The sequence below is a fragment of the Gymnoscopelus braueri genome (assembly GCF_963280865.1).
Source record: "Gymnoscopelus braueri genome assembly, chromosome: 1".
NCBI classification, from domain to species: Eukaryota; Metazoa; Chordata; class Actinopteri; order Myctophiformes; family Myctophidae; genus Gymnoscopelus; species Gymnoscopelus braueri.
The window spans coordinates 53,264,226-53,408,404 of NC_137603.1; the positions used below are offsets into that span (position 1 = coordinate 53,264,226).

The window sequence follows — 144,179 nt, forward strand, 5'->3', positions numbered from 1 at the left end:
GCAAGATACCGTGACAAGTTACTACCTGGCTGCTTTCTAAGTATGGTTTCTGTTGTAACCCCCACACTGTGTGGACTATCTGCGTTTAACACAAACTTATAGTATTCTTTGTAAAATGATGGCTGTCTTTGAAACAGCGTCGGCGTTTTATAACAGCAGGAAGCAAGCTGTTGATACGGTAATCAGAAGACTCGCCCCAAAACACAGTAGCCCCATTTTATTTTGTTTTCGTTTTGCTGAGGTTACAAATAAGGGTGGGTTTAGGCATGGTTTTACTGAGGTTACGTTTAAGGATAACTGGTGGCGAACGTTCCGAGGTCGTCAGATTTGTCCCGGCGCGAGCGTGTTTTGGGGCGAGCGTTCTTGAATTCGCTATCTTCATACAGATGGATGAATGGAGACGTGACTCGGGGCTGAATTGCGTTGTCGCCTACGTAGTTCATGAACCGCAATGTCTTCAGTTTGACTGTAAAACGTAAAAGGCGCAGCTAAGATAATAACGCTCATGTATTTTTGACATGATTTTGCTAGTTTGGTGTGTTTAAAAAACGTCTGTGTGAGTCGCTTCCTGGTTGTGGGTGTGGTCGCGTGCGGAGCTCGTGACTCATTGGCTGGCCGTGTGGCTCGTGCACAACGTGCACGTTCTCCTGGTTCAGGAAAATGTGACGCAGAACAGAAGAAACAGAAGAAACGTGACTGTTGGCGCATCGACTGAAGCACTGCGCATTGACACGATGTACCCACATTAATATGTAACAGGTGGCATGTTAACCAGCTTGTAATCATTTCATTCATACTGATGTACTGTCACCACCAGTGCAAAAAAGTGAACTAGATGCTTTGATGACCCCACATCTTTTGCTAAACTAGTTTTGGGGTAGTGTTTTTATTTATTTTTAAAGTTGATCTTAAATGGATTGTGCCCACATCGTGGCCTAATCTCTTGACTGCAGTGACTTACTGCAGTGACTGTCACTGTCCCACCAGGCCACCATCCTGGTTAAACGCATACTGAATGACACAGACAGGCAGTCTGGAACATGTCATCTTGAGGGCCTGCAGTCAATGAGTAGATAATATGGTTACTACTGTCTGCTTCCCATCTGTAGTTCTTCAGATTTTATGACAAGCTGTCCTTGACTGCCTTTTTTCTAATTGATTAAATACTTTATTAGTCGGAAATGTAAAAGGCACGAGGTACAGTCAGACATTAAGGCTAAAAGGGTAACACTAAGTCCTGGGGACTTAATTGTTTCCATTGTGGTCCTATGTATTCAATTCTGGACCTGTGTAGTACTCAATGATTACTTGTTGCTCAGCTCTCATCCTGTGCCAGGTTTAGTCTCTAAAGACTATTACCATACATCACGTGTCAAAGTATACAGATACTATGCAAAACTGAGGAAATCATACACAAATGAAGCTAGCTACCATCATGCTTTATTGAGGCCTATTCTGCGGTCTAATGTAGTCAGATAAAGTGTCTTGTTTGTCGGCTATTTTGTATTTGCCTCCGGTCTAACAAAAGTCTGCAGGTGCTCAGCCCATTGTTGTATAATAGCCTGTTTTGGCTGATGGCCCTGTGTTGACAAAATGGTAGCCTTAGCCAGAGGGTGACTGTTAGTTCATTGTGTCAAGTGATGAGTGACTATTTTTGAGTCAGGGAGTTGGGTCAGGGCCGTGCTCAACCTGTGTGAATAGATAAAGGATGCTTAATTAGATTAAGCTATGTATTGTGTAATTGGGCCTTTTCAGTCCATGTCCGATTAGGTTTCACCCCCCAGGGCTTTTGAAACTTTTCAGCCAAGGGAAAAGATTGAGTAAATTTAGTGTCACCTTGGGAGCCAGGCTCAGTAAAATAGTAGTGTTTCAGTCATGCAGGGATCCACTGGGTCCCTCGTGGTTCATAACTTATAGGTTAAGAGGCCCAGCCTAGATGAACAGATATCACCACGATTCACTCTGATGGAAATTTACAGGATTACAAGACAGGAAGCATGACTGGGTGGGTGGGGGGTGGCCCTTCCTAACACTCAGATATTGTCCAGAAACTATTTGACCAGAAACTGTCACACATCTCCAAGTCTGCAAATATTTATAATCCCTTTGTCATGAGCCCATTAGTGTTACACCACTTCATGGCCACTTCTTACTGAATTAGGGCAAATTATTTAAGAGTCTAACTTAACTTACTAACAATTACACTGTGTTGACACTTTGGCAGGTGGCTTAGCAACTAACGAAAATTTAAATAATGTGACAGTGACAAGTCAATTCAAGATGTCTGTGAGCAAGACAACGTGACATCCCCATGTGCTGACTCATTGCAAATTGCTCTGAATAAGGGTGCCAAGTAAAAGGCTGTTATGACAGTGTCTATTGAATTCTGTGCTATACCAGCAAGCACTGACCTTTAGATGACAAAGACTTCTATTTGTCATTGTGACCTGCTCTAGTGGCAGGGAAGTGTTAACCACAGGTGTTGGTGCAGTAGGCTAGGCTGGATGCAGCTGGCATTGTTCCCAATGCGACCCCTACCTGAAGCAGCTGCATGTTTACTGATTAATGCTGTGGAGCTAGAGAGTTGAAGTGACCCTGCCAGATTTAGGCACTCCTTTGCCTCGGGGGTGGAGTGTGGCGGTTCCCTCACACATCCTATAAATGTACTATTTAAGCTATGCATGCCTAATATGGTACTTGAAGTTGCAGTGGACAAATTTGACAAGCAAAATGGCTGTGTATATAACCTACACAGCATTGCACCATTAATTGTCTAATAATTAATTGTCTTCAACGTTTTTCATGCCAATGAACCTACCATCAGCTACCAGTACTTGCCGCACGAGTTGCCGCACCCAAGCTGTGCTACTCATATGCTGAGTTGGCAGTGTCCGGGATCGAACTCATGACCTTGTGGTCCAAAGACGAGAGCTCTACCAACTGAGCTACCCGGATTTGATACACAATACACATACAAATTATACTGTATATAATTGTGCTGCAGATACCACATTAGATTTCATAGCTTGTTTTACAGCACTATCACCAGTGTTGTGTAAATGAATGTGTTTTGTTTGTTTACACATTTATCTTTTTGTATGAATATGTTGAATTCATGTCAATGTGTATTTTCAGACATTTAACCACTTAAACTCTCAATACTTCAAAACTTGACCTTTGGCTCTGGACTTTGTATGTGCTTTTTCCCCTTTACACCAAATCTCTTAGCCAAAAACAGCAGATCTACAAGCTCACACGATGTTAGCTTGTAGATCTGCTATTTTTGGCGAATGTTCCCCCAGAATAGGGATGCAAGGGTTAAAGTGATTAATGTAAAAAGAAAATTTCCTCTCACACAAACATTTGGTGGCCCCCCTGTAGTAACTCTGAGGACCCCCGAGGGGTCCCGGACCCACTGTTGAAGACCCCTGGTCTAATGCATTACAGAGTGTCATGCATGCATGGCATGCCATAGTAGTGCCATCCATTTGTAGCATGATGACATGTTATTGACTTGGCTGCAGATATTCCATCGTACATTCCAAGCATTGGTTGTGTACAAGGCAAGCCTACTCAGTTTGCTTGGTGTTATTATTAGTCCATGCTCTCTGTTTGTCAGCTGTGAGGTGGGGGTGTATATGACCATAGCTGCCGGCCTACATTAGTGTAACATGGTGGTGGTCAGTGGGGGAAAGCTCTACCAGTAGCAGCTCAGAAGGTCACTCGTATGGCCGGCATGAGGGTATGGCGGCTGCTCGGACACAGAGGGGGCCGTTTGTGGCGGCCTTCATCCCGCCTGAAGGGATTTACTCCTGATCCCCTAGCCGAGGCATGCATTTGCACGCTCGCCGTGTCAGACTCTCCTGTCAGGCGCGGTGGCTGTGCTACTGCTGCAGAAGGGAGGGCTTCATTTGGTGGTAGTGTCAGAGGCTACAACACGCTGGGGCCATCGTCGCTCTGGAGGTCCGTGGCAGCCACGTGCTTCATCTCAATAAGAAGGAAGACCTACCGGGGGTACGTACTGGCATCATAACCTGCAGCAGGCCATAAGCCATAAGTGGGTGTGAGTGGGGTAATAAAGGACTTAACTCTACCGTCACCGAATTTGGATTAGCCTGTCAAGGTGGGCAGCTGTTAATGGAAAGTTAATATTACCATGCGCTGCCATGCGACCTCTGCCTAGATGATAGCATTGTGTGGCCATGCTTGCGCTGGCACAATTTGTGTGTGAGCTTCTTATAGTCAAACGCAGATTGGAGAAATGGATAACTTGTTGTATACAAAGACAGTCAGTGGCAATCAAAAGGGTGCAGAGAGGCCATAGTCACAGTGCAGTTTCAGTGGGATGACTGGGATGTGCTTTTGCTGGAAAGGGATTGGAAGGGATTATTAGCAGTCTTGCTCTAAAGTTAGCCCTGCATCTATGTCAGGGACAGGGTTACTGTGGCTGCTACTGGTGCTGGCCCTGCCTGTGGTAGTACAGTGCACTTAAATGGCTGACTGTCCCAAAGGTTAGTCCTTGGGATCCAATCCATCTCTGTTAGGTGTAGTTGCTCAGTGACTGGTGTTATCTTTCATAACATGAAAGTAAGGAAATAGCCCACACACAATGCATGTCCTTTTCACATAAGCTTTTTGTTTACCTCTTCCTTGAGAGGTAATTAAAACAAACTATGTGAAAAGGAGTGGACATTCATTGTGTGCTGGTTATTTCCTTACTTTCATGATATTGTTGAGCCGTGCACCTAAGACTTCCATTTAACCTGTGTTGCAGGCCTTCTGCTTTGCTGTCATTTCTCTCATCTTTCATAACAACCTGAGGGCTTGGGTTGGTTGGACTAACCTTGTTTTGGACACACACACGCACACACCATTGCACCTGTTAGGTGCCACTCACTGCCACCAAACTGTGTTTACTGTTCACAGGGGCTTTCCTCCAAGGGCTGTGTAAGTTTGCTCTTTTACAAGGCCTGTTATGTCAAACAAATGTTGTGATAGCTCAAGAGATGACATCCTCTGGCTAGAGGAACCCAAGAAAGTGATTGTTGGCAGACATCATGAGTGTCATGACTCGTCCTCCTATACAGTATTACAGGCATAAGTTAGGAGTACTGGATCAGGTGATTTGGTCTTTCAAAGTTTCATCACAGCCTTAAGCCTTGTCATTATGACCAGCAATGACAAAACCGGATAGGCAGGCAACAAAAACACTGATAAAACAGGATAGGCAGGTAACAAGAAAACACAATCTCATTGATTCTTGTAAATCTAACTTGTCTTATCTATTTTCTTATTCTGAATTCAAATTCATAGCACAGTTGCGCAGCACGCAAATCTAGTAATGTAACACAATTTACATTTACAAAGGTATGTCGGTCGGCGTCAACAAGCATCAGTAGGGTTAGCAATTCACCACTACTCTAGTTTCTTTTTTAGAGCACATTGATGCTGCTTGCTCCTTATTTCTATGAAACTATTAAGCTATTGACCAAATTGAATTGATGATGGAAATGCAAATCTACAAAATCCAATAGTAAACCACCAGCAGGCAGACTGGTTCCTGTTCACTCTGCAGTCTTCTTCCCTTTGCATCCATCCGCATGGGCTCTGCATCATTGTGGGGTTCCTTCCCCCTCCATCCTCTTGTGGTCATGTCTCTGCTGCTGCGCTGTGTGCAGTATAGGATTATGTGACCGTGCTCACGTACAGCAGTGTGCTGCTTGCTTACTCACTCTTACATCACCGTTCAACTGCTGCCTGTGAAGAAGCCTATTGGCTGTACAGCGGATGCTGTCTGGAATCCCCTCCCATGGTGCCTTGTACCCAGGATGTCGTGAGGCCTGCCCACTACTGAAGATGGTGAAGGCTGGGTTCTAGAGAACGGCACAGTACCTCTTAGGATCTATTGATTTGAAAGACAAGATTTTTGCCTTTAGGATACCTAATACAGTTTGGTTAACGCATGAACATGCGTGGCAATTGAAAATCACACATTGTCAATTTGCAGTAGAAAATATTTAGATTTCACTGTTACTGTGAATTGAGCACGGCTGCTCAATATGTATAATTCTTACAAGGTGCCTGGCCCGCAAGGTTGTTTTTTATAAGATCTTAATTTTAAAAATGTTATCCCACGATTTTGTAACCCTATTTTGAACTCCCAGTGCCAATTGTCTATGTAATCCTGGGCACTACCTTCCCTCTGCCAACCTAGGGAGGCCAGGGCCGAGCTCATGCCTCCTTCAATGCATGAGAGCCAACTGACCTTCTTGTCACCAGGGAGTTTCCCTGGTTGGACGTAGCACGTGGAAGGAACACGTTATTCCAACCAGTTCCCTTCCCCTCCATCAGGCGCCCCGGCTGGCCAGGGGGAGGCAGTATAGTGACCAGGATTACTGCATGTTTTTGTGAGGGTACCTACCCTAGGAGACACGGGGAGAACATGCAAACTCCACACAGAAAGGCCCTTTCGCCAACCCCACCTAGGGTATGGGCGCTGATGACGCGGAGGAGATCTTAAAGTGTCGTTACGGAAATCAAGACCAAGAACCCCTGTGTTTCTATTTACATAGCAGTACCTGCCTGGTCAGGAACATCCAGGACACCCCTCGTGTCTAGACTATTCACCACAACATTCTAGGTCTGAATGGAGCAGAGGAATTGGAAAGTGTTGACGTCGAAGCAATCAGTGAGAGTGTCAGTTATGTGTGTTCCAATGTATAATTTAGTGACCCAATCTCCCTCGCTGGGTGGTTTGGAATGGATTGAGGCCTGGTGGTGCCTTTCGGTTGATCCAAGGCACTCGAGATCACTTAATTTAGTCTTGTTTGGTTTCACATTTTCAAAGCATCCCGACTCATGGTCCAAAAACGTATTTACTAGACTGCTGTTGAGGTTAACCTAACCTAATTTGACATTTGTTGCTTCTTTTTTTTCCCTCAACCAGCTTACTCTAGAAGCTACAGTATTTTAGTCTGCCTTGCTTTCATTACATTGCAGGAAACATAACAGTGGCAGTTTTCTAGAGACTATATTGGGTATTGTAGTACACTACACTTGGTGTCTTGATACGAACACTGACACTTGGTCATCTTAATTCAATCTCCCCAACCAAGCCTAAAAAGCCACACACTAGGCTATGTCATGTTATGTAACCAGAGTCTCCCACCATAGAGGGAAGCAGTGCAGAGTGCAAACATTCCTCATGACCATCAGACAGAGCGATGCGGCATGCTAGGCAAACAAGCCCTTTCTTACTGGCTGTTTGTTTTAGCCTGTCATCATGTCCTATCATGCAGGGTTGATGCAGAGTGCATGAATGTAAATCTGTCCGAGATGAAGAGGAAGTTTGTATTGAGCATTACACAGTGTGCCTTAACTGCCTTTCTAAATGCCTGCACACTGTGTACTGCCCAGCATTGAGACATTTTCACAGCATTTTGGGTAACCCGTGCTGTGCCTTAGTGTGCTATTACAATAGGCTGAGGACATGCGTAGGAAACTGGCTTGAATTGATTGAGGAAATGGGGGAGGAAGAGGGACAAAGCAAGCATGTCATAGATTAAGTGAAATATGAATATTATGTACATGAAATGGTTCTGCCCGTGGCTGGATGGCGGACGAGATGCAATGCTAGGCCTGTAGGTGTTTTATATGATGGCACTGTTGCCATGGGTGACTAGTACTCAGGGTAGGGGAGTGCAGGGAGGGGGAGAGCAGACTGTACAATGTGTACCGCAAGCACCATGATAAGCTGTGCACACAGCATCTCAATGAGGTGGACTTGGGCAGCATGTGTCTCAGCATGTTCCTCCGCGGTGTGACTAAATATCCATGTCTTTATACCTAACTGAACTATTGACGGTTATGTTCAGGATTGGAAGCTTAACCGTCTGCATACTGCACTTCTGCTTTTATGTTGACCTTATCAGAAGGTTCTCCACTGTAAACTGCTGATTGCCACTCCTAATATGAAAGGTAAATGTTGCGCAGAATAGCTCACAGTACCGCATTGTCATACAAGTTGGGTTGATAAGCTTTATCTTCATAATTTCTTATTTATCTTGATCTTAAGTTTATAATTTCCATACATAGTCCCCACAGCATGATTAGATATCACTGCAGCCTAATCAATCACTGCAGCCTAATCAAACTCCTATCTAAATGACCTGGCCCTTTTCATGTCACCTTAGCATTGGCATACATGTGCCATTGGCACATGAAAAGCCCTGTGAGGAACAAAGTCAAACCAGCAGGTGGTGCCATACAAGTTGAGTTATCAAGCTAGTACTGTAGGTTTGTACAAATGCAAGTAGGTTTGTACTGTGACTGATTTTGTACTCGTTACTTAACGCACAGTTTCATATGCTGAAAATAGCCGATCTACAAGCCCACAACGCGTCACAGAGTGTTGTGACCATGTAGATTTGCAGTTTTCTGATTTTTCAGGCTTAAAGATTGCCTGCTCTACCAGCCACTTTGGCAAATAAACTGTCATTACTCACTTCTCAGAGATCCTATCATTAAAGAACCTCTTTAACCTGGTTGATGACACTTTGGCTGATATGTTCTGGCTTAAGTCGGAGTGCCAGGCCGGCGCCAACAGACGAGAATCGTCTGACCACATCTCCTCACACTCTGCTCTCTGTTTTTGGACTACAGGAATTCTCCAGCTGTACGTGTGATTGCTATGCCTCAGCCAAAGACGGTAGACATGGGCTCTGCCTTCATCCAGACCCAGCAGCTCAATGCTGCCATGGCCGACACCTTTCTGGAACACTTGTGCCTGCTGGACATCGACTCCGAGCCCACCACTGCCCGCAATACTGGCATCATCTGCACAATCGGTGGGTGGTAGCACAAAATGCTCGCAAATGAACAGAGTAGACAGAATTGCAGATGAACACACAACCTGTGGACACAACTTGCACAACATGTGTCAAACGGGCAGTTAAGATTGCAGACTGTAAAATCACTGTTACACACAATAACTACAATGATGTTTTATTGTGGCGTTACCGTGTTTTGCTAAAAAAGAACAAGGGCACTACCCGCTGCTTTTTTCCCATTGTTTTAATAAACATAGTTTCGGACTGAACTACGGTACTGTATGTAGTCAACAACTGTAATTAAACCAGAGAGTAGTTCTAGCCACATACTGTACTCCTAATAGGGCGGGTAAATTAATATTCGAATTTCGAATATTCCTCGAATATGGGGGAAATATGTATATTCGAATATGAAAATTAATTTAATTTTTATAATTTTTTCATGTGTATTTGACAGGAACAATACAAAAAACACCGAGCATTTGATACATTGTTTTTTGTATTGTCCCTGTAAAATAAACATTACAATTTTTTTTTTAATAATAATATTATTCGAATATCTGCCAATTTCTAAGACCAATATTCGAATATCATTTCTGAGGAAAGTTACCAGCCCTAACTCCTAGCACCTTGAATTAGCATAACAGATTGAATAAAAAATAATTGTTTGTTAACCCTTCTTCCAGGGCCTGCCTCTCGCTCTGTGGAGATGCTGAAGGAGATGATCAAGTCTGGGATGAATATTGCTCGCTTGAACTTCTCCCATGGCTCACATGAGGTTAGCACAGTCTTGTTAACGTTGTCTCTATTATGAAAATGCATGTGTAGAAACCTTTCAGCCAAGCAGTCTGTTTACAGACCTGGGCTGTTAATATCACACTGCTGATAAATTCCACAGAAGCTAGAACTAGACATGCTTTATCAGACATGCTTTTTTAACTCTTGCAGTAATCGGGTGGTTTACTGATGGCATAGAGATCCTCTTTGTGTGTAATGGGTAACACATGGACCACAAGTTATTGGAAAACGCATCCGGTTGTAATGTGTTTTCTACCAAAATGCTAATGACAAATTATTTGAGTTCTCTGTCTGAAGGATCCTTGTCAGAGAGCATAACATTTAGTTTTCACATCTGAATAATCAACATTGTAGCACAAATAAGTAATAATAAAGCAGACGATGGTATCCCATTTACTAATTAATTGCTAGACCATGTTTAGTGTTATTGCAGTCATTGTACTTAATTTACTCTCTAAACAAACGCAGGCCTTATTTTACTAAACACACAGAAATGTTTGTTTTAGTATTGAGCTATTCAAGAAGGACTGACAGTTAGACTGGCCCTAGGAAGCTTAATCATTGACTGCTTGGGAACTCTACAATACTTCATCTCTATGTACCCACCCTGCTTTTATCACCTCTTTAGGCAAAGAGCCTGGAGGTGTATATACTGTGTGTGCATGTACTTACACAAGCTAGCATTTGGGGTCAGTTCACTTTGATTTTAACCTCAAAGTAGTGGATTGTGCTATATCATGTCGATAATAATAATGCAATTTTGGTGAAATAACATTCAGCCATGTAACGTCTCGGTTCCATTTCCCGTTTTTATTTTTGCCGTTAACATTCCTGTTACTCACAGGTACCACAGGTCATACACATCATTGTAATTTCAAGACCTCCTGCTTCAATAGACATACACGGGGCATGTGCATTAGGAGGCACGGCGTTGACGAACAAGCACCCAGTGAACAGCGGCGGCTAATGCGGTATCGACGTGTATATTATACCGTATCTATGCCACAGGTGCTGTGTAGTAAAGCTTAAAGCTGGTATGACTGACGGCTAATTTGATTAACCATCACCTACATTCTTACTGACATATCTAGTAACGAGAGCCTCGTATGGCCGACGGCTGTCCCCAAAGACATTTACATTACATCACCAATACTACAAGTAACACCAATACTACAAGCAATAAGGTATAAATAATAATACTTTTGTTTTTGACATTGCAACTTTAATACAAAATTACATTTGTTTGCCTTTTGGTCTTTGTAAACAAACATTGAACTTGGCAGATGACAAATAACTTAAATATAAAGAAATGGCTGACATGGACATTATATTCTTTCAAAATATTTTTGAAATGGCCCATCTACAAACTCACAATGATTGACCATTTCCACAGTTTTTGGAAAATGTTTGAAAATGTATGAAATAACTACATGGAAATGATTATGACTATTATACAAAATAATGGAAACGATTATGACTATTATAATTGCGACTATCTCAAATAATTGCGACTATGTAATAATTGTGACATGCCTAATTACAGGATCAGACCCAGGGTGACCAGAAAATGTTTCAATGATCCTAAAGGCTTGTTTCAGTAGGGGAACAAGGAGAAAAGCTAAGAAAAAAAGTTTGAGAGAGAAATGTATGGAGAAGATTCTTTTTTTTTTTTTAAGGGGAAGAGGGGGTGTGTATATGTTACAGGGTGAATGGAGAACCAGGTAGATTGAAGAAGGCGCGCTCGTTTTTACCACCCACCCAGCAATTCTGTAGAAGCAACACTAGAGGGAGCCACGAGCCAGGCTTGTGCACAACATATATGGCCGCGACCATACACATACACACACACATACGCACGCGCTCATGCTTTCAATTTGGTTTATTGAAAGCAGGACTGTTAAGATACTTTTATTGTGTTCTGGCTTTTGTTTTAGTTTCTCCCTGACACACACACACACACACAGTGATCCATGAAAAGAACTATTCTGTCCCTATCGGTTTACAACTCAAACGGCGCTGAGTCGACTAGTAGAGCATCGGCCGGTCAGCGCGGGCACTCGCGCCTGGAGGCGCGAGGGCGCGCTTCCTCGGCCTCAAGCTCTACTGAGTCGGCGCGCCTCCGTCATAGACAAGCGTGTGAGTGTGAACGCGTGTTCAGCGTTCCCCTAATAAACCCCCGCCTCGCAGCCTCGCTAATAAACCCTGTCTCGAAAAGCCCCGCCTCGCACCAAAGCCCCGTGCCTAAAAACGAGCGCTCTGTCTTCAATCTACCTGGTTCTCCATTCACCCTGTGACATATATACTCTCGCAGTGCGAGGCGTTGTGAGCTTGCAGTTCGGCTATTTTCACAATATTTATCTGTGGAACCGAGTCAGAACTAAATTTAATGCCCACTATTCCAAGTGCTTGTCACGGTGGGGGGTCCCCAGTTTAAATATGATTATTTTGGGGGGTCGTTGCCTGAAAAGTTTGGGAACCCTTGCTCTACTACACTACATTACCAGTCCGTTACCAGTCCGTTATCTTAAAGACCGATAGCCATGCCAAAAGTGGTTGCTATCTTACAGACAGACAGCCATGCCAAAAGTGGTTGCTTCAGTACTGTGGCGATATAACTAGTATACCCTTCGGCTCATAATTTTATATCTACAAGGACGCCACATAAACTGAACATTACAAGGACCCGGGGCAACAAAAGGCTGGTCCTTTGCCAGGCTCATAGCCTTCACCTGGCTGCATTATGTAATACCTTAATTCAAAAGTGGCTGTGTCATTCGCACTACCTCTTTTAATCGTTTATTCATTCATATGATTAGCATCCAACTTTGTAATGCCATCATGCATTAGAGTATGTTTTTATGATGGTAGAGTATTAAAGTCAGGGTACATCCATGTTATACTGTCTCCCATGATCTGATCTGCTCTAATAGGCCGTTGACAATATACTTGTATGTTTCATATGGTCGTGTGTGTGCTTGTGTCATCCTTCAGTGACTTTCCCTTTCTTTGGGTACAATGTAGTTCTGCACCAACAGTTACTGTACTGATGAAGTTTTCATCTGAAAGCAAAACGGGATATTATTTTCTTTGTACACCTCATTAATTGCTGTGGTTAATAGTGCGGCCAGAACTCTCACACCTCAGTTTCACATGACATTACTAACAGACATGGTATAAGGACTGGAGAAGCTTCAATTCAGTGCAAATCGAGGACACGATGATGGTCAATGACACTCACTCGGCAAGTTTACTTACTTTAATGTTACATGTTTAATGTAACATTAACAATATAGTGTTTAATGCGTGTTTTACTCAATAACTGTCTTGCTGAAACAGTTTGTTTGTTCCTAAATAATAAACCATGTTGCTCCTAAATAACTCCATGACACTTATAATGCAGGGTAACATGTCATGGAGATGGCATGATAACCCAGCAATTATGTTTTGTGAGTCCTGTTTATGACTATCGTTGCTAGTTGTCAGATGTGCCTTATCTTCTAATTGCCTTGCCGCCTCTTTACTTATCAGACTCGGTATCCTAATCAACGTGATTGTCACATCACACGATTATAGGGTGTAAAACAGTGGGTGAAATGCTTTTCTGTGCAAGCTCAACATTTACAGTTACAGGAATAATTTGAATAGGGAAGGAGAATGGAGAAGATGGGAACACAGAACAAGTAAAATAACACTTACAGTACAAAGTCCAATTTACATAAGGTGCATAATTGAAAAATGCCAATGGATAAATGGCACTATGAAAGGGATAAATGCTTCTTGTGCTAATGGAAAACATATCCAGCATATATAAAATGGCGGCAGCAAAATCACAGTTTCATGTGCGTGGTTAAAGTGCATCACAAACATGATACAAGGTGCCTTCCTTCGTTCCAATTTCTGTGCCATGATTGTGGGGGTTAGAAAAGGTTTGATGCTGCCCTGTTTAATTGTTGCTGAACGTCGAGCATGGTCTACATGCCCATAATCTAAATAAGGGGTGCTATGAATCTGACCACAGACTCCTTGTTTAAGCTTCTGTATCCATATCAACGGCCTCTTCATCAGTGTGGCCATGCTCAGTTCCTGATGGTTGACACCAGATGCCTCTTTGAAGTCATTAAATGTTTGCATGCATTTCTGAAAGCATTAATGTCTCTTGAACCTTTTTCTATTATACATAGTACCATTGTGGAACCATCAAGAATATCCGTGAGGCATGCGAGAGCTTTGGTCCTGGCAGCATCCACTACCGACCCATTGGCATCGCCCTGGACACCAAGGGTCCTGAGATCAGGACTGGACTCATCGATGGCGTAAGTAGTCTCGTGTCATATGCTTAATATGCATTGAACCCTGCATGGAAGCCTTCCAATTTCTAAACATTTGGTCTCTACTTTTTCTTTATTTGAAAATACTGTATAGCTGCCATACTTTAATTTGACTCTCTCTGTTTTCTATTATGGCAGTAGTATTTTTTCTGCTGGCCCATCACTGTCGAATTAATTCAGAGGAAACGTCATAATCAATATGATGGGCACAGTGGCTGATTGACCTAGCCAGTGTTTGCAAAACACCACTATTGTTTTGAAAACTCTTAAGTTATGCTGGAAATTTGAAACCAGTACAAAGTTCATGTTTACTTCCAAAAATGCATTTGCTTTATTGTTCAGACAATTAGGTGATGCAGGGGTAAGGAGAGTGAATAAGACACTTAATCGGTTACTCCCCCCCAGCCCCCCCCCCCCACACACACCAATTGCAAAATGTAACTATCAACGATAACTGTTGGTAGCTTACTCTCAGAGGGGAAAGGAACTAAAACAAAAGCTAATGAACACTGTGCCCTGGGGATCAGCGAGTAACAGTACATTGTGCGTACCACACAAAAAAGGTAGTAGTTTTACTGCAGCTGCCCCGGGTTTTGAATCTAACCCCAGACATTCTACTGCATGTCATCCTCCTCCCCCTCTCTCGCACCTTTCCTGTCTCTCTGTTCACTGTCCTATCAAAATAAACCCTGTGTTGCTGATGTGACAGAGTGGAACAGCTGAGGTGGAGCTGAAGAAGGGGAACCTGCTCAAGCTGACGTGGGACGACGACTTTATGGAGAAATGCACTGACGAGGTCCTGTGGCTGGACTACAAGAACATCGGCAATGTGGTGGAGATCGGCAGCAAGATCTACATTGATGATGGACTCATATCCCTCCAGGTCCAGGAGATCGGTGAGTGCTGGAGGAGTGACCAAGGCCCACTTGAGCTTTCTCCTAACCATAAAGGAAATAATTAAATTCTGGACCATAAAGGAAATAATTAAATTCTGGTGATTTTAAGAAATCACCAGAAATTATTTTAAAACTGATTCTGCACTTCTTGCTTCTGCGCATCAAGCTACTGTACCAAATTGTAAAAAGTATATATTGTATATATTTACAAGTTCCCTTTTTTAAAGGATACATCCACACTGCTTACCTTGCATTTCTGGTTCCATTTTGGTGTTTGATGGTGTCTTGTAGGTAATTAGCCAAATGTAAGAAGACTTTGAAACCTGACAGATATGGTTTATTTTTCAGATCGTTTAGTGTTCAAAATGAAAAACCAAGGGTTTATTTTGAGACTCAACCATTTTACCCTGACGTTAAGCAATTGTACAGCAAGAGAAAATCAATGTCTACCCCCACAGTATTCTCAATGGTCCTAAATGCACTTGCTGCATTAACCACTTTAAACCTGGTGTCCTTGTTTTGCACATTTTTCAAAGATGACACATTTCAAAAGGTTTTGTATAGATCTGGTATTTTCACTATTTTTGAAATGGGGCTGAAGTGGCTATGGATAAAATTAACGGCATTCTGAAAATGTAGAAAACATGTATCTCCTTAAATACGTTGACTGTTACTGAATTGATGATAAATATCTACCGGTATGCGTGAGTCTCTGAAGGTGGAATTTTCCCTTTTTTAATAGGCAATGACTACCTGATGTGTGAGATTGACAACGGAGGCACCTTGGGCAGTAAGAAGGGAGTGAACCTTCCTGGCGCCGCTGTGGACCTGCCCGCCGTCTCGGACAAGGACATCAAGGACCTGAAGTTTGGCTTGGAGCAGGGAGTGGACATGGTCTTCGCCTCTTTCATCCGCAAGGCCGCAGATGTCGCCGAAGTCAGAGCCGTGTTGGGGGCCAAGGGCAAGGACATCAAGATCATCAGCAAGCTGGAGAACCATGAGGGAGTGCGCAGGTATGCGTGTGTTTACCAATACACAGGATATGATGTAACCCAGTGGTTCTCAAACTTTTTCATGTCAAGGACTCCCAAATTGACACTTATTAGCCCGCGGACCCCCATTTGAAAAGATAAGCCAGGGACCCCCATAAGAGAAGATTTTTACGGCTCTAGCAGTGATTCTCAATCATTGTAATTTAAGGACCCCCCCCCCGTTTGACATGCATTAGGCTATACAGACCCCCAATTAATGGCATTTCTATCTCTGGTACCCCAATTCATATTGTAAAATCAATGTTAATTTAACTCTTGAGTGTACAAATGGAACCAAATGGACCTGGAACCAAATGGACCTGTTAGGGTCCATTTGGTTCCATTTGTACACTCTCAGAGTTACAGACCCATAAGGGTCCATTTGGTTCCTATAAATTATTTAGCTGGGGACCCCCTGGTATCCCCTCAAGTACCCCTGGGGGTCCCCGGACCCCACTTTGAGAACCAATGATGTAACCAACTCTTCAATGCTATTTAGGAGGTGCACCTATGGGAAATTCTAGTTTAGGTTCTGGGGGAGAGGGAGGCGAGGTTGGTTGGAGCCAGATGTGTCATGCTGGTATTATCAAGTGGAGACCTCTTCATCTCAGATATTTGGTTGAATTAGCTTCTCTGACACCTCCAGAAAGGTTTCAGCAGTTTATTGTGGACTTCCAGAATCACTCCTTTTGACACCTACTTTGAACAGTGATCAATCCACATCCACAGTACCATATCCTGACATTTTGTCTTCATCTTGGCTAAGCTTACATGCAGCCCACAATATCGTTGAATGGCTAATCAAGTTGCATTATGTTTCATACCCAATCCTGCGCCCATTTATATTTTGAGAGCAGACAACCCCACACCCTCCCCCCCCCACAGCTTTTTCATTGGTTTCAGGCTTATTTCAATCTTTGTTATTTCCGTCTTGTTTTGAAACCCTTCATAAAACCTTCCACACCTCATCTGCAGGTTCGATGAGATCATGGAGGCTAGTGACGGCATTATGGTTGCCCGTGGTGACCTGGGTATTGAGATCCCAACAGAGAAGGTGTTCCTTGCACAGAAGATGATGATTGGTCGCTGCAACAAAGCCGGCAAGCCAATCACCTGCGCCACACAGGTCAGTTCAGTAGTAATGACGACATGTTTCAGTGTTTGAATAATTACTGACTCAATAATATACACCTCCTGTTATCAACTCAAATCTTAATGATTTCCATTAGCCTTTTTAAATTTGCCGAACCCCCAGGGCTCTATAGTTGGTCCTGCTTACTTTTATGTATTGCCTGGTGCCGTCTCACGTACACAAAGATACTTGAGATGAACTAACAAAGCATACATGATATGTATTACTAACAAAGAATACATGACATATATTGAAACTAACAAAGCATACGTGACATATATATATATTGAAACTAACAAAGCATAGTACGTGACATGTATTGAAACTAACAAAGCATAGTATGTGACTTACATTGAAACTAACAAAGCATAGTATGTGACATATATTGAAACCTACTAACAAAGCATAGTATGTGACATATAGTAACAAAGCATACTTGACATATTGAAACTTACTGACACTGTCTTTTGGTCAACATCTCCTCACTGCCAACCACAGATGTTGGAGAGCATGATCAAGAAGCCCAGGCCCACCCGCGCCGAGGGCAGCGACGTAGCAAACGCTGTGCTGGATGGTGCTGACTGCATCATGCTGAGTGGAGAGACCGCCAAGGGCGACTACCCCATCGAGGCAGTACGCACACAGCACATGGTGAGTGACGGACCCCACCCAATTCCTTTTGTAACTTTAATTCACCCATCAGCTCATTGTCAGTTTATATTGTAAACAAAACGATAACGTCTGCACACTGGTTTGATTCTCCGGTTGTTTATCGCATCCATCATTTCGATCAAATCGGTATTCTTCAAGAATGAAGATCGATTTGATTGGAACACAAAATGCAATGAACAAGTGGAGCATCTAACCAGTGTACGTTATTGTTTGTTGATCTTCCGTTAGTCCTGCACCTGGACACTAAAGTGGATGTGGATTTGCATGTGCTATCTACCTTTTATATACTGTACTGCCTTTGTGGCCATCAATGTCTGCTTTTTTTTCCTGCTATTTTTTTGTATGTTTGACAGGGTCAGCAATTTGTAAACCGTATTTTTACAACCTTACTAACGGTTGTGTTTCAAGAAGAATACTGTTAAGGCGATAGCTGAATTTTGCATGGATGGATATCGCGGCTTACAATATGCTGTCCATGGCTCTTCTGCTCAGGCCTGTCCTCCTAACCTCTACTGTATTGGGCTCCTTGCTATTCCTGCAGTCATCCTGGTTGCATCATGCAGGAGTGACTCAGCATTAATGTGCATCTAGGCCTCAGCATGTGTTGCAACTGAAACCATTGTTTCATCATTCCTGATCTGAATCCATACCGTCACACAAATATAGGGATGATAGTGTTCTCCTATCTAGACTAACCCCGCTTTTAAGCTGCTTGGCTACTTTTATTATCTTAAAGGGCAAGACCACTTTGGTAGAGGTTTGGGTTGTGTATTTACCTTGCCATGATGTAACTCCAAAGGTGGACAAGAAATCAAAAATAATTGCTCCATTGATTAGAAATTGATAATTCAAAATATGCTCCTCATTGACTTACATTGTACACTGAAACAGCTCTCAAAGTCACTATTTTAGCACGTAAACAAACGCAATCAAAGCTAATTCAGCCAATATAGAACATCACCAAACCCAGTACTGTTTATTTTTTTTATAAAAATGTCAACCTCCTGCTGATTTTACTATTTGAAGATCCGGATCCACGGATCCAGTCCGGGTTTTCTTCTTAATAAAAATAGCAAAAGTTACATCATGGCAAGGTAAATACACAACCCAAACCTCTACCAAAGTGGTCTTACCCTTTAAGTCACTTTCTGACATTTTGTTATCCTTCTGTCTTAAGTCATTTTCTAACATTTTGGTTATCCTTTCAGTACCTTTTTTATTTCTAAATATTTCACTTGTTTCCTCGACTGTTTTGTATCGAATTTGCATGCAGTTCGTGCGGCATGACTTGACTCCATATTGGCTTCAGTAGTCTGCTTCATTGCAATCACTTAAACAGCCATCCCGTCTGAACAAAATCAAATTGGATGGCATGTTTTAGAAGGTCATCGCAGCAATGAAATTGCCATTTGAAAAGTCCATCAGCCTTTTCTTTTATACCTAAATACATACATGTACCTTTTTACCAAAACAGTGAAAGTTTAAAATCAAGCATTTTTTATACGTTTAATGGTTTTCTGTTTTGTCCCACTAACTGTATCTTTACTAAAACCTCTTAATTTCCTTTTCTGCACATCTATTTCCACCTCTTGTCTATCTACACCTCTCTTCCCATTTGTCCCCATTTGTCCTTTCTCCTACATTTTCACCTTTCCACCATTCCACCTCCTCTCTCTCATCTGTCCTTTCTCCTACATTTTCACTTTCCCACCTCCTCTCTCATCTGTCCTTTCTCCTACATTTTCACTTTCCCACCTCCTCTCTCATCTGTCCTTTCTCCTACATTTGTGTGCCTGGTGTGGTTTTTGCCTGGTGTGGCATCTTGCTCCTCGCCTGTGCTAGATCGCTCGTGAGGCCGAGGCAGCCGTGTTCCATCGCCAGTTGTTCGAGGACCTGCGCCGCAGCTCGCCAAACACCACCGATCCTGCCGAGGCCATCGCTATCGGCTCCGTCGAGGCCTCCTTTAAGATCTTAGCCTCAGCCTTCATTGTGCTCACTGGCTCTGGAAGGTAGGCAGTCAGGCTCACACGGCTAGCTGGTCCCGGAGGACACGAACACAGAGACCTGAAGGTCTTGTGAGGTGGAGAGAGTAGGGACAGATAGGGACTGACTGACTTAACTGGAAGGGAATGCCAAACTGCTCAGATTGACTATTGGGTAAATCCAAACCAGTAAAAAGATACCCTAATCAGAGTTATGACACTGCGGTACAATAGCAGTATAAATGTTTTAAGTATTTTTTTTGCACCTTAACTCTCTGGACTTGCTTCAGGCTAAACCATATCACACTGAGTCCTTGCTCAGTGTCCCTTAGCCTCTTATGAATACATTGAATGTTCAGTATTGAATGTTCAGTAGTCTATCTTAAGCGGTTGCCATTGCCTCCCAGTGAGTGACTCCAGTGTGTGTAGTGGTGGTGTGTCTGAGTGTAACTTGCTGCTACCCTGCCTACCCCCTACCCTTCCCTTCCTCCTCCCTCGGGTCCATCATACGTGCACATGCTCAGATTGCACGGGAGGCGGAGGCAGCCACCTTCCACAGGCAGCTTTTTGAGGAGTTGAGGCGAAGCAGCAAACTGACCAGAGACCCTTCAGAGGCTGTGGCTGTAGGAGCCGTTGAGGCCTCCTTCAAATGCACCGCCAGCGCCATTATCGTTCTAACCAAGACCGGCAGGTAAGGAGACGGAAGGTTGGGCAGAGGGGGAGAGGTGAGGATGGGACCTCGACCCCAGGAGGTAAGGTGCTCACAGATGCATGCCTGTCCACCCCCGACTCCTCTGTTATCCCACCATCAACCTGCAAGAAATTTACCTGCATGATCTCAGATGTTGTCCCCCCCCCTTGATTGTGTGAATGAGTGCATGTGTGTGAAGTGCAGCACTACACAGGATGGTTTAAGTGAGAAGTATCTTGCGGCATCATGGTGGTGTACTGTGTACACAGTTTGACACTGGCAAGAGATGTACAGTATTCTAGTACCGAGTATTGCTGTGTTCACACTAGCGGCGACAAAGCCACAGGCTACAAGTCATTGTCAATGGAAACCAGTGACGTGAAGCTACAAAATAACGCCTGACACACGCTATAAAAAAAACCGTTGAGCTTTTTCAGCGCTCCAATGAAGCCTCAATCATGTTTTGTTTCACCACTTTCACTCCCCTTCTCTACTCCCACAATTCCTGCTTTGTTCTGTTAAAGGAAGAAAAACACTTGGCACAAGTGATATTTATCCTTAGCCTTTTCCTTTACAGCGTGTCTTTCTTGAGCAACACTTGAAACAGTTTTGTAGCTTTTGTCACCACCAGTGTGAACGCAGCAGAACACTCTATAGTTTGGGTGACAGAAGTCTACAGTGATGTTTACATGCACATGAGTTTTATCTTCATATCATGGTCATCAGTATTCCTATGTCATATCTTTCCAGAAAGTCGTGATTATTATTCTCACCAAACAATGTGTAATAAACAAGATGAAACAGTATTCATCAATATTATGTTTTTGATGTTTACATTTAGCACGTTTTAAAGCAAAATAGTTGAGATCTCTAATAATCATAGTTCATAGATGATACAACGTTATTCTATATATATATATATATATATATATATATATATATATATATATATATATACTCTCAAAAACAACCTCAGCCCTTTCTACAGTATATCTATTTTGTCATTGAGCTGCCTTGTGTGTCTAGTTGTATATCTGACACTGGAATGAAATCCTTAGTATTTGTCCTCCGGATTTGTCTTGGCCTGTGTTTTACTAATCATTGTAATCAATTTGTCAAATCAAAATGTGTTCATTATTTATAAATTAAAGCTGAAATATTTTCCTAGTTTTATAAAGTTCAAACTGCAGAAAAGATCTTAAGTTGTAGTCTGTCTCGAGTACCAAGGTGTTTCTTTTTCTTTTTTTTTGTAGGTCCGCCCACCTGATCTCCAGGTACAGGCCCCGCGCCCCCATCATCGCCGTGACCCGTAACGCCCAGACGGCCCGCCAGGCCCACTTGTACCGCGGCATCTTCCCCGTCTTCTACAACAAGCCTGCCCATGATGTGTGGGCAGAGGACGTCGACCTGCGGGTCAACTTCGCCATGGAAATGGGTGAGACTTGATATTTGACAACGTGTGCATCATGAACATGAACCTGTGATACAACCCGACAGAGGGGAAAACTGGGGTACAACATGAGTGAGACCTCTCTTCCCAGCAGCTCCCAAGAAACCCAACAGTGACAAAGCATTCTCAGCCTTTTAATGGTTCATTAAAATCAGGTGGCTTCAGGGTGGGCTAATGGCAAAACTAAAAGTAAACATATCATGAGCTACTTAAACCTAAATGATCAAAGGAACCAAAATACACAAATAAAAGGATGCTACTCACCTCTACCAAACCCAGGTAGAGGTCTAAATGCACTCGCCTCTACCAAACCCAGGTAGAGGTCTAAATGTACTCTCCTCTACCAAACCCAGGTAGAGGTCTAAATGTACTCTCCTCTACCAAACCCAGGTAGAGGTCTAAATGTATTAACTAATACCCTATCATGCAGTACCTGACATAAATTGAATAGTGAGAATCACACCTTTACGTGTGCAATCCTGACATATTTCTTGTGTCGACAAACTAGATATGTTATTTAGATGGATGGTAGGTTTGACGTCTACTTGCTGTCCTAGCTACTTAGTAGCACATACTTGTTTTCTGAGCAATCCAATTACTCAGCCACTTTTGACCCCGTTGTTGGTTGAGAAGGGTTCATGTCACTTACTCCAACCTTGCAATTTGTCTCTGTAAGATTGTCCCGTCTGCTAAATGCCCAAATTGTTGTTTTTAATCTCCTCTCTAGGCAAAGCACGTGGTTTCTTCAAGAATGGAGACGTGGTCATTGTGCTGACTGGCTGGCGTCCTGGCTCTGGTTACACCAACACCATGCGTGTGGTCCCGGTTGCCTGAACTCTGCCGACAGGGCAACCCCCTGCTGATTGTCCCCCTATCTGTCCTTCATAACCACCACCCCGTATCCCCCATCCATCCCACCACGGCACACTCAGCCCTTCTCATCCCACCACCATGGGCTTACAGACTCCAGACCATCCAACCAACTTTAGGCAACTTTAGGCAATGCAGCAACAAAATTGTCCAGCTTTCCCCCCCCCCCCCCAAGTGCTGCGGGTGGTGGCTGCTAGTCCGAACACAATTCCAGCTCAGTGTCGCTGTTATTCCTCTCACTATCATTCTCTCAACTGACCCCAGTCTCCAGGGCTTCAGTTTTTGTACACTCATTTCATCACCACAAAACTGTTGTATCTACTCAAACAAACATGTGTATTATTCCAAGTAAAACCAAGTCTGTTTAGGTGGAGTTGGTGGGGGAGAGGCGAGGTAGAACTAAAGATGGCACCTGCACTTCTGTAACTGTAAAACTTTTAAAAAGTTTGTTTTGTTTACCGAACACACTCCTCCTCTGCCTACAAAGCGAACAAAGTGGTGGCTTTAATGCATCAAAGGGCTCCTCTTAGGGCCCTGCCTCTGGTCTCCTCTGTCGCTCTACCAAACCGAGCCCTCTTATTGACTATATTCACGCAGCAGCCATTTTGTTCATATGGTCGGTTTTCCCATCCCTCAAGTATGTAACACTGTGAATATGGTCAATAGTGGCTGTCTATGTATGTGGTTCTCTTATACCAGCTTTCACTGTATTTTAAGAGTATCTTGTAAGTGTTGCACTCCCAATCTACTGTAGACAATGTTACATTCTTCTGTATTATAGTTGACTTTTTTTGAATGTGGGTTGTTTTTTCTTGTTTTCTGGGCATCCAACACTACTTATATTTTGTCTAACTCAAGAGAAATGTTAGTTTTGGATGTCTGTGTGTTACAGAGGTCTTTCAGTGCAGCTTATTTTATTTTTGTGTTGTGAGAGAAGTATTCGAAAGCCCTTTACATAAGAATAATATCCTCCCAAGTTTAAGAGCTATCCTCCCAAGTTTAAGAGCTATATGTTCTATGGTTCATTAAAGTTGATCGTTATGAATGAGCACTTTTAGGGTCTTTCTTTGGGGACCAGAGAGTGCGTGCGATTACAAGGATGTGACCCTGTCCTCTTCAACGAGTGGATTATGGATCGAACCCCCTTCTCATCCTCCTTATCCTTGCCATCATCGCTCGCTCGCTCTCATTCTCTCTCGCTCCTGTCTGTCAGTGACCAAGCTGTGTGTCTTAACTGTCCACCTGCTTTTGATTATGATGTGAGTCTTAACATGACGTAAAGGGTAATACAATACTAATGTGGTGTACTGATCTGTCTGGATTTCCATCAATAAAAGAGATGAGCACTTATGTCCTGAATGTGTCTTTAATGCAATTTTTATGAATTATGGGTACATGACTTGGGTATAGTACATACCGGAGGGCTTTGCCATAAAGTCAAAACCTTTACCGCTAGAAAAATGCCAATGTTCTGTTGTACTACAAAATGCTAATTTGTTTAAAAAAAGGCAATATTTTATGTACTATTATACCAAAAAATATAAAGCCCCCCCAAAGTTCTTTTATCCACTTGGACCATGAAGTCATGTTAAATATTGATTGGCATCACACATTATGGTCTCATTGTGAATCTACTGTCTGGACTCTTACAGAAGTAATTTAGTCTTCTTACAGGGAGGTCTTGGTCAGTGCAAAATGTACTTGGTGAGGGCAAACAAGTCTCCCCAGAACTCAACCCTTTTATTAAACAAAGGGTGGTGGCCGTGGCATGGGGGGAGTGTTAATGGTCCTGTTGGTACACCACTCCCACCTGCCGACGAGCCTCATCTTCCAGCTCAGCCAGTAGGAGAGAATCTGCGTGCGACATGCCTGGACTCTCCTTCATCCCTATAGGAAAGAGAAATGGGACACTCCAAATGTCATTTAGCCATTGTAGTACCTTTAAGTGGAAATGAACAATCTACAAAGGGGGTCTTCAAAGTTTTTCAGTCCCAATATATAAAATTGTGTTATATAGAACACTTTCATTAGTAGATGGCTTCACAAGACTAGTTTGACAGCACTATCATCGGTGTTGTGTAAATTAGTGTTTCTTGTTTATACATATGTTCTATCAATATGTTGGATTCATGTTAATGTGTATTTTCAGACATTCCTTTTAACCACCAGAATAGGGATGCTAGGGTTGAAGTGGTTAATGTACATGGTTAATGTAATATCACACAAACTTTTGGTGGCCCCCTTGTAGTAATTCTGGGGGCCCCCTGTTGAAGACTCCTCCTGATCTACATCAATGGTGTCGCAGTGGAGAGGACCAGTGAGTCAGCCATGGCTAAGCAGATCTTCAAAGACACTTAGTGCCCCAGAAACGAGCTGTATCACGCTGCTACCAACAGGCAGGCGATACTGCAGTATCAAATGTCCAATGAACAGACTAAGCCTTAGGGACAGTTTCCATAGCCAGGCCATCAGGCTGTTGAACAGGCACTGTGTCCTGTCCGCCATGTCAGTCTTACATGCTCCATTACACTGGCACTATCACTTTTATATACAGTACGTAACTGTCATACGTATACGACATTTCATATGTAACACATTTCATACATATTTGATATCTGCTGCTACGTCTCATTTGCACAAGAGTATGTATACTAATATGTATACTACGTATATTTTATATTGTTTTGTTCTATTCTTATTTAAATGCAAACTGCAATTCATGGGTAGCTTGTACAGAAAAGGCTTTGACGCTCTTTTACACCTCTGTAAACTTGTGATGTGACAAAATAAGTGAAGTTGAAGTGTCCTGATGCCACCTTGTGGTGACTATACCGTATTACAGGTTGTGCTCACAACAGCTTATAATATTCATCTATGCAGCAGACCTAGCTAATTAAATGACTATTAACCCTCCGGTATTCATATGGGGATTAAATGCATGTATTTATTCAACTATCTAATTACTGAATTAAATATGTGGTCTATATTAATGGGATGATTTTTGCACAATCTTTGATTTCCATTACTACATAATACTACAATACTACTACTATACAGCAAAATGTATATTTGCTGACTGATATTGAGATGAAACATAAAGTGCTTCTGAGTTGGTATGTACAGCCAGGGTCTAGGCCAAAGAAATTCAGTAGAACAAACTCTTTAAAGATTACACAGTACCTTTGAGCAGACACTGCCGAACCTCCTCAGCCTCGTAGCGCATCCCAGTGCTGTTGGTGAAGTTGAGCGGCAGATAGGGCTCTGGTAGTGGGTACTCTGTCTCCTTCCCATTCACTACTAGTGAAGTAGGGCACCACATGTGGGCAGGGATCTGCACAAAGTAAATGTGATTTGTTTTATTGTGTGTATTCTGCATAGTACATAGCTTGCCTGCATCTTTCATAATCTTACACATATCTCTTATCTTTGTTCTGGTACTTTACATAATGATTCTAAAGTGCTGTTCACACCAAGCACTATACAGTAACTATGAAGAGGATATCGTTGTAAAAATTGTTCTAACAGTGGATGTCAGTGTCCACACCTCAACTATGACAAAGACAAGGATGAACAATATACTTATAGTTATACAGTAGTTATCGTTATATAGTGCTTGGCGTGAACGGCCCGTAAGACAGACGTAGTTGTCAGTATTGGCAGAGAACAAGGGTGTCTATTCTACTACAACGTTTGGAGTACTGGATTGGTTTGTCAGGCACAGCCTTGTCTTGGTTTCACTCTTACCTAACAGGCAGAAGCTATTTTGTCAGTCTAGCTAACTTTGACTCAGACAAACACAACATCTGTTCTGGTATTCCACAGGGCTCAATTCTGGGTCCCTTATTGTTCTCCCTGTATATACTACCGCTGGGAGAACTCATCGCCGATCACGGAGTGAACTTCCATTTCTATGCTGATGATACCCAGCTGTATCTTTCAGTAGCTCCAGACGACCCCTGCGCTCTAGACCCATTGTTGACCTGTCTGTCCAGTATAAAATGCTGGATGAGTGAGAACTTTCTTAAGCTAAATGAGGATAAAACAGAAGTTCTCATAATTGGCTCCAGTGAGCAGAGAGAATCAATAACAAGTAGACTTGGTAACCTGGCTGTAGAAAGTAACACCACAGTAAAGAACCTGGGGGTGATTATCGATTCTGAATTGAATTTCAATACACACATTAATCATGTCACCAAGATTGCTTTCTTTCATCTTAGAAATATTGCGCGAATTAGAGACTATCTGTCGTTAGACGATGCAAAAACGCTGATCCACGCTTTTGTTTTCTCTCGGCTTGATTACTGCAACGCACTCTACTCTGGCCTGCCAAAGAAAACAACTGACAGATTACAACTTGTTCAAAATGCGGCAGCCAGAATTTTAACTAAAACCAGGATGAGAGAACATATCACTCCAGTTCTTGCTTCACTACACTGGCTCCCGGTTGTTTTTAGGATTGATTTTAAAATTATTTTAATAGTTTATAAAGCTCTAAATGGTCTGGCACCTTCCTACCTCTCTGACTGCCTAGAGAGATATGTTCCAAACCGGGCCCTCAGGTCTTCAAGTGCTGACCTGCTCGAGGTGCCTACAATGACATATAAAAAATACGGTGAAGCAGCATTCTGCTTTTACGGACCGACAGTGTGGAATAAACTCCCATTACACTTAAGACAGGCAGCCTCTGTCGATAGCTTTAAAGCACAGCTCAAGACCTATTACTTCACTCTTGCTTTTAGCTGATTCTTTGGTTGATTTTTAATTCCTCACTGTATTCCCTATTTTAATGTTGTTTTATGCCTTTGCTTTTGCCTTTGCTTTTATTTTATTTTATTTTATTTTTGTTTGCTTTATTGTTAAATTGGTTCTAACTGTAATTGTATTCTTGCTCTGTAAAGCACTTTGAGCTGCATTTCATGTCATGAAAGGTGCTATACAAATAAAGTTTATTATTATTATTATTATTATTATTATCCCCTTTTCAATGCGCTAGACCCCTGGGAGATCGATTGCTGAGGTGGACCACAACACCTGCAATCAGCTCCCAGTACTTACCACAAGTTACCCACCCCGTGCTACTCATAGTGAGTTGGCGGTGCCCGGGATTGAACCCAGAACCTTGTGGACCAAAGGCGAGTGCTCTACCGATACTACCCAGACACATATGCAATATCACACATAATATAACTCCACTTACTTCCTCAATTACTGTAACTTAATTAGCCTGGCATGGCCAGACTAGGGCAATCTGTTTTAGCTGTGGCAAATTTGTCTGGTTTCCAGGCTATAACTTAATAGTTGCAGTAATTTAATCTGTATCCTAAGTGAGCTAAAACAAACAAAACTAAAAAGTATAGAAAGTAACTGCAAAGTATATGACCCAGGTCTGTTAATAATATAACTTCCTATGGTATATAATAATGTACAGGTATGGTAATCCAGATTCAAGTAAAGATAGTTTTGATTGACTAGAAAACTAGAAATCCCAAGAGTTTTGTTGTGGTGGGCTGAACCTGGCCTCCTGCAGTGACCTACCCTGATGGTGCCCTTTGTGCCGACGATGATGGCATCATTGGGCATCTCCATGGCAACAGAGCAGGTAAACACTGCCATCCTGTTGCCGGAAAACTTCAGAGTGACAACCATAGCCTCGTCCACTCCTAAAGTAACACACACACATACAGTAAGACCCATGGTTAAAACAGAGAGTTCCACAGCTGGACCTATACAATACCAAAAAATACAACGCTCAGTGCCGATTCTGACAGTTTAGAGTCATATTCGGCCCTATTCTGGGCGCCGTCTTACCCATTATCCCTAAACTTCTTTGCCATTTTTTACTATTTTGAAAAACATTTTCAAATAGTTGAAATAGCAAATCTACAAGCTCACAATGTACTTTATTTGTTTATTTAGACAGGACAGAGCATATTAATGAACGTCACATGAACGTAAATACACCGGATTTAGCAAAGATGCTAATTTTCATCCGCAGTCCTCACACAAAACATAAAAACAGAAAACAATAACATCAGAAAACAGACAAACGGTGAAATACAATTTCATTACATCACATAGCCTAAAAAAAACCTAAAATATGATCACAAATGGTTGCAGCTTTGGTTTTCAAGCAACCATCTTTTTCACATTGAATTTAAAAGATGGAAATGTAGCACAATCCCTTATATGTAGAGGAAGGCCATTCCATGCTACACAACCCTGTACTGAGAGGACATTTTGACCGAAGGTTGTTTGCCGGTGCGGCACTTCACAATCTCCTCGAGTGGTTGCTCTGGTACTGATTCCTCTTTCAGGCTTCCTTTTAATGAATTCCCTTAGGGGGGGCGGGCACAGACCATGTAAGGTCTTGTATATGACCCCAACCTGTTTGAACTTTTTGAAATTGTCGAAGCTAAAAAAATTGAGCCTCCTGAGTATGTTACAAAGATGATAAGAGTGAGGCTTCCTGTCAAACACCTTGAGCGCACTTTTGTAGAGCTGTTCGATGGGTTTTAGGATCGTCACGCCTGTGCAAGACCAGTTTGTAAAACAGTACTCAATGTGTGATAGGATCATACAGTGAAGATACGATCTGGCAGCTCCAACTGTCAGGAAGGGTCTAATTTGTTTAAAATTTTGAAGGTTGAATTTAATCGTATTTGTGACTTTCTTCACATGTTTTTTAAAAGTTAGGGTTGAGTCTAGTATGACTCCGAGGTACTTGAACTCTGGGACAAGTGTGTCGATGTAGATTGGCTATTTGAACTACTTGAAAATGTTTTTCAAAATAGTAAAAAATGGCAAAGAGGTTTAGGGATAATGGGTAAGACGGCGCCCAGAATAGGGCCGATTGTCTCACTACACAACATGGATTGAGAACATCAACCCAACATTACTGTAATGCACTTAACTGTGTAAACAAGAGCTTAAATCTGTGTTTATGCAACCATGTCACAAAACAGAAATTTCACTCTGACAATAACATGACCTCTGCTGCCTGGAATATAAAAAAAAAGGTTCCGTTTTAAAATGTGTCACACTTCTGGAAAATCCATTGCAAAATATTTCTTAGTTGTAAATTCCAAGTTCTTGAGAAACAGGAACAGTTGGAAATGAAACTACTACTACTGGCAAATCTATTGCAAAATATTTCTTACAGTTGTAAATTCCAAGTTGTTGAGCAACAGTTGAAGTAAGCTCAAAGGACCGCAAAGAGGTCACCAGTTTACTGGTTAAAGATTCAGTACTGACTGAGTACAGTACCGCGGGAAGTAGGGGTGCGGGGGGTGTGGCCGCCCCCCCCCTCCCCCCAGGTACCGAATTTAGGTGAACCGAACAAACCGAATTTAGGTGACAAAAAAACCCCAAAACCCGACCAAACCGCGGAAAAAAAGCGCACGCTCACGTGCGCGCATACCGCACCCTTAACCTAAAAGGTCTTCCCGCGGCTATGACTGAGTATGGACATTGATAAGTTGTTGATACAAAAGCAGAAGCCGAGAATAAGATGCATCCATCTGGGCAGAAGTAGTTGCTTTGGGTCAGCTGGTTCAGTGGTTCAAGGTTCAATGGGTTTATTGTTATATAATCATTCAATACAGCTTTTGGCAGTATCATAGGCACGGAAATTATTTCCACAGTGTGGTTAACACAGTAAAACGAGATGGATACCAAAAAACTGTAGTAGTAGTAGTAGTAGTAATGATAGGGATTAAAATAGGAATAATACATGTTAAAACAAAATAGCCAAATATCAGCAATTCTGTGTGTACGTACACACACACACACACACACACACACACACACACACACACACACACACACACACACACACACACACACACACACACACACACACACACACACACACACACACACACTGTATATTGAACAACTAACATGCCCCTCACCAAGGACACCCCAATGGTGTATGTACCTGCCAAGATGCTCTAGGTTCAGGTGTAGGAAAACTCAGTTACAGTACAGTACAGTACAGTACAGTACAGTACAGTACAGTACAGTACAGTACAGTACAGTACAGTACAGTACAGTACAGTACAGTACCACTTGTGCGTGATGAAACAATACTGATTGTTAGTTTCCCTTGTTAACACCAGGGGCCCTGTAAGAGCCATATTTGATTTCTGGGGTTCAATTAGATCACTAGAGGGTTACAGTCAAGGCCCAGGCTGGCCAGGTACTTAAACGAGGTGTCAATCTAGCGCAGGTGTTGCTGATTGGCGGGAGAAGCAAACAGTTTCTGACTCAGTGCTCAGTGTGCTGTGACCAAGATTACGTTTGTGGACTGTATTTGTGGGATCGCTAAAGCGATCACACTACTGTTATCTTCACCGTTTTTGGGACAGTTTTTTGGCCCCTAACTAGTCCTTCATACTTTTAGCTACAAACTCCGTTCCAACTCTTCAACGTTCGGCCTACTCAGGACATGTCGGCTACCATTTGAATTTTTGAAATAATTTGTACTTTTAGAGATATTTCACTTTTTACTGCTAAAAAAATCCCATTCATTTCAATGGGGCAATCCTATTTAGCTACAGTGGAGCCTAGCAACTGCTTATTAGACCCTAGCAACACCATATTAGACCATAGCAAGTTAGCAACCACCTATCATACCCTAGCAACCACCGATTAGACCCTAGCAACCACCTTTCTAACCTAGCAACCACCTGTTTTACCCTAGCAACCACCAATTAGACCCTAGCAACCACCTATTAGAACCTAGCAACCGGCTATCAGAACCTAGCAACCACAGTTTTACCCTAGAAAACTACATTTTACACTATTCAACACCGACAAACCTTTAGAACCGTAGACCTTTAAAACCTTTAGAACCTTTCAAACCTTTCGAACCTTTCGAACCTTTCAAACCTTTCAAACCTTTCAAAGCTTTAGAACCTTTCAAACCTTTCAGACCTTTCAAACCTTTCAAACCTTTCAGACCTTTGGAACCTTTCAAACCTTTCAAACCTTTAGAACCTTTCAAACCTTTGGAACCTCTTAAACCTTTAGAACCTTTCAAACCTTTAGAACCTTTCAAACCTTTCAAACCTTTCAAACCTTTCAAACCTTTAGAACCTTTCAAACCTTTCAAACTTTTAGAACTTTAAACCTTTCAAACCTTTAACACTACTAACAATATCAATACCCAATACCATCAACATTCTTAGCGATCCCACACTGTTTCTTCAGGAACAGTACTTTCTAGTTTGCTTTATTGTTTTGTGTCCTGAGAGTGACGGACAAGAACAGAAAATAAACACTTTTGTTATGAACTGCACGGAAGAGTACGGACATCAGCTTGTTGAGCACACGTCTAAAACAATCATTCCCGCCAGCAACCAGTAGTGTTAAGGTAAAGGACTTTGTCACTTACAGGCCCCTCTATTTATATTTACCTGTGTCCAAGAAACCTCCAGTGGCTTGGATGCACTCTGGCTTCTCGCCATTGAAAACCATACATATGAACTGCAGGCAATAGACGCCGATGTCCAGCAGAGCCCCGCCACCCAGTTCCTTCTCCACGGCTCTGGGCACGTGCATGAGGGGAGCCGCAAATTCTGCCCTCACCATCTTCACCTCGCCCATCTCCCCCTGGGCCAACAGCCGCTTGATCTCCAGAGAGGCTGGGAAGAACCGGGTCCACACCGCCTGGGGCAGGAGGAGAGAGGGACAAATGGAGACAGAGGTACATCCTGGAGGGGACAGAAAACCACTGGAGTCCCCCAGGATTCTATACTATTACTCCTTTTTTCCTTCTGAACAATATATTTTCTGGGGAAAAAAACATGTGTGTTGTGATGCATTGCGATCTTGTAGATCTGCTATTTTTCCCAGAATGTTGAGCCCAGCATAGGGACACTTGGGTTCATGGGGTTAAGCGTAATTTGTACTCCATCATACAACAGTGTCGCTTTGCCGTCAAGAGCTGATCTTCATGTGATGTGTTGGTGACACCGCCGTACTACAGATAATAAATTAGACTTGGGCTAGCTGGTTCTTTATCACTCACACCACCAATGTTAATATAAAAACACCTGGAAGCTTCAAATCAATAACTAAAACCTAACCCAACTGAAACGAACAACCAAACTTAAAAGAACAACAACACTGTGTGTGTAAAATGCTAATTTAATCTGATATAATTGTTACCACAATTATACTACAGCATGTATGTTGTTGCATTTAAGTTATGTTAATTTAGCATTAACAGTGACAACATATTTTACTATTGTACTATAATGTGCACCAAAGTGCAATTTTTCTGCAGACAGGACTTTAGTTGGCACTCCACATACCTCCATCAGAAAGACATTGTTCATCTTGGCGCAGGCCACCATCTCCTGTACCTGTCTGGAGTTCATGGCCAGGGGTTTCTCACACAGTACGTTCTTCTTGGCGTTCATAAAGAGCAGGCTCACGCTCAGGTGGTACGGGTGGATGACTCCCACATACACCACATCTACACACAAAGAAACAACACCACAACCTCTTATTGAAGCAAATGTAGCCTAAATGGTAATGCTTCAGTAAAATGACTCAGCTATGATTATGTCGCTAAAAAGAAAAGCACTGGCCTGGACCGGTACCTAGGCTCTAAAGTAGCCTGACTGCGAGTTCGAGTCCCGATCCCGATGGCCTTTCCTGCGTGTCACCCCCCCATCTCTCTCCCCATTTCCTGTCAGCCTACTATCCTATCCTATCAATAAAGGCATAAAAGCCAAAAAATATATATCTTTAAAAAGAAAAGCACTTGAGCAATATGGGAACCCATTCTGCCTTGAGAGATTTAATGGACAGGATACTTCTTCTCAACTTTTCTCATTTGAGAGCCAATTAAGAATATTTACTAATGTAGTGTAATATGAAACCATGTGAATTGTGTGGATATCATCACCCATTTGGCACCACCAAGTTTTTTCAAAGCAAATGTTTGACACTGTCATTTGACCTAAACTGTAGGTTTGCAGTAGCCTGATTATCAGCCTGGGCGGGGTCTATGGTTTGGAACCAGGCTAGGTTTGCAGAGCACTGACCTATGTCTGGATCTCTGCTCATCTCTTCATAGCTGCCATAGGCTCGTGGGATGCTGTGCTTCTTTGCAAAGTCCTGAGCATCCTGCAGCTTGCGAGCTGACACAGCCACAATCTGTAGTAAAATGCAATTACACTTGTCATTCATTGATTCATTGAAGTCTAGTAAAGTCAATTATCCTCCAGGCCAGGACATCAAATCCAGATTGTAATCTATACAAGTGGATCCCAAACGTTTTAGCTCAAGACCCAAAAGGGAAATTGTATGTCTCCCCATGACACAATTTTTTTTGTGTGTATTTATTTTTAATTCATGGAATTTATTTGAATTCTTGTTTTGTTTTTTAATTCATGGAATGTCTTTGATTTTTTTTGTTTTTTTTATTAACAAAATTGTAGTAAATGAAAACAAGGTGATATTTACTGGTGACCCATAAAAACCGGTCCGCGACCCCATACATGGGCCCCGAGTCCCGACAATGATAGGTCCCGACCCACTGTTTGGGAAACAGTGATCTATACAGTCCATAAACCGTAAATCTGCGTCTCCTACTGACACACAGAAATGGATGTACTTTTGTACAAATAAAAGTACTTAAATCATAGAAGTAAAAGTTAGTCAGTTCTGTGGATAGCAGTAATAACACCAGTTACGTCTGTGGTTGTGGGGGTTTCATCTAGATCAATAGGAAGTAAAAGAACAATCTTGCATTTGTCATTGTATGAACTACATTCCACCAGCGGATGACGGAAGCGTTTTAGTTGCTGACACAGGTCTGTGGCTGTGCTAGGCTAGCCATGGATCACATGACGGTCGTCTGTCACGACCGTCATGGATGAACTTCAACCTAGTTTTTGCTTTTTGTCCATTTACGGCTCGTACATCTACATAAACTTTCAGATTTCAAATATAAAGTGCTTACCCCATGGCCACGGATGTTACAATTATGTACAGGCCCTCAGAAGTACCCTTATCTTCCGTATTATTCACTGAAAAACATTTTAATCCGATCAGTGGCCATTTTCTCACAGAGTTACAATGTATCAGAGTGCAGTACACCTTCCAACCGATAGGGTCGCGTAGTTGAAAGCATATGTAGGAAATGTGGAGAAAATGGCCACCGATTGCATTCAAGTGCTTTTTATTGAACAATACGGAAGATACGGGTACTTCTGCGGGTCCGTACATAATTGTAACATCCATGGTCATGGGGTAAGCACTTAATATTTGAAATATGAATGTTTATGTAGATGTACGTATCAAAAAGGGAGAAGGTGGAAACACTATGTTGAAGTTCATCCATGACTGTCATGTTTCAGGGCTAGAATGGCGGTAGCCATGGTTCACATGACGCTTGTATACAAGCGTCATGGTGCCGAGTCCCCCTGGTCTAAAGTTATGTTCGATTTTTTCACATTGCCATCTCTCACATAAACATAAACGTTCAGATTTCAAATATAAAGTGCTTACCACCGAGCCACGGTTGTTACAAGGCGATGCGGACCGCGATGAGTACCCGTATCTACCGTATTGTTCAATAAAAAGCATTTTAATCCCATCGCCGGCCATTTTCTCCAAATTGTCTCCGATACTTTCAACCATGCGACACTAATGGTTGGGCGGTGTATTGCACTCTGATACATTACAAAACAAAAAAAAACAAAAAAAGAAAATGGCCGGCGATGGGATTAAAATGCTTTTTATTGAACAATACGGGAGATACGGGTACTCATCGCGGTCCGCATCGCCTTGTAACATCCGTGGCTCGGTGGTAAGCACTTTATATTTGAAATCTGAACGTTTATGTTTATGTGAGAGATGGCAATGTGAAAAAATCGAACACAACTTTAGACCAGGGGGACTCGGCACCATGACTGTCATGGTATGACAGTCATGTTTCAGGGCTAGAATGGCGGGAGCGTTTTAGTTGCTGACAGCAGGTCTGTCCGTTAAATCAAAATGAAGAATTAATGCAAAATATGACACAATGCTCATAAGTGACATACTGACATACTGTACCTGATGGTCCCCTGGAGGCAGTGTTTTCAAGGCCACTGTAAAATCATGACTGATGTTCCCGGCACTACAGATTCCCCACCGAGTCGTTGCTGCCATGTTGGACTGACTGTTACTGTAGTGTTTACTGTCTGGACCGCGTCTGGACCAGACCACATGGGCTGTTGTTGCTGTTTCCTACCACAAGGTGGACACATACTGTAGTGTAGTGTTTACCAGTGGTGGAAAAAGTACTCAAAATGTTTTACCTAAGTAAAAGTATCAATACTGCAATGTAGGGAGTACTCTGTTACAAGTAAAAGTCTGTAATTAAAAATGTACTTGAGTAAAAGTACAAAAGTATTGGTATCAAAATGTACTTAAAGTACCAAAAGTAAAATACTAAAATGTTTGAAAATAGCAGATCTACAAGCTCACAACGTGCTGAAGTGGTTAATGTATGTTTAATAATATGATAATTTATACCTGCAAAGTAACTATAATTATAGTTATAAAAATAACAATATTTGCCTCTGAAATGTAGTGGAGTAGAAGTAAAAGTGTAGAAAATTGGAACTACTCCAGTAAAGTAAAATATACCTCAAAATTGGACTTAAATACAGTACTTGAGTAAATGTACTTAGTTACTTTACACCACTGGTATTTACTGCCTGGCAGAGAACACATGGGCTGTTGTTGACCTTTCCTACCACAAGGTGGAAACAAACCATACGTTTTGATTGCGTGACGTCGCAAAGGCAACCTTGAATAACACCTATGATAACACCATATTTATTTTTATTTTCTCTTTTCATTTATTTTATTTTCCCAGTATTGTAACTGCAGTTTGTCCTATTCATTTGTAATTGTAATGTTGATATTTTGTCAAAGAAAAAAATAAAAGATGACCTGCAGTGGATAGTAATAACTAACTTTATTATAGCAATATATTGTAGCCTTTTTATAAAAGCAGATTTTAACAAGTTCAAAGTCAATTATGTAGGCTATAAATAATGTACATTCCTGGTTGTTGAACAATCAATCATTATTTAACTGCATAAAGACCAAACATAAACGAGTCTATGCTGTTTTGCTGTTTTTATGGTTGTATGCTGTTTTTAGTCTGGGTCTTTTATGTTTTTAGATAGGCTTGATGTTTTATGTTACACTGCTAGTGACTGAGGGGGAACGATATTTCATTGTCTGTATGTAAGTACATGGAGAGAGTGACAAATAAAGATTCATTCATTCATTCATTCATTCATTCATTCATTCATTCATTCATTCGTCTATTATTGTTGTCATATACATAATGGTTAAGTAATGGCTCAGTTCCAAACTGCATGACTAAGTGGCTTTTGTGACAAATAATTGGCAGATTGGAGTAGAAGTAGTTTTCATGAAAATAAAGTGCAATTGAAACGGAGTAATCTACTTAACAATAACATTGTACTTTTTTGGAACAATAAAAAAAAACCTGTAGGATTTATGGGGTCATGACAGGACTCACAAAGGCCTGTCTGTCTGTCTGTCTGTCTGTCTGTCTGTCTGTCTGTCTGTCTGTCTGTCTGTCTGTCTGTCTGTCTGTCTGTCTGTCTGTCTGTCTGTCTGTCTCTGTCTGTCTGTCTGTGGAGTAGACTCACCTTGAAAAGCAGCAACCTATTTTTGTACACTGGAACCAACAGCATATTTTTAGACCTCTGAAGACATGATGACATTTTGTGCTACACCAATATCATAAAAGAATGCTTAAAAAACAGTAAACTATCTCAGAAATTGAAGCATTTAAAAGTTGGCTATTCAAAAATAGCCAACTTTTGCTACAAGCTTGTACATTTTTTTAACAGATCTTGAAAGTGATTTTTTTTAAACACAAATCTTCTCTTCTGGGGTCCCTGGCACAAAACCTTTTCAGATGGGGGGTCCGCGGCCAAATAAAATACATATGAATTTGGGGGTCCTTGGCACTAAATAGTTTTGAGAACTATTGATTTAGAAGGCATTTGTAGAATCGGGCCTCAGGTCTTAATGGGTTAATCTCTCTATCGCTGCTTGTCCTCAGACGAGCCCTCCAGCAGCATCTCTAGTCATATCGATCATCCCTGCATCTTTCTTATACGTCCACTCCACACCCTCATGATCGATGCCTGTGTGTTGGTTCCCACAGCAAAAGTTTGCTAGCTGAGAGTTCCTGGCGGTGTCTATCTGGCAGTGACCAGCCAGCTTCAACTTCCATGGCTGCTATCTCCTCGTACCCCCCTAACAGATGCTTGCTGTGTGTTGGTAACGTGCTCCTCGTTCTGGTTGATGCTTAGTGCTGTTCGTAGCATTCCGGTGTAGCACCCATCCACAGACTACCTTTAGGTAGCATTCACAGCCAAATAGGAGAACGTAAACTCTACCATCACACAGAAGCTGATGAATGATATGTCGGGGGGAGGTTGGACGTCCAAACACTGGCCATGCCATTCAGACAAGCCCTCCATGCAAGCGCTTTAACTTAAGTATAACATTTGAGTACTTTTTCCACCACTGTTTCTCTGTCTAATTGACACATGAGCCCAGCAGGTATTTAAAGTCACTGACTTCTTATTTACAGCGCAGTGCCTCCTGTTGCTGTTAGAGGTGCGTGGTCCAGAATGATGTCACATAGGTGATGATCACCTCAGTGTTCCTGGCGTTTAGCCCAAAAGACCAACCTCTAGCTGTCTCCTCCACTCTGGCCAGTTGAATGCACTTTGCAAATCAATGATACATGTCAGACTGATGCCTCGGTAGTTGTCTGGCTTTGAGAGATCTCCGGATTTTGGCACTGGAATGATGTTAGAGAGAGGCCATGTATCCGGCGGCTTGTTGTTTTCCATGAGAGCCTGGTGATTGAAAGGAAGTGTGTGTGGGGCGTCTCGTGTTGCACTGACAGGCCTGGTCTCCTACTCAGTCAGCATCAGACACTTAATTCCGGTGTACAACAAGCTGACTGCTGGCCCAGCCTGTACTTCTAACTATAGCTCATCTGATTTGTGGCCTGCTCTTTTCTCTTCTGTGCTGTATGAAGAACATTTTAAATTTGCTAATTTGCTTTGGACATACTGTAGGGTTCTGTGGTGTTTGACTGGAAAGCACCAGAACCCCCTTTAAACCTGTTGGACTATGTAGATTGTTTCAGGTGACAGTTAAACAGACTAAGACTAATTTGGAAACTTCACAGAGTAAGGTAGCCTAAAGTACAGTTGCTCCATTGTAGGACCGATAATTGTGTTTATAGAAATACTACATTGTCTTTCCACATCAACCTGTTATAGCCTTATTTTGCCCATCCTCCTGGTTTACCATCAGAGTGTGGTTTAAGGCCGGGGGGTCTGGCTATTAACACTGAGCTAAGATATGCTGACTCATCCTGGGTGGAAGCAGGGCTCAGGACAGTTGAAAGTACAATGAGTGCATGGAATGAGCAGGGTGAGTGGCCTTGGCAAGTGGCAACATCGATATAGAAATGTAATCAGGCAAGCTTTTTTGATAGATAGATAGACAAGGGAAACATTCATACACTTGAGCTTTAATTACTAAAACATAATATTATTACTGATATATGACTTTGAAATTTCAGGTCATTCCATGTAATACTCATGTTACATGAGTGTTATGTTAAGACAAGTTAACCTTGAATGTTGACTGTGTGACCACTGACCACCCCATGACATATTACACAATTATAGATTGCATGCAGGTTGAACAAAAAGGGGGGAAAAAAAGAAAAAAACGTATTTAAAGGGATATCTGTCTTTCAAACATATTTGGGGTGATTTTAATGTCTACTCAGGCTTTTGTGAGCACCCTGGACAGTTTCTAAGTTGCTTGATTCAGTATTTAGATATTTGATATTCATTTTATCAGACACGGCCACTTCCTTTACAAACCCATTGCAACTTTAAAATCCATTGATAGATTCATCGAAAACACCCCTCCTTGGTTTTGGTGACTGATATTGTCCTTCTAATGCCTGAGGGGCCGTATTTTTTCAATTAATTTCTTCATTTATTTTTTCTATTACTATAAGTAATAGAAAAAACATGACCCCCCCCCAACGTATTTGGAGGGCAGTATGAGTCACCAGAACCAAGGATGGGTGTTTTCTAAAAGGAATATCAAATATCTAAATACTGAATCGAGCAACTTAAAAAATGTCCGGGGTGCTCACAAAAGCCTAATTAGATGTTATAATGACCCCAAACATGTTTGAAAGTGAAATATCCCTTTAAACCATAATTTACTTGTAGGTATGGTGTTGTATGCTGAGCACAAGTGCTCAGCATACAACACCATGCTTCACATTCACACAGACACACACACCTTTGAACTTTGAACTTCACTAGGAAAGATAACGGAGCAACTCAATATCACAGTGTGTTCAGTCAGCACATTAGTTTTTGGTTTAATTGGTGGACTTTCAATATCTGTAAGTAAACTTGATTATGGGATTTTTACCTTTTCGCCAAGGTTTGAGCACAAAGGTTTAGAGCAGAACTTGTTTCGTTTAGTTTATTTGATCTCTTCCATGTCAGACTGTTGCCTTCCTGTTCTCCTTTGCTAGTAAATATACCCCGATGAAGACCTATTATTGTGTTGAAACGTTGGTAAAACAAATTAAAAAAAGTTATTGCATCGTGGCTACGAGCTGTGCGACCTCTTTTCTTGGAAACAGTTTTTATCTCCTGTGGTCATCACCTCCTCACTGGTGTGCGCTCCTGTTCCATTGTTCTCCTTTGCTTGTACTATGCAGAACTGTGCTAAATTACTGAAGAGATATCTACAGTAAGAATTAAATGTTGCAGATAGGCATTGTAGAAAAATAGGCATTGTCAGTAAGAATTACTTAATTCCATTCGAAGCATATGAATCAGAACAGAACAGGATTTTAATCATTGTAAGCCAAAGAATACTTCAGTGCTCTAGTCTAAAGTACTTATACCCCAAGTCGTTGATATTGAATGAAAAATGTAATCTTATAGTGTCTCTGACTGGCTATATTTGATATCACACTGCATCATTATATATTCAATTTCAAAGTCATCGCACATATTATGTCTTTGCTTGTAACTATAGGTAAACGATGGCATGGCAGCTATGGAGGACAGTTTGCCTCCTTGTCACATGTTTAATGGTTCTCTGGCCATTCTGCCAAGGAGGTAAGATTCTGGTTGTTCCGATAGAAGGAAGTCACTGGGTGAACATGGATATCCTGATCAAAGCTCTACACTCTAAGGGACACTCCATTACAGTGGTGAGGACAACTCAAAGCTGGTACATCAAAGAGGAATCAACTTATTATGACTCAATCACTGTGCCTGTGGCTGAAGGGCTCAATGAGGACTTTTTTAACTCAATTGTTGACAAAATACTGGATATAGAAAGAGGCAAAAGTTCTGCATTGAATTTCTTTCATTTGGAAATGATGGCACTCGATTTCCTCACAAGTGTTCCCAAGATGGTTTGCGAAATGACTAGAAACATGTTTGAAAACATAGATTTGATGAATGACATCAAGGAGAGACACTATGATTTAGTCCTTACTGACCCGGGATGGGGGGGTGGTACTTTGTTGGCCCATTATCTAAAGCTTCCTCTAGTCTACAATGTGCGATGGTTAACCAGTGGGGAGGGACATCACAGCATTGCACCCACACCTTTATCTTATATCCCAATGACTATGTCGGGATCATCAGACAAAATGAATTTTGCACAAAGAGTTAAAAACATGCTTTTCTACTTGCTAAATCAAGCTGAAAATATATTTTTAGTCAATCCAGTATATCAGGCTTTTTGTGACGAGTTCTTTGGACCAGAGGTCAAATTCACTGAGTTAATGCAGGGGGCAGACCTGTGGCTGATGAGGGTTGACTTTGTGTTCGAGTTCCCTCGCCCCACCATGCCTAATGTTATCTATATGGGAGGATTCCAGTGCAAACCTGCTAAACCTCTTCCTCCAGACCTGGAGGACTTTGTCCAAAGCTCTGGAGAACATGGAGTCATCGTCATGTCTCTGGGGACGTTTGTCAGCGGACTTCCCACTGACATAACGGATGAGATCGCTGCCACATTTGCCAAACTACCTCAGAAAGTAATTTGGAGGCATAAAGGGGACAGACCTGCTACTCTGGGGAACAACACATTACTGCTTGACTGGATGCCACAAAACGATCTTCTGGGACACCCAAAGATAAAGCTATTTGTGGCCCATGGAGGTACGAATGGAGTTCAAGAGGCCATCTATCACGGAGTGCCTGTTGTGGGTATACCTTTGTTTTTTGACCAATACGACAACCTGCTGCGTCTCAAAGAGAGAGGAGGCGCGGTTATTCTCTCGATGGCCACAGTGGACAAAGATAACAACTTCCTGGAGGCATTACAGGAGGTCCTTCATGAGCCCTCCTACAGGATGAACATGCAGAAGCTCTCCAGGCTACACAGAGACAAGCCAATGAAACCACTGGACAGTGCCCTCTTCTGGATAGAGTTTGTAATGAGACACAAAGGTGCTGCTCACCTCCGCACAGAGTCCTACAAAATGCCCTGGTACTCGTACCACTCTGTAGATGTCATGTTGTTTTTAGTAACAGTGGCGCTGTTTGTTGTGGTTCTATTTGCTGCTCTAATCAAGTGTGTATGTGTGAGAGTGTGTTTCAGAAGAAATTAAATCTGACTAATTAAGTAGGAGTTGTTGGTAGCTCTTTGAACTCCTTGACGATTGATTGATTGAATACTTTATTAGACAGAAATGCATGAGGTACAGTCACACATTTGGGCAAAAAGTCCTGGGGACTTGAATCTATTGTAGTCCTACATCACTCGTAGCAAATAATTATAGTGAAATAGCAATATTATAAATGGTATTTGGTTATTAGCAAATTACTTTTGCTATTAGTGAAATTTACACACAACAAATGTAATCAACAACCTATAACTTTTTGTTTTAATATCTGCCAAAAACCTCTTAACATAATGAATTCTGGCATAATGTATACTATTATGTTTGATAGGACATTGTATGAAAACCCTGCATTTAACTTAAATAAATAATTTGTTTATTACAAAAACTGTAATCCAAACATTAATACTGTAACTGAAAATGTATTTTTGGCTGCGTACAGTCTTGTGGCAAATACTGTACATTACTATGAGCATTGTCTCACTGATCTGGTTGTCATCTTAAACGCATGAATTCTAGCGTTCCTATTCTGATAATTCCGCAAAAATAGAAGATCTACAAGCTCACAACGTGTCGCAAAACATTTTGAGCCTTTAGAAGATATGGTGCAGATGGGGAGTATAACCATAACCCTGTGGTATCCCAGTCAAGTATTAAAACTCTTGTAATATGATTTCAGTTTGAATCAAGAGCACCAAATAGTAGTCATGATTCAAACTGTAGGTAAAATCATGAGTCATGAAAAGATTATAGAATATATAACAGTTTCAGCATTCACACATACACTAAGGTCAGGGGTAATTAACCTCCAGCATTGGCTGTGTTGGCCCTATAAGATGTTTACCATCTCTCAATTGAAATAAATATATTACTTTTTTAAGGTCTTACATGTATTTTTAATTGAAACATATATTTGTTTCCAAATGTAATCTATGAAAGTCATGCTATCCAGGGGTCCCTCTTTGCAGGTGGTTGCTAGGCAGAGTCAAGAGTTTAGACCAGTGTTACTTGATGCTAGCTGCCAGGAAGGTGACCCAACAGAGTACTGGTTTTATTCCTAATTATTTAGTGCTTGGACATACTTTAGGGTTCTGTGGTGCTTTACTGGAAAGCACCAGAACCCCCTAAAAACCTGTTGACAGTTAAACAGGCTAAGACTCATTTTGAAACTTCACAGTGTAAGGTAAAATACAGTTTTGTACCGAAATGGTTTCTTTTTTTATAAATACTACATTGTCTTTGAGGGTCAACCTGTTATAGCCTTATTTTGCCCATCCTCCTGGTTTACCGTCAGAGTGTGGTTTAAGGCCGGGGACTCTGGCTTTTAACACTGAGGCAAGATATTCTGACTCATCTGTGGTGGCAGTAGGGCTCAGGAGAGTTCAAAGTACCTGAAATGAGCAGGGTGAGTGGCCTTGGCAAGTGGCAATGTCGATAGAGAACTTTAAGTATAACAAGAATAAATGATAGATAGACAATTAAGGGAAACACAACTCGAGGTTTATTGTTTGGGGCCTTGATTCATACAATTGGGCTGTAATTACTAAAACATTATATTAGTACTATATGACATTTCATGTAATAGGCCTGCTCATGTTACATGATTGTTATGTTAAGACAAGTTGACCTTGAATGTTGACCACTGCCTACCTCATGACATAGTATGCAGGTTGAACAAAAAGAAAAACTAGAAAAAGTTCTCCTCAGAGCACAGGTCTCCGTCAGGTCAGGTAGGTTATTGTGGCCTCCTGGTGGCGCTATAACAGGACAATGTGAAAAGGGTGGCATGTCTTCCTCGGCCTAGTGGGAATGTGCGTGCAAAGTTTCATGGCAATCGGAGGGTACATTTATGATTTGAGGCATTTTGTTCAAAACAAGCCACTCCTGCAAACTTTAGATGCCAATCTTAGCCAATCAGGATGGATTATGGAAAATCGGACAGATCCTTGTTGATCACATAACAATAGAGATAATGTGTACCGATTTGCCTGATGTTTGGACAAAATCTGTAGGACAGTTGTAGGCAACAAGTGGCCCGTGGGCCAGAACTGGCCCGCCAGCGATAATATCTGGCCCGACAAATAATTTTGTAAATAATGTACAATAGCTGACTGACAGTTCAGGTAGGATATGGACAGCAATAGCTTTGAATTGATTAAATCAGGTATGATGAACAAATAGTTCTATTTCCATTCTTTGAATGTTATGTTTTCACTGTCAACTTTCCTCTTGAGACTTTTGGATGAAAAACTCTTCTCACGTTTAAAAAAACACACTAAAGCTGTGTTTCACATGCCTTAAAAGATACATTGTTTCTCTCCATTCTAAGAGACCTTGAACCATGAAAGAGCTCTTGTTCGAAAAGGAGTTACTCTCTGTCTCCAGATAAAATGTTCACTAAATATCCTCTAAGTGAAACATTCAAGGATGACGCCTGCACAAAAAGGATTACATAAGCATTTCTGTCTGCACCTGTAACATTTCATTCCACATGCAATTGTTATACCACATATTTATGTAGTAACTTTTATAACAATACAGTTATTATATGGTTGTTTGTTGCAAGTTCCAGGTCCTAAATTAGCCATTGATTGTGTTCTGGCCCACCATCTAATGTCTTTGAAAAAGTTTGGCCCGAGGCCAAACTTACTTGCCGACCCCTGCTGTAGGAGTAATATCAAGAAATGTGTTTAGCAAAAATCGGCCTCCTGGTGGAGCTATAAAAGGCTGATGTGAAAAAGTCTGCTCTGGCATCCAGGGAGTGTGTGTGCAGAGTTTCACGTTGATCGGGCCAACGGTCCTGGAGATTAGCTGTCCACAGACGGACACACACACACGGACGGACGGACATACAGGGTGCAAAACATAGTCTCTGCTACGCCTTCGGCCTGGTGAAGACAAAAAACGTATTTAAACCTTTATTTACTTGTAGGTATGTGCTGCTCTAGGTATGTGCTGCTCTAATCAAGTGTGTATGTGTCAGGGTGTGTTTCAGAAGAAAGATTAAATCTGACTAATTGAGTAGGAGTTGTTGGTAGCTCTTTGAACTCCTTGACGATTGATTGATTAATTGAATACTTTATTAGACAGAAATGCAAACAGCACGAGGTACAGTCACACATTTGGGCTAAAAGGATAACACAAAAAAGTCCTGGGGACTTGTTTCCATTGTGGTCCTAAATCACTGTTAGCAAATCATTATAGAGAAATAGCAATGTTATAAATGGTATTTGGTTATTAGCAAATAACTTTAGCTATCAGTTAAATGTACACACAACAAATGTAATCAACAACCTATAACTTGTTTTTATTTTTATTTTTAATCTGCAAAAATATCTTAACATAATGAATTCTGGAATAATGTATATTATTATGTTTTATAGGACATTGTATGAAAACTCTGGGCATTTAACTTTACTAAGTAATTTGTTTATTACAAAAACTAATTACAGACAGACAGTTAATACTGTAACTGAACATTTATTTTTGGCTGCATACAGCCTTGATATGAATGGCAAATACTTGTAAGTGTAAATTACTATGAGCATTGTCTCACTGATCTGGTTGTCATCTTAACCACATGCATCCTAGTGTTCCTATTCTGATCATACCGCAAAAATAGCAGACAAGTACAAGCTCACAACGCGTTGCAACGCAAAGTATTGTGAGCTTGTAGATCGGCTATTTTCGCGAAGAGATCGTTTTGGTGCAGAGGGGGAAAAAAGGAGGGGACAAGTATAAAACCCTGGGGTACCCCGATCAACAAAGTATATAGGGTTTACATGGTTAATACTCTCTTGGGAAAATGATTTCAGGTTGAATCAAGAGCAACGCAAATGGTAGTCATGATTCAAACTGTAGGCAAAAACAGTGTCCTGAAAATAATATAGAATATTCATTTTTCAGCATGCACACATACGTTCAGGGGTAATCAAGCTCAGAAGTTATATGTACTCCACCTCTCAATAGAAACAAATGTATTGCTTGTAATGGTCTTACATGTATTATTAATTGAAACTTATATATTTGTTTCCAAATTTAATCTATGAAAGTCATGCTATCCAGGGGTCCCCCTTTGCAGGTGGTTGCTAGGCAGAGAGCCGAGAGTTCAGACCAGGGCTGAGACGAGAGTTCTGCTTGATGTTAGCTGCCAGGAAGGTGACCCAACAGAGTACTGGTTTTATTCCTAATTATTTAGTGCTTGGACATACTGTAGGGTTCTGTGGTACTTGAATGGAAAGCACCAGAACCCCCTAAAAACCTGTTGGACTATGTAAATTGTATAAGGTGACAGTTAAACAGGCCAAGACTAATTTGGAAACTTCACAGAGTAAGGTAAAATACTGTACAATTGTTCAATAGGACCGATTTTTTTTCTAGAAAGACTAGATTGTCTTATTAAAAACAAAAGTTTAAGTCTTACGATTTTAACTAATTCAGGTTAAATTAGCTTATTCAGTTCTTTGTCAGGAGTCTGAACAAAAATGGGTGATTTCTACCCCAGTTAAAAGGTCCACCCAACTTTGCCACATCAACCTGTTATAGCCTTATTTTGCCCATCCTCCTGGTTTACCGTCAGAGTGTTGTTTAAGGCCTGGGGCTCTGGCTTTTAAAGGTAGGGTAAGTGATTTACTTTTGTTAAAATAAGTGTTAAATAGCTCTATATTCTGATAGTACTCATTGCTATAGAGTATTTGTTCATTAAAAGGAGTCTCACATGTCTCTCCAGCTCTTAATTAAACAGAAAATGCATTTTCGGTGCTCTCTCCTGATTGGCTTAAATTGTGTCACCGACCTGAAAATTTACTTTATTCTGTTTACTAAAGAGCTGGATTACTAACAATGATTACTAACAGAATATGGTACATTTTTTAACCAAAAAAAAAATATATATAACAAAGAATATCACTCACCCTACCTTTAACTCTGAGCTAAGATATTCTGGCTCATCCTTGGTGGAAGCAGGGCCCAGGACAGTTGAAAGTACCTGATGACTGCATGACATGAGCAGGGTGAGTGGCCTTGGCAAGTGGCAACATTCATAAAGACATTTAATTGTAACAACTATCAGCCACAATTTAGAATGTGAGGTATTTTGATAGACAAGGGAAACACAACCGTATAGGTTCATTGGTTGGGGCCTTGATTCATAAAATTGAGCCTTAATTACTAAAACATAATGATATTACTAATATATTACTTTGAAATGCTAGCTAGGACATGCTGTAACAAGTTATGGCAGTGTCATGATGTGTTCATTTGTTTAGGCTACTTATATGGCATTTCATGTCATTTTCATGTAACACAAATTTTAAGTATAAATCAGGCACAATTTAGAACGCGAGGTATTTTGATAGACAATTAAGGGAAACAACTGTAGGTTTATTGGTATGGACCTTGAATCACACAATGGTTATTGGTTGGGGCCTTGATTCATAATATTGAACTTTCATTACTAAAACATAATATTATAGCCAATATATTACTTTGAAATGCTGAAATGCTAAGAAATGCTATAACAAGTTATAGCAGTGGCATGATGTGTTCATTTGTTTAGGCTACTTGTATGGCATGTCATTTCATGCAACTCTCATGTGAGTGTTATGTTAAGACAAGTTAACCTTGAATGTGGACTGTGACCACTGACCCCATGACATATTACACAACTGTAGATTGCATGCAGGTTGAACTAAAAAAGAAAAAAAACATTATTTAAACCTTTATTTACTTAGGGTAGGTATACAGCATGATGCTTTTTAAGCAACGCCCTGCTTCACATCCATTCACCAGACAACTTTAAACTCCACTAGGAAAGATTACTAAACAATCCAATATCTATCACAGCGTGTTGAGTAACACATTTGTTTTAAATTTGTGGACTTTCAATTTCGGTAAGTAAACTTGATCATGATTCATGGTATTGTTACCTTTAGTTTATTTGATCTCTTCCATTGTCAGACTGTTATCTTCCTGTGTTCCTTTGCTAGTACCACGTGCAGAACTGTGCTAAATTGTTAAATGTACTGAATTAGCGTACTAGTCATAAAGATGCAAGTCTCAGACAATTCTTGGAACTACTCCAGGACAAAATTAGCTTAACTTGCATCTCCAAAAAGAGATATCTACACAGTAACCATTGCATGTTGCTGATAGGCATTGTAGATAAATAGGCATTGTCAGTGAGAATTACTTAATTCCAATAGAAGCATATCAAATAGAACAGGATTTTAATCATTGTAAGCCAAAGAAGTACTAATACCCCAAGTCATTAATACTGATTTTTTTATTATTTTTTATTCTTATAGTGTCTCTGACAGGCTACAATAAACAATTATATATTGAGTAAATTTGAACATTTAAAAGATATTGCACTTTTGTCTTTGCTTGTAACTATAGGTAAACGATGGCATGGCAGCTATGGAGGACAGTTTGCCTCCTTGTGACGTGTTTAATGGTTCTCTGGCCATTCTGCCAAGGAGGTAAGATTCTGGTTGTACCGGTAGAAGGAAGTCACTGGGTGAACATGGATATCGTGATCAAAGCTCTACACTCTAAGGGACACTCCATTACAGTGGTGAGGACAACTCAAAGCTGGTACATCAAAGAAGAATCCTCCTATTATGACTCAATCACTGTGCCTGTGACTGAAGGGTTCAATGAGGACTTTGTGAACTCAATTCTTGACAAACTACTGGATATAGAAAGAGGCAAAAGTTCTGCTTTGAATTTCTTTTATTTGGAATTGGAGGCACTCAATTTCCTCACGATAGGTCCCAGGATGATTTGTGAAATGACTAGAAACATGTTCGAAAACACAGATTTGATGAATGACATTAAGGAGAGAAACTATGATTTAGTCCTTACTGACCCAGCATGGGGGGGTGGTATTTTGTTGGCTCATTATCTAAAGCTTCCCCTAGTCTACAATGTGCGATGGGTAACCAATGGGGAGGGACATCACAGCATTGCACCCACTCCTTTATCTTATATCCCAATGACTATGTCGGGATCATCAGACAAAATGAATTTTGCACAAAGAGTTAAAAACATGCTTTTCTATTTGCTAAATCAAGCTGAAAATATATTTTTAGTCACTCCTGTATATCAGGCTTTTTGTGACGAGTTCTTTGGACCAGAGGTCAAATTCACTGAGTTATTGCAGGGGGCAGACCTGTGGCTGATGAGGGTTGACTTTGTGTTCGAGTTCCCTCGTCCCACCATGCCTAACGTTATCTATATGGGAGGATTCCAGTGCAAACCCGCTAAACCTCTTCCTCAAGACCTGGAGGACTTTGTCCAAAGCTCTGGAGAACATGGAGTCATCGTCATGTCTCTGGGGACCTTTGTCAGCGGACTGCCTACTGACATAACAGATGAGATCGCTGCCTCATTTGCCAAACTACCTCAGAAAGTAATTTGGAGGCATAAAGGGGACAGGCCTGCTACTCTGGGGAACAACACATTACTGCTTGACTGGATGCCACAAAACGATCTTCTGGGACACCCAAAGATAAAGCTATTTGTGGCCCATGGAGGTACGAATGGAGTTCAAGAGGCCATCTATCACGGAGTGCCTGTTGTGGGTCTACCTTTGTTTTTTGACCAATACGACAACCTGCTGCGTCTCAAAGAGAGAGGAGGCGCGATTCTTCTCTCGATGGCCACAGTGGACAAAGATAACAACTTCCTGGACGCATTACAGGAGGTCCTCCATGAGCCCTCCTACAGGATGAACATGCAGAGGCTCTCCAGGCTACACAGAGACAAGCCAATGAAACCACTGGACAGTGCCCTCTTCTGGATAGAGTTTGTTATGAGACACAAAGGTGCTGCTCACCTCCGCACAGAGTCCTACAAAATGCCCTGGTACTCGTACCACTCTGTAGATGTCATGTTGTTTTTAGTAACAGTGGCGCTGCTTGTTGTGGTTCTATTTGCTGCTCTAATCAAGTGTGTATGTGTCAGGGTATGTTTCAGAAGAAAGATTAAATCTGACTAATTGAGCAGGAGTTGTTGGTAGCTATTTGAACTCCTTGACTATATCACTCCTAGCAAATAATTATAGTGAAATAGCAATATTATGGTATCTGTGTTATTTGGTTATTAGCAAATAACATTTTGCTATGAGTGAAATATACATACAAAATGTAATCAACAACCTATAACTTTTGTTTTTTACAAATATGCAAACACCTCTTAACTTTATGAATTCTGTAAGAATGTATACTATTATGTTTGATAGGACATTGTATGAAAACCCTGGGCATTAATTTAAATAAATAATGTGTTTATTACAAAAACTGTAATTACAAACAGACAGTTAATACGGTAATTGAAAATGTATTTTTGGCTGCATACAGCCTTGATATGAATGGCAAATACTATACATTACTATATGAGCATTGTCTCACTGATCTGGTCGTCATCTTAACCACATGCATCCTGGCGTTCCTATTCTGGGCATGTCACAATATTTGATCATTCAGCAAAAAATAGCAGATCTATAAGCTCACAACTTGCTTGCAACGCGAAACAATGTGAGATTGTAGATCTGCGATTTTCGGACGAAGAGATTTGGTTCAGAGGGGACAAGAATAGAACCATGGGGTACCCGGTCAATGAAGTATATAGGGTTTACGTGGTTACGGTAATACTCTCTTGCCAAATGGTAGTCATAATTCAAACTGTAGGTAAAAACAGTGTCCTGAAAGGAATAAATATAAATATATTCATTTTTCAGCATGCAGCCATTCACACATAAGTTCAGGGGTAATTAACATCCAGCATTGGCTGCGTTGGCCCTATAATAAGTTATGTCTTCCACCTCTCAATAGAAATGAATGTGGTATTATTAATTGAATACCAGCACTCACGGAACAGTCCTTTTAAGGCACTTTTATTCACATATATTTAAGTAGGCATGGTATGCTGTAGAGCAGACCGCAACGTACACGTTTCGGCATCAAGCCTTCATCAGCGGTGTGTGTTGCAGGCAACGGAAGTGTCCCATTTATAGTGTCCGTAGGTAAGGCAACTTCCCCTGTCCATGTACAGATCAACAACTACCAACCAACTTGTACACAAAGCGTTGTCATAATATAAATTCATAAACATCACAATACATTATACACGTCAGAGTCCTTGAGTCTTTGAATACAATTGAGTAAAGCTAATCTGAGTCTGTTCCAATATAGGGGTCCAAGTAAAGTAGTAAAGCATAAACATATTGATTCACTAAATACCGAATACAATAATAATGCACAATTGGCTGAGTCCTCACAAAGGGGGGTAAGGAACCCATGTATATACTTAGGAAGGAAGAAAAAAGAAAACAACTTGCTTTGTTTTTTTTCATATACGAGTTAGTGGAAGTAATATGATTTGACTTTATATAACAGAAGGACTAGATAAGGGATAGACACATGCAGTAATACCATATTTACCTTAAGCACTGCTTGCTTTCTTTTTTCTTCCTTGCTACATACATTCCAATTGCTATATTGGAACAGACTCAGACTAGCTTTACTTAATTGTATTCAAAGACTCAACGACTCTGACGTGTATAATGTGATGTTTATGAATTTATATTATGACTACGCTTTGTGTACAAGTTGGTTGGTAGTTGTTGATCTGTACATGGACAGGGGAAGCTGCCTTACCTACGGACACTATAAATGGGACACTTCCGTTGCCCGCAGCACACACAGCTGATGAAGGCTTGACGCTGAAACACTGTACGTTGCGGTCTGCTCTGCAACATCCCATGCCTACCCAGCAAGCACAGTCAGGACCCGGACCAATCAGTGACGTCTCGATTGGGGCTAGATCAAGTCAAACCAAGACAAGTCAGATCTGGCCCAGAATATCACCTGATTTCAACCAAAATTAATCCTGACCACAAAAACGTCATCTAAACACATTTCTCATCAACCAAAAACTGTGATCTGGCCTAGTCCTGAACGTCACCGGGGTGATGACCGGGCGTCATCATAACGTCATCATGACGTCATTGTGCTTGCTGGGTACTTAAATATATGTGAATAAAAGTGCCTTAAAAGGACTTTTCCGTGAGTGCTGGTATTCTCTTACTGAGATTTTTCCAGACCGTGCACCCGGTAAGAAAGTTTAGTATTGTTGAAACGAGTTGGAGTCGTGCTCGCACCCTTGATTTGTATTATGAATTGAAACATAGATTTGTTTAATAATGTAATCTATGAAAGTCATGCTTCCCAAGGTCCCTATACCTGATAGTTTGGCCTTTAACCACATGAACCCTAGCGTCCCTACTCTGGCCATTTCATAATAGGCGACACAACATTTGTCAAAAATGGGCAAACATTTGGCGAAAATATCATATACAAGCTTGAAGCTCACAACGCAATACATTGCAACGTGCTGGGAGCTTGTAGATCGGCTATTCGCTATTTGACATACAATGAAGTGTAGGGTTTATGTGGTTTTGAAAAACAAATGTTCTTCTAAAGTGAAGTCAGACAGACAGGTATGCCAGGTATTTCCTGAATGATAAGGCACATTTTAAACCATATAAATCCACCGAGTGAATATTACAATGACATTCAACATTCTTAAATGAAATAGATCACTTCCCTGGATGTGAAAGGGTCAACCACACCAGAGATCTCTTGGAGTGGAGAAAATGTAAAAAAGGCACTTATTTACAAAAGTCATGAAACATGATGATTACAATCCATTCAGCATTATTTACAAGTAAAGAGTCTGTTCCTGCGAGGTGAAAGGGGAGCCTGGATGAGAATCCACTGATGCAGCAGGGCAGGGCAGGGCTTGATGTCCCGGTCATGAGCTTGTCCTGATCATATTAAGCTCTGTTTCATTTGCATCCCGCATCATCTCCGCCTCTTGTTGGCAGCTTTCTCTGATTACATATACTATGAGTCCCACACAGATGAATAACAGGAGGATTATGCCTATAACCTGCAACACAAAATACACAGTTAATCAGTGGTAAATATTACCAGGGGGAAAAAACTACACAAAACTGAATTTAAAAAAATATCAAAAATATCTCTCAACGCGTTGTGAACTTAGATCGGCTATTTTGGATCAAGAGAATTGGTGTAGATGGGGGGGGGGGGGGGGGATACAGCTGCAACTCAGCTCTGTTTCACTAAGACTAGAAGGTTTAAGTTGTTAAGAAAATTATGATATAGTAGGCAAAGGGCAGTGTTAAGGAAATCTGTATCGGTGCTCAGAAAACAGAAAGGTGAAATAAGGCAAGAGACAACAATTCAAATTTCAAAGCATAAGTGATCAATATTTTAGGGATATAGGATAGGTGGGCACTAGGGACATCTGGGTACCTCGGTGTAAAATTGGCTATTTTGTCAAAAATTTTAGGAAAATATATATTTGAATGTAAAGTATACATGATGTGAGCATGCACGGTACATCATTATCAGACTTAATTTCATCTTTCAACTTCTTGTTTATGCCCCAAAATGACTGGATATACAGGTTTTGAAGCAATTTGTAGCAATTGTAGAAATATTAGACCTTAATTGTCGAATGTTTAAGCATGTTCTAATCATGTATACTTTACTTAACTTAAATGTTTTAACATTTTGGAAGAAATTGCCAATTCAACACCGAGGTGCACTCTTCCTTGGTGCCCACCTATCCTGTTACCTTATTATTTTAGTACTGCAGCAGGAGACAATGCAATGCAATGTGACGGAAAACCCTGTCTGGCTCAAAGCATAGCTAGTCACATCACACCATTATATCGTCGCTGTCAGGCAGAAACCTTTATATCTCCATATTCTAACTTTTTGTGTTAAGTTAATGCCCTACTTGATCGTGCTACAGCGTCACACAAAAGCTTGAAACGTGGCGCGAAGCGATAGATCTGCTACTTTTGCAATTTTTTAATTGGAATCCTGAAAAGTATTAGTTTAGTTTTTTGGACATAGGTTTCCACCCGAGACTATATAGTTCCACACAACAACCTTATGTCAATGCTTTCTCCATATTGTCACAACATCGAACACAAACTACTGTAGGCCTATGTTTAACCTACTTTGACATGCATCTGTATTGACAAGAACACTGGCAGCAAACTTTAGTTGCCTAGGTCACAGGTCAAAGTCACAGGTCATTTCAAGAATACATTTTCCAAAATAACTACACGCTCACAGCACACATGGATAAGAGTTCTCTAAATGATAACAGTCTTTTCATTTTCCTTAATGGCAGCAACATTGTAACATGTAAGGGGTTGTGGTTAAAGTGCATAATTCCAATGGGATAGAGGTCCTTCAAAGACCACACACTGTTAAATATGCTCCCACTGTTTATTGCAAGCGCTCTGTACAACTGTTCGATCCATTCTGTATCTTCATTATCTTCCAGATGAGATTGCAGCAGTGTTGAAGTGAGCTTGCAATAATCAGAGGGATCATAATATTTAGCAGTGTGCAGACGTAACTTTATTGTATTTTTGTTGATCTATTGTTTTCCTGCACCCGGACACTGCAGTATGCAGTGGATGTGCATGCACTACTTCTCTCATAGAGGTCCTTCATCCCCTGACTCTAACAATAATATACAACAAGCAGGGAGAATATTGAACTTACCTGAGAGAAAACAAATAACTGTTGTGAGCGGAGCATGAGTTCTTGAGGTGCGACGTCTCCCTCACTAGTTGGCTCACACCATTTCTGCGGAGCTGCCTTGTCAACAATCACAAATCTACCTTTCCAGTCTGTCATGGCACAGGCAAAGTACTGGCCGTCGAGGAATAGTAAAATCAGCCAAACGATAGCGGGGACAAAGCTGGAGAGGGACACAGTTTTCCTGCACCACGCTTCACATCTGCATCCTTGGATGATCAGCATCAGGAAAAAGGCCATCACAGCCGGAATGATGAAGAAAGCAGATGAAAACACTCCGTTCCATGTAGGACTGCAAGGACACTCAAACTCCAGCTCCACAAGTTTCTCTAGTCCCATGAGGATGAAGCCGAAAGCCACGTTTGACACCACAGGACTGTTGCTAAGTTCATTTTTCAGCCTGGTAAGCCATTGTTGTCTACTTTCCATACTAGATTGACCAAAAAAGTGGAAAAGTAGAGGTAAAAAGCCCAACAGAGTGTCCACCGTTGTGAACACATTGGCTCAACAGTTAAGTGATGCGTAATTAACACATCCAGGGGTAAGTTTTTCCCCTCGGGCAAAATGCCACACTTCCACTCTCATTGGTTTCGAACAAAGGAGGGTGTGTCGTGTGCTGTGACATCTTCTCAGCCGATTGGCTCGTGAGGGGTTTCAGGTGGGGTTACATTTTAAACGCGGCGTCCCACAGACAAACTGGAGGCAGGGGAGTAAAGTGGAGGGAACATTGTTCTGCTACTGAGCAGTGACCAGCCCTTTACAATTCCTCTCTAACATGAAAACATGCATAGATTGGTAGGCCTAGAACAGTGAATGAGTCAGAACTATACCACTGCAACTACAATAGTAGCCTACAACATTTTGGAATCAAACTAAATGGAATGAAATAATTTTTTTACCATAAATGTATAGGTTAAGAAGGGTTAAACACTGCAATATTTCTAAGCACGTCCCAGTTCGATGCCACTGCATCAAAAGTTTGCCTATATTTTGAATTGCATCTTGTACTACAAAAAGGAATTGTGGAAGTATGCTTTATTTGTCTTGTGTTGCCGTGATTGACCACATGAGGTCACCCACGTAGCAGCAGCAACACACCACTGCTACAAGGGATTATAGGAGGCCATGTTAGGATATTATGTCTTGGATGTGATAGAGTACATACTGGCTTCAGATCCGAACCCAGCCCTTTGTTGTGACGGGTCTTAATCTACAAATGAGCTCAGTGAGCTCAGGAGTTTCTCCATAATCTTATAGCCTATTCAAAACTGGACATGTGGGGCAACACATTGATTTAGTTGTCATGTATGTATAGCAGCCTGGTGAGACGAAATTGAATGGAGATTTTGTTTGTGTATCATGATAATTTAGAAAGATAGAGCATGCACATCCACTCTGGTAATCAGGTGCAGGACAAACTACAGAAGATCAGCATCAACAATAAGCAATAATAAAATCCCCAACACTGCAGTTAAACTCACACTATGTTTATTGCTAAATCAATGTTTCGATCGCCTAAGGATCTTCATCAAGATAAATCATGAAGGATGTTGATAGATTTATGGGCAGTGTTTACCCCATGTAGCTCACTACTGGTGGCTATGGCACAGTTTGGTACTTATTTGTAGGATAATGATAATTTGTCATGCTCTACATTATATGCTCATAATCTCTCTGGGCAGATTTTTAATATAACCAAATGGGTTCCCAGGTTGATATGCTCAGTCATGACTATTAGTGTTATTTACGTGACATATGTAACTATTGTATTGCATGGGAAATTACATACTTTTTGAGACATGTTGAAATAACAGGAGTATATTTGGGGGCAATCTGGTGTCAGGATATGATGGGGGCTATTTCTTCCCCTTTGCCCTGTACATTTCCTATACTGAATTAAAACAAGAATAGTAAGATTGTAAACACTATGAAACTACTTTAAAGTATGTGCACTGCACCGTGCAGAATTGTACTAATATTACATAACATTTGTTATGTATAGATTGTTAGCATAGACTGCACAGTACACCCCCACTACCAGATTTATAGCCATATACTGAAGGTGAATGAAACATTGATCTTGCAATCTTTGTATCTATGTCTGTGAAATGTTATTTATAAACAAAACAGCCTCAACAACTGCTGTGCTGACAACACCATTTGATTTGTTTTGTTCATTTTAGAACAACAGATCATAACAAAAAAGGGAAATTCTACTAAAATCAAACCCGAACATGGCTTCAGGCTATGAAATCCGAAGCTGCTCAGCTGAGTGACGTTGTGAACGCATGCAGTGTCTGTGAGTTATTCTTAGCTGAACTTTTGTCTGCAGTAAAGCAAGCAATACCAAATTCTCTAGAAAATGCCACCACTGCCAGGTGATGCGATCAGACCACCTGCAGCCAAAAGGGACCATTTGTTCCATTACAAAAGTCATAACGGTGCCCATCATAGTCAATAGCCAAGGGATAAAACAGTGGTGTAAAGGAACTAAGTACATTTACTCAAGCACTGTACTTGAGTACAATTTTGAGGTATTTTTTACTTTACCAGAGTATTTCCAGTTTTCAGTACTTTTACTTCTACTCCACTACATCTCGGATACTCCACTATAATTATTTGAAAACTTTAGTTACTACTTTGTAGATTTGGATTATTATTACAAAACATTACAAAACATGTTCAATAAACATTTCGGCCATTTGAAAATAGCCGATCTACAAGCTCACAATGCATCGCAATGTGACACTGTGAGCATGTAGTGTAGATCTGCTATTTTCAAAAGATTTTGACATAATGAGTACTTTTACTTTTGGTGATGCCAATACTTTTGTACTTTTACTCAAGTACATTTTCAATTCCGTACTTTTACTTGTAACAGAGTATTTACATATTGCAGTTGATACGTTTACTTAAGTAAAAAATGTGAGTACTTTTTCCACCACTGCAAGGGATAAACACTAAAACCGTGGTGGGGGGGATGTCGTGTTTATGTGTGTGAGATTGCGTGCGTGTTTGTGCGCTCTTAGGGACACGGTCCTTTGCCTTGCCAAACGTGTCAACAACCTTGACCTCTCCTTTTGCGCACAGGACACGACTATTATAGGGCATAAAAAATGCGCACGGCACACATTTAAGCAGCACTTTCATCGTAATTATTTATTTTGGCCATGAATTATGATGACGCGTTGCCCTGTGCGTCCATCATGATGCGCATACGTGTGCGCATCTTTGAAGCTTCAGAATCGCACCGTGGACACCTCTATCCAAGCTGGCAAGCCCCCAGAACTGCGGTAGAACAGTGAAGCTGCCGTCGCCTGGTGGTCAAATCTGAGATTGCAATACTTCCGCATTTAAAACGCTACTGCGCATGCTTCAATCGTCTGAAACGCTAGTGCGCCTGCTCTATTGGCTTCAATAGGAAGTAGAGGTACTTCCGGGTGCTTCATGCGCTTATGAGCAACTTGCGTTGAAATGAATTGGTGGGGGCGTGGCAATCCGCCCTCTAGATTTATTATAACTCGATGATCCAAGGACCTCTCCTCCGGGTAGAGCCTGTACAGTGTCCCATCCCATACCCGGGATGGGCGTTCGCTCGCGCTGTGATTGGGTTAGCCGCGTTGTCAGGCAACGGGTGCTATAAATTCTCTACTCCGGCGCTAATACGCCTGTGACCACACAGAGACGGTACCCAGAAGACTCGCCCCAAAAGCCCCCCCCCCCCCCAGCGGTTCTTGTATTTGTTTTACTGAGGATAAAGCTAGAAATAAATTAAGGGTTAGGCATAGTTTGAGATTGAGACTGAGATTACGTTTAGGATTAAGGTTACATTTTGGCACCGTTTTACTGAGGTTATGTAGAATACGTTTAGGTAATGGTGATTTTTTTTCTCCCGGCGGAACGCGTGCATGCGCGCACGCGCACATTATCTTCCCTTAAAGTAGGAAACACGTTTGTGTAGGAAGTGACTAGTTTTTAGATTAGTTGTAGTCTTTTTAAACTACTACAAATTCAAGGAACGCCTTGAATTATAGGAGCTGAAACTAAAAAGTTTGCTTTGAATGAGTAGCTTTCTCTTCTTAGATGGTGGCAGCTGCTGTGTTGCTTACCGTGTAGCCTATGCGAGGAGTGAGGATGCATTTGCACACTCACAACCTGTTATGCTAAGTAACCATTTGGGTAGGCCTACTTGGCTGTGGCTCATGCATGAATCGATGGGGGGGGGGGGGGCGCGTTCTAGCGCGCACACACGTGGACGCGCGTGCACATCCTCTTACCGTACCTGTGCGTGCATGTGAAAAACATTATGCCCACAGCCCACATGCCGTGGTGTCGCGTGAAGCGACCAGTGAACCACTTGGTTTAGGCATAGTTTACAGAGGTTACGTTTAGGAAGGGGTGCTCCTTCCATTCCGACATCTCACCACTCCGACTAGTGGCTTCCGCGTGCGGTTATGGTTAGGGTTAGGGTTAGGTATAGGGTTCGTCAACGTCGGAAAGGCGACATGTCGGAAAGGAGAAATGCACCCGTTTAGGAATACCAGGTGGTGACTGTTCCGAGGTCGCCGGATTTTCCCCGGGGCGACTGTGTTTTGGGGCGAGCATTTTGATATTCCACAGAGTATATAATCTGAAAACTCTCATTGAAGATGGCGATAAATAAAAAAAACAAAATTGAAGATAAAATAAAAATGTCCCCTTTGACATAGGCTACTTGATCTGCATTCATATCATATCATCATCATCATCATCGTCATCATCTCGTGCTGTTCCATATCCTATTTATTGCTTTGCAGGTTGTTATCGTCCAACTACAAGCCAATCACAGCACGCCACATCCCTCTGGGCTATGGGAACGTATAGACTCGTCTATCCTTTCCTCCGCAATCTGTGACCAAGGAGGCTCCTTCAGCCTATTGATGGCCCCGCATCGGCATCCCTGACTGGACCCTGAGCCCCTGGCCTCTCGTCCCGGACCAACCAATTCATTCATTCATTCATCACAATCTGTCGAGATCTTTTTTTATCCAGATCTAGATAAGGGGGGACACTATTTTATTTTTACACCATTTTTTCGATCCTCTATAGCTGACAATTTGACAAACTCGGTTGCTATGTTTAGACCATTTTTATAATTCCCACGACCATTAAGGCAATCTCTCCTCCTCTCCTCCCACATTCGTCCTAGCCGTCCTCCTAGCGGTCCTCCCGTCCTCCTAACGGTCCATTCCGTCCTCCTCCTCCTCTAACCCCCCAGAAGAATGCATCCCGACGCAGTGATGCTGCTGCCACTGATGGTCCTCTACTGTGGAAACTTGATGCTACCCTTCAGCTCGGCTCAGAACGGTAAGGAATGAATAACATCATCATGTTGGTGGCCGTGGCATTTTTTTTATTTTTTATTACAGCCTGCATCGCAGCAGCATATTATGTGGGACTGTCTATGTGACTTGCTGTTGTGACCAGATTTGAGAGGATAATGGATGGACTGTGACTGTCAAACGACCGTTTAGATTTACACACATCTTGACTGACCATGCAGGCCAGAGTTAACTTGTACCCCCAACAACATCTGATGATATCTGTTTACATAGCTGTTCAAGTGAGTGTTTTATTTTTACCATGCTTTTGACAGTATTCCTCTTTACAATTAACTAAATTCTGCAGATACATAACAGTGTTGTTCTGACTGACACTCTGTGCAACGATAATATTGTGCACATTCACTCAGTGTTTTGCACCGAGAAATAATGGAATGGGTCTGTCTTTCTCTAGACTGAACACTATTTATACTCGCTCATGCGGCATGCATTTGATGACAAAATGTCAGTTTCATTTGACACGATGTTTAACCATGCCAGCTGCACCACCGGCGAAAACAAGGCAACAGTGTGCTATAGATGTATTTTCTTTCCCTGACTGGGTTGGTTGGGTACCAGAGGCATCTAACCAGACTGACCTAATGGACTGTGTTGGTGAACTCATGCCAACCTTGAGCAGACTACTTGTCCCATCACGCACAGTGTAATGCAGTGGTTGTCAACCTTTCCTGGCTGGATCAAGGCCCACATGGAAATCCCAAAAGTGTCAGGCAGAAACCTCCTATCTCCTTTATTTTAACATTTTTGTGCTTCAAGCAGAACCACAAGCTTGATTTGAGCTTGTAGATCTGCTACTTTGGCTATTTTTTCATTTGTTTACGGTCTATACAAACACACAAGGCCCACTTAGAAATCTCCAAAGTGTTCGCGGCCCACCCATTTAACACGGCGGCCGTGTTAAGAGTGCATTTTCAGAGCACGTTCATTTCTTTTCATGATCAGTCATAAAACCGATTGTGAAAGAATTCATGCTATATTATTATTAAAATCGTACGTGTTTGGCCAATTATTTGTGGGCCCACTTGCCAGATCCTCACGGCCCACCAAGCGGGCCCCTGGCCCACAGGTTGAGAACCGCTGCCATAGTGTAATAATAATGAACTCGTCATGTTCTGAAATACTCTCCCCCCCTATTGCTGTCCTCTGGGACCTCTATTGATTGACAGATACAACTGTATATTTCTGCGTTACGCAGCTTGCCACGCTCCTTGTAACGTCGAGTTCACCAGGTTCACACTTGACACCTACATACTGTATTGCAGAATTGGCTATTGGTATAGCAATGGAAAAGTCCTGATACAAAAAAACACCAGGAAAGGAAAGCAAAGCAAAGGGAAAGGGGGATATTTGTTTTGTCACAGTACATTTGCACATACGGGTTACTATTAGCAGCAGTGGGTGCTATTAACCCATTAAGACCGGGAACGCATCTGTGTCATTTATAGATTTCTATGGGCTATTCAAAAATAGCAGATATACAAGCTCATAGCGCGGCACCGAGTGACGTGCTACAAGCTTGAAGATCTGCTATTTTTTGAAAAATCGTGAAAATGTTTGCAAATCTTTTAATATATATTTTTTTCAAGAGAACATTTTTAACTCAAATCTTTGCTTCTGGGGGTCCCTGAAACAAAATATTTTGCGATGGGGGTCCACGGCCAAATACACATAATTTTGGGGGCTCTTAACATGAAAAAGTTTGAGAACCACTGATTATAGCAACATACGTTTTTTAACGGTTAAAGTGGTTAAAATAAAAAATGTCCCGGCCTTAGTGGGTTCATACAGCGCCTGGGAAGCATGTATGTGCATCTTTTCCTCTTTTCAAATATTGCATTACAAAGAACCTACTGTAGATACTGTAGGTGGATTGTAGCCAGGTAATAAGACATCCATCCATTGACTGTTACTACGTAACTTTAGTGGTCAGGTTCTGATAACAAATAGACAGGAGTCAGGAATCATTCTTATCCTGGTTTATTACTGCAGCCCTGCATGAGTTAGCAAAAGTGTCATGTCCAACAGTATAGTCAGAGAGGCTTACAGTAAGTACATTTAATTTCCACAAACTCCTCCATCCTACACATCTGGTGTTCATTACAGAAGAGAACACAGACAGAGAGAAATAGATCCTATGAGTGTGAGACTACATCTTAGTGTGTCCAGAGACCACGTCCCGAGGGTTGACCCCCATCTAGGGATAATGACCAGGAACAGATGTTCATGAGACCGTATAGGAATGCCCATAGTATAGGACTATTCATTGCCCATTCATTGTCCAGTTAATTTCATGGAATGCTTATTTCACTTATAGGCCGGAGTAAAGGTCAATCCAAAAGGTCAATGGTGACATAGCATGTGAGGATCTACTGTATCTGTGTTCTCTCCTCTAACGGATACCGGATGTGTAGGAAGGAGGAGTTTGTGGAAATGAATATCGTTGCCTATATCGTTGCTGTCGGGAAGAAACCTCTTATCTCCATATTTAAATTTGTTGTGTTTTTTCGTAAATCAACGCCCTACTTGATCATACTACAGCGTCACACAAAAGCATCAAAAGTAGCAGATCCACAAGCTCGAAAGTGACGCGTTTTGAGCTTGTAGATCTGCAATTTGTTGCTATTTTTGAATGTGAATCCTGAAAAGTAACCGTTTTGGACATATGAGGTTTCCCATCCGACAGAGACGATGTACCAACATCACAATTTTTTTTTTTGAATGGTTATGGTCTATACGTTAATAAAACACACATGATTAGGTGCAACTTAAATGTCAATGTCATGCCTTTGTGGATTGTTGCAGGCTAGGCTACCCTCTGATATGACATGTTGTCCCTGACATCACATTCTGGTGAATCACATCACCTAGAGGGGGGATTCAAATAAGCAACCGCACAGAGCAAAATGAAAGGTTCTTTACCAGAATGCGTATGGATTTTGTTTTACCACTGAGATTGTGGATGCACCTTTATTGTTCCCTTAACCCATTAAGACCGGGAGGAACGCATCTGTGTCATTTTAGATTTGAGCTATAACCATTATTTTATACTTTGGCTATTCAAAAACAGCAGATATACAAGCTTGTATATCTGCTATTTTGGAAAAATATTGAACATTCGTGCACTTCTTGGAATATATATATATGTTTTTAAGCGAACGTTTGTAACTCAAATCTTTGCTTCTGGACGTCCCTGGAACAAAATATTTTACAAGTGTTCGCTTTGAAAAATATATATTCAAAGATTCGCACACATTTTCACGATTTTTCAAAAATAGCAGCTATACAAGCTCATAACGCGGCACTCTGTGCCGCGTTATGAGCTTGTATATCTGCTATTTTGGAATAGTCAAAGAAATCTAAAATGACAGATACGCATTCCCGGATTGAATGGGCTAAGGAGCTTCACTTGTCACATAATAAACATAAGGAATTTGAAGCTGTGTCTTGTGCTACTCCAAATATAATTAGTTTCCATTTTTATCCCAGTGCTGTAGCTATTCACTCCTAGGAAAGAAAAACAACGTGCAACACCTTTCTTTTATGGGGGGTTGGCAATGAGGACGACATTAACAGTTGTGAAGGCTTATTAGCATAGAGTAGCTGGATGGCTGCTGTAACACTTGAGAAGCTGCATGTGCCCTTAAATGAGATGTAAACTATAAACATAAACAAAAAAATAGCTCTGCGGTATGAGAGGAAGGAAGAGGTAGTTGTAAGCAAACAACCTTGGCATGCAGTGCTTCTCCGGAGTACAGTTGAAGTCAAAATGGTTTATTTGTGGTGGGTTTATTTGTGGTAGGGCGCATCCTTTTAAAAATCTATTCATGAAAGGAAACGGCATTCTTATAGTCATTTCATAGCTTTGTTAACAGAAGATAGTAATATTTTCTTTTACAATGTACAGTAGCTAGCTACTATATCAAAATCTCTACCCTTTTTGCATTGACAAAACTATAGGCCTAATTATCAATTACCTCAATTACCCCCCCCCCCCCAAAAGTATCCTTTTAGTTTATACCAATCATGTATGCCATTTGATCATCGTTTGATGTCCATCACAGCTTTCCATTGGGATATTTGTTCACACAAATTATGTTTTGAGAAGGCTGTGAAGAGATTATTCTATATGCAATGAATGCTCATACCATAGCTATTTACAGAACAACCACCTTAGATAGTTGCAAGTTAGATGGATTTTAGAAATGTTTTGATGTGTTTGTATGAGCAAATGTGATGTGATATGACCAGTTGAACAACATATGGTCAAGCACATCACCAAACAGACAGCACATGCAGCAACAGCAACAGCTCACACATCCTTCACCAGTGTAGGAGTGAAAATTAGCTGAAATATCAACCATACACATGCAGTTATGTAACAAAACATATTCCTTGCCTTCTGCTGTTACATCTATGTTAACCACTTAAGCCCCACATACTTCGTCATACGACATATTGTGTAATGAAAATAGCCTGTCTACAAGCTCACAACGCATCAAATCGTGATGCAGTCTGAGAGTGTAGGTCACAACATGATGTGTTGTGAGCTTGTAGATCACAAGATCGTGTTAGATCTTCTAGACCAAAAATAGGGATGCCAGGGTTAATGTGGTTAATTCCTCTACCAGTTGAAGTGAAGTTGCACACATGCATGAGCACATGCTTTGATCTTCACATCTCGAAAATCAGAGTACAATAGTGAATGAAAAAACCCATCTATTGTTGGATAAGAAATCTCTAGCAAAGGCATTCTCAACTCTTGCTCGGTTTCCCAGCACGCTACTACTGCTCACTCCCTGGGCTGAGTACACAGACACTGATGAGTGAGTGAGTGGGTGAGTGAGTGCACGCAAACAAATGCACTCACGTGTGCGTGCACGCGGCACACACACACACGCACAGAGCTCTGTGGAGACTCCCAGGGGACATGTTGCAGAAAGGCCGGGGCCACCCTGTCAACTCTATGCATCTGCGCCTTCTGTCTTATAAAAAGACAGAATATTCCCAGCTAATTTACGGACAACACTGTACCACATACATTAGTGATAGGCTGCTTTTTAACGATGCACCGGTATGATTTTCTGAGGTCGTTAACAGTTTCCAATTATTTCCTGTCCATTTCAGCCGATGCTGATACCAACTGTTATAGGGAGTTTTAGCCTAAATGAAGGTACTAGCCTTAAGCTTTTCAGACATGCCTGTCTTGACTCGATGATCTAGTAGTAATCATTAGGCAGATCACATCTGGACCATCTGGATCTAAAACAAGCATTGCTTAAGCACTTAAATCCTATTTCATACTTTGTCATACAACGGTGTCAGGTGGCAGAAATAGACGATCTACAAGCTCACAGCACATTGTGAGCTTGTAGATAAGCTATTTTAGCTATTTTTTAAATATTTCTGCCTATTGTATAATGACATGCCAAAAAATTGGGACACAAGTGCTTAACAAAACTGGTGCTTCCAGGTCACCTGTACACAGTCGTTCGTATTCAAGCCGAAATTGGCAGTTACACACTGTGTTCTGATATTGGTTCATCCCTTCTGCTTTTTGCATCGTTTGCATAGACCTTTGTATGGGTCAAAGTAGGCTGTAGTATTCCCACGGGCCAACTCACAACAGTTAAAAGACTTTGTTGTATAATATTCAAGCATATTAATGCTATTTGGTCACACATGCACGCATCCCCTGGGGGCCATTTAAGCCCAATTTATCTCTCACAATCCATGTTGAGGGTTAGTGAATGCCTCGGTTCCTTATGTAACCTGAGATTTTACATCAAAAGATATTTCAGAGTTTGGCGGTGAGACATGGAGAATGTCGTAATTATAAGTGCGTGAGATGTAATCACTGCATGTGTGAAGCAGAGGGAGTTGGAGCCTTCACTTCCCCCGCGCTCGCACGAGCTCAGGGATAAGGGAGAATGTAGAGAGAGAGAGATATCTCAGATTCTGCAACAGATATTTGGAAGCTACTGTAAATAGCGTCCATCCATTCTGCTCTCAGTTCTATTTTTAACCTGCGGAGACACACACACAGCAGCGTAAAGGACTGTGTCTTTAAGGTCCTTTTGTGAAAGTGAATCCATTAACTGGTAATGGACGGTGTCCTTGTTGTGCGCACAGCTGCACAGCTCTCTGAAGGCTTTTCTGCTGGCTGGTTGAACTACACTATTTAACCCATTAAAACCGAGAACACACTTTAACCATTATTTTATACTTTGGCTATAAAAAAATAGCAGATATACAAGCTCATAGCGCGGCACCGAGTGCCGTTCTACGAGCTTGTAGATCTGCTATTTTTGAGGGGAAATCGTGGGGGAAAACTTTGAATATATGTATTTTTTAAAGCAATGTTTTTTTACTACTCAAATCTTTGCTTCTGGGGATTCTGCAAATGTCCTAACAGTTAAAAAATAAAAATAAACGTACATTTCTACATATATCAGTGGTTCTCAAACTTTTTCATGTCAAGGACAATGATATGTATTTGACCGGGGACCCCCATCTCAAAATATTTTGTTCCAGGGACCCCCAGAAGCAAAGATTTGAGTTAACAGTGTATATATATAGATTTGCACCCATTTTCACGTTTTTTTCTCCCCTCAAAAATAGCAGATCTACAAGCTCATAGCCCGGCACTCGGTGCCGCGCTATGAGCTTGTATATCTGCTATTTTTGAATAGCCAAAAAAATAAATAATGACACGGTAGCCTACGCGTTCCCGGATTGAATGGGTTAAGCTCTGAAGGGCTGTGGTCTTTATGCATAAGAAATAAGGAAGTGCAGGGTAGCAGCTGGAGGTGCTGCTGGCTAGGGGCTGACCTGGAGAACTGCTTAACATGCTTTATATAATTTCCCCCAGTGAAGGTACCGTATGAGGCGTCCTTCCGCCGATCGGATTTGTGTAATTATCATCACATTATCAATATTTTTCATCGCCCCTGAGCCAATACTTTATGCATAGGAAGGGTGATGAGGTTCGATTTGATTTGATGTGCCCGTGGCTCAAACAGTCTGAAATAATGAAGTAATGACTTTGTCTGAAAATAATGTCCTGATTGCGTTTAGTTGTTGTCATCTTTCTTGTCATTAGCAATTTCTTAATCTAGTCAGGCCAGCAGGTGCACCGTAGGCAAAATAAGTCTATTTCAGGATTGCGTAGTTACTGTACGTGCTGGAGAAAACTGATTCCAAAGGATTAACCCACATGTATTTCAATTTACATCCCAACCAGCTGTACAGAAAAACAATAATGATGAAAAGTATAATAATAATACATTATTATTATTATTATTATTACAGAGTTCTTGTCTACGGTCCTTTATTAAGTCACCTGTGCCATGCAGTGATGCCAATACAAGCATCGTGTGCTCTGTAAGGCATTTATTTTACAGTTACATATCACTCAGTCAATGAACCTATTTGATGGCGGTGGCCTGTACATATCATATTACTATCCAGGCTCTGGGGGGAAAAATACATCGGTGAGACTGGAAAAATAATGCTGTAGGACCCGAGCCAGCTCTTACACTGAGTCACGCTTGCCCCCACTGTGAAACCTGATATACACTGCATTGATGGGAGGGAGCAGCATCCTAAAAGTCTAAAAGACACAGACCTGCACTCGCCGTGAGGTCGTTGGTGAATCATATTTTTCTATTTCCTTGATTCTCATTCGGGGGAGAATTTCGCTGAGTATGTGCGCCGCTCTTTTCCCAGCACCGTCCTCCTGCATTAGGTACAGTCACACAAACATCTTGACCTGTTTTTCTCTTTCTTTCTTTCTTTCTCTATTTCTGTAGCCCCTTTTTGAAACCGCAAATGGTGGGGACCTTGTACGACAAAGAATTTCACCCGCTTTTGTACACCCGTAAAAAAATGTGATGTGACAATAAAGTTGAGTTGAATTGAAACACCTGGGAGGTACCTGCTCTAATGACGCAAACTGTTAACTATAGGAAGTGGAGAGAGGGAAGCATACTGTTGCTGTTCACTTTGTGATTTTGAATTCGAAATGAGAACAACCATTTTCTGTAGCTATTATGTAGCCACCATACATACATACATACATACATGCAGTAACAGTAGAAATCAATTTAGACATGGTAAAGTATTGCACTGGCCATACTCTAGGCCAAAACAAATGGCTAGCATTAGGAGAAATAAACTGCAGTGCAGAGAGGACCCACTTTTCTTTCTCATGGCAAAAACCGAATAGTTTGTGACGTAGATAATTCTGTCGAAAGATTCAAGAACACAGCATGTCGTGTTATTCGGGTCCTGCAGGCAGTTCGGTCTTTCTGGCATGTCTTCGACAGTGCTTGTAAATCAACACACTTTGAAAGTGCCTTTCCATGCAAATGTTGCCTGGGTATGACAGCTCCTCACTCTTAACCCATAGAAAACGGGAACGCATCTGTGTAACCACTTTAACCATTATTTTATACTTTGGCTATATATTTGAAAAATCGTGAACATTTGTGCAAATCTTTGAATATATACTTTTTCAAGCGAACATCTTTAACTCAAATCTTTGCTTCTGGAGGTCCCTGGAACAAAATATTTGGATTCTACAAATGTCTTCTAAATCCTAATCCTATGTTGCTATATCAGTGATGCTCAAACTTTTTCATGTCAAGGACCCCCAAAATTCTATGTTTTTGGCCGCCATCAAAATATGTTGTTCCAGGGACCCACCAGAAGCAAAGATTTGAGTAGAAAAATTTGTTGAGTAAAACATATATGAGCGTGGCTATGAGCTTGTAGATCTGCTATTTTTGAATAGCCAAAGTATAAAATAATGGTTATAGCTCAAATCTAAAATGACACAGATGCGTTCCCGGATTGGACGGGTTAAGCATGGAGAAGCAGTGTACAGTACAGTATGTGCTGGTAATTTTCACCTTTTATGTATATGCAGGCACTAGGCAGGGGTGCTGCCAACTGCTACGTTTTACCTGTGCTGTAGCAGCTGCAGAATTTGATCCTCTCCACACGTACTATGGTGGTGGTGCTACGGGGAAGGTCACAAATCAGTTTCAGTTTTTTTCTCCCTGCTCAGTTATCCGCCAGTCCAGTAGGAATATATCGTTGCTGTCGGGCAGAAACCTCTTTATCTCCAACTTTTTGTGTTTTTTTTTTCATAAATTAATGCCCTACAGCGTCACACAAAAGCATCAACAGTAGCAGACCTGCAGGCTCAAAACTCGGCGCCTGGGAAGCATGTCTAATGCACCGTTTTCCTCTTTTCAAAGATTAAATGACAAACAACCTACTGTAGATAGTACTGTAGGTGGATTGTAGCCAGGTAATAAGACATCCATTGATTCTGTAATGAACCTATCAAGCTGCATACTGGCAGAAACCTCCTATCTCCATATTTTGTGTTTTTTCGTAAATTAATGCCCTACTTGATCATACTACAGTGTCACACAAAAGCACCAAAAGTAGCAGATCCACAAGCTCGAAAGTGACACGTTTTGAACTTGTAGATCTGCTACTTTTGCTATTTTTGAATCTGAATCCTGAAAAGTAACAGGACGTATGAGGTTTCCACCCGACAGAGACGATACAGTATGTGATGCGTCCAATGGGAAGTTGCGATAGGCGGAATTAAACAATGAGTGTGAGTGTTCAGTGCAATAACGGCGAGCGAGCTGCATGTTCTCATCCTTACAGCACTTTAGATCAGTGGTTCTCAAACCTTTTCATGTCAAGGACCCCCAAAATGATATTATGTATTTGGCTGCAGACCCCCATCTCAATAATATTTTTTCAAAAATAGCAGATCTACAAGCTCATAGCGCGGCATTCTGTGCAGCGCTATGAGCTTGTAGATATGCTATTTTTGAATAGCCAAAGTATAAGGTGGTTAATATGGTGGTTAAAATTATTGTGACGCTATAGTAACAAATTTAGCTGGGGACCCCCTGGTACCCCATCTTTACTCACCATGGAAGCGGATGCGTCCAACCTCCCGTCTCGGATTGACAAACTCCTCATTCATTTATTTTATTGTTTGGACTTTAATGAGCTGCACACAGACCAGGAAAACCCCAAAATCACTGAACACTAGGTTTAGTGAGACGCTTTAGGACACCCTAATTCATTTGTAGCAGATTAGCTCATTATTGTCTCCGCCAGGCCGAAAGGCATGGCGAGAGAGTATGTTTTGCACCCCGTCTGTCCGTCCGTCCGTCCGTCCGTCTGTCCGTCTGTCCGTCTGTCCGTCTGTGACCAGCTAATCTCTGGCACTGTTGGCTTGATCGCAGCAAAACTGTGCACACACACTCCCTGGATGCGAATTCAGAGCCTCTGCCCCAAATTCTTTACATGGGCCTGTTATAGCGCCACCAGGAGGCCGCTTTTTGCAAAACACATTTTTTGACAGTACTCCTACAGATTTTGTCCAAACGTCACGCAAATCGGTACACAGTATCTCTATAGTCATTAAACGAAACGGGTTTTTCAGATTTTTCATATTCCATCCTGATTGGCTAAGAATAGCTTCCAAAGTTTGCAGGAGTGCTTTGTTTTGAACAAAATGCTTCAAATCATGAACACAGCATGCATTTTCCGTGAAATTTTGCACACACATTCCCACTAGGCCGAGGAAGAAATTCCATTCCAAATTTTCAAATCAGCCTCATGGTGGCGCTATAACAGGCCGATTTGTGTTTTTACCTATAATTGCACCGATCTGTGTAAAACTTTGTATGTGCACTCCCTAGAGGCCAAGGAAAAACCCTTGCCCTGCATTTTTCACATCTTTTATAGCGCCACCAGGAGGCTGACTTATGTAAAACACATTTTTGGATATTACTCCTTCAGATTGTATCTAAATCTCACACAAATCGGTACATATGATCTCTATAGTCATGTGATCAAGATGGATCTGTTAGAGTTTTCATATTCCATCCTGATTGGCTAAGATTGACATCTAAAGCTTGCAGGAGTGGCCCGTTTTTAACAAAATGCCGCAAATCATGAACGCAGGGTCCGATTGCAGTGAAACATGCACAAACATTTGCACTACAATGAGGAAGAAATGCCACCCTTCCACATTGCCCTGTTATAGCGCCACCAGCAGGTCTAATTTAGCAAAACACATTTTTGGAACAAAATGCCTCAAATCATGAATGCAGTGTCCGATTGCCATCAAAGGCTTAAAGGGATACTTCACTTTCACATAAAATAAACATTAAAAAAAAATATTTAAAAAAAATGAAAGAAGTTATGTCAAAATAAAGGCCCCCTCACACATTAGTAGGACACTCTAATGCGTGAGGGGGCCATGAATTTTCCATTACTTTTTTCATTTATTTTTAATATATTTTTTAAATGTTTCCCCGACCCGAAAGTGAAGTATCCCTTTAAGAAGAAATGCCACACTTTTCACATTATAGCGCCACCAGGAGGCCACGATAACCTACCTGACCTGGCGGAGACCTGTGCTCCGAGGAGCACTTTTTCTAGTCTTCTACTGCTTTATTGTCAAATCACAGGTTTACAGGTTTGTCATCATAAAATGGTAATGATGGTTAACCCATTCAATCCGGGAACGCATCTACAAATGTCTTCTAACAGTTTTCTGAAAATCGTATGTTGCTATAAATAATATCAGTGGTTCTTCATGTCATGGACCCCCAAAATTATATGTATTTGGTCACGGACCCTCATCTCAAAATATTTTGTTCCAGGGACCCCCCCCAGAAGCAAAGATTTGAGTTACAAATGTTCACTTTAAAATATATATATTCAAAGATTTGCACAAATTTTCCAAAAAGAAATGCAGATCTACAAGCTTGTATATCTGCTATTTTTGAATAGCCAAAGTATAAAATAATGGCTATAGCTAAAATCTAAAATGACACAGATGCGTTACCGGATTGAATGGGTTAATGTATTTAGCTAGTATGGTCTAAAGCAAATATGTTTTTTAAGGTGTAATCTTGCATTCAAGGTGGCTGAGTTTAGGACCGTGCGTCGACATAGTATTGAAGCAGTTCTGGCCCACACTGTTAAGGTGTATAACAATAACATGTTTAGTCTTGCGAACGCAGACTCAGTGATATCTACATAACGAGCTACTGTATAACATATCCACTGGATTCAGTCCAGAGTCACGTTAGTCACACTAGTGAGTGCGTGATCACTATCAGCTGAAAGGTTGCAAATGATGACTCATTCAAGTGATTAATTGTAATGCACATTTTTAGAATAAAAATTCTGTCCAAAACAATCACTGGAAAGTAAATAGAGGAATGCTTGGAAGACAAATACAGTTACTGCTGAGAAAGTACAAGAGTGCCACCACCACCACCACTACCACTAAATTGCACAACTCAAATGATAGCTGTAATATGTGTGTTCAGAATCTGCAAGTCATGACCAGGGGTGTCGTGCAAGGGAGTGGTGCTACCTCGCTTCTAGAAATAGGGTTTTGGTTTTGGCCATTGAATTCATTTGCTTATTTGAAAAAAGAACAAATGAAATTGTCTCTGCGGTTGTCTGCAGAGGGCCATCATTGCCCCCTGCGTGTCGTAAAATGGAACAGTTTCATATACCAGTGGGCAGTCTAAAAATCTTCCCTGCGGAAAAAAATGTGAGCTAGCTCACAAATGCAATACTGGTTTTAGAATCTTGAGCAGCTGTGAAAATGTACTCCCTTTAATGTTTTTATGGTTATAAAAAAAATCGAATCAAACTCTCAGCCCTCCCTTTTAAACAACTATTAGCAGGTGCTAAGGTGTCACATTTTAATTTGAACTCATTTGAACTCAAAACTTATGCTATGCTTTCAAAGTAGCCAACCAGACCCACGGATATACTCCCTCACTTATTCAACACTGGTCATGATTAAACCTAGGCCGGGATGATAAGTTTTGGGAATCCATGTGTGTCTGGACAAAATTATTGATAAATATTTATATTTTTGTTATTTCAATTGTACATGATGATTGATGATGATGATTATGATCTTTCTTTATTAAAGTGTCATGCTTCCAAAGGAAGCCCAGCCCATATGGACTTACAGGACACTAGCATTTCATTTGACAAACGATGAACCGACATAATAATTCAAAAACAATAAACAAACAAATAGCAAACTAAAACACTCAAGCTTCCTGCCCATGGCAGATTACATAAATACAACTTAAAATACAACATAAGGATAAGGATAATTCCTTTTAACAGGTCGTTCATGAAAGTCCTTGCGGTCTTGTTTCCAATGAGAACCTGTGAGCAATTGGGGTTAAGAGTCTTGCTCAGGGACAAATTTCATATCATCGGCACATATGCTGGGATAGCCTGGAATCGAACCTGGGGCAACCAGGGCCAGCTGGTTCCCTAGGCGGGCTCACTAACCACTCAGCTATGGCCGCCCCAACATTGGGCCTGTTACCTCACATCTTAACAGAGGACCGGACAAGAACCTATTTGAAGAGATGAGATTGTCTTCTACTCCAGGCACTAGAAACAAAATGTGTATAGTATGTATTCAGCAGTTCTATATATATATATATATATATATATATATATATATATATATATATATATATATATATATATATATATATATATATATATATATATATATATATATATATATATATATATATATATATATATATATATATATATATATATATATATAAATAACATTGAAAAAATATATCTTGTTTACACCAGAGGGGACCAACAAAGCTTTAATCACAACTAAACTGTGACAAATTCTGGCGAACAGTTTATCCATGTGAAACTGTGGTATTTGAAGAAACATGGAAATACTGTACTGCATGGATATTCTGTAACTCATTACTGACTTAGTTTTTGCTGGAGGAGATTCGAGAAAAATGATTGGCATGTTGAATGTACAGTATCAGAGCTGATCAAGGCATATTTTAATTGAGCCGCATCACCTGTACACTGCAAGCTGTAATGTTGCAGCATGCGCATTGCGTTGTTGTTTACATTCCCGACCAAAGCAACAGTACAGCTCGGGGACTTGTTTTAATATCTTTTTTTGGACAGCAACAGAGTTCTATAACTTAAAATGCCGTTCTTCTTTTTTTCACCTTGCCGCTATGGGTTTTCAACTTTTGCAATGTTGTCACGTATGCAAAAGTAGTTAATTCATAGTTTGCCCCTGATTATTGTCTCCGCCAGGCCGAAAGGCATGGCGAGAGTATGTTTTCGCCCCTGTCCGTCCGTCCGTCCGTCCGTCCGTCCGTCCGTCCGTCCGTCCGTCCGTCCGTCCGTCCGTCCGTCCGTCCGTCATTCTGTCATTTTGTGTACAGCTAATCTCTGGCACCGTTGGCTTGATCGCAGAGAAACTGTGCACACACACTCCCTGGATGCCAGAGCAGAACCTCTGCCCCAAATTTTTCACATGGGCCTGTTATAGCGCCATCAGGAGGCCGCTTTTTGCAAAACACATTTTTTGACAGTACTCCTACAGATTTTATCCAAACATCACGCAATTCAGTACACAGTATCTCTATAGTCATGTGATCAACACGGATCTGTCCAATTTTCCATATTCTATCCTGATTGGCTAAGGTTGGCTTCCAAATATTGCAGGATTGCTCCGTTTTCAACAAAATGCCTCAGATCATGAACGCAGCTTGCGATTTCTGTGAGATTTCACACGCACATTCCCACTAGGTTGAGGAATAAATGCCAATTGAAATGTTTCAAATCAGCCTCATGGTGGCGCTATAAAAGGCCGATTTGTGTTTTGAACTATAGCTGCACCGATCTGCGTGAAACTTTGCACGCACACTCCCTAGAGGCCAAGGAAAAACATCTGCCCTGCTTTTGTCACATTTGCCTTTCATAGCGCCACCAGGAGGCCGACTTATGTAAAACAAATGTTTTGATTTAATCCTTCAGAATGTATCCACATTTCACGCGAAGCGGTACACATCATCTCTATAGTCATGTGATCAAGATGGATCTGTTTAATTTGTCATATTCCATCCTGATTGGCTAACATTCACATCTAAAGTTTGCAGGAGTGGCCCGTTTTGAACAAAATGCCACAAATCATGAACGCAGCGTCCGATTGCGGTGACACTTTGCACGAACATTCGCACTACGTTGAAGAACAAATAACACTCTTTTAACATTGCCCTATTATAGCGCCACCAGGAGGCCGATTTTTGCAACACTTTTCTTTTTTATATTACTCCTACAAATGTTGTCCAATCATGCAAATCGGTACCCATTATCTCTATAGTCAAGTGATCAAGATGGTTCTGTCCGATTTTTCATATTCCATCCTGATTGGCAAATTCTGAACATTGCTGCCCCACAATAACCTACCTGACCTGGCGGAGACCTGTGCTCCGAGGAGCACTTTTTCTAGTTTTCCTTTTTTTTCTTACAGCTACGAGATTAAAAGAGTTGTTGTATTTGGCTTTTGATTGATGATATTATTATAGGTCTTTTTTATATTTTTATCTCACTATAGTGAGATCAAACTTAAAATAAAAAAGCCCTCTGCATAGTGACTATGCAGAGGTTTTTGGGAAATATGTATATTATGGGGTCCATATCTGTCATCTACGCTACTGTTCTGCTGTATATCCCTTCAACACATAGCAGGCCAAGACCGCTTTTTGTGTGAAAAATAAAATTGCTCCGATAGACTGCAATGCAGTCAGCACACTACAGTACTGTCCATTACCAGATCAGCCTATAACACTCATATTTACATTTTAGCATATATGACAGAATGTCCATCAGTTAGGTCCACTTTTCAGTGTTACCTGCCAATGTCATGGTCACGCTGACATTCAGGGTATACCTGCCACAGATCAATGCGCGACCTCCGAGTCACAGAATTCCATAGACCACCAATTCACTGAGACACACAAGTATAATGTGCACGCACAACATTCCTGACACCTTCCGTCTTTCTTTTTTTCTCCTTGCCGCTATGGGTTTTCAACTTTTACAATGTTGTCACGTCTGCAAAATCCATAGTTTGTCCCTGATTATTATAATTATTTTTTTAAATGTTACTGTTAAGAGATTAAAATAGTTGTTGCATTTGGCTTTTGATTGATGATATTATTATCTGGTCTTTTTTATATTTTTATCTCACTTAGTGAAGTATACGGTACACGCACGACATTCCTGACACCTGTCTTGAGGAACCGTATGTCTGCAGAAAGTGTTTTTTTTTTAATAGCTGCCAGCCTTGTTCTGCCATGCATGCATTTCATTGGTTAAGACATGCTAAGAGCGTTCCTCTTCCCAGAGTAGAACATTATATATAACTTTTGGAGAGGAGCGACACTTATCCCATGTCACGTATCTATCGTCTCTGTCATATTATGTTCAAAACTGTTTACTTTTCAGGATTCAAATTCAAAAATAGCAAAAGCAGCAGATCGACAAGCTCGAAACTCTAAAGTTTCGAGCTTGCGGATCTGCTACTTTTGACGCTTTTGTGTGACGCTGTAGTATGATCAAGTAGGGGAGTTCATTTAAGGGGAAAAATCAAATAAAGTTATAATATGGAGATAAGAGGTTTCTATCCGACAGCAACGATAACCAAAGCGCTCCACCGCTCAGAAAACGCTTCCTGTGGAAGCGCGGCCCTTTTAATCTTGTTTCAACCAACCGATTGAATTTCAGGTATATACCTGTAGGGTTGATGACCTAAAGTGACACCATTTGGTGTCAGTTTAGGTCAGGAAGCAAGAAAATGTGCTGACGTGTGCCACTAGTAGTAGTGAAGAAGTATAGACCATACTATATTCAGAGACGCAGCAGGGCGATAAAATGTTAACCTCATCCTGTTGGATTTATTCATCCTGCGGCTTATATAACGGTGCGGCTTATCTATGGATTTTTACAGCTAACGGCCACTAGGGGACCTCCTAAATCTATGGATTTTACACCCGCGGCTTATAGTCCAGTGCGGCTTATATATGTTCCAAACATTCAATTTAGCTGCTGCGGCTTATAGTCAGGTGCGGCTTATAGTGCGAAAATTACGGTAGTCAACCCATGGAGACTTGACTTTTTTTTCTTCTCGTATTCCTAAGCCAATAATTTGATAACCGGCTGTGGTTCCGGTAGGAGACACAAAGAGTCTCCTTTGTGTCTCCTAACGGAACTGCTGCCTACCGGTCCGCTGGTCATCAAATTATAGGCTTAGGGATGCGACAAAAAACAAAAAATATCCATGAATTCAAGTCTCCATGGGGTGACTAATTGATAGAACTATCCCTTTAAGGGGGGAAGGACAGCTTTACATATAAACTTTACATAAAACTTTTGTTTTAAACGGCTTGGCTTTTACTGATAAAGAGATCAGCTAGGAAACCACGAAGACAGCGGAAAACATTTCCATAAAGAGAGATGAGTGGTTATAACCTTATTTTGAAGCTGTTCACCTTGTAGGCTTTGTCCGTAATGAGCACGGTCGGTTTCGTTCGCCGCATTCAAGTAGTGAAATCAGTTGCGCTACAGTAAATACTATTTAATGATGCAGTTTGCTGTGTCAAAGGCTTGTGAAGTGCACTGCAATGTTAATTTGTAGAAATATGAGGTCACAGTGTGTTTAACCGTAGATAACTGTGAACACTCTCCAAAGTGTTCATTTACGAGAAAGAAAATGCACAAACGCCTGTCCCGAAAAGGCAGGCTATAAAACAGTTTTGCATTGTATTTTTCTTTTTACATATTATTAAGGTTTTAGAGGCTTTTACAGCAGCCCAGATAGGAACACAGCTGTTTTTGTTTAACAAAGGCCCCTGGCCATTGACCATAGGGGGAAGAAGAATGCTATGTCCATGTATAATGTCTTTATATCCACCATTTTCACCACACCCGGTCCCTGTGGGTCTGCAGACTCTACAGAGTCTGTGCTTGTTTAGGATTGTGGCCACATGCTAGTATCTCCAAAAAAAATCCATTTTGGAAAACATATTGAGTCAGCAATTTAGTGGAAATATTTAGGCCTCCCTGGAAGTTGATTTGTCGAATCGGAGAAGCTCTTTTCTGAGAGGCTTTGCTGCTTGTTGTATAATTGACATTATAGTGTCACATGGCAAGTCTTAATGCTAGAGTAGTGATAGCCTAAAAGGTTATAACTAAGTGGGCCTTCTGAGTGGGCCACTAGTTCATGCTGTGATGTAGCACAATATGAGTCGGGTGTCACGGGTGTGACATTAACCGATTAACCCATTAAGACCTGAGGCCGATTCTACAAATGCCTTCTAAATCAGTAGTTTGCACACTTTCAAGATTTCAAAAAATAAGATAAAAAATGAAATAGCAGATGTACAAGCTCACAGCGCAGCACAAAGTGACGCACTGTGAGCTTGTAGATCTTCTATTTTTGAATAGCCAACGCTAAAAATGACACACATTCCTCCCCGGTTTTAATACCTGAGGCCGATTTTTCCAATGCCTTCTCAATCAGTATAGTTATCAAACGTTTTCGTGCCAGGCACCCCCCAGAAGAGAACATTTGTGTTAATTCAAAATTATTCAAAAATGTTCAAACACTTTCAAGATTTTTCAAAAATGCTAAAGAAAAATGCAGATGAACAAGCTTGCACCACTGTTCTAAAACAATGTTTCTGAAAAAATGCTATATATATTAGTTTTTTCTTTTAATATTATATATATATATATATATATATATATATATATATATATATATATATATATATATATATCATATGTGTAATAAAATGACATGTTTTCCCGGTTTTAATGGGTGAACGTGCACATTGCCATTCAACAACGTTACTTGTCAGTCCGATGTCCGTTTCAGAGTTAACACCTTTTAATACTTATAGCCAAGGCTATCAAATCTTCCATATATTGTAACCTGTCTAGATATTGAATAGACATTTGATCCACAGCTGTCAGGGTAGAGACATGAGCAAAACGCTGTCATTCCTATTGATTTGTGTCTGATTGTCCCCCGGGCCAGCACTGCACTCTGTCTCTGTACAATAAAATCTCTCCAAAGCTCTTCAATTCTGAAGAATTACTGTCAACAAGATGTCGAGCGAGGCCTTTAAACCACTTTCGATGTGTAGTCCCTATTTTGGCCATGGGCATCATGCCATCATAGGGGAACATTCAATAGCGAAAATAACAGATCATCACCATCAGCCTGAATTGCAGGTATACACCAGTGGTGGAAAGTAACTAAGTACATTTACTCAAGTATTGTACTACGCTTTTGAGGTATTTTTTACTTTACTGCAGTATTTCCAATATTCAATGCTTGTACAGTACTTCTACTCCACTAAATCTCAGAGACAAATATTGTACTTTTACTCCACTACCATTATTTGAAAATGATAGTTACTAGTTACTTTGTAGATTTTGATTATTATTACAAAATAAATGTAACCACTTCAGCCCTATATATACAGTATACTTCGGCCATTTGAAAATAGCAGATCTACAGGCTTGTAGATCTGCTATTTTCAAAAGATTTTTAACCATTTAGAAAATTTGAAAATGGGACATTTCTGCAAAATTAGTACTTTTTACTTTTGGTACTTTTAGTACATTTTCATGACAATACCTTTGTACTTTTACTCAAGATAATTCAGAATACCAAACTTTTACTTGTTACAGAGTATGTTTACATTGTGGTATTGATACTTTTACGTAAAGATCTGAGTACTGAGTACACCAACGTGTGCCATGATTCGCAGAGATGTGAAGTAACGAAGTACAAATACTTTGTACTGTACTTAAGTAGTTTTTTCGGGTATCTGTACTTTACTGATTATTTATTTTTCGGACTAGTTTTTACTTTTACTCGTTACATTTTAACACAAGTATCTGTACTTTCTATTCCTTACATTTTCAAAGCAGGCTCGTTACTTAAGTTTTAATGTTGCGCGGCAGATCAAATGAAAAGAAGCGCTTTTGCGTACCGTCGCAGATAAAAGTTGTATTTATAGCATCTGTTACTAGCTCTGTGTACTTCAAATGTCTATATGCTTCCTGTAAGTAGACAAAAAAAATTCAAACGAGTGTTGACTTATATCATTACAAGTGGTTCTTGTTTTGAAATCCTCAGTTTTTAGAGGAAGTTTGTTTCTGTTGAAACTAGTGTGTTTGATAAAGCTGTCAAGACAAGCTATCTGCTGTCATGATGCTGGTTTCGAAAATAAACAAGAACCCACGTGGATTAAACGCAAGATTTGGGCCAAAGTTCATATTTACGATATGAAAACCATGCTCCTGTGACTTAAACATTGTGCACACTTTGGAAGTGCCGTGCGTTAAACTCTTTGAACCTACCAACCAAACACAAAATGCCGATAGACACTCGATTTCTTAACGAGACGAACTGAATAATGATTTTTGGTGATGGTTGAGTTACTCTCTACTAGATCCAACTTTATTGAACGTTATCCTGTTGGATTTATCTGTGAAATATAGCCAAAATAAAAACCGGGAAAGAATCTGTGTCATTTTTCATTTTAACCACTTTAACCATTATTTTATGCATTGGCTATTCAAAAATAGCAGATCTACAAGCTCATAGCGCGTCACTTCGTGCCACGCTATGAGCTTGTAGATCTGCTATTTTTGAAAAATTATGCACATTTTAGCAAATCTTTGAATACACACATTTCTAAAGTGACATTTTTTTACTCAAATCTTTGCTTCTGGGGGTCCCTGGAACACAATATTTTGAGTTGGGGGTCGGCGGTCAAATAAATATATTTTGTGTATTTCAGAAAACTGTTTAGAATTTAGAAGACGTTTTGTAGAATCGGCCTCTGGTCTTAATGGGTTAAGTGGTTAACCTCAAATTGTCCCAATTGCCTCCAATTGCTGCTCATGCAGCTAAATGCTATGTGGTTGTCAAGGGCAGCACACATTGTAAAGCTGGACATAAAAATAACTTAACATGCTCAGTTAACTTTCTCTGGGTAAATAATAGTTAATGAAAACAAAATTAACGACCTTGTTTCTTGACCTCTAAAGAGGGAAAACGAGGAGGTGTACTGTTTACTGATTTGTAGGGATTAAAGTATTTCAGCCTGGCATGGGGGTTGTTGGGATTTAAATCTCATTAAATAGCTTTCGCCTCCCTTCTATGATCTGAGTGACAGCGCAAGTATTTACAGTTTCATAATAACAATGGTTGCTTTTACTATCATTGCAAATCATTTTGAGGATTCTGTTTTATGTTCTTTCTTTTTTTGCTACACAAAGCAATATCAATCACATTACTCTGATTCTGCTGTGGCATCAATTTGAAATGAAGTGCTTTATTGCCATATGTACGTATTTAAAATACACACATTGGAATTAGAGTGTGGAGCTCTATCCCTTATTTTTCAGTGGTGGAAAGTAACTAAGTACATATACTGAAGTACTGTACTTAAGTACAATTTTGAGGTACTTTTACTTTACTGGAGTTTCTAATTTTCTATACTTTTACTTCTACTCCACTACATCTCAGAGACAAATATAACTTTTACTACAGCTTTAGTTACTAGTTACTACATTAACCACTTCAACCCTATGTACATTTCGACCATTTGAAAATAGACGATCTACAAGCTCATAATGTGTCGCGATGTGACGCATTATGAGCTTGTAGATCTGCTATTTTTAAACATTTTATACATTTGAAAACTTGTGAAATCCGCATAATGAGTACTATCTACTTTATATACCGTATATATTATTATTATTATTATATATTTTTTTGCTTGACCACAAATGTTAAGCATGTCATGTCAGATAGCATGATGTTTGGACCAATGGCTCTCAAAGTGGGGGGCGGTTCCAGGGGGTCCCCACTCCCAGCATAATTAGTTGATATAGCGTCACAATCATTTTAACCACTTTAACCATACTGTATACTTTGGCTATTAAAAAATAGCAGATACACAAGCTCATAGCACGTCACTTGAGCTTGTAGATCTGCTATTGCAAACATTTGTGCAAATCTTTGAATACGGTATGTATTTTTTAAAAGAGAACATTTTTAACTCAAATCTTTGCTTCTGGGGGTCACTGGCAAAACCTTTTCAGATGGGGGTCAAATACATATCAATTTGGGCGTCCTTGACATGAAAAGGTTTGAGAACCACTGGTTTAGACCAGATGTCTTCAACCAGTGGTCCGGGGACCACCAGTGGTCCTTGAAGGGGTTCCAGGTGGTCCCCAGCTAAATGATGGAGAGTTGGTAACCAAATGGACCCTTATAGATCTTTAACTCTTGAGAGTGTAACATGAATGTAGAAGAATTGTTATTTTGATCAAATCTTATCCAACGATAACAAAATATTCTAAGTTTTTAGAACCTCTGGTTTAGACAGTAGGTACAGTAGGTTTGATGTTTACCTGGTATCATAGTTTCTTTGAAGCACTGAGTTGTTTTTTATTTTGCACTCTACTTCCATGGGCCATTTACACTGTCATTTGTTGACTAGGCTTCATGCCATAAACTCTGATTTCACGCTTGTAAGTCGCTCTAGGTAAGCAAGCGTCTGCCAAAACGCATAAATTGTAATTGTAAATTGGGGTACTCTATAAAAAATAGAAAAACATACATAAATTAAATGTCAAAACATTACATAATTTCCAAGAAGCATGTACAGTGGACATAGTTAAGCAGCTATTTGATAAAGTGCACATCCAAGCCTCAGCTCAAGGTTTCCTCAAATGAAGGCTTCTAAACTGGGATTAAAAAATAGAAAATAGGCCATTGATGCCTGTTCGTTGCCCCTCCGGTTATGCAGTACCCGCTGTACCCGTTGCAGTACCCGCTGTACCCGTTGCAGTACCCATTATCATCGCAGCGCTTGGAGGCCAGTCTATGACGTCAGTAATATGAAGTCATATTTGATGACATCGGAACACTCCATATATGGGCATTAAAGGGACACAGGCAGATACAGAGATTACAGAGTGTGTGTGTGTGTGTGTGTGTGTGTGTGTGTGTGTGTGTGTGTGTGTGTGTGTGTGTGTGTGTGTGTGTGTGTGTGTGTGTGTGTGTGTGTGTGTGTGTGTGTGTGTGTGTGCATATATATACACACACACACACACTCACACACACACACACACACACACACACACACACACACACACACACACACACACACACTCACACACACACACACACACACACACACACACACACACACACACACACACACACACACACACACACACACACACACACACACACACTTCACCCTGGTGTCCCTGTTTTGGGGCAAGAAACATTATTTTTCAAAAATAGCAGATCTACAAGCGTGTCTATTTTCGAACATTACTGAATAGATTAATCATCCAGCCAATCATCAATGTGTCTCTCCAGCCTCCCTGATTATATAATCTTTCAGCCCACATGAGTGAATCCATTACAATGCCTTCTTCAAACCCTTCTGGCTCACATCCTACTCCAACTGTCTGATGAGAAAATTGGAAGCAGCTTCTCTTTGATCTGTATCTAGAGCTTTTGAGATTACGTAAAGCATAAAAATAAAAAACTCATAATGGCTGCTACACAAAGGGCGCTAACATGTTAGCATGTTCTAGAAAACCATATAAATGCTAGATACAACATTACAGGAGAGCGATACATGTATTTTCCATTGCACAACGCCAAGTTGTTATGAGCAAAAACAGCCAAACAGTGTGTCATCATTACAAACAATTGTATGATCTGTCACATCACAACTTGATACCAGCTCTAAAGGTGTGAAATACCCATTAAAATACCATTCAGGTACACCACATCAGCAGATATACACACACGCTTGCGCGCACACACCTATTGAGACTTAACCAATTCAAGACGGGTTCTAGATGCTTTCTCTGTCGATAGTGTGGGACTTTTTTTTTAGCTCATTTATACTTTATCATAATGACTGAATGTCGCTGAAAACCAGTTACTTTGAAAATATGAGTGATTTTTCAGCGTATATCGAAGGATAAATGATGCTTTTTAAGGAGTTAAACGAGACCAAACGAGAGCCAGGTTGTATAGCAGCCAGATGACTCACCCTTAGGTGCTATAGTAGTGCTCTACTTTCTGTCCTCAGGGTCTGCCTCGGTCTGCCTCGTCAGGTCACGCATAGTGAGATTATAACTGTCACACAACCTGCTGTGTGTGTGTGTGTGTGTGTGTGTGTGTGTGTGTGTGTGTGTGTGTGTGTGTGTGTGTGTGTGTGTGTGTGTGTGTGTGTGTGTGTGTGTGTGTGTGTGTGTGTGTGTGTGTGTGTGTGTGTGTGTGTGAGTGAAACAAGCTTGTTTACTTGACGTTTATTTAACCCATTAAGACCTGTGGCGATTCTACAAATGCCTTCTAAATCAGTAGTTAACAAACTTTTTCGTGCCCAGGTCAGCTGAAAATGTTTTGAGCCAGGGACCCCCCCAGAAGAGAAGATTTGTGTTACAGATTTGTTTTCTTCTCAAAAATAGCAGATGTACAAGCTCGCAGCGTGGCACCAAGTGACTCGCTGTCGGCTTGTAGATCTGCTATTTTCTAATACGCTAAATACGCTAAAATCTAAAATGACACAGATGCTTTCCTGGTTTTCATTGAATTCATACGGTAGTATAATTACAGATCAGGACTTTTTCAAGACACCTGGGCAAGACTGTTGAATGTAGACAAAATAAAACATACTGACAAGCAATGTACAGTATACAACTCACAAAACTACCAGTAGTTCAGTTCAGTTCAGTTCAGTTCAGTTCAGTTCAGTTCAGTTCAGTTCAGTTCAGTTCAGTTCAGTTCAGGCCTGGGGCTGAGCCTATATTACATCTATGCACACAGACAGAGCCACTTGTTTAATCCATTAAGACAGGGAACGCATCTGTGCCATTTTAAGATTTATTTGGCTATTTTTTTTTATATCTTGAAAATGTGTGTAAATCTTTGAATACATGTTTTAAAGCAAAAAAAAATATCTCCAATCTGTGCTTCTGGAGGTCCCTGGAACAACATATTTTGAGATGGGGGTCCGCGGCCAAATACATATCATTTTGGGTGGTCCTTGACCTGGAAAAGTTAGAGTACCACTGATATAGCAACATACTGTTAGGATTTAGACTTTTTTTTTTAGATATATGTATTTGGCCACGGACCCCCATCTCAAAATAAGTTGTTCCAGGGACCCCCCAGAAGCAAAGATTTGAGTTACAAATGTTCGCTTTAAAAATATATATATTCAAAGATTTGCACAAACTTTCATGATTTAAAAAGAAATCTCAAAATGACACAGATGCGTTCCCGGATTGAATGGGTTAATTGACTGGTTTGAGCATTCTGCTCATTTGTTTTTTCATTTGATGATTCCGATTCTTTCATCTGATTCCACACTGACACATCGCTGTCAAAACACCACTCCTTTAGCAAGCTACATAAACTCTGTATGCCAATTAGTTGAGATCAAGGTATTGTTAACACACTAACACACTTTCACATACTACAGTGGTTCTCAATCTTTTCAGGCTGTGACGTTTCGGTCGCTCGGACCTTCAACATGCCTGATGAAGGTCCGAGTGACCGAAACGTTGTATCTCTACCGATACATGTTTTGTAAGTAAAGACAGAGTGGTGCAGTGCTCCCTGTTTCCCTGAAATAGTGAACAAATCCAAATCTCTGCAGGTGCTCCTGCAGGGCAGCTGTGTCTTTCTTCACCATGCACATTTTGCCACAGGTTTTGGAGCAGGTGGTCTACTGTAGCTCTGCTGGGGATCTGCTGTCACGTTTGGCACCAAAGATCCCCCTCCCTCCCATACTAACAATGCTCCCCTCCTCCTACCTATCAAGATTCCTCTCCCCCCCAACTATCAATATTCCCCTTCTCCCCCTGCTATACATTTTGATCACAGAGCCCTAACCAATGCCAGATTTTTGGGTCTGATGCCGATCCCGGTTTTGAAAAGTTTGAAAAATATTTCACTTATAAGCAAAAGTAAATGAACACAAAACACTTTTTGATAGAGGAAAAATCAAATAAACACAAGCTGATCTTTATTTTATTTATCCACTTAAGCCTTATAAAAAATGAAAGAAAAAATAAATAAATAGACAATCTACAAGCTCATGCAATGCATTGAGAGCTTGTCTTGACGCCTGACGCCAGGCTGAAAGTGGTTAAAAAGAAACGCCCAGACCGATATATCGGTCGGGCTCTGATTAACTGCAAACAGGCAGAATGACCTGTTTGAAAGTTAGATCCAGGCACAGAATTAAAATTGAATTTGCATGTCCTCAGACTTCCTTTTCCTTGTTTACAGTATACGTGTTTTGCATGCCATTTTTAGACTCAAATTTACCAGGTTCTGCTGACTACATTATAACTCCCCAGACTATAGCTACCCAATTGCGGTGGTTGACCGTTAATGAAGCCATGCATACGCATGAGCCCTAAAAATGTTACACCAAAGTGAAACATCACTTTAACAGCGTGGGCGGTCAGGATTATTTTTTCGCCCCCGGGGGGATCACAGGGAGAGCTTGATTGGCCCAGATGTTTCAAGAGAAAAAAAGACACAAATGGTAATTATGCTTACACGTTTAGGCCGCAGGCAAAGAGACAGGCAAATACCTACTGTATAGCACTCTCAGACCAGTCTCCTGACAAAGAGTCTGTATACTTTCTTGGCTGAATTGAGTTACAGTCTGTCTTTCCGTTCCAATGCATTTGCAATTAGCTATGAGTTGCTAGCTATGTGCTAGTCATCAGACTCTGTGCCAATGTACAACCACACCCTTATTGTTCAGAATGTGTAATGTCTTTGGTGGACATCATCTCTGCACATAATGTTCAGAATGTCTAATGTCTTTGGTAGAGATCACTGCACATAATGTTCAGAATGTGTAATGTCTTGGGTGGACATCACATACTGTTCAGAATGTGTAATGTCTTTGGTGGACATCACATACTGTTCAGAATGTGTAATGTCTTTGGTGGACATCACATACTGTTCAGAATGTGTAATGTCTTTGGTGGACATCACATACTGTTCAGAATGCGTAATGTCTTTGGTGGACATCACATACTGTTCAGAATGTGTAATGTCTTTGGTGGACATCACATACTGTTCAGAATGTGTAATGTCTTTGGTGGACATCACATACTGTTCAGAATGTGTAATGTCTTTGGTGGACATCACTGCACATACTGTTCAGAATGTGTAATGTCTTTGTTGGACATCACATATTGTTCAGAATGTGTAATGTCTTTGGTGGACATCACATATTGTTCAGAATGTGTAATGTCTTTGGTGGACATCACATACTGTTCAGAATGTGTAATGTCTTTGGTGGACATTACTGCACGCTGGTTTTTACCTCTGTAAAAACTGCTCATAATAACAAAAAGGTAATTAGTTGCTGCACCATAGCTTGTGAGAATTGCTTGTTAACAGCCAATGGAAAACGACTGGGTTTCCTTTCCTTCTATGACTTAAATGCAAATGCTGATATTTGCACTGACCGATAAGCTCTCAGTGAAATATTAAACCTACTGTAGCTGTGCCCATTGTTGCGTAGTACAATAGTCCCCCCCCCCCCCCCCCCCCCCCCCCACACACACACACACACACACACACACACACACACACACCGACCCACATGCACCCCAGCTGTAGCAGCAGCAGCAGCTTATCTGTTTATGTGCTTATGGTACATAAGCAGAATAGTACAGGTCTGGGCGGACCTGTGAGCTGTTGTAGTGAGTCAGGTTTGGATATTTTGTGGGGGGATTGGAGGGGGGAAGGGATCCATGCCTCTGCTGTTGATATCCCCACTCATTCATTTCTATGGCCGGTGGGGATATGTTTGTTTTAACCCTGCTTCTATTCACACTGATTGAAATACTTTCTTTTGGGAAATGTAGACTGATATGTTTGATAATATCAAGATTTAACAATTTCATAAAAATATCTCGTTTTTTCCCAATTATCATTTTTAATTCAAAAATAGCATGAAGAGCAGAAAAATGGGAGTCCTGCACACTGTCTTCACTTACAAAAATGCATTGATATGGATACAACGTTTCGGTCATCAGGCATATGATTAAAAAATAACAAAAATAAAATAGCAGATCTACAATTTCACAATGTTTTTTTTAAAATTATTATTTGTATTCTTTTTCTTTGTTCAAATCAAACCCTGTAGTTGTAGTTACACACAGTCAAACACCCAAGAGATCATAGGGTTTTGATTCAGCTTGTTTTATACATCATATTTGGGGTGTTTAGTTTTTTTCGTCTGAGGACATGGTGGTTTTCAAGCTGACAGGCTACGATGTGGCAGAGACCAGGGCACTGTAGTCCAGGTGATTTGTCATTAGATGAGCTTCGTTAAAGCCCGGGAACATAGCATAGGACTAGCTACTCATGTGGAACGTGAGGATGAATCAGGCAAAAAGGCACTGCATACACACAGAGCAGAGAGAGAGAGAGAGAGCGCTCCCGGTGTTGTGGTGCTAATGATGGTGAGACATTGGCTTATTTATAAACAGGAATATAGCTGCATTTGTTCCCCCCCCCCTTGCCTCGGTACATTTGCATTTGTTTTAGCTGACGTTCGGTGCTGTCCTACCCTGCTGACATTCACTGTCGGAGAGGTACCCTCTCTCAATCTGTGACATCATCACACACAGACATGCAGCTCCCCTTGGGAAAATGGATTTGTGAAAACAGATATGGTGATCGTGACGAGATGCTGCGAGACTTGGCCATTGATACGGATCCACTTTCCGATTTAGAACTGTCAGTGCGCGTAAGGTCATTGGTGCATGAAAACTCCCAAAAATGTATGCTTGCAGTCACAGCCAGTTAATTTAGCCCTGCAGTTTTCTGTTCAATATTTACCAAGGAGCACTCCTGTGCTGTACTGTACATCCTGGTGATGCAGTGGCGGAAAGTAACTAAGTACATTTACTTAAGTATAATTTTGAGGTATTTGTACTTTACTTGAGTATTTTCAATTTCCAATACTTTTACTTCTGCCCCATTACATCTCGGATCCAAATATTGTACTTTTACTCCACTACATTTATTTAAAAACTTTAGTTACTTTGTAGATTTAGATTATTATCACAAAACATACATTAACCGCTTCAGCCCTATATATATTTCAGACGATCTACAAGCTCACAATTGCTTTTGGTACTTTAAGTACATTTTGATACCAATACTTTTGTACTTTTTACTCAAGTAAATTTTGAATTCCAGACTTTTACTTGTAACAGAGTATTTCTACACTGAAGTATTGATACTTTTGCTTAAGTAAAAAAATGTTTTTTTTTACCATTGGTCATTGGCGCATGAAAACTCAAAAAGAAAGATATATGCTTGCAGTCATATCCAGTTAATTTAGCCAGTTTTCCATTCAATATTTACCAAGGAACACTCCTGTGCCGTGCATCCTGGTGATGTCACCCATAGCAGTCGTGGTTCTCTGGATTGCTGACTGTCCCGGCAGGGACTAGCATATGTGCATCTTTTAAATTGAATGGTATTGCCCTTTAAGTCCAGCTTATCCTCATGACAACGTTGGTTGCTGACCTAATTTCTAAGGTTATCACCTACAGTCTATGAGCAGATATGGATGAAATATGTCAAGGTTTAAAATGCCTCGGTTTTAATTACATGTGAGGCGCTCATCTCCTTTTTAATATATGAGACAAAACATACGGGTGATACAAACAAACAAACAAACAAACAAACAAACCAGAAATCATTTTAGGACTGTTGCGGCACCCTATAGAATATGTTCAGCAGAGTTAAAGCATTGAAAATGACCTTGACTGTTCTGTACTGTTAATTTCATGTAGAGCCAGTGGTGGAAAGTGACTAAGTACATTTACTCAAGTACTGCACTTAAGTACAATTTAGAGGAATTTGTACTTTACTTGAGTATTTCCAATTTCCAATACTTTTACTTCTACTCCACTACATCTCGGTTCCAAATATTGCACTTTTACTCCGCTACATTTATTTGCAAACTTTAGTTTCTTTAATATTCTATTATAAAACATACATTAACCACCTCAACCCTATTTTATACATAGGCTATTTGAAAATAACCATAACAACGCGTCGCGATGCGACGTGTTGTGAGCTTGTAGATCTTCTATTTTCAAACATTTTAGTTAATTTAAGTATGTTTTGATGCCAATACTTTAGTTCTTTTACTCAAGTAACATTTTGAACACAGGCCTTTTACTTGTAACAGAGTATTTTCATATTGTGGTATTGCTGCTTTTACTTAAGTAAAATATCTGAGTGCTTCTTCCACCACCGTGTAGAGCTCAGGGGGAACGTTTCCGAGCCACTGATTTTGACTGCATGGTCACATGACCGTTCCATCGGATCAAGCATGTTCAAAGCATGATGTTCTCATCCCTGCACTGACATCATTCACTGCAGGTGCCTATGGCGCCCAAACCTAAAGAATCTACAGTATCTCTGACAAACAGGATACTGTATATATCGTTGCTGTCGGGGCAGAAACCTCTTACAGTATCTCCATATTTTAACTTTTTGTGTAATGCCCTACTTGATCATACATAGTACAGCGTCACACAAAAGTATCAAAAATAACAGATCTACAAGCTCGAAACGCGGCGCGAAGCGATGCGTTTTGAGCTTGTCAATCTGCTATGTTTGAATTTGAATCCTGAAAAGTAACAAATCATTTCCATGATTATTTTTTTTTACGTTTAAGAAGTAGTGAAAATAGCAGATCTGCAAGCTCACACCGCTTCGCTTTGCGCAGCGTTGTGAGCTATTTTCACTAGTTTGGGTCCCGGGCAAACTCATTCTAATTTCTCTTCAGGGTCTCCAGATAATTTTTTTTGGAACCACTGCATGCACACTGTGGATTTGATCGATTGATTGAATACTTTATTAGTCAGAAGTGTGAACAGCACGTGGTACAGTCAGACAATTAAGGCTAAAAGGATAACTTTAAAAAAAAAAGTCCTGGGGACCATTGTGGTCCTATAAGCATTAAATTCATCAACATAACATAAAAAATGTACACGATAATACATGTCATCATTTTCAACAAATACAAAACACAATGGAGGAGGAATGGATTCCATTTCACGAATGTCAAGGAGGAGAGAGTGTCTGATGAAAAAAGCTTTACGTAAATGTCAATTTGACAATTCATGACGGGACGAGTTCAAAGTGTGTTGTTTTCCCATGTAATGCGCTGTGTGATAATGGGGTTGCTGGATGACACAGACTGGGGTGGGAACTGTGACATTGTCTGAAGGTTGTTGTCTGCTATTAGTGGACACGGGGACTGTGACTTTGAACACACTGTAGAGGGGTCATTAACCTTTCCTCTCATCTTCACTACCTCTTGTTCTTTTATCTCGTCCTTTTAATATTCAACAGTTTATTCCACCTACGTATCTATGCTTTGTGGCTCGCTCTCTCTTGATTTGCCTTTAATCATCCTTTCTTTTCTTTTTTCCAACTGATCCCACTTTGGTACCCCTCTGGCCTTTTCCACACCTTCCTATACCACTCTATAACCCTCTTCTACCCCCCTTTTTCCTTACCCTGCCACCCTGATTACGCTGTTCTCTCTCCAGCTGGGTTCGTGAAGTCGCCGATGTCCGAGGTGAAGCTCACGGGGGACACCTTCGAGCTGTACTGCGACGTGGTCGGCAACCCCACGCCGGAGATCCAGTGGTGGTACGCCGAGATCAACCGGGCCGACTCCTTCAAGCAGCTGTGGGACGGCGCCCGCAAGAGGCGGGTGTCCATCAACACGGCGTACGGCAGCAACGGCGTCAGCGTGCTGGGCATCACGCGCCTCACGCTGGAGGACTCAGGGACGTACGAGTGTCGGGCCAGCAACAACCCCCTGCGCAACGACCTCCGGCAAAACCCCGCCATCACGTGGATCCGCGCCCAGGCCACCATCTCGGTGCTACAGAGTGAGTGGTCCATGTCCCCCGTAGGTCTATGTCCCCGTAGTACCTACTGTAGGTGGTGGTGAACGAATCAGTGAAACCCCCACACACCCCTCCACACCTGTCCCAACCAACCACATTACTCTGTGAAAACCCCGACCTCCACCCAGAGCCTGCTTCTCCTAGGGATGGAACGGTAATCGTTTTTATCGTTTATCGTGATAAAAAAACGCTCACAATAATCGTATCGCAGAGATTTTAATTTATGTTGAAATTGTCCTCCGTCATACTAGGATGAATTGGCTTTTGTTGAGCTGCAAATTCAGTACCACTTAAACCCTCTATACTTGATAAAACAGACCTGTAAAGAGTCTTATTTCACTCTACACAAATCAATTCGCCAAAAATAGCAGATCTACAAGCTCACAACGCGTTGCAACGCGTTGTGAGCTTGTAGATAGGCTATTCTTAGCGAACGTTCCCCACCAGAACAGGGTATCTGGGTGTTCAAGTGGTTAACAAAAGTGGCATATTTTGATTATCGCGATAATAACGTTAATCGCAATTATTTTTGCCACAATAATCATGACATGTAATTTTCATATCGTCCCATCCCTAACTTCCACAAACAGCAGCCACTGGCCAGACATAAGAAAATAAATGACCAAATTGTTCATTATGAGATATTTGCTTGTGTTTTATGGTATTAGATTTCTGCCAATAAAATCAAACAAAATATATCCAGTAGCAACACTCATGATTGAGAACTTAATGTTTGAAAAACAAAACAAAAACATTAACATTGTCAAACAAATGACAGCAAAATAACTATATTTGTTTTTTCTCTAAATCAAAGTCATAAATATTTGCTTTTGTTAGGGGTGGAAGAAGCCGCTGAAGAAGTGCTGAAACTATTGCTGCTCTATTGTTTTTTGTAATTCTTCGTCTTCTGCTGCGGTTTTGCAAACTCCCTTGAGATAGAGACAAGGTGTTGATCAATGAACTTCAAAGGGGTGATGGATAACAATCTAGACCAAAGGGTCAATGCATTTTTTTTAATTTGTTGGCTCTCAGCAAGTGCAAAACATGGCCTACTATAAATTTAAATGTGTTTCTCAAATCATTACAAAACTCACAGGATATGATTCATGTTGATTCGTGTGTCAAATTATTCAGAAATTTCGCAGGTCAATGACAGTTTGGCCAAACATCACCAAACTATGTGGACATGTTTCATTAAGGTCTTGAAACATGTCCCTCTAATGCTTTTTGAAACTGAACAGTATGCACAGACGGTTGTTTGACTCTTAACTTAACATTTGGGTCCTGAAACGCATAACCCTATCTTCTTCCACTAGCAGAACTTTAAGGAAGTGCCGTTCTGCAGAATTCTGGTGTTTCAAATCCAATTCTTAAGCGATGGTCCTATATAAATACGAAAAATACATATTATGCATGTTGTTTTGAAGTGTGCAGTTGCCCAATTTCCATATAAAACCTTACTTTATAAGACCATCACTTCAGAATTGGATTTTACATAGCAGAACGACATTTCTGATAGTGGGGGAATATAAGTATAGTAAAACTGTTTGGGTTCCCAGGGCTAGGCCTGGCAAAGATTTATCCGTAAATGAATGAGCGTCTGTCCAACTTAGTTGTCTTTAATACAGGTGTCAAAAACTGTGAATGGTCCCAGAAATTGCAGTTTTTTGTTTTTTTTTACAAAACCTTTTTCTTTGCTCTCAATTGTTTGTTACTTTGTTTTATTTTATTGGCACAAACCTAATTTCATACTGCGTGATTTCTGTAAGTAATTGTAACATTTATACTTGGCCCTTTTCCCAGGGTATTTTATACACACATCCACGGAGTGCTGCCCTGTAAGTAGCACCGCCATTGCTGCAGTGTCAGACTCGGTCAGCTGCTGTTCCGTTTCTGTCCGTCTGTTGACGTTACTCTTTACCTGTTGGCTGTTGGAGCAGCCATAAACTACACAGGTTTGTCCCGATTTTCTGTACATCTTTGTACAGCCACCTACAGGGCAGCGCTCCGTGGATTCGTGTATACACAAGTAATAACTGTTTTGTGTTTTGTCTTGGCCAGATTCCTAAGTTCTCGCCACTGAATCCAGTCAAGTCCCTGCCTCTCCCAAAATCCCTTGAGCGTCTTGTTGTAGATGACCACAAACCCAGTCTCTGTCTGCATTCCCTCTTTCCTGCCACGCCAAACTGTCGCATCCTCCTACATGTGGTCTATCCTGGCTGTTCTGTTCTGCCATGTCCTTTGAACAATTATCCGATCACTCTTTCTCTGTATCTTAATTTCATCCATTTCTTCTTATTCCTGGATTTATCTGTTGTTGTTTTGTTGTTGTTGTTGTTGTTTGTTGTCTTTTTTCTCTGCGTCCACATAGTGTGTCCCTTTGTTACGTGGATTGTTTATTTACTTCAAAGCCCCGTCTTGCAACATGTAGCCCACGGGCTAGCGGTGCTTTGAAGTAGTGCTGTTTTATTTTATTTTATTTGGCTTTTCATCCTGGGCGAGGTGTAGAGATGGCATTGTAAGAAGACACAAGGAGGGAGCTGTTCAGGTGTAAAGAGTGATTTCACCTCTTGCCTGACACAAGCAAACATTGTTTGCTGTCTTATAATTTGTGTGAGGTAAAAGGGATCAAATCCAATAAAGGAAGAGACCACATAAGAGTATTTCCTCTGTCAGATAAGAGAGAGGTTTCCATTTCCAGTAATAATGGGCTTCCAGACTCATCTCTCTACACAGTGTAACCTTGTTCCTTCTTAAGCCATCAAATGTGTGACTGTGAATCAGTAATGACATTATATATCCCCCTCTGCTCTATGCATTCAAACATTCAAACATGCTGAATGTCAGTTTGGACCCTTTTAATCTGCGCACGCTTCAGTGCCTTGCCTATTGGAGCTAAGGGAGTTGTGGAATGTTGTTAGTCACAGTGAAACGCACTGAGAAGCTTATAGAGGAGTGTCTGCTCCTTGCCGGCTTCTCTGTGTATTAAGCCTAATTTATACTTTATTATACAACCCCCCCACCAAAATTACAGATATTTTTGGGGGGGTTGAAAACATGCAATTTTGGTCAAGCGGACATGCTTCGTGTGACGAAGCACGAATTATCCCATAGCCACCCACTTCATTGTCTTACCGATTTTATTTGCCGTGCTGTGCTTACAAAATTAGACTATGTGTGGAGTCCCTTGGCACTTCATGCCGTTAATCATCGATTGGAAGCACAATTGCGGCTGTTAACTATACAGTATCTCACGCAGACTCCTTCTACCATCAAGTATTTAAGTCAAGTTGGCAGGTGAAGCATACTGTAATTTGTGAGATAGCCTAAAATCGGAATCGGCAAACCTATAACTCACTGAACGTATTATGTCATTACTGAGCATTCTTATATACATGTAGTATGTTGTACGTTATTGCATGTATATAACAAGCTATACATAATGGCCCCCCTGATGTATAGTGAATGTATAGTTAGTAGCTGCAGTAAGCGCTCAAATATTGTTGTCTTGTTTGAGCCTTCTAGTTGTTGTTGTTTTTTTCTTTTTTTTGTAACTGTGTATAGATATACTCTGCTGTAGCTCATTGTGAGATATACTTTCATGCACACTGTAAACGCTTTGTAATGCAACTTATGTAGTGTTTAATTTCTTTCTTTCTTTCTTTTACTGAATTCAAATTTTACTCTCAAACTACCACAGACCTCGCATGCCCAGATAAACCTACTGTACATGAATTGCTTATGTTTCACACTTTCATGTGTATCCCTGACCTATTACACAGATCTCAGTGGTTTTGGGAGCCCATGGCAAGGCTCCAAACGCTATGGGGATTGAATTGGCTCAACCTCATGCAAACATCCTATCTGTGTCAGTGAGACATACACAGTAAAATCCTCAGTGTTAATAACCTTTGTGCGTGTGCGTGTGTGTGTGTGTGTGTGTGTGTGTGTGTGTGTGTGTGTGTGTGTGTGTGTGTGTGTGTGTGTGTGTGTGTGTGTGTGTGCGCGCGCGCGCGCGCGCGCGCGCGCGCAAATGGTCAGGGTCGTTTTTGGTTCTGTTTGTAAACTCTCAGGAGTTAAACTAGCACCCAGGGTTGTACAGTGTAGCAATTACTGGCACACCCATCTCAAGGTACACATTCAGGTCACACCGGAATGAACTACAATGTAATGATAAGCTGCTTGCAGTGTCTAATACAATGACTTATCACTCTCCTAAATACAGAGTTAGCCAAGCGCGCACGTGCGTGCGTGTGCGTGTGTGCGTGTGCGTAGACTATCTTATCTCATTGATTTCTCCCCTGAGCAGGTGTCCTCTATACAACCTTCACGTGGAGGGAAAAAAAATGCCTGTGGACTGCTGCGACTTCTTTGCCTGACGTTAATTTATGTAGCTAATATTTCTTGTGTGTGTAGCCGCCGTGTTGTTATGATACTATTAATAGATTGTGTCGTTCTGCTGCACGGGTGGTGGTTGTGTGTGTGTGTGTGTGCGTGTGCGTGCGCGTGTGCGTGGGTGCAGGGGGGGGGGGGTGCCCTCTGGCTACTGGGCATACAAAACTGCAGAAGGAGGTGCCATGAATGCTAATAGAAGTCACTTGGCCGTCCCAGTAGCCTTTCTCCCTACATGCCTCCACCCCCCCCTCCTCCCCTGTCTCTGCATTTACTAGCGGGCTGTCAGTGGCAGCCAATAGCAATGCCTGATTTATATACTTGCGTTGCGTGCCGGTGGTGGTGTCGTGCGCCGGAGATTGCAGATCTACAATCTCACGGCGTACCGTGCTGCGGACGCTTCGTGAGCTTGTAGATCTGCAATTTTTTTTCCTGTGCACGACACCACCACCATCGGCGCGTCCATCTAAGGTATGAATCACTCATAAGATTATCATGCCCCTCCTCTCGGAGGGTTGCCTGGTTGCCATGGCTGGCCTGCCCTGTAGCAGTAGGAGGAGGAGGAGCAGTAGTAGTAAGGTGGGGGGAGGGCCGAAGGAAGCCTTCCTTCCTCCTCCTCACTTTTCAAAACAGAATGGAGGGCCGCCTCACCCTCTGATGACATTTCCGGACTTCCTTCGTTGTCCTTGAGAAAGGGACCCTGACATTGTCTTGTTGAATAGTGCCTGGTGGTGTCTGGCCTACTGTATGTCTTACAGTGTATGGCTTATTGTCGCATTGTTTTTTTCTACTAAGTATAGGTCAATCTTTTAATTAAACTAAAGTGATTGCAGTTATTGCTACTCTTTATTGTCACCGCCAGGCTGAAAGGCATGGCCGAGACTATGTTTTGCACCCTGTCCGCCCGTCCTGGATGCCAGAGGAGACTATGTTTTGAACCCACATTTTTTTCACATGGGCCTGTTATAGCGCCACCAGGAGGTCGATTTTTGCAACAAAAAAAAATTAGACAGTACACCTATAGATTTTGTCCAAACATTACGCAAATCGGTACACAGTATCTCTATAATCATTAAACGAAACAGGTCTTTCAGATTTTTCATATTCCATCCTGATTGGCTAAGATTGGCTTCCAAAGTTTGGAGGAGTGCTCCGTTTTGAACAAAATGCCTCAAATCATGAACACAGCGTGCGATTTCTGTGAAATTGTGCACGCACATTCCCACTAGGCCGAGGAAGAAATGCCACTTGACATTTTTCAAATCAGCCTCATGGTAACAGGCCGATTCGTGTTTTTACTTATAACTGCACTGATCTGTGTAACATTTTGTATGCATGCTCCCTAGAGGCCAAGGACAAACCTTAGCCCTGCATTTTTCACATCTGCCTTTTATAGCGCCACCAGGAGGCCGACTTATGTAAAACAAATTTTACCAACCAACTAATTCTACCTACTAACTACTAATTTTATAATGATCTCTATAGTCATGTGATCATTAGATTTTTTGACAAGTTTGCAGCCCTTTTTGAACAAAATGCCTCAAATTATGAATGCAGCGTCCGATTGCAATGAAACTTTGCATGCACATTCGCACTACTTGAGGAACAAATGCCACCCTTTTAACATTGTCCTATTATAGCGCCACCAGGAGGCAGATGTTTGCAAAACTTCTTTTTTTTAAATTACTTTATATTACAAATTTTGTCCAAACATAACGCAAATCGGTACACATTATCTCTATAATCATCAAGACAAATCCGTCAGACTTTTTGTATTCCATCCTCATTGGCGAATTCAGAACATTGCTGGCCCACAATAACCTAGTGTACCTGACCTGGCGGAGACCTGTGCTCAGAGGAGCCCTTTTTCTAGTTTTATTAGTGTACTCTGGCTGGTCAATTCACTCATCCACCTCCTATGTTGACTGTTACTAAGGAGATGACTTTGCAGGCAATAGAAATTTGGGTAAGTGGGTGGAGTGTGGATGATGGTTATAGTAAATGTCATGAATATAATTGTCTTGAATAGAATCACACTACAATGTGCTTGGCAACACAATGAGCCTTACACTGTATACCTGCCTATGCACTCAAAGTATCTAGTGCTTACAATGGGTCTTAAAGAAGTGATAGTACCGGTAGTTAGTTGGAAGAAAATTGCAATGCACTGTAACTCTGCTACCCAAGTAATGTCGGGGGGGGGGGGGGGGGGGGTATGTATCACAGAAATGCAACTTTAAATCAAGTAAAAGGTTCAGCAGTAAAGGCAGACCAGAAAACAGATTATTCAAAATATTACAACTTGGTTTTTCCATTCCAGCGATTCCTTGCGCTTGTGTGCTATTTCGTCTCTATCGGATGGAAACCTCATTATGTCCAAAAAAATATAACTTTTCAGGATTCAAATTCAAAAAGAGCAAAAGTAGCAGATCTACAAGCTCAAAAACGCCACCGCTTCTCGCCGCGTTTCGAGCTTGCGGATCAGATAACTTTTGATGCTTTTGTGTGAGGCTGTAGTATGAAAAAAAACACAAACAAATCAAAATATGGAGATAAGAGGTTTCTACCCCGACAGCAACGATTTATACACCATATGTGTCCTCCGTTCATTAGTAATTCTCCTACACAGATCTCACAGCACAACCGCACACAGCTGCTATGCAGCTACTGTAGCACAGCCCCCAGTTCAGTCAGATAACTCACAAATAGATTGAACCAATATTATAGACCGAATATATTGAACCAATATCATAGATTGAGAATACAAGTGTGGATGTAATATTTTATCTTGGCGTTCAGGCTCTGCTACATTTTCTCCCTGCTCAGCACAATTAAGACAACCATCATTAACCTTTAAGAGCAGGGAGATAGATATATAATAACAACCCCCCATGGGGAACAGAAACAATAGCAGAGCCCACTGGTGGTGCTGGGGTGGTGGTGGGAGCAAACGGCTCATGACAACACCCATAACACACAAGTGGACGGAACACAGATGTAGGTGAGCTTAAATAACCCGCCCGATTGGACAGCTGACTGCCACGTCAGTGTATGACGACGTACTGTATGGGTCTGCATGACGCTGTAAATAGCCACATAGAATGGGGTCCGCGTCAATATGCCGGCGGCGCATTATTCCGACAGTTACTAACCCTATACCTAAACCTATATCTAAGCCTAACCCTAACCCTAACCCTAACCGCACGCGGAAGCCACGTAGTCGGAATAATTGGATGCCGGACTTACGGGCAGTCCCCCATAGAATGAGCATGCATGTAACCTCTCGAGTGTATGCTGCCTGAACTAACTCGCAGGCTATGTATAATTTCTGTGAGAAGGGCTGACTGTCTCTGTCTTCCAGAACCAAAGATCAATGCCACTGATCAGATCTTGCTGCCGTTGGCCACGCCCGGGCCCATCACCCTGCAGTGTAACCTGTCTAACTCGCACAACGCTCACCGCGAGAGCTTATGGATGAAGAACGGACGGGAGCTCGTCAACACGCGGACAGAGCACAAGAACACAGCGTACAGGTTAGTAGAAAAAAACAGCGTATACATGTATGTCAGTGGTTCGCAAAGTTGGGTCCGGGGAGTGGGGACCCCCAGGGGTCCCAGCTAAATCATTTTAATCACTTTATCCATTTATATGTTGGCTATTCAAAAATAGCTGATCTACAAGCTCACAGCGCATCACTTCGCGCTGCGAGCTTGTTTTATATCTGCTATTTTTTTAATTGTTCCAAAAAATATTGAAAATGTTTGAACATTTTGAATAATTGGTCCGCACTAATGCTCATGATAATATTGTACCATTTCTTTCTACTCGCTATGTGTCTCAGAGGGCTGTGGACAGTTCAGAAACCCGCCTACCAGTGATGTCATCATTAGGCAGATTTCACATTTTGTATTTACATTTTTATTAACGCAAGAACAATGGCCTCCATTATAGCATGCTAACTTTCCAGGAATAGAAAGCCTGCAGTTTCTATTAGCTTGGATTCCCTAACGATGATGTCACTGGTAGGCGGGTTTCTGAACTTTCCACAGCCCTCCTCTGAGACACAGAGCAAGCAGACAAAAATTATACCATATTATCATGAGCATTAGTGAGGACCGGTTGAAAATGGGTGAAGTCGTCCTTTAAGTGGTCAATCAAACAAATTAAAACAAAAATATATGTGTCGATTTGAAACTTTTCTATTAGTCGATACATTGAAAAAGTAATTGATTGAATATTTGTTAAGAACATAATCCATAGTTGCAGCCCTAATGTATGTGGATGTTTCCTGGCAAAGAGAGGGTCTAGCTCTAGCATAATCAATGCAACATTATTGATGTAAAGTTGCCCATAAGCATTACTCACACAGAAAGTGTGAAAATTGTATCATCACACTACAGACGAAATTATTGAGCTAGAAACACACATTTAACTGGTGGTGGACGACACACTATCACAGCCTGGAGTCCCACAGTAGCTAGCTGTTACTTCCTGCTGTCACAAAGCATAGTCATCGCAGAGAGCTAGCCGCTGTCACGCTAGACCAGTGTTGCCAGGTCTCCTTATTATACGCGACTTTGGGCTTAAAGGTAGGGTAAGTGATTTGCTTTGGTTAAAATAAGTGTTAAATAGCTCTATATTCTGATAGTACTCATTGCTATAGAGTGTTTGTTCAGTAACAGGAGTCTCCTTGTCTCTCTAGCTCTTTAATAAACAGAAAATGCATTTTCGTTTCAGTTTCAGTTTAATTTCCAGTTTTATCCAACCAGGACAGAGAACTCAATCAGGATACAGATTAAACAAGTGAAATTGGAAGTGAAGACACTAAGAAATGAGCAGACAAAATTGGAACTGGAACACTATACAAATGAAGCTTAAAAATGGGTACTTTCTCCTGATTGGCTGAAATTTTGACACCTACCGGAAAATGTATTTTCTGTTTATTAAAGAGCTGGAGAGACGGGGAGACTCCTGTTACTGAACAAACACTCTATAGCAATGATTACTATCAGAATATAATGCTTTAACCTTTTAACAAAATACTTTTTGTTTTAACCAAAAAATATCACTTACCCTACCTTTTAAGTCGCTTATAAATATTGGTAGTTGCGGGTTGCGTTTTTTTTGGGCTTGTTTCTAAAGTGTAGTTGCTTGTTCAGGCTGGTTCCCTAAATGGTTCTTAAACATTTTCATGGCAAGGACCCCCAGATTAATATGTAAGCTATTTGTCCGCAGACCCCCCAGTATTGTTAACCATTTTACCCTCTAGTTTTAGTGAAATGGACTCAAGTTACAACTGTACTCAGTCGGACCACTACACCAAATCTCTTCACCAAAAATAGCCGATCTACAAGCAGATCCCAATGCGACGCGTTTTGAGCTTGTAGATCTGCTAATTTTTGGCAAATGTTCCCCTCCAGAATAGTCATGCTGCTGGGGTTTAAATCAACATGAATGAACTGAACCTCACACCCCCCCTAACACAAACTGTAAGTCCCTGCAAACAAAGGTGCTGCAGCAGCATCCAGGCCAGCTGACTGATTCCATAATAAACATGGCATACTCTACCCCCCTGTTTTGGCAGGAATTAAAGTATACCTTACTTCAGAATGATATGTAAAAAATAATGCCCACAAGGGTAGAGTGGAATAAATCAATGGATTTATTTAACAAAAGCAGAGCGCTCGCTGAGACTGGCACATGCATATCAGACGTGTGTTCCCGTTATACACAACAAGAGAACACAAATAGATGGAGGCTTGGTTGGTGGACAGATCCATACATGGCTCTTTCTACATAGATTTACAAATAGTTACTCTGACAGGCTGCCAACAGGTGAGAACATGGTTTGCTTACTAAACTGTGAGTTGTAAATAAGAGTGGACTGATGTCCTCTTAGTAAAGGCTTAGAGAAGGCATGTTGGCATTCTAAAAAGTCTATTATCCCCCCCAATATCAATTATCTATCATACGCTGTGTTCATTCTGTATACATTATTGCACCATATCAGTTATACATTCATATGCTGTGTTCAATGGCTAAACTACCTACAAGTGCACTGTAAGTGTAATCTATATTTTGTGTTTGGTTGCAGAATCAATAAACCAAGGGCTGATGATGCGGGGGAGTACATGTGTGTTTACACATTTGACATGGCACCGAATGCAAACGCCACCATTGAAATAAAAGGTAAGATTCAGCCCTGCCACGGTGTCGGGGGGAGAAAAAAAAGGAGAAAACAAGATAGTTTTTATTTTATTTTTCTTATTTTCTCATAACCCCTCGGTATCCACACACACATTGCTTGTATGCATTTCATCAGAGAGGTCAGAGTGCAATACCCTTTAGACACGGTAGACTCTGTATCTTTGCTCAAGCGCATTTGGCAGTGTGTACGTGGGTGCAGCACAATAGCGGCAGGGTTTCCAGCGTGCATAAACAAGGTCTTAGCAGGGAATTGTTGGCCGCAAACTTATCTGTTTTTGTGTGTGTGTTTTTTTACATACAGTATATAAATATAATGGAATATAATGGAATGGAAGCAGTGTGAATCTCCCCCCCTCCTTTTCATAAAGTGAAAAATACATACACTGTATGTATTTTCCATACACTGTATGTATATACAGTAATTGTAGCTGTATGGGACTTGCGACAGTTCAAAAAGTAAAACCTCATGCAATGGTAACCTGGTAAGTCAGCTGATAGCTGGATCTTCCTGCAGAAAACTGAGGCGTGTCACCAGCTCACGATAAGAATATGTACTGTACTGTACACCCTCCTGTCGGTACAGCAACCTTATTTACTTATTTCTTATTTACAGAACCAACTTAAGACCTGATTATAACACATCATATTGCAATGCTTATGGATCTTCTATTTTCACAATTTAAAACGAATTGGGACACCAGGCCACTTTACCCAAAGCTCAACATGCCAATGTTGAGTGAACCAACTGTTAATTAGAAATCCTTTTTGGAAAAAGGCCTATGAGGCATCCCTTTTTTTTATTCTGAAAATATTTCATGTCAACTGAATGTGGCATTCTATAAAGAGGAAATCAGGTGGTTTAAATGTGTCTTATGAAAGTTAACAACATCCTCAAGCGATGCAGAGGGAGTCCTGGCTGTCAGAGAGTGTTTGGGACCGCCCAGCGGTGACGACAGGGAGCAATCCGGAGTCTGTTGTCACTCTAGGCTTTCAGGCTGAGAGGACAGTCTAATAAAAAGAGACAGCAGCCACTGCACACACGACTCCACAGAAATACACACACGATGCAAGATCCTGCTGCCAGTAACTTCTTAGACACATATTTCTAAATGTATGATGCATTTCAGATCCTTACTTTGAATCTTTCCAAAAATGTTGCAAGGCAGACAGACGTAGAATACAAAAAGTAAAAATAATTTAAAAAACTGAAAACTAAAACCAAACAAACAGAAGAGGTCATGAGACAAATGTTTACTGGATTTGAGGTACAGGGAAAAAAGGTTGCAACCAATAATTACAAGAGATCTGGTCCGTTATCTAGGTATTCTAACCATTTCCCCCCATCTTTTTTCGCCCAACTCTTTTTGGAGTCTTAAAGAATAGGTCATCTTATTTCACATCTTTTGGATGGTAATTATTGGTTGTATACACTACAGTATGTGCTTTATTTATGATGTGTCAAAACATGCTAACTGTGCCGCTTTGGTTTCATTCAAGCTGACAGCTCAGGCGTCGTCTTGAATAAGGAATCTTCTCTAGCGAGTAAGGGCAAGTGAAACCCTGTTCAAGAGAAGCTTGCCTGTGCCTAGCGCTTAAGCCAATTTGCCTTTGCATGGCCACGGTGCATACTGAGCATGCCCTGCCTCTTATTTCATGGCTGTCTGATTGCGTAACATGGGTGATGACCGTGTGTTCTGCTTTAGCTTGAGTGAAGACGGAGATCATCTCTATTCAAACAGGGTCATGGGGCCTTCTGCGGGCCTGTGGCCGCTCAAGCTTGCTGTTTGGTGGTCCCTGGATTTAATTTCTTTAATTTCCTTGTTGTTTTTGTGTGTCCCTTTCTTCCCTAAACTAAACTTTTCTCGTTTTTTGTTCCTTTCTTCCCTAAACTAAAATGGAACATGATTTTTTCCCCCCCCATTTTCAGGCATGCAGCATGTTGTGATAATCTACAGTAGTTCCCGCTTCCCACTGCAGCATCTTAATAAGAGGACGTACGTGTCTCTTTAAAAGTGACTGTGTTGTGCCAAATAAAATGACAAATCTAACCATTTTACACTGTGTTTATGTCCTTGCTCTTTTCTCAAAAGTGCTCGACTTGTTTTGTGACCTAGGTTGCGGGTTTGGTCGCTATTTACGCAGGGCCATCTTTGCTGTGTGCTCTTGGCAGCAGTCTCCCCTCGCCTACAGTGTCCTTGGCACTCCCATCCTTGCAGGGACTCGGCTCAGAGGCAACAGATGGAGGGTTGTGTGATGTTGTGGGATTAAGGCTCTGAATCCGGTCCCAGCCATCACTATGGCTGGAATGGTGTTTATTGTCTGTGATACTAAGCTTTGCAGGAGATATATATTTTGTACCTTTTATGTCTCATTTTTGGCATATTGTATGAGTTTGTGCTAAACTACTCATAACGTCTGTAGTTTAGGCTTGGGTATCGATAATGTGAAATATTATGTGAAAGATGGTATTTGCGTTATCCAAATACTAGTGCATGTGATTCTATACACAAGAACAACCCTAAAAATCATCTGTATACTGCTTACAATTTTCTGTGACGGGGGGGGGGCAAAGCTACTAATGAAAAACATTCATCATCTGCAGACTGTTCGACGTGTGACATCATCATAATCAGCTTTTTGTGGATTTATTGACACCTAGGACCAGCCCCCCCCACCACAAACACACACACACACTCGCGCCACACACACACACACACACACACACACACACACACACACACACACACACACACACACACACACACACACACACACACACACACACACACACACACACACACACACACACACACACACACACACACACACACACACACACACACACACACACACACCCCTCTCTCCCACGTTCACATGGCAGCACATTCCCTCCCTTCTCCAACACAGAGGGGATTAGTAATCACCGGGCTGTCAGGAGTGTGAAATGGAGGTTTCAGGCTTTTTTCTCGTCACTCAGTCAGATAGGGCAGCCTCCTTGCTGTCAGTCAGGATGCAATAGTGCAGTGTAGACAGGACAGGAGGCAGAGAGATGAGCGCGTGGAGCCCCTCCTCCGCGCTACAAAGCACGTGCACACACCCATAATTAGAGTGAGGGGTGATGTCACTGAACGCTCAGGCCACCACCACCACTACTACTGTACTTCTCTCCCAGCTATACACACACGCACACACATGGCTGATGGGGGGGGGGGGGGGGGGCTCACTGCAGGCCCCTCTCTGCTTGATCCTGCTTAATTGCATGGAAGGAATTAGCGTAATTTTGAGGATTAGGGAAAAGCTGCAGCAGTTATCTTATACTGCTGCTGTGCAAAGTTAAAAGGGGGGATTCTTTGTCTTAAATACAGTCACTTAAATTTCACCTCTGGGTCGTCATGCTCATAGTCACTGTGTTCAGTAACTATGCCGGATTTCTATATAGCCTGATACTGGAATTGTTAGACTTTTTTTTCCTTCTTCCGTATGTGATCCAGATTAATGACATAATAATAATCAATTAATCCGCACTATATGGAACTACATTGTGGCAGATTTGTACATCTGGACACATTCAGGACTGCAGGGCACTCATGTTAAATTGAAATCCCTTTTGTTATATTATGACCTGGTTTTGGATAAACTGTTAATTCTGCCCTACTGACTTGCTTGTTTGTTGATTTTCTTTTGAAAAAAAAAATACATGTGCCTTTTATTTAAGACAAATTGAAATATAATGACTGCTTTTTTCAGCATTTTGATATGTCTGTGTATTAACTATTCAGTGATCTTTCCTTTGTTTTCCCTTGCAGACATGTATAGAAAACCTTCTTTATACCAATGCCTTATAATAGACCAAACACCACCTCAGATGTCACTGAACATGTTGTCACTTTTCTGAGTAATCAAGGTTGCCATCAACAAATCAAATGTGGGAAAAAACTAAACACGAATTAATTACAAACCAAACAACAGCTCAGCGTTGCAATATAAACAGCTTGGTTTAAAAAATACCCTTATTTCACACAAGAGACTGATTTTGTGTAGAAACATCTTATATACACAGCTGTGACATTTACTATAGTCTTATTATCGTCATAACTTAACTCATGTCATCTGGCAAGAGCTAAATTGTGCCTTTGAAGGTGTAACTGCTGCCAACTCGGATGATTATGTGACTTTGTTTTTTATTTTAACTTCACAGCTGTACCCGATATTACTGGCCACAAGCGGAGTGACAATAAAAAAGAGGGAGAAAACGGGATGTTGTACTGTAAATCTGTCGGCTACCCATTCCCTGTCTGGACATGGCGCAAACTGGAAGGAACACAGTATGTGGTAAGTATCTTTTTACTTACTAGGATCATGTATGTTTTGTAGTATTTACTGTAAATCTAGTCAGTGGTGTAAAGTAACTAAGTACATGTACTCAAGTAGTGTACTTGAGTACACTTTTGAGGATTTTTTTCCTATTTAGTATTTCCTATTTTCAATATTTTTACTTCTACTCCACTACATCTCAGAGGCAAATATTATACTTTTACTCCACTACAATTATTTGAAAACTTTAGTTACCAGTTACTTTGTAGATTTAGATTATTTTCACAAAACCTATATTAACCACTTCAGCCCTAAATACATTACGGTCATTTAAAAATAGCAGATCCAAACTCACATACAAGCTTGTAACAGACATTTCTACACTGCAGTATTGATACTTTTACTTAAGTAAAATAAGCAAGTACTTTTTCCACCACATAATCCAGTCCACAGATGTGTTTAGTTAGCAATGGTCTGCTAACTAGGTAACTGGTTGTCATCTGACTACAGATACTCCTGAAGAAAATGTTGAAATGAATCTAATAGAACAAGTTCCACAACATAGTTTTAACAGTGAAATGAACAGCATAATGTTCTATAAAACACAGAGAAGTACTAAAATGTTTTATGATGAACAACTTTCCACAGAAAAACCAAGTTTTACGGCCAATTCACAGCAGCACAACACTGGCACATTCTGATCGAGCATTGCATTTCAACGCAAAGTCTATGGAGACGAGTTCGATCTCTATGCGTTCCCACAGTGTCGGGACGCTCGACAGCAAAAAGCGTAGCTTTAGAAGTCTTTTATCTATTATTACAACCAGGAAATACTCTGAAAATACTTTTTAGTTGTTAATCTGTGCATATAAAATATACATTCCTCAGACAATCCAACCCTAAGCACTTCTGTTGCATAAGATGAAATGCAGTCGTAAATCGCATACTGCATTACACTGTTACATCATCATAATCTTCACTGTAATGAACTGTGAGATCTGGTCGGACTGTTTCTAGGACATCGACAACTCCTCCGGACGCGTCTTCATCACCAGCAGAGACAACTACACGGAGCTGAACATAGTGCAGTTGGACATAGACGTAGATCCCGGTGAATACCAGTGCAACGCCACCAACGTGATCGGTTCCAAAGCCATAACGTCCATTCTGAGGGTTCGCAGCCATCTGGCACCGCTCTGGCCTTTCCTGGGGGTGCTGGCGGAAATCATAATCTTAGTGGTCATCATCGTCGTGTACGAGAAACGCAAGAGGCCAGACGACGAGGTGATGGAAGGTAAGAAAACCTCCAACTGTGATTTACAAACACTTCTGCACTAGCTACTGTAAATGTGCTTAAAAAAATTATTGTGGCTATGTGTGGGGAAAATGCTACAAGTATATCCATATTAAAATATGACTTTCAAAGCACATGAAAACTACATTTCTGCCAGTAAAAAAAAAAGGAGAAAAAAAAGGTATTTTGGTGGGAAATACGGTTGAGAGAATGAATGGGAATATTGGTTTCAGACAGTTGAACCTCTCTTTTTTTGATCGATTGATTGATTGAATACTTTATTAGTCAGAAATGTAAACAGCACGAGAGGTGCAGTCAGACATTAATGCTAAAAGGATAACTCAAAAAAGTCCTGGAGTCTTCTTTCCATTGTGGTCCTATGTACTACTCTACCTCCCAATATAATAAAGGTTTGCACTGGTGCTTAACCATTTGGAACACTGGACAGCATTAGCAAGTTTCATCTCTCAAAAGAGTGGAACTCAGTTTTCCTTTAACCCATTCAATGCGGGAACGCTTTATTGTTATTGTAGATTTTATAGCTGTAACCAATATTTTATACTTTGGCTATTCAAAAATAGCAGATATACAAGCTCATGCTTGTAGATCTGCTATTTATTTATTTTCATCTTTGAATATAGATATTTTTAAAGCGAACATTTGTAACTCAAATCTTTGCTTCTGGGGGGGGGGGGGGTCCCTGGAACAACATATTTTGAGATGGGGTCCGCGGCCAAATTCATATAATTTTGGCGGTCCTTGACATGAAAGAGTTTGAGCACCACTGATACAGCAAACATACGTTTTTCAGAAACCTGCTAGGATTTAGAAGACATTTGCAGATGCTATTGAAAGGGTTAACTTGAGGCCCCCTGGCAGCTCAACCAATCTGTGCACTTCCTGTTATTGCTGCCCAGGTCAAATCTGGGTCAGGACCCTGTGAGCCCCTCCCCCACTCTCGGCACTGCTGAACTGTGAAATAAAGCAGCCATTTCTTTAGGTTAACCTTTAAAAAACACAAACCATTCTGTAATCATTCTGTATCGAGCTTCTTGTAGCACAACAAGAAGTTGATTAAAAGAGTCAAAATGTCAACATTTTCTTTATAAAAAAAACAACATATTGTTGCGGTCGTCGGGCAGAAACCTTGTATGTCCAAAACCATACGACTGAGTATAAAATAGGACTTTTTAATTGATGGAGAAAAACAAAACAAATAAATACATGAAATATGGAGATATGAGGTGTCTGCCCGACAGCAACGATAATCGTCTCTGTCGGGCGGAAACCTCATACTGTATGTCCAAAAACTGTTACTTTTCAGGTAGCAGTAGCAAAAGTAGCAGATCGGCAAGCTCAAAACACGCCGCTTCGCGCCGTGTTTTGAGCTTGCAGATCTGCTGCTGTGGAATGATCGAGTAGGGCGACAACAACAAAAAAAAACACAAAAAGTTAGAATATGGAGATAAGAGCTTTCTTCTGCCCGAGAGCAACAACATTATGCTGGCTCATTCTCCTGGTAGCGCTCTATGACTTCAGGACATGCGGCTAAAGACTAGATATCCCTGGTACAGGGCATCTGGTGCAATCTGCCCTTCCAGTCTCCTTGGCTCATAAATACAATTTATGTTTTGGGCCATTGCTTTGAGGCTTTGTGATGATATACGCATTTGATCCGTGTTTTTTCTTTCTCTCACGGTCTGAATAGTGAGCTATTACATTACACTTTGCTGATGTGAGAACAAAATAGATTTTGTTAGAGGTCTGTTTGTCTTTCCTGTCTCTTTCCTGTCTCTGATTTTGTTTCAGATGTGTAAAATATTTTCTCTCTCTATATTATGCTGTTAGGCATACAGTATAGTATACTGTATCCCTATTTGAGCTCATTTATGGCCCCAATGACCCACTGCAGATATTTTATATCAATAAAAACATCAACATGAACCACTTAAAACCCTATAGGCTATACTTCATTAACCGGAGTCCTCCAGGGTCTACACTAGGCCCCCTCCTTTTTTCCCTCTACACCAAATTGTTTAGACGAAAATATGTGATCTACAACCCACAATGCTTTGTGTTGCGTTGCATTGTGCAGCTTGTAGATCGACAATTTTTTTTGCCGAATGTTTGCCCCAGGATAGGGACGCTGGGGTTCATGTGGTTAGAAAGCATCCTCACTGCTTTGGTTTATCAGAGAACAAGCAAGTGAGGATTGGCCTAACATAAGGGGCATAGAATAATCTCGTCTCCAGCCTGAGCCTGCCCACTGCTACCGTTACTGTTTTGTCTCCAAGGCGCACCATCTCAGCCAAGTTAAACAATAACTCTCATATCGCTCAGGCAGCTAGCTAGGAAATAAGGTCAACAGCCGTCGAGAGCTTATCAGATCTTATGCCCACAAAGAAATATACGAGAGCTGCCACTTGTGAATATTCATGAGCTTTATAACTCCTCCAGCCGCACAGGCCTGCGGTGAATAATTGACCTCTTACCCAGGGACGCACTTCCTCGCCACTTGATCCGTGCGGAGAGAAAAGGAGGGAGATTGTACCACATAAGCCACAAGCCACACATTGCGTGGATGCATGCTAATATGACCTTTACACAGAGACACACTGGGCAAACAGCAAGGGGGTCATCGTGGCTTGACCTTTTCTAATGTTTGACGTTGCTGTGCTGCACCTAATGGCTACGATAAGGGCTTCAAATTGTTTTAAGACATTGAAAAGGCACCATCTGCATTCATAAATTTAGACCGTGGCAATAGAAAATATCATACCCAATGATTTGACTTAATTCGTTTATATTCTTCCCCCCCTCTTTCCCAAATGGCATCATAATCTAAATGGGTGGTAAGTGAGAGATACTGCTTGCATGCTTTCAGAGATGCTTCTTATAGTCCAACACTGTCAATTTATTATCTGTTTCTACCGGCCGACAATCCATCCAAGACCATTCTAATCTTCACTTCTGAAATGTCCTGAGGGTCATTTATTAGGGTTTCTTTTTGTATAAATTATGCTGAAATGACATAATTTCGTCCTTCACATTCGGTCAGGCTGATACAGGCCGACAGGTTTCTGCAGAAGATAGCCAGTCAGTGTTCAGGGCAGGGTCATGTGGACAAATGTCTTTTGTGTTCTATGTTGTCTATCACCATTGGTTCTGCTTGCAAAACCAATGTTTGTACTGTGACATAAAAAAAATAAAAACATGTATATATATATATATATATACACAAAATAGATAATTCCCAATATATTTATGAGGAGCCAGACACAAGAAGCACAAGGAACCTATTAGTCAGGGTCAGGGAAATATGTAACAAAAATAGGCTCAGTTGTTCACTTCCGGCAGAAAGTATGAAAATTTGCACATGGAATCTTTGAAGTATGCTGATTTCAAATTTTGCCGGATCCAAGCTCTTTTCCCATGGGATCTGGTCGTAAAATGAGAATTAAAGATGGCCGCCAATGTTTTTGGTTCAATTAGGTTTTGTATTCCAATCTTTGACACCTCTTCACTTTTGAATGTGAAACAAGTTTGTTTTGATGAAATCCAAATTGTAAAGCAGCAATACTTTGAAAATGTTGGTTTCTGTAGATTAATTTAGCAGATTAGAGTCTGTTTTTATAGTAAATTTGATTGAAACCAGTGTTTCTCCAAAGTGCTTCATCTGAGCCTCATGATGTTGGTGTCTCTACCTATGTTTTCAGGGGTATTCTTTCACATGAGATCATATTACTATGGGTTCACATTTATTTAATATTTTTGTAGCAACAGTGAAAACTCATTCTTCAAAAACATCCAGTAGTTGCAAACGCAGCGGAAGGAGGCGCGCCTCCGCGCAAGTGGAGCTTACTATGAAACCGTGCTCGGCTTGTGTGTGTCTCTGTGTCTCTGTGTCTCTGTGTTCACTGCCTGTGTGCAGCTGTGTGCAGCCAAGTAAATGTCCAATATAGACGTACCATACATCAAATGAAAGGTCTTTGAAAACTGAACACACCTGTCAAGGTTGCGTTTAAGCCCGCCCCTTCCCCCGGAAGCCACGCCCCGGAGAAGGCTCCTAAAAACTCCCCATTGAAACCCCATGTTAAATGAAAAGTGCCCGAATCGCTCCGAAACTTTTTCTACCCCCCCTAAGTCGGGGTCTACGAACAAATACTTCGGCCTCAGATTTCGGCTCCGCCCCCCGGAAGTGGGTGAAACAGGCACTTCAAACACTTTGTTGAATTGTTCAAAAACATTCAAAGTTTTTTTTGGTGAATTTTTATTTTTCTAAGATGCTCAATTTTTTTTCCGCGCGTCTTACTTGTATCCAGAAAGCCATTGTATCAGATCTCAATAATGCAATCAGTACGTTCTGGGGAAAGCTGGGGAATCTATTCTCAGAAGACAGTAACGACTTGTAAGTGCTTGACACCAAAGTCATCATGCCTGATGAAGTGGTAGCCACAGTGCGATCTGTGGAGGACATTGGCAAAACACAATTTGATGGCTTTGTGGAGAAGCGAATCAAGGATCCTTCTATCAATTTCTATGATAACATTGCAAAGAACAATCTACCTCTGTTCAAATCAAAGCTGAGGAAAACATCATCAAAATCTCAGGTGAAGATAACAAGTATGAAAAGTGACGTGCAGCTGTTTTCACTAATACTGCTTGCCAAGTTAGAGATGGTGATCTTGACACATTCTTTGAACACGAGTGCCATGCGTGGCCACCGGCATTGGCTGAAGGTATCAATACAATGCGCCCACCAATCAGTAAAGCTGATCTCTTGCCCTGTTTGGGAAACTTTAGCACCACGTCCTGGTGATACCCCCAAAAGAGTAGTTTGTATTTTTGTATTTTTGTCTCCGCCGTAGGTGGAGAATATGTTTTCGCTTCGTCCCGCCGTGTGTGAGCAAACATTGTTAGCCAAGCTAACATTGGTCAAGCTCCACGTGACACGTGTCAATATGTTGACACCAATGCCTTTGATTGGCTAGAGGGACGGATGACGAAATAGAATCCTATAAATAGGTGTGTCACTTTTACTTTTTGAAGTGAGGTAAGACAGGACCAATCAGTCTTGATTGGAACAGTACGTTCCAGTCCAAATCACCCGTCCGTGCGTGTGTGTGTCCCTTTGAGAACACCTAACATTGGTCAAGCAAAGGCGCAGAAGGCCAAAGCTAAGAAAGCATACTCATCTACAACAGTAACACAGAAGAGGACTATAGAGTTGAATTGATCCCACAACAACAAGGCCGAAGTCTTAATACTGTAACAATTGGCCACCTTGATCAAATACATTATGTAGCACTAGAGAAAACTGACATAGATCAAACACACCAATCAACTGCTGAAACAGTTCAAGACAACAATGAAGATGAAGAAGACAGACAAGTATTTGAACAAACCAGTCAATTACGACCACTCCCATATGACACATTGCTTCAAGAAGAACATTCTTTAGATGCAAACACTACATATTCAGTCGCCCCTGCAGAACACCAAAAACCACGCACATTCTACCAACAGTACCTTGCAGTACAAATCACCCGTCCGTGCGTGTGTGTGTTCCTCTGAGAACACCTAACATTGGTCAGTTTTACGTGACATCACAATATGTAATATAAATATATAAATAGGAGGCTGAGATCACACAATGTAACTAACTCCCATTATGCAAACTAAAGAAGCAGCAAATGAGCATCTGAAACCTGATGAAGACGCAAAGGCGCAGAAGGCCAAGGTCTGCTGGCGGAGACTTGTGCTCCGAGGAGCACATTTTCTAGTTTTAATATAATTTTTATCCCTCGATTTTTGTAACCCATTTTTTCACCCTGTGCCAAAGTGATCCTGGGCACTACATTCCCCCCACCAGCCTAGGGAGGCCAGGGCCGAGCTCATGCCTCCTTCAATGCATGAGAGCCAACTGACCTTCTTGTCACCTGACAGGGGAGAGTTTCCCCGGTTGGACGTAGCGCGTGGAAGGAACACGTTATTCCAACCAGTTCCCTTCCCCTCCATCAGGCACCCCGGCTGACCAGGGGGAGGCAGTATAGTGACCAGGATTACTACATGTTTTTGTGAGGGTATTAACTACCCTAGGAGACACGGGGAGAACATGCAAACTCCACACAGAGTAGGCCCTTTCGCCAACCCCACCTAGGGTATGGACACGGGTGACGCGGAGGAGAAGACACACCCCCAGCGCCCACAGCGTAGTTTGTATTTTTGATGGCGCTGCCTTAGTCCATCAGTTAGAACCTAAGAAGTGTAACAGTGTGGTCAGTACATTCGGTGACTATGTACAGAAACAGTTCCTTTCGTACATTGCACGAAAGTTGAACGAGGAGACTGTGATGCGTGTTGATGGTGGTGTGGGACACGTACAGAACGGACAGTCTCAAGGAAGGAACCAGGCTTGGTTGTGGCACCGGCATACCACTCCATATGACTGAACAGACATCCGTGCCACGAAACTGGAGCAGCTTCCTTCGTATAGATTCCAACAAAAAGACATTATTCGGCTTCCTCGCAGCTGCTCTGGAAACAATGGTTGTACTTGTTCCAGATGGGAAAACACTTCTCACAATCCATGAAGAAGATGATTTTCAACTTCAACCATGTACACATGAAGAGGCTGATTCACGAATACATGCCTGGCACGCATACCAGCGGGGGTACAGAAGGGTCGACATTCATGCAACGGACACAGATGTGGTTGTGTTGGCTATCGCAATGGCAAGTGTCATGAATGGTTGTGAACTGTATTTTGGACAGTTTGGGGAAAGTCTTCTATCATCTCGGCGGCAGAAGTAACAAATGATGATATGTATGAAAAAGAGAGGTTCTTTGTTGGCCTGTACAATTGAACTTCTCTGAAGAAAGTGAACGAGGCACGCAAGCAGTCTATTTGCTCATAGACATCGCAAAGACTAAGAATAATAGAATAATAAAAACAAATACAAATAAATGTTGGAAGGAGTGATGGCAAACACTAAATATAATATGACATTACCAAATATTATTTTTTTCTATGGGATTCAGAACTAACAAACATCTTAAAGTTCTTAAGCGGCCATGTTGGAATTCAAGATGGCGGCAAACCCTTTGGTCCGAACTCTTGGAACCGGCAATTTTTTAATTCAGCGCACAAAAATACCTCAAGTTGCAAAATTTCACACTTTCTGTCAGAAGTGAACAACTTTTTCACATATTTCCCTGACTATATTTTCTTACCTCTACAGCAGCTACCTGTCTTCAGTATTATCACTGCTGTATACAAACACTGCAACCCCATTCAAATGATAATGAAAGAAAACTAATACAGTATATACGTACAGTATGCGTCGCAGTGTATTTATGCACTGCTGCCTTAGGTAAGCACGGTTCTTTAGTTTAGTGGTTTGATCTCCACGGGAGAGAGAGAGAGAGAGAAAGAGAGAGGAGATTAACATGGATTATATTTGCCATGTTTACTCCCATTTAAATCAGAAAAGGAGGACTCCTCTCTCCTCACTCACTCTGCCACTGTTCTCTGTAAAACCTCCTTTTAGTGTTCCGTTTTCCCCCGGGGGCGTTTGTCCCGTGTCTGTACGCATTATGAATTCTGCCCTCACCGTCGTGGCTTAGCTGTGTTTGAACACTTTTAGACAGCTTAGCTGAGGGGCTCCAAGACGGAAGTTGAAAACGTTGTGTCTTCCGTTTCTAATTGTATTTTATGCTGAAATATATTGGGGGACTTTTGTTGCTGTGTGCGATGACTTAACTGCATGAGCAGGTTATATAATTTCAAGACAAGCTAACACAGTCTAATATAGTCTCTGTCGGGTGGAAACTGTCTCTGTCTCTGTCCAAAATTGTTACTTTTCAGGATTCAAAAAAAAAAAAGGCAAAAGTTGCAGATCCACAAGCTTGCAGATATGATGCTTTTGATGCTTTTGTGTGATGCTGTAGTATGATCAAGTAAGGCGTTAATTTACGAAAAAAGACAAAAGGTTAGAATAGGGAGATAAGAGGGGTTCTGCCCGACAGCAACTTTATACAGTATGGTGTGAAGGGCAAACTAAAACTTGATATAGTGAATATAGTGATACATCCTGTAGGTGATGCATAATTGGCTATTATGTATCACATACTGTACTGTAGCAGCTGTTAGGTTTTGCTATAGTGCTATTCCCACACAGCGAAAGGCTATATTTATGCTATGTGCTTGCAAGTTAATTATTTTAACCACTTAAACCCTATATACTTTTGACCAGTGTCGCCCATGCAGGGTCTACACTGACTAGGCCCCCTACTTAGTTCTTCCCCCCTAGATACCAATTAGATCTCTTTGCCGAAAATGGCCCGATCTACAAGTTCACGACACATGAGCGTGTCTGCTATTCTCACAGAATTACACTACTAGGGTTCATGTGGTTAAACAGCTTTTGCTTGACCGATATCTATTGCAAAAAAAGCAAGTATGCATGGACAGATGTGCTGCCGACAGATATTTCTACCCCAGAATGACCACACCAACCATGTCTAACACTGTAACTGCAACTGCCATGAACAGTTCCATATTAACCCATTAAAACCGGGAAAGCATCTGTGTCATTTTAGATTTTTTTAGCGTTGGCTATTTAAAAATAGCAGATATACAAGCTCACAGCGCGTCACTTCGTGCCGCGCTACGAGCTTGTACTTCTGCTATTTTTGAGCATTTTTTGAAAAATCTGTGTGAAGTGAAGAGAACTACTGATTTTAAGAAGGCGTTTGTAGAATCGGCCTCAGGTCTTGAAGGGTTGAAACAGTGGAATGCTGCTGTTGTTGCTGCTGCTGCTGCTGCTGCTGCTGCTGCTGCTCTCCAACCTATGGCTGCGTTTTAAGATAATATAATGCAATGTCACTGTGAATGCTTACTGACTAGGTTATCTATTGACACATTCTCACCTATACGATGAACACCACCAGCCACCCTGTCGACCTCAGACTGTGGGTCTTTGAACTAACTTGTCACTAACATCCACTTCTCCTACTACAGCACGTTGTGGAATATAGGCTCTCTGTGCATATAAGTGTATATAGTCCGTCCTGGTTGTCCCAGAGGGTGGCACATACCCAGTTCCTGCTCTGGTTCAGTTTCCCAAAGCTTCGGTTGATCTGCTTCGGCAGCGCTATTGGAACCAAAGATCCATAATTTAACAAGATAGCCAATCCTGCTCCCGCACCGCTAGTACGAAAAAATGGTACACAAATAAATAACTCCACACCTGCGTTGGAATTAAGAGATACGCGTCCTGTGGGCGCGTTCGGATATATTATGCTCAGAGAGTGCCGGAGAGCACCCCATTTGCTGTGGTTGTTCAGAAAGTCAGAGCGGTCGGAGTGTTTATTTCCGAACCGCCAAGCGAGCGCTTTCGAGATGTTCAAGTGGGCCCTGATCCAGAAAAGGTTGAGAACCATGTTTCCTAAGCCAGTGCGACACAAATAAATACAGTAAATCAACTTTGGGAGTCTTTCCCGTTGTCTTTGTTTGAACCCGGAACCACATGACACCTGTGTGTGTGTTCGCGGTTCAAATCCACTGCAGAGCCAATCAAACAAAGCTACGGTATGAGAAATTGAACCGGAAAAGGAAACAGATAATGCCACCTTCTGTAAACCCTGAACTACAGTTACACACAGAACCTATAGTACTCCATTTTTTGGATGATTAATTGAGTTTATAATTAATCACTTAAGCCCTATATACTTTGTCATATGACGAGTAGCAAAAAAGAAAAAAAGCCCATCTACAAGATCACGGTGCGTCACTATGCAATGCGTTGTGAGCTTGTAGATCTGCTATTTCTGAACAATTTTGGGAACAATTTTGGCTATAATGACATGCCCAAAATTGGGATGCCAGGGTTTAAAGTGGCTAATGGATTTTAGGGGGATAAGATTCTATTACAGGTATTTGTGCAGGGGGAAATAATATTATTGTATAAGTATAACATAACTATACTACCTTAGTGTAAAATATGGGTTTAAATAATTATTACACGTGTCCTTCCTTTATTTAATTAACAAACCGTCTTTGAAGTGGGAAGTAATAACTTAGATGCTGAGAGATAGATAGCAAGCACACTAAGTCAATCATAATTTTGCACAATATGATAGGCCATTTCATGGCCGACTGATAATATTATGCCATAGCTGACGGTAATTGAAAGGCATGGTTTTGAATGACTGTGTGAGCCGTCTCCATCTCATGGCTTCCACCGTAATGAGTTCTGTGACGCCTGATTTATACTTAGTCGCGCGCCGGTGAGTGCCTCGCGGCGGGAAATAATTGACGATCTACAAGCACACAACACGTCGCACTGCGACGCGTTGTGTCTGTGTAGATCGGCATTTTTTTTTCTGGTGCGAGACACGTTGTGCAACCACGTATAAATCAGGCTTTGAGTTGAAGGGTATCTCTGATGCGATTCAGTTGGCTTGTGAGTGTAGGTTAAGATTAGAAGGCTTGCTGCTAAAACTGATGGCTACCTATTAGCCTATGTCTAATATTAATTACGTCTGCCTTCTTTCTTTTTTCTCCATTTCTCTTTCCTCTCCTCTCTTTGTCTTTTAGATGACGAACCAGTTGGGCAAATGTAAGTATATATTGGATGTCGTTATGAACAAACCAGATGATACTACAGACAAATACAACACTGAATTCTAGGTCACTGAATTATGATCTTTTTTTATTCACCAGGAAAACAAATTCCACAAACAACCATAAAGACAAAAACATGCGCCAGAGGAATAAAAAATAAGCAATTTTACTTGTTGAAGTAAGTATTGCGGGTGCTGCAGGGTGATGAAAAACATACTGTACAACTTATTAGACTGCAAAAAACGCCTACATTGTAGTAACACCTTGCCTCAACTGCCCTTTTTTTTCCAGATGAGATGACTAAACGGCATATTTTGAACACAGATGAAGGTACCAGAGCAGGAGGAGGAGAAGTAGGAGGAGGAGGAGGAGGATGAGGAGAGGGGGGGATATACCTGCCGGGGTCGTTTTCAAAACGAAGCATATCTCGTCTCTTTTTGAGAGAAACTATTATCAGCGTAACACTGGCAAACAACAACGACAACAACAGAAGATAAATGGCTGTCTTAAGCATGCCTTATTCAGTCTTTACATGAAGAGTTCCAGATGATGAGAAAGACTTAAAAAAATATATGAAAATCGCCACTGAAGGTGTAAACACATTTTCTAAATGTGCTGTTGATGTCTCCTTTACTGATTTTATCATGTCCTCCAAACGAGGTCATTCCTTTTTGTATTACATATCATGTAAAATGCATGCAAGATAATTAACGCAATAGGATACTCAGAATAGACATTTTCTGTTGTTATCCCCCATGTCAGAGTGAGCATTTTTTCTTTTGTCTTTTTTTTTCTTTTGGTTTTGTTTAGTTTTTTATATCCTAAAGTGGAAGAGTCATATCCTAAATGGAAGAAAAATATTATATTGTTTGAAAATGTTGAGGAATTTGTACAGCATATCATGTTATTTAAACGATGTTTGATTTTAAGACGGAACGTTCACTTTTAACAGAACTTTTTTTGTTGTGAAGCAAAGGGCTTCGACGACTGGCAGTATTTTAATTCAAGAGTGTGATTACAGAAAACGACTACAGTACTGTGTGTTCAAATAGTTCCAACAAATACAGTGTATTCTTTTTTTTATTATTTTTCCAAAGTAACTTAGATGTCTTGTATGTGTGTGTATGAGTGTTCAAATGATAGCAAATCTGTAAAAAATAATAATAATTTTTATATTTCCCAATGTATTTATTTTTTTCTCTCTCTCTCTCTCTTAAACTGTACAGCATGGCTATAATCCTATGCAATATGTATTCATAAATAGATATATGGAGGGCAGTTTGTTTTACTCAGTCAAGCTTTAATATTGTGGGATCACTTGGAAAGCTGGTATAGCGAAATACACTGCAGTAGCTGCATGTCTATCAATACAGTGTGTCCATGTGTGTTGCAGTGGGAGTGGACCTGTGCTATAGGTCTGATCATATGGAGGGACCTGAGTATATATAATAGCCTCGAACATGAGACCAATAATTTTTTCTGAATAAAAATATATTAAAAAAGTAGTTTTTTTCGTACAGTGTTTTTTCCTGATTCAAAGGCAGCCCTCCGTAGGCCCGTTTACATGCGTAGGCGGGAGAAGATGAAAAAAAGTTTTAGTTCATTGATTTGACCTTTAACCCATTAAAACCGGGAAAGCATCTGAGTTATTTTATATTTTAGCTATAAATATATGGCACATTGGTTGGCTATTCAAAAATAGCAGATATACAAGTTCATAGCGTGTCACTTCGTGCCGCGCTATGAGCTTGTAGATCTGCTATTTTTGAAAGATCTTTGAATATATATATATATATTTTTTAACTGAAATCTTTGCTTCTGGGGGGGAGGGGGCTGGCACAAAATATTTTGAGATGGGGCGGCCAAATACATATAATTTTGGGTTGTCCTTGACGTGAAATAATTTGAGCACCACTGTTATAGCAACATATGTTTTTTTCAGAAAACGTAAGAATTTAGAAGACATTTGTACAATCGGGTCCTCGGGCCTTAATGGGTTAAAACTCCAACTGGACTCGTTGTGGATTTTTCTCTCAGTCCTGGGCGAGTTTCTTCAGCTCGCGCTCCACCTCCTCCACGTAAGCAGGGAAGGCAGGGTCCAGGAGGCACATGCGGGCGAAGGGCCCCAGGTCGTCACCTCCTTGTGGCAGGGGCCAGCGGCGGTACATCTCGGGCAGAGACAGCGTGCGCTCTCCCAGGAGGCTCTGTGGACGAACAGGGCTGAGTGAGTGAGGATGGATGGGCTGGATGCCGCCACCGGCAATGACCCTTTAAGACCTGAGGCCGCTTCTAAAACATTTCTAAATCCTAAACGTTTTTTTGGAAAGAAATATAAAAAAAATCATTTTCACGATTTTTCAAAAATAGCAGATCTACAAGCTCATAGCGCGGCACCGCCGCACTATGAGCTTGTATATCTGCTATTTTTGAATAGCCAAAGAAATCTAAAATGACACAGATGCGTTCCAGGTCTCAATGGGTTAAGACCTGAGGACCGGATTCTACAGATGCCTTTTAAATCAGTACTTCTCAAACTTTTTTAGTGCCAAGGACCCTCCAAAATGATATGTATTTGGCCGTGGACGCCCCCCCATCGGAAAATGTTTTGTGCCAGGGACCCCGAGAAGCAAAGATTTTAGTTAAAAAATGTGTATTCAAAGATTTGCACAAATTCTATTTATTATTCAAAAATAGCAGATCTACAAGCTCATAGCGCGGCTCTCGTGCTATGAGCTTGCGTATCTGCTATCTTTGAAGAACCACTGTTCTAAATCCTAAGAGTTTTCTGAAAAAACGTATGTTGCTATAATTATATATATAGCTATAGTCATTTTCAAACCAGTTTACCACTCTCTCTCTCTCTCTTCAGACTTTGGAGTAAATTAATTTAGCAGCAGCGCCGGCCGCCAGTCTTTAATCTGTATCACTTGAGGATGCTTATTACAATTAATATGACACCGATTGAAACGTCTGAGGCGGCGACAGCTCATCTGGGCCGGTGTGTGTCGACACGAGCTACAGTACATGCTTTTAGTGCCCTGGTGGTGTGGCTTAGCCACTTAACCCATTAACATCGGGAAAGCATCTGTGTCACTTTACATTTTTAACCACTTTAACCATTATTTTATTCTTTGGCTATTCAAAAATAGCAGATCATAGCGTCACTTCGAGCTCGTAGATATGCTATTTTTGAAAAATCGCGAAAATGTGTGCAAATCTTTGAATATATCCACAAGTTTCCTAGGGCGTTGTGGGCATCACTTCCTGTCGATTTGATCCCTGATACCTGATCAAATCGACAGGAAGTGATGCCCACAACGCCCTAGGAAACTTGTGGATATATCTTTTGAAATGGATGTTTTTAACTCAAATCTTTGCTTCTGGGGGGTCCCTGGAACAACATATTTTGAGATGAGGGTCCGCGGATAAAGACATATCATTTTGGGGGTCCTTGACATGAAAAAGTTTGAGAAGCTCTGATATAGCAACGTACGTTTTTCAGAAAACTGTTAGGATTTAAAGAAGACATTTGTAGAAATCTGACTCGGGTCTTAATGGGTTAATGTGGCTGCTTCGTTAATTGCAACATCCTGGGTTCAATTAAGGCCCCTGGAAACTGTGAAGCGTCTCATCCCTTCTGTCTCTAACCCTTCACCATCCTATCCAATAAAACAGGCATGCCAAAGAGATGATCTCCAGAAAATGTAAAGCTGTTATTGGCAAATCCAATTACACTAACGATGACTTCAATACTCAAAGTGCTGAACATTCGGCAAAAATAGCAGATCTACAGCTGACGACGCATCGCAATGCTGGGAGCATGTAGATTGGCTATTTTTGGCGAAAACATTTGGTGTAGAGGGGGAAAATACAAACATTGCTAGAACGCAGTGGTGGAAAGTAACAAAGTGCATATACTAAGTACTGTACTTGCGTTCAATTTTGAGGTATTTCTTACTTTATTCAGTATTTACAATTTTCTATACCTTTACTTCTACTCCACCGCATCTCAGAGGCAAATATTGCACTTTTATTATATGTTATATGTACTACAATTATATGTAAACTTTAGTTACTAGTTATTTTGTAGATTTTGATTATCATTACAAAACATACATTAACCACTTCAGCCCTATTATTTAGGCCATTTGAAAATAGCCTATCTACAAGCTCACAATGCGTTGTGATGCGACGCATTGTGAGCTTGTAGATCTGCAATTTTCAAAAGATGTTCATACATTTTGAACTTGAACTTGAAATGGGACATTCTGCATAAGGACTGCTTTTACTTTTGGTACTTTAAGTATATTTTGATGCCAATACTTTTGTACTTTTACTCAAGTAGATAATGAATACAGGACATTTACTTGTAACAGAGTACATCTACATTGCAGTATTGATAGTTTAACATAATCAGTACTTCACTGGTGTAAAGGTAAAAAAGGAGTGGACCAAGAAGAGAGCCCTGGGGGACCCCGGTCAAATAATACATCGGGTTTGAGAGGTTAAAGCTGCATTACGTAGCTTTGTTTAGTGAATACATTTGTATTTAGTTGATACAATATAACTCTTCTACTGAGACATTTATATCCTGTGTCTGGTTTGACACAACCTTTGACACGATCCCATTTCTGGTTTGACAAAAAAATGCAATTTCTCCCCCGAGCAAGCCGGCAGGTGCTATTAGTTCAGTGGTAAAAATGTCAGCCAGGGAGACCTGGCTTCAAATCCGGCGTGTAGGACCATTAAGTTATATACTGTAGTGCAGCTTTCATCTCTGTATTGTTTCATTTTTCTAAGAAGCATTCGACTCCCTCCGACTTAAATGACTTTGATACCTGAGCAAGATGCCTGATGGACAGCGACCCTTGGGCCACCTCTGGCTCAGCGTCCACCACTTCGCCCACTACTGGTCCACTCTGGTAGCACAAGATTGCACAGGCAAAGGAGACAGGACACGGTAAAGTGCGTATAACACCAAAAGGGTTAACAGACTAATCAATGGTTTCATTATTAATTCAAAGACATCCCTCCATCAGAGGTCTTTTATCTTCCCATGAAGCCCTTTTCACTGAGTCTGTTTGCTAAAGGGCACTACGGTTCAACCACTGCTAAAGGTCACAAGGTGCAACCACTGCTAAAGCGGTTTCAGGTTCGACAACCAATGACCATCCCTGTGATATTTATCACCCCTCTCTCTCTTTAAATTAAAAACCTGTCCGCAGTGGAAGTATGGTTAACTGGAATTATTGCAATGCTCCAGATGATGCACAGACTTGTCACGCATGCACACGCACACGCACACACACACACACACCAGTGGTGGAAAAAGGTACTCACGTGTTTTACTTAAGTAAATCAATACTGCAATATAGAAATACTCTGTTGAATGTACTTGAGTAAAAGTACAAAAGTATTGGCATCAAAATGTACTTAAAGCACCAAAAGTAAATTATGCAGAATGTCCCATTTCAAGTTTTCAAATGTATAAAAATATTATGAAAATAGCAGATCTACAAGCTCATTGTGAGCTTATAGATCGGCTATTTTCAAATGGCCGAAATGTATAGGGCTGAAGTGGTTAATGGATATTTTGTAATAAAAATAAAAATCTACAAAGTAACTAGTAACTTAAGTTTTTAAATAATTGTAATGGAGTAAAAGTACAATATCTGCCTCTGACATGTAGTGGAGTAGAAGTAATAGTATCAAAAATTGGAAATACTCAAGTAAAAATACCTCAAAATTTGTAAAGTATTTGAGTAAATGTACTTACATTTACACCACTGACGCGCGCGCACACACACACACACACACACACACACACACACACACACACACACACACACACACACACACACACACACACACTATATTACATTATATTGTGTGCATCCCTGTATGTCTGAAGTTGTATTTCATCTCTATGGCTGCAGCAGGTGCAAAGTATTACTTACAGCTCATGGCCCATATTGTATGGTACGTTGCACAATATACCTTGATGTGATTGGTCATGCCATACCATTGCCTCAACTCAACATTCACTCTCGCCCATGAAAAAGCCAAAGGATTTACAGGACTTGCTGTCTACAGTGCCATCTAGTGATCATACTGTGAACATCATTCAAAATAAGAGGGTATACATTTTTAACTGATATTATGGTATTATCAGTGGTGGAAAAAGTACTAAATTTGTTTACTTAAGTAAAAGTATCAATACCATCATGTAGAAATACTCTGTTACAAGAAAATGTCCGGAATTCAAAATTTACTTGGGTAAAAGTACAAAATGTACTTAAAGGAGTAGTTCACCCCCAAAAAAATACTTATTTTCTATCAATTACACACCCCATGAAGCATTGAATTCATGAAGATAACCTGATAACCTAAGCCAATAACCTGATGATGATAATAAAGATGCTTATGTATCCAGTAGGAGACACAAAGGAGACTCTTTGTGTCTCCTACCGGATAGATCGCCAGTAATCAAGTTATTGGCTTGCGGAATGCGACAAAAACTAAAAAATCTCCATTAGTTTAATGCTTCATGGGGTGTGTCATTGAAATAAGTATTTTTTTGGGTGAACTACTCCTTTAAAGTACCAAAAGTAAAAGTACCCATTATGCAGAATGTCCCATTTCAAGTTTTCAAATGTAATCTTTTGAAAATAGCAGATGCGACGCATTGTGAGCTTGTAGATCGGCTATTTTCAAATGGCCAAAATGTATATAGGGCTGAAGTGGTTAATGTATGTTTTGTAATAATAATCGAAATCTATAAAGTAACCAGTAGCTAAAGTTTTCAAATAGTGGAGTAAAAGTACAATATTTGCCTCTGAGATGTAGTGGAGTAGAAGTAAAAGTAGCCTACTCATAATTGGAAATCCTAGGACTAGGATGAAATATCTTACAAAATCACAAATCAAGTTTTAAATCATATCATTATATCTGGGGTAAATCTGGCCTATATGCTCTATGACTAATGTATTTTAAAGTAACTTCCTGCACAGACATTTAAAAACAAAATCCTTGGGCATTTTCAGAGTGAAATGTGGGGAAACGTGTTTTATTATGAATATCGTCTCTGTCAGGTGGAAACCTCATAATGTCAGAAACTGTTACTTTTCAGGATTCAAATAAAAAGAAATAGCAAAAGTAGCAGATCTACAAGCTCAAAACGTTTGGAGCTTGTAGATCTGCTCTTTTGGATACTTTTGTGTGACGTGCTACGGTATGATCAAGTGTAGTAGGCAGTGTTGCCAGATTATGTGAGAGAAACAAGCAACCAGGTCTAGGAAAACCAGCCCAAAAGAAGCGACTATGGGCCACATGAGCACTTTAACATATCTCTGCTGTTCGGCCGGAACCAGCTAAATCCAAAATGGTAATTGTTCAGGAAATGAAAAACAAAATATCAATTTTTCAGAAAATGAAGAAAACCTTATATTTTTAAAACAAAGCAATACTGCCTCATCAAACTTGATATTGTGACTTTATATATTATCAGATACTTGCATGTGTCATTATATTATCACCACTTTACCCAAATCCAGTGCAAGTGGAGTTAGGAGGTTTTGTCCATCATTGATAAGAACAGCTGGCAATGGATCTCAAAGCTCACAACACATCACAACGCATTGTGAGCTTGGAGATCAGCTATTTATGGTGAGCGCCATCCTCATATACTATAGATCAAGCTGAATTCTGTACTTAAACAACTTTTATTTTAACATGCATTGTAAACAACCATGGATCTAACTGTTACCACTGTTGTTCTTCTACAGTTGAGTGCAACAAACAATTCTGCCTCAATACTCAATCATGTATTTAACAAAACCGATCATGGCACACCAACAATAAATAAATGGCATATAAATACAAAATACATTCATGAAAAATAGAATCTGTCAAATCTGTAGCCTACTGCACTAACAATAACAACCACAGTTGAATTTACCTATCATATACCTATCAACATTCTATTATCACACTGTTGTGTGTTGCGTGTGTGTGGTGGGTGTTTCTTAGTGCTTTAGATTGTCATAAAAGCTGTGAAAGTCTTTTGGCATGATCTCCTTGAGCTCTTGGAGATGTTTGAAACAAACTCCTGCACACACTCATTCTCTGTCCATTAACATTTAAAAAGAAAACACGAGCAGATGACCTTTGTGAAGACACCCTTCTCCTCTTTACTGGGGTGACATCTATCAAACCTTGCACATACATTCTCTTCTCTTCCCAGTTTATGTTCTCCCAAAAGCATTGAAAAAATCTTCTCCCTGTCTGCCTCACACAGAGCAGAGCTTCTCGAGAGCCTGAGAGGAGGGGGGAGTTGTTTGTTTTTGACGGACAGTTTGAGGGTCCAATGGAGTTAGGAGTTTTCGTCAGAGGCGCTTTTTAATACTTTTCATATGTTATTATTAAAAAAAAAATTACACAGATGTAGAGGGGGTTCAATAGCGTTGATTTATGAAAAAAAAAAAAAAAACTGAAAATGGAGTTAGCTGGTCCCGGCTGGACACTGACGATATACATCAGCTGTTTGAAAATAGCCGATCTACAAGCTCACAACTTGTGAGCTTGTAAATCGGCTATTTTCAAATACAATCTTGCAGGGAAATTATGATAAGCAGATCTGGCAACCCTGGTAGTAGGGCGTTCATTTATGGGAGGAAAAAAAAACGTATATATATATATTTATATTTATATTTATATTTATATATATATAAAAGTTAAAATATTGAGATTTCTGAGGTTTCTGCCCCGACAGCAACGACATAAATAATATAAAAGGCATCGCGGTTTGCTGAGTTGTGACATGATGGGATGGATACCTGCTTGGCTGGAGCGGCGGTGGGGTCTGCGGGGGAATGGTGAGGGGGAGGTGGGGGGGTGCAGCTGGCTGCTGGTGGTGGTGGTGGTGGTGGGACCCCCACCGGAGGAGGGGAGGGGACCACAAACTGCCTCAGTTTGGCTACGGCTCTAGAACACTGCTCCACCGCCTCCTCCCTGCTCCTCCCAGCAAACATCATCCTCATGATACGGCTCTCTCCCTGGCAAAAAATAAACACGATATATTGTGTTACTTTGGCCCGACAACCGTCTGAACATATGTTGTGCCAAAAGATATTTCCAAAATAGCAGATCTACAAGCTCAGGAGCTTGTATATCTGCTATTTTTGAATAGCCAAAGTATAAATTATGGTTAACCCCCCCTCCCCCCAGACAAGATTTGAATTGTTAAAATGCTTCAAAAAGTGTTCAACATTTTCCCAAATGTTTCTAGATTTTTGGAAAATAGCAGATGTACAAGATCACAACGCGTCACATTTGCGACGCGTTGTGAGCTTGTACATATCGAATATTTTCAAACAGCCGAAGTAGGGTTAAAGTGGTTAAAGTGAATGCCATGAACACAATTAAACATACCTAAATGAGCAAAGGCTGACCAACGTATAAGGAAAGACTCCTGCACATGGTCTGCATCACATGCAAATAAAAATGTAAGGGGAATCACGTAGTAATGTAGTATTTCTACATTGCAGTATTGATACTTTTACTTAAAAAATGGGAGTACTTTTTTCACCACTGGTCAAGGACACTTCTGGAGTGGATGGTTAGCGGACATGGAAAACCTTCTGTTTACCACTCAAGGCTGTGAAAGAAATAAAAGACAGTAACCCGTCAAGGTTTTTTTTTTTTGCTGATTGATTGAATACTTTATTAGTCAGAAATGTTAACAGCACGTGGTACAGTAAGACATTAAAGCTAAAAGGATAAGACAAAAAAGTCCTGCGTTCCTCACTAAGGCTCACAATTAATGCACATTAAAAAAAAATAGTGTTGGAATGGAACGCCGGCAGCAGCATAACCTTGTTATGAGGGTCTGTGGACCGAAACGTGATTCGTGATTCCCCTTGCATTTTTATTTGCATGTGATACAGACCGTGTGCAGGAGTCTTTCCTTATACTGTACGTTGGTCAGCCTTTGCTCATTTAGGTAGGCCTATGTTTAATTGTGTCATTACTGTTCATGGCATTCACTCGAGTCAATTTGAATACTACCACTGTGCTAGGATGTACGGTACATATTACTTAACACTGATGTGGAAAACAATTGGGCCAATAAGAACAGCGGAGCTGCTAATAACATCGAATCATCTTCAGACTCAGATTACGTGTGTACGTTGCCAAGCATCAACACACTTAGTTAGTGGCCTAGAAAACTGAGACCATAAATATTCGTATACGGTAATGCTTTCACCATACACCCATTTGCTTTCATTCTCAAAAAACAATTTCATTAGGCCTGTTGTCAACAGATGCCAAAGAGAGACCAACACTTGCCCACCCCGACTCTCTATCTAGCACTGAATGTGTTCACGTATGCTCCAATCGGGTGATGAAATGCATTATGTTTGCCACGTACACCATCCATAATAACTTTTTTTCCTTCTAAATTTAGAGTATCCAATTATTTTTACCCCCTTTTTCTCCCCAGTTTAGTCGTTATGCCAATTGATTCCTCCCCGCAAATGTTTTGTGTTGTCACTGCTGTCGTATCCTGCCAGTGAGGAGCCCCCACCGGGAGGACGTGGAGCCTTCGTTCTACTCCTCCCGCCCAACATTCCCCGCTGACAGGTGCCACCCCAGCCCGTAGGAGTACGTGCAATGACCGATATCACCCTCCCCGGCCGGCTTCCCTCCCCTGAAGCACGGGCCAATTGTGTTCGTGTAGACGCTCGACAAAGCCGGATGCACCACACGGTGGATTCGAACCCACAACCTCCGTGGTGGTGGGCAGTGACTTTACCACTGCGCCACCCGAGCGCCGTTGAAATGAGACAACGTTATTAATTGAACGTCTTTACCTTAGTGTTGGTAAAACTAAATTAACTTGTACACTTTTTTGGCTGATTTTAAGCGGCCAATAATAATATAGTGTAACCGGACCAACCACCTACCGGCACCTAGGCTGGTAATCCCGAACCAGCCACTGTCAAAAGACCATACACAACTTCCAGTAAATGATAAATGGTGCATTTACATTCACCCATTCACACACGCATTCACACACCGATGGCTGAGGAAACCATGCAAGGCACCAACCTGTTCACCGGGAGAAATTAGGGGTTTCAAGGTCTCGCTAAAGGACACTTCGACACTAACTCTGGGGGAGCCCGGGATTTAACTGGGAACCGGCCACTCTACCTTCTGAGTCACTGCTGCCCCTGCATTACATCTATATCTAGAAATTCCAGTCTGTCCCGGGCTCCCCTGATTGGCCAACCCAACCCACCAGCCTAACAGATTGGCCAAGCTGGTTTAAACCAACTTTTTCTTCTCTAAATCTTTTATCCCACGATTTTGTAACCCATTTTTTCACCCAGTGCCAATTGCCTATATAATCCTGGTCGCTACTCTCCCTCTGCCAGCCTAGGGAGAGCCCCGAACTGAGCTTGTGCCTCCTTCAATGCCTGAGGAGCTAGCAAGCCGCTTCTTAACACCTGACAGGGGGGAGTTTCCCCGTTAGGACCTTGCACGTGGAAGGAACACGTTATTCCAACCAGGTCCTTTCCCCTCCATCAGGCGCCCCGGCTGACCAGGGGGAGGCAGTATAGAGACCAGGATTACTGCATGTTTTTTGTGAGGGTACCTACCCTAGGGGACACGGGGAGAACATGCAAACTCCAGGCCCTTTCGCCAACCCCACCTAGGGTATGGGCACTGATGACACAGAGGAGGACACGCCCCCAACGACCACAGTGTCCCCGGCGGGAATCGAACCCAGGACCTTCTAGCTGTGAGGCAACAGCGCTACCAACTGTGACACTACGCCCATGGTTTGAACCAATTTACAGTGCCATCCGTCATGGCTGCCAATTCCCACCTGATGTTGTGTGGGAGTTGTGACCGCTCCAGACCGTTCTGAATAACTGCTAGCTTGCATAACGTCTTCAGACTACATATAGTAGGAGTAGGACATAAGTCTAAGATGTTGACAGATCTGGATCCTCCAAAGTAGATGATAAGATCTCCCACAATGCAACAGCAGCCACAACAGTTTGAAAATGGGCCATACCCCTTGGGCATAATAACCTTTTTCCAGGAGAAGGTCTCTGGGTTGAATTTCCAGATTTTCCACAAATTGCTGTAGTCTTTGTCTTTGGACTTGCTTAATATCCACAGCTCTCCATTGTAGGCAAAGGCTGAATGACCATAGTGTATTACTGGAAGACGCTGAGCAGAAGGCACGCTCAGCCAGCAGTCGGTCTCCGTGTCAAACACTCTGACGTCTTTTTCCGGGCCACGACGATGCCCTACTACGCCCCCAATTACAAACATCTTTGTCCCGATGATGGTGGCAGTGTGACTGAATGACGGAGTGCCACTGGTGTTAATTAATGACCAGACCATTGTGGCGGTGTCCAACTTGTAAATGTCACTGTTGCGCCCGGTCTGCGTCCATCCTCCATAGATGTACATGGCCTTCTCCAAGACACAGGCCGAGTGGCAGTACCTCCTCTCAGGAAGAGCACCATGATGATGAATCCTGGGTTTGACCCACGTGTGGGTGTTGACATCAAACGCATAAAGCCTGTTGTTGCAAATCTCATAATCCGTATTCCGTCCGCCCCAGATGTAGATGAAATATTCTATCAGCACAGCGGTGTGGCCGTCGCGCATGGAGGGAACCTCCGGGGGAAGTTCTCCCCTTGTTGTTGTCGTCGTCACCGGGGGCAAAAACGTCCTCCATCGCAGAGACACCGTGTTGAAGACATCCACATGGATCTGATCCGGTAGAGGTTTCCTACAGTGATGTCCAAAAGAGTACACCTCGTACCCCACAGTTACGGCTGCATGGCGAGTGTTCCCATTCTGTGATACTCTCATCTTAACTGTCCAGTGCAACGTTTGACAGAACAGCAACACTTGAAATACACTATGGTCACCTGTGATGTCACTACTATGTCATGGTAGTGTGACAACATAGAATCTCCATTATTAACATGGGGTGTGGGCGTGGCTAAATTCAAATCCGACACGTGCATCGTTGGCGACCTGAGAGAGTTGAGTGCACGGCGTCAGGTCGGATAGGCGGTTGTAACGGTTCGCCAGAAAAGGCTCTGGCCGTGGCCCAAATGAGACAATTGATTTCCATGGCAACCCCTAGCCTGGTTAAGCCCCTCCCTCCGGAAATCTCATTTCCATTTGATTTCAGGAAGAAGTCTGGCATGAGAACCTGTGTGTTTTTGTCTGTGGGCTGGAGTTGGGCGGAAGTAATACCGTTGACTGACAACCCCTTCAGCCAATCAGCAGTTGTTCCCCTTCAGCCAATCAGCACTTCGTTTTTACCACCACTAGACCAATGTGACATAACGGAAATAGCGTGTCACTGCCCTTGCCAATTTTATCTTTAAATAGGCTCTGTCATGATTAATTGACCACCTCAAAAAATAAGTTAGAGAGCGTTTTGAAGTTTTAAAAGAGATACGACAACAGCGCACAGAAAACAATGGCTGCCGTTCCATTTTGGTCGGCTGCACTCGGATACATTCGGGTTCACTCGAACTCGCCACCTGATTGGCCAACTTTCGCTGTCAATCACAGAACGATGAGCGAGGAGGGGCTTTACCAGGCTAAGGACGCTGATAGGCTCGTCCAATTGGTGGATGACGAAAGAAAGCCAAATAAGCCCTCATGCCAGACTCCTTCCTGAAATCAAATGGAAACAAGAAAATGTGCTCCTCGGAGCACAGGTCTCCGCCAGTACTGTTCCTGATTAATCCTGTCTTACCTATTTATATTACATATTGTGATGTCACGTGAAGCTTGACCAAACACACACACGGACGGACGGAGGGTAAAACATACTCTCCACCATACTGGCGGAGACAATGAGACGGAGCCCCTCCGGAGGGAGGGGCTTTACCAGGCTAGGCGACCCCAGCCTATAAGCTTGATTTGGCACATTCCCCACACCTGCCATTTGATTACTTAGTCCACTTTCCGCCAATCCCCCTGATATGCCCATATACTGATAACAGAGATCTCCATATATGGGCATAAAAAATCAGTACGAATCATCCTCTGGGAAAATCCAGCGGGTATCTTGTAAACTGGATGATGGACCGAGGGCCCAACATTGACATCCTTTTTTCTTTTTTTTAAATTATCCCATTTTTTCACCCAGTGCCAATGCCTAAGCTGTAATCCTGGGCGCTACTCTCCCTCTGCCAGTTTGGGGAGAGCCCCGAACCGAGCTCATACTTCCTTCAATGCATGAGGAGTGAGCAGGCCGCTTCTTATCACCTGACAAGGGGGTGTTTCCCCAGTAGGACGTAGCGCGTGGAAGGAACACGTTATTTGACCCCTGGCTGACCAGGGGGAGGCAGTATAAAGACCAGGATTACTGCATGTTTTTTGTGAGGGTACCTACCCTAGCGGACACGGGGAGAACATGCAAGATTGACATCTTTATAGAGCCCAGCCACTATAGAGGAATCCAAAGAGCGCTGCCTGTAGCTGTGGTGTCGCGGAGCGGCACCCGCTTAGCACTGCAGTTATGATTGCCGCTCTGTGGGTTCGTCTATAGCTCGGACAACAACCAATGCCTGGATGATAATCTACACTGCATGTACAGTATGTACTTACCTGAACAGAACTATTAATCACCAGGACGTCTAATTTTGGATGTAATTTGGCTCCCAGCAACACCATAGAATCCTGAGTACATAAAAGAGAATAAACAGAATCAGTATGAAATGCTCAATTACAAATAACAGCTTGTTCCAATTCCTGGGGAAAAAATTGCAGTATCTAGCAGGCCAGTTGAAAATAACAAATACAAGTTACAATAAACTGTCTGCAGGGGGCTCTATTTACTCAGTAACCTAAGGCCCACTGTTATGGATGATGATAAGCATGTGTACCCACATGTATACTGTACTAACACGTATGCAGTGGTGTGAAGTAACTAAGTACTAAAGTACTGTACTTTTCTTTTTTGTCTCCGCCAGTATGGTGGAGAGTATGTTTTACCCTCCGTCCGTCCGTGTGTGTGTCCGTCCTGAGAACACCTAACATTGGTCAAGCTTCACGTGACATCACAATATGTAATATAAATAGGTAAGACAGGATTAATCAGGAACAGTACTGGCGGAGACCTGTGCTCCGAGTAGCACATTTTCTTGTTTTAACTTTCTTTTTAATATTCAATACTTTTACCCCACTACATCTCAGAGGAAAATATTGTACTTTTACTCCACGGCAATTACATGAAAACTTTAGTTACTAGTAACTTTTTAGATATTATTACAAAACACACTAACCACTTCAACCCTATATAGATTTCGGCCATTTGAAAATAGCAGATCTACAAGCTCACAATGCGTTGCATTGTGAGCTTGTAGATCGGCTATTTTCAAAATACTTTTTTATACATTTTGAACTTGTGAAATGGGACATTCTGCACAATAAACGTACTTTTACTTTTGGTACTTTAATTATATTTTGATGACGATACTTTTGTACGGGACTTCTACGTGTAAAACAGTAGTATATAGTATATACGTTGCAGTATTTGATACTTTTACTTACAGTAAGTAAAACATGTGAGTACTTCTTCCATCAATGCACGAACAGTATGCCCATGCACACACACTAACACATACACACGCTGACCTTATCTTACACGTTGGGTTGTTCCCTTGTTTGTTATCTGTATTTCTGTCCTTTGAAGCCCTCTGGAGCACATTGTGTCTTATTAAATGTACATTATGAATCAATTTGTCTCGAAGCATTTCATGAGGACGGCGTTACGGTCGTCTCTGCACGCACACAGTGCTTTCATGATACAGTAAATATATTTTTCTTGAAGCAAAACAAGTCATTTTAAGTTAGTTGATGAAGTGTTACTTTGTTGTCTTTGCTTGTTGGTGTGCTTTCAAATATGTTTTGAATGGTTTTGAACACTATCTTGTCTCGTCAATGTCCTAGCATTTCTTATTGTATTACAACCACAAATAAACGTGGGGAAGCAGCATTTAGTTTTTATGCACCACATGTCTGGAACAAACTCCCAGAAAACTGCAGGTCTGCTGCCACTCTTATGTCTTTTAAAACACAACTAAAGACCTTTATTGCCGCTGTCTTTGATTGAGTTTAACTGTAACTGTACATTTTTGCCGGACCCAGGGGGTCTGGCTTACATGAGGCTTTGTACCTGTTTCGTCCATACATGGGCATGGTCACTTTGTCCTTAGGCCCCAGCCATAAAAGTCTGTCCCCCTTTCGTCCATACATGGGCATGTTTTGTACCTGTTTTCTCCATACATGGGCAAAAAATGGTTTTGGTCACTTTGTCCTTAGGCCCCAGCCATAAAAGTCTGTCCCCCTTTCGTCCATACATGGGCATAGACACATGCTGACACGTCATGTGAAGTCTGGGTCTGGCAGAACCAGGTCTCCTGGTCTTTTTTTTTTATGTTTTGTGTAAAGCACATTGAATTACCTTGTTAGTTAGTTAGTTAGCTAGTTAGTTTATTTATTTCAGTCATGATTTAAAAAAAAAATGTTGAACGTACAGAATATAGTCAACCAGATAACTTTTGGCCGAAAAGGTTTGGCCTGAAGCCGAAGCTTATTATGCCCAGCTTATTAATATTTAAATTAATTGACACAAAAGAGCAAAAAAAATAAAAGAAAGTTACAAGTCTTACATATGTCAGAACAAACGAAACAGAACAAAGAGAAACATATGTTGTTGAAATGTGCTATACAAATAAAACCGCCTTGCCAATGGGTGAGCCATTATTTGTATGTCCACATATATATTTTATGATGTACTTACTTACACATGTTATGTTGCATATGTTATGCTTATAATGTGTTAAATTCTCTTCAGGTATTACATTCTCTTTTTTGTATCTGTTACTGTACATAACCTTGCACTCAAAAATGAACAGCTATTACCTATTGTAGCTTCAGCACAAAAGGGTCAATAGCAGTGATCACAATGATAACATTAATTAATTCCCATTCATTTATTATTATCCCCCCCCCCCCCCACACACACACACACACACACACACACACACACAAATCCCTCCCTTCAGCATCTGTGTTGTAGCTTATGGGGGCTAAGCTCTCATAATTGTATGAACATCCTGAGCATTCCCAGCTCCAATCTATAATGAACCGCCGCGTCTGTCTGTCATCCTCTGTGGAAAGCTCTCTGTGCTCTGACCTGGATAGTCTCCGTCGGGTGGAAACCTCATATGTACAAAGCTGTAACTTACACATTCAAAAACAGAAAATCTACAAGCTTGAAGCGCGGCGCGGATGCTTTTGTGTGCCGCGGTAGTATGATCACGTAGGGCGTTAATTGACGGGAAAAAGATAATCTGGAGAATATGGAGATAAGAGGTTTCTGCCCGACAGCAACGATATCTTAAGTCTGGCTGGCTGGGCACCGCATGGCACGGCACGCGGCCCGGGTAAGATAGCTGTGTCTCCTGTCACACTGCCTTTAATGAGCCACTGAGTAGCCCCCCCCGCCCTCTGCTAGCAATGTCTCACATGCCAGCATAGGCTCTGCTGCTGCTGGAGAGGGCCTGGCCATATGGCCCAAACGTCATATATGATATATCAGAAAATGGTATAGGCACATGGGAACAAATAGAGAGGGCAGACTGACATCCCACTCTCTTTTAAAACAGTGAGGAGAAAGGGCAAGAAAAAACAAAGGTTGTATGGCTCTATACTTTTATGGTTCAAATTATGACTAGAATTTAGATACCTAAGTAACTGCTCCAAATAAACTGGCAAACATCATGGAGGATTAGAACAAAATCATGACAAGACATAAGGACATAAGTACAGGTTGACTCGGTTGGGGAAAATTTGAGTTCATTTTGCCTCAATCTTTCTGAAATTAAACTAAACATGAGGGCTTCAAATCCTGGGATTGGATCATTTGCATACTGTATTTTAACGAGTTTGAACCTGACTGGGGCCTGAAATTCTTAACTCACAAATCATGATTTGTGATTTGTTCTTGTTTTTATCAGCAGCGATTGTTGCTTTCACCCCTGTGTGTGTGTGTGTGTGTGTGTGTGTGTGTGTGTGTGTGTGTGTGTGTGTGTGTGTGTGTGTGTGTGTGTGTGTGTGTGTGTGTGTGTGAGAGCGTGCGTGCGTGTGCGTGTCTCTCCACGGCTAATCTCGCAAACACTGATCAGTGTCAAATTACAAGTGCATGCTGCCAGTCCAGCATGCCAATGAACAATATTTTTAATATCTGTCACCAACAACTATATTATATTTGGGAATTCATAATATCAGACTCATTGTCCCTCCAGGGACTCTATACCTCTACATCTTACCCTGAAAACAGCATAATCAAAAATATATAAATTACGCATTGGCGTAATTGGCAATTTCCAGTGTTGTAGAAGACCAGCCTTGTAATTGTAACTTCTCCAATGAGCAAGCTGAGGCGTCGAGCCAAAAACAACAAATATACAGAACCTCAAACAGAGCAGATATGATGTATAACTAGAAAAGTGAATTGGCCTCTTATAGCGCCGCCATGAGGCAGATTTGAAAAATGTAGGATGGCATTTATTCCTTGGCCTAGTGGGAATGTATGTGTGTGCAATGTTTCATGCCAATCGCACGCCGTGTTCATGATCTTTGGCATTTTATTAAAAATGGTAGACTCCTAGGAGATCCTAGCACAATAGGTTTGAAAACCACTGCTCTAAGCCAAACTGTGGCCCGTCAGAATGTGTGCTACGTGTCATTGTACAAGACTAGGAAAACAGATGAAATTAAGTAATAAAAAAACCCATAAATACATAAAAATGTAAAAGCAAAATAGCAAGTCACCTGCTTTCTACCTCGTATGAGTTGCACTCGTTGGGATTTTACAGATTGCCTTCACTCAACCGATTAATAAAACCTCGCCATGCAAACCTTCTTAGAATTTCACACTTCAAGCTAGACTATCAAAAGGTAAAGAAGAAAGTAAAGTGAACCCATTACACACACAGCGCTGTCTACTTACCAGGAGCTCCTGACTTTGAGTGACCCAGACATGGCCAGATTCTGCAATATTGAACATCAGTTCAGGTTTGCCATCAACAGCCTCAAAGTCCTAGAGAGGAGGGGAAAAAACAGCCTTTTCAGCAAATGTGTGCGGTCAGTGGTGGAGAGTAACTAGGTACATTTACTTAAGTACTGTACTTAAGTACAATTTTGAGGTATTTTTACTTTACTGGAGTATTTCCAATTTTCAATACTTTTACTCCACTACATCTCAGAGGCAAATATTGTACTTTTACTCCACTACAATTTTGTTTAAACTTTAGTTACTAGTTACTTCGTAGATTTTGATTATTATTACAAAACATACATTAACCACTTCAGCCCTATATACATTCATTTCACAGTGAGCTTGTAGATCGGCTATTTTCAAAAGATTTTTTGTACATTAGAAAACTGGGTAATGGGTTATGGGACATTCTGCATAACTTTTACTTTTGGTACTTTAAGTACATTTTGATGCCAATACTGTTGTACTTTTACTCAAAGATGACAGTGAATGAAGTGACAATTTAAGAACTTTTTAATACCTCAAGAAAAGAAAAAGAAAAGACCATTACTGCATCAAAAATAATAAACCAACTATAGGCCTACTATAAAAACTGGTCAAACATTGGCCAAATTGTCAAACAATATAAGAAAGAGTAGATCTGCTATTTTCATAATCTGTAGAACCGAGTCAAACTAAATGTAATGCCTCAACTCCTACATTCCAAGTGCTTGTCAGGGTGGGGGGTCCCCCAGTTCAAATATGATTATGTTGGGGGGTCCCCCAGTTCAAATATGATCTATTTTTGAATAATTTTGAATGTCTTTAACATAAACCTTCTCTTCTGGGGGTAAATGGCACAAAATATTTTCAGATGGGCGTCCGTGGCCAAATATATATATATATATATATATATATCAACTATTTGGGGGTCCCTGAGAATAAAACGTTTGAGAACCACTAGCCTAGTACAATCAATGGTTCACAGACACCTGTGTTTACCCTAATATGTCATGTCATTATGGCTGCAGTGAAAAGGCCGCAAGGGTCCTACTTGCACCCCTATACTGTATGTACAGTTAGGCTAATTTAGATACTTAACAGTAACATTATTGTTGAATAGGTTTTATTTCTTTTGTTGTTCAGCTGGTAATGTAAAGCAAGGGTTCCTAAACTTTGCAGTGCCGCCGTGACCCCCCAAAATAATCATATTTGAACTGGGGACCCCCAAAAATAATCATATTTGAACTGGGGATCCCCCAAAATAATCATATTTGAACTGGGGACCCCGACCCTGACAAGCACTTGGAATTGTAGGCGTTAGATTTAGTTTGACTTGGTTCCACTGCCAGGCGTTGTGAGCTTATAGATCGGCTATTTTCACAATTGTTTTTCATTTGTTTTCATATAATTGTAGTGGAGTAAAAGTAAAATGTTTGCCTCTGAGATGTAGTGGAGTAAAAGTAAAAGTACTCAAAACTGGAAATACTCCATTAAAGGGAAGATACCTCAAAACTGTACTTAAGTAGCCTACAGTACTTGAGGAAATGTACTTAGTTACTTTACACCACTGGTTCAAAAATTATGATGGTGTTGTTAAGCTGCTAGCCTACCTTCCATTTTCCCACTTCTTTTTTAGACACCTGCTTGAAATGTGAGAACTTTCTAAGCCTCCATTTTAGACTGGCAGTGACAGTGGTAGCCATTGTTGTTTACAAAACTAACTAAACACGTGTATGTGTTTGTTGTTGTTGCTTTTAAATACTTTTTAGTTGCTTTGCTTTTAGAGGGAGATGAGCTTGATAAAGTTAGTTCATAAAGCTTGATAAAGTTTTACAGCCGAGGGTCCGACCAAGATCTGGAGTATGAGCAGAAGTCAGTGTTGCCAGATTCTGCGAGAGAAACAAGCAACACATCAGCTATTTGAAAATGGCCAATCTACAAGCTCACAAATGTGAGGCATCATGAGCTTGTAGATCTGCTATTTTCAAAATAATCTTGGGGGTGAGTTTAATATTTGAAATAGCGTATTTTTGAAACATTTTAACAACACAGCACACGCACCAATGAAGAGTGGGCACCTCTGTGTTAAATTGGCTATTTCTTCCAAAAACTTAAAAAATAAAATATTTGGAAAATGTTTTTAAGTAAAGTAAAGTATACATGATTAGAACATGCTTAAACATTCAACAATTAAGGTATAATATTTCTACATGTAGCCAGTCAGGAAATGTCCCTCCTAGGCTACTGTGGAGATAGACATGCCACAGCCCCTCCCACTTCCTGTTTTCCAAATTGTTTGGTTCACTATAAAAGCCACACTGAGCAGGGGCTTCTCCCTCTTCGATCCCTGTTGTAGCAGGTTGCCTCTGCTCGGTGTAATGCCCTGGGTAGGTGTATATTGTACATAATAGGTGAAAGTACATGTATGTTTTACCTGCTTGAGGCTGACCCTTTGTTTGTCACACTTTAGGCCCTGCTCCATAGTGACTCTGCTCTCCTGTGTTGTGCCTTCCACATGGGTTGTGTTCAATAGTCAGACAGAGGTAATTGTCATTATTTTGTTTGTATATAATAGATCTGTTTTACAGTGTATTAATGTCTATCATCTGTTTCTTTTTGTAGACTATGACTGCCACTGCTGTTTTGTTATGTTTGGGTTTTGTTTTATATTTATTTCAGTTATTTTACTATTTCCCCCAAGAACTATTGACGCTCCTCTTATACTGTTTTATACTCAATTACTGTGAATGATAACCTTTTCTTCTCTCCTTGTTTCCGAGTGCTACAGGATTGGTGGAGCAAGTGGCCCTCTGGACGGGTTAGGTGGCTAGGCTCACAGCGGTGCCCCCCCCCCTTACTCATTGGTATATTGCACTCAACCTTCCTTGCATGCTTTTGCATTAATGTATCCTCTTAGGGTATGTGTAGGACACCTAGTCGTGCTAGGCCATAATTCCCCTCCCTTCCTTGTGGCTACAGCCTACCATCCTGTGGTACTTCCTTTCCCTTTTCTTATTGCAGTTTTTAGTAGTGTATCAAGAGTATATAGCGTCTATTTTTATATGATCTTTAAACCATTCTATACAATAAAGTACTTTTAATTATCGATGAATTGTTGAATAAAAACTATTGTAATCTTGGGGGAAAATCCTTGTCGCAGTCCCATTTATTGTCAAATGTGTATTAAGAATCTGTTCAGTTTTGATTATTTAAAGTGTCTGTATAAGTTAAAGCTTTTAAACCAAACCCGGGCCACGGCCCGGTTACATTCTGGCGTTGTCGGCAATGACACAGTGACTGTTTAGATGGGCTTATGTGACAAGGATTTATACATTTTTATTCAGTAATTTTTTTTTGGTGGGATTAAAACAAAACAGCAGTGTGCACGTCGAAGAACTGGATGAGCCCCAGTGCTTCCTTACATCCCTCCAAACCAAGTTGAAGTACTCCCATTAACCGTGCTGCATTGACTCTTCCTCGTTCATGCCATGGCAGGTGAACTTCAAGAATTGAGGGACTTGGTTCAGCAGCTGCGAGCCGAAAAAGACCAGCTAATGCAGGACCGAGCGGTAGCCTCTCAGACAGATGTGGTTGCAGACTCTAGTGATTCTGATGGCCCCCAAGACCCTGATCCTAATGATCCTCTCCCTGTTGAACGTTTGCTTTATATCCTGAGGGAACGAAAATGTCCAAGCTTTTGGGGGACATCTGGGATTCCAGTGGGGGATTGGATTGAGGAGATGAGGGCTACTCTGAGAACAAGACACTTGAGACCTGTTGACCAAGCTTATTTCATATATGATCACCTCAAGGGGGCAGCAAAAGATGAGATTAGGTACCGGACTAGGGCAGAAAGGGAGGATCCTACGAAAATCATAACTATTCTTGAAGATCTGTATGGTGGTTCAAAATCTTATGTTTCCTTGCTAGAGTGTTTCTTTTCAAGAAAACAGCAGGAAGGGGAATCGCTTCAAGAGTTTTCACATGCTTTGCAATGTCTCATGGAACAGGTTGAACGTTGTGCCCCAAGGGAAGTGCAAGGTGGGCCAAGCCTCCTTAGAGATCAGTTTGTTGAACATGTTCTTGACTCTAACCTTCGCAGGGAGTTAAAGCGAGTCGTTCGCCATCATCCTGATTATAGCCTCCTCGATGTAAGAGCAGAGGCCATTCGCTGGGAGCGAGAGGGACGACCTGAGGAGCCAAGGGGTAGGAGTTACTCAGTCCGATCCTTTAGTGCTATGTGGTGTTCTGAGAGTAAGGCACTTACTAGTTCTGTTAACACCAAAATGGCTGAATTAAAATGCATGTTGCTGAACCAACAGGAGCAACTTCATAAATTGACACAGGGCCTATTTGCACTACAGGCAGCCTCCAGGCCCCCTTCTAAGCAGACATACCCAAACACCATTATATGTAATCGTTGTCAAAAACCAGGGCACTATGCTAACCAGTGCAGGAAGGGACGTGTTAATTCCCATGTTCAGCCACCTAGGGCCCCATATCCTACAAGAGCAACCCTTGCTGCTCAGCGGTACCGCCCGGGACGCAGTAACCAGAATGCCTATGCCTTGTCCAGGCAGTATCCATCTCAAGGTGAAGCAATAGCTGGGCCGCGTAGCCCCGGGACTCCTGTGCCAGAGGTGGTCCAGGGTGCGGTCATGGATGCCAGGTCGACGGTCCAACATGCCAGCTCTGCGGTTCCAGAGCGATCAAATGAGGACCTGAGGGCACTCCAGGACGATGACCCAGACATTAGCCAGGTCCTTCTGTTTTACCAGCAACGACGGATGCCAGGCCGGGTGGAGAAACGGGGACTCCAGCCTACAACATTAAGGCTGCTCCGCCAGTGGGACCGTCTGACGGTGAAAGATCGGCTCCTCTATAGGACATACCAACGGCCTGATGGTGGAGGGTATGTGCACCAGCTGGTGCTTCCAGAGGGCCTGAAGGAAGAAGTGTTCCGGCAACTGCACACCCATCACGGCCATCAAGGTATTGAGCGCACTACAGAACTCATTCGACAGCAATGTTATTGGCCAGGTATGGTAAACATGATTAAAGACTGGTGCAAAACATGTGAGAGGTGCAGCGTCGCAAAAAAATACACAGCCACAGGTTCAAGTGGCAGTGGAGAAAGCCCGGGAAATGATGAAACGGGCACCAGGACAACACGTCTATCTTCGGGACCACTCCCATAGAGGAAGGAGTAAAATCCAGGATGCCTGGGCCCCGGAAGTTTTCCAGGTGGTGAAACCTCCCAAGCAAGGAGATGCAGTGTATGTAGTTGCCCCACAATATAGGCCGACAGAGGTGCGTCACGTTCATCGCTCCAGGCTCAAACCTGTTCCGAGGGGCCATCCAAGTCCTGTAACTCGGCCGAATCAAAATATGACAAGCCCTGACGCAGGGGAGCGATACACAATACAGACCCCACCTGAGGCAGACCCGGTGTGTCATCCTACAAGACCTACAACAGCTTTGCCTGAGGCCTTTACTGCCACCAGTTCCTGTTCACCCCCCCACCCCGAGGTAGTAAGAAGGTCCAACCGTGAGACGGCTGGCAGACACTCTAACCCTCACCATCTACCAGTGACGGTAAGGAATAGAAAAAATGGGACTACAAATTCAAGGATACTTGGCTTTAACAATTCCACTCCACCACTCTTCAGACCCTGGTCTTAGCAAATTGTCGGGTCGCCAATTTAAGAACCCGGGGGTAGATGTAGCCAGTCAGGAAATGTCCCTCCTAGGCTACTGTGGAGATAGACATGCCACAGCCCCTCCCACTTCCTGTTTTCCAAATTGTTTGGTTCACTATAAAAGCC

General features: G+C 41.2%; 5 protein-coding genes across 8 annotated transcripts in view; 4 read left to right on the top strand and 1 right to left on the bottom strand.

The window, feature by feature from the left end:
* pkma (pyruvate kinase M1/2a) overlaps nucleotides 1-24,028 on the top strand; it is a 24,630-nt gene extending 602 nt beyond the window's left edge. For 2 of the 4 annotated variants that reach the window (XM_080413780.1, XM_080413781.1), the window contains exons 2-11: nucleotides 8,662-8,846; nucleotides 9,515-9,606; nucleotides 13,808-13,939; nucleotides 14,664-14,850; nucleotides 15,593-15,863; nucleotides 16,857-17,007; nucleotides 17,512-17,664; nucleotides 19,528-19,694; nucleotides 21,612-21,793; nucleotides 22,536-24,028. In XM_080413780.1, coding sequence (XP_080269906.1) covers nucleotides 8,690-8,846; nucleotides 9,515-9,606; nucleotides 13,808-13,939; nucleotides 14,664-14,850; nucleotides 15,593-15,863; nucleotides 16,857-17,007; nucleotides 17,512-17,664; nucleotides 19,528-19,694; nucleotides 21,612-21,793; nucleotides 22,536-22,642 — 1,599 coding nt within the window. In that variant the 5' untranslated portion in view covers nucleotides 8,662-8,689 and the 3' untranslated portion in view covers nucleotides 22,643-24,028. Of the gene's footprint in view, nucleotides 1-3,721; nucleotides 4,015-8,661; nucleotides 8,847-9,514; nucleotides 9,607-13,807; nucleotides 13,940-14,663; nucleotides 14,851-15,592; nucleotides 15,864-16,856; nucleotides 17,008-17,511; nucleotides 17,665-19,527; nucleotides 19,695-20,191; nucleotides 20,359-21,611; nucleotides 21,794-22,535 lie in introns of those variants that run through there. The other 2 variants (XM_080413778.1, XM_080413779.1) reach the window with 2 other exon arrangements.
* Nucleotides 24,029-24,037: 9 nt separating this feature from the next.
* On the bottom strand, nucleotides 24,038-35,868 carry LOC308074725 (trans-1,2-dihydrobenzene-1,2-diol dehydrogenase-like). Its single transcript, XM_080414229.1, has 7 exons — nucleotides 35,750-35,868; nucleotides 33,733-33,844; nucleotides 32,995-33,158; nucleotides 32,095-32,347; nucleotides 28,214-28,338; nucleotides 25,859-26,009; nucleotides 24,038-24,565 (listed from the first exon to the last, which is right to left on the bottom strand). The coding sequence occupies exons 1-7, from the start codon at nucleotides 35,843-35,845 to the stop codon at nucleotides 24,459-24,461; spliced, it is 1,008 nt and encodes a 335-aa protein (XP_080270355.1). The 5' UTR covers nucleotides 35,846-35,868; the 3' UTR covers nucleotides 24,038-24,458.
* A 4,259-nt stretch (nucleotides 35,869-40,127) lies between these two features.
* Nucleotides 40,128-42,419, top strand: LOC308089077 (UDP-glucuronosyltransferase 2C1-like; the record flags this gene model as incomplete). Its single annotated transcript, XM_080433650.1, has 2 exons — nucleotides 40,128-40,181; nucleotides 40,829-42,419. Exon 2 carries the CDS (start codon nucleotides 40,836-40,838, stop codon nucleotides 42,417-42,419), a length of 1,584 nt encoding a protein of 527 aa, XP_080289776.1. The 5' UTR covers nucleotides 40,128-40,181; nucleotides 40,829-40,835.
* A 6,520-nt stretch (nucleotides 42,420-48,939) lies between these two features.
* Nucleotides 48,940-50,444, top strand: LOC308096417 (UDP-glucuronosyltransferase 2B13-like). The gene has a single exon (XM_080443839.1). The coding sequence runs from the start codon at nucleotides 48,955-48,957 to the stop codon at nucleotides 50,428-50,430; it is 1,476 nt and encodes a 491-aa protein (XP_080299965.1). The 5' UTR covers nucleotides 48,940-48,954; the 3' UTR covers nucleotides 50,431-50,444.
* A 9,648-nt stretch (nucleotides 50,445-60,092) lies between these two features.
* On the top strand, nucleotides 60,093-120,716 carry LOC308085745 (neuroplastin-like). The gene is made up of 9 exons (XM_080429054.1): nucleotides 60,093-60,424; nucleotides 92,059-92,406; nucleotides 100,178-100,349; nucleotides 102,911-103,005; nucleotides 107,222-107,355; nucleotides 108,355-108,631; nucleotides 119,232-119,253; nucleotides 119,358-119,436; nucleotides 119,550-120,716. The coding sequence occupies exons 1-8, from the start codon at nucleotides 60,340-60,342 to the stop codon at nucleotides 119,416-119,418; spliced, it is 1,194 nt and encodes a 397-aa protein (XP_080285180.1). The 5' UTR covers nucleotides 60,093-60,339; the 3' UTR covers nucleotides 119,419-119,436; nucleotides 119,550-120,716.
* Nucleotides 120,717-144,179: the final 23,463 nt, after the last annotated feature.

What these genes read in the sequence shown, in the direction of transcription:
- LOC308074725 (XM_080414229.1), bottom strand. Translation starts at nt 35,845, where the DNA reads ATGGCAGCAACGACTCGGTGGGGAATCTGTAGTGCCGGGAACATCAGT. An exon ending in TGGAGGTTTCTTGGACACAG is followed by an intron (nt 28,339 to 32,094) that starts GTAAATATAAAT and finishes GTGTTACTTTAG; the next exon opens with GAGTGGACGAGGCTATGGTT. An exon ending in TCGGCAGTGTCTGCTCAAAG is followed by an intron (nt 24,566 to 25,858) that starts GTACTGTGTAAT and finishes TCTTTCCTATAG; the next exon opens with GGATGAAGGAGAGTCCAGGC.
- LOC308096417 (XM_080443839.1), top strand. Translation starts at nt 48,955, where the DNA reads ATGGATATCGTGATCAAAGCTCTACACTCTAAGGGACACTCCATTACA.
- LOC308085745 (XM_080429054.1), top strand. Translation starts at nt 60,340, where the DNA reads ATGCATCCCGACGCAGTGATGCTGCTGCCACTGATGGTCCTCTACTGT. An exon ending in CGCCACCATTGAAATAAAAG is followed by an intron (nt 103,006 to 107,221) that starts GTAAGATTCAGC and finishes TTAACTTCACAG; the next exon opens with CTGTACCCGATATTACTGGC. An exon ending in GACGAACCAGTTGGGCAAAT is followed by an intron (nt 119,254 to 119,357) that starts GTAAGTATATAT and finishes TTTATTCACCAG; the next exon opens with GAAAACAAATTCCACAAACA.